A 144,179-nucleotide genomic window follows, 5' to 3' on the forward strand; every position below is an offset into this window, starting at 1 on the left:
CAGCTTTCGCTCCTCTGGGAAAGTTTTCTACATGGTTTTGGAACATACCTGTAGGACAAGCATTCAACTGTCCAAAATGTCTTGGCATGTTGAAGCATTAAGAGTTCCCTTAACTGGAACTAAGGGGCTGAGGTCAAACACTGAAAAAAACACTCCATAACATCATACCTCCACCAAAAAATGTTACTGTTTGCACATACAGTGTGTTTGGTTAAAACATCAAAGCGCCTCAGTCCGGTATACTAGGTTTTCTCTCTCTCTCTGGTCATGGCAAAGAACTTCCAGAAAAGGCCTCTGGAATTATTTAGATGAGAGAGAGACCTCCAAACATCGACAAGCATGAACCAAGCTGAGGAAACTGCTCTATTTCTGATCGATATGTCAGTAATATTACCTTATTTTTTGCTGTTTTCGATTACTAAATGTGGAGTCTTCAAATTCAGGAGAACGCTAACTGCATGAATGTAAACACAGAATGAAAGTGCTAAGAAACCAAACAACTGTTACAAATGTGTTTCTGTTGTAATTCAAACAGTGAATAAAACAGTGAATACTTACAGACAAGTTCAATTACAGCATTTTTAAAACAACTGCCATTTTTTTTCAAACATAACATTCCTCCTTAAAAGAGATTCTCAATGTAAACAAACCAGAGAAAACAGCATTTTCCCACAATAATAGATGATCTCTTTAATGAAACACTTAAATTTAATGACTAGAAAGTGTGTCTTGGTACTTTTGTTCACACAGTGTACGTCATTTGGCCAGGGTATTTGAAAATTTTACATGCAGCTGTGTAGACCACATAGACTACACAATCAAAGTGCGTTCTGAAAACTTACCAGTGCTATATGAAATACTTTCTTGTCAAAGAAATGTTTAGTTTTCCACAGTATATGCTCTTTAAATGTACATTACATAATACAAATTAGCCTGCCAATCAAGGCTGATATTCCAGTTTTTTTACTGATGAAAATGTTTATTTATTTATTTATTTGCCACACACAGTGCAATGAAAAATTTTTATTGCGTAATCTTCTTAAAATTACCCTGAAAACGGAGACAAGTCATTAACCACATTGTGAGACAGTGTTCGGGATGCCAATGGAAGCCACTTCAGGCTGTTTTCAACGAGAATGAGAAAGATAAATGTGACTGATTAGCTCCTTATGAAACCACAAGTTTTCCAAAAGAAACCACTCCCCATGCTCTAGCACAGGAAAGAGGCAGTTCATACTAGCCAATCTCTTAGGAGTATAAATATAGACTGCAGTGTGTGTATGTGTGTGTCCGAAGGATGTTTTAGGAAGAAAAATCTTGCTAATGATTAAATCAGCACTTCCCATTGCTCAGATGAGGACCTTCATGTCCTACTGATCTGTCAGCTGCTAAAACTGTTTAACTGGACATACTGCATATCAGCCAGTGTCTACACTTTAGAAATATTTCACACTTTTTCTTTTACCCAGATGAAGTCAATACTATTTTCATTACTAGACTGCATGGGCATCTATCAGATGATGTGACAGACCTTGACAAGTGACGCTCTCCTCTGTTGCACAGGGGCAGTCCAGTTAAGGGGCATTAGTTGCAGTGGCAAAAAGGTGGCTCTTTGAAGAAGCCTATTATTGTTCTCACTCTCACAGTGTTGATGACAGTGTATGTGATAGGAGGAGCCTAGCTTACAGGGTGGAACTGGGTATAACTATTGACTGGGTGAATATGAAGAAAACGTATTCTAGGTATTAGATAAGTGTTTAACATATAAACCTGCATTTTATTAATATATCTTAAAACTGCCTTGTGTACTTTTCTATAATTATTTAGGGAGACCATATTTTGGTTTTCAAAAAGAGTACACATGGACAAGGGCATAGGAGTGAGTCTGATATTAGGGGATGGGACATATTTGCTAAGTCAAATCCAACCCCAGATCCAAAATATTAGCTAGCTATAAGCTGATTCCTTTGTAGATCATATTTATTATGCTGTGGAACAGCACTTGTGGAATTACAATAAAGATGTAATTGTAGACAAATTGCATCAATATGTGTTTCTGCTTATGTTTAGACAAATCCACTGCAATATTAATTCATTCATTAATTCATTGAACCAGTTCAGAGTCATGGTGGGTCCGGATACTACCTGGAATCATAGGGTACAAAGCAGGAACACACCCAGGAGGGGGCACCAGTCCTTCACAGGGTGACACAAACACTCACATTCACTCACACCTACGGACACTTTTGAGTTGCCAATAAACCTACCAATGTGTGTTTTTGGACTGTGGGAGGAAACCGGAGCACCCAGAGGAAACCCACGCAGACACGGGGGAACACAACAAACTCCTCACAGTCACCTGGAGCAGGACTTGAACCCACAACCTCCAGGTCCCTGGAGCTGTGTGACTGCGACACTAAATGCAGAGCCACTGTGTCGCCCCATTAAAATATCAATTTACAAAAAAAAACAAACATGGTATTAATTTCCGTGTTCAAGAAAAACTTGGAAATGGCAAGACTAACGTTAGCTTGCTGCATGTTTATAGTGTTTTCTCACAACCTGAACACACGTTCACTAACTCTCGGATCCTCCGGTGTTTTGCTAACAAGACGCTATACAAGCCGCTTTCATAACTGGATTTGTCATTGTTATTTCTTGTGCTCTCGTTACTGACCCCACAGCTGGTAAAAACTAACTATAAACCAGACTCTGATGGTGAATCGGATGCCAGTGAAGCTGATGATTGAATCTGAATAGGCAACTTAAAGCCTCTGGGAACCCGTTTTGAAATGTTGTGGTTTTTTTTTTGTATAATTCTAAACTTATGTGAAACATTCAGCAAAGTTTAAATAAAAACACAAAACAGAAAACCATTCGTTTGGCTGTACAGCGGAGATAGCGGCCACACTGGGCCGGTGTGTACAGCAATGTAGCAGCAGGGATAAAAGCCACACTTGGTCGGCAGTAAATCTGAGTAGCAGCATGGGAACAACACCAATTTGGAGACATTATAGAAGGTATCCAGTTTATACAGTTATGTTAACATATATAATAGTATAAATAATCACACAAAACCACACCAAAGACACACTAGTAGACGCACCTACTAGTATACCTTGTGTAAAATGACAACCGCAGTCCAGAGTAAAAACCCAGAAATAAACCCACAGCTGTTCTGTCTTGAGCATATGCAGCTTTTTCCAGTTTTGCAGTGGACACGACCCCCCCAACCCTCGCGGTTCCTATGTCAGTGCACATGGTGCATGGGGATTGGCATCATGGGGTCTGCGGTGTATAAAGTTGACAAATGCATCCATAACCATGCTACCATATTTCTGAAATTTAATACATGAACATATACTCTTTAACAAGACAACTAATAAATGCCTTTATGCACAGATTCCTTTCCATTCAATATTTGTCCCTAAACAAAAATAATAAATATACCAACATTTTGTCATTTGTTAACAGTGTATGATCTGTATATATCTGTATAACAGTGTATATTGTCTGTTCATCCCAAATTACAAAACTTAAGTTTTGTAGTAAAATGACATTAAAGTAACTTGTTTACACCAGAAAACCCACGACAGACAGAAACAGACAAGTTCACATTTTAAATGTTTTATTTTGATGTAACTAAACACATCATTTTATCAACCAGATTATACTTGACCAATGATCAGAGCATTTATGTAAAAACATACATTTCATAAAAAGGTTCTGTTAATATAATTTCCAGCCTTTTCCCTGTTTTTGTGTAAAGTTCACAAAATGCAGTGCACATGCAATTTATTCATCAGAAAATCATGCTACTGAAACAGTCATTGTCAAAGATCTGGGGATGTCATGGTTCTGGGGATGTGGTTTTGAGCTCTGCCTCGGGTCACTGTCAGGCCCCCAGGATTTGACTTCCAAAGCATGACACAGGAAGTGAGCAGCAGCGCTACAAGAGCACCACTTGAGAGTAGCTCTCCATGCACTCTCATTCATTCACTCTACAGAGAATGGACTTTATATGGACATTATATCCACAAAATTCTGTCAGTTGATCCACACACCCAGGAGGAGGCGCTAGTCAATTGCAGGGCGACACACACTCACACATTCACAGCAGTGGACACTTTTCACTAGTCAATCCACCTTCAAATATGTGTTTTTGGACCATTGAAGGAAACAGGAACAACTGGAGGAAACCCCTGCGGACATGGGGAGAACACACCAAGCTCCTCACAGACACAGTCACTTGAACCCACAACCCCAGGACCCTGTTGCTGTGTGAGAGATGACACTACCTCTTGCGCCATCATGCTATCGCTAATATAATTTGAATTATTTTTATTATATTGTTTAACGCCAATGTCAAATCCTACCCATGTATTTTTAAAAGAGGGCAGTCAATATCTGGTTCAAGAAAACAATAGATATCGATTGTTCCTTGTGAAAATGCAAGAAGCCTTGGTGTGAGTGATGGTCAGTTATTGTTTGCAAAACATATCATGAACCTAACTCTGTCATGCAAATTTCTGCTGTACAACATCTGGCAGATTCGACCTTACTTTCTCAGGAGACGGCCCAGGTGCAAGTCCAGTCTTTTGTCATTTCAAAGCTTGACTACTGTAACTCATTCCTGGCGGGTCTTCCTCTAAATGCCTTCAGGCCCCTTCAGTTGATCCAGAATGCAGCTGCACAGCTTGTCTTCAATCTTCCAAATTTCACCAACATCACTCCACTGCTGCGTTCTCTTCACTGGCTTCCTGTAGCTGCCTGCATCATATTAAAAATCTCATGCTTGCCTACAAAGCCAAGAACGAACCAACCCCTCCCTATCTTATGGCAATGGTCAAGAGTCAGTCGGCACCTCGATCCCTTTGAGATACAAGTACAGCTCAACTTGACCTGCCATCCCTCATGACACATGGAAAACTAGTGTCAAGACTCTTCTCAGTCCTGGCTGAGATGTAGACTGAAGACCTAGCTATGTAGAAGACCTACTGAAATGTACTCGGTTGTACTTATACTGCCCTTAACTTCTTTCTTTTTAGGTATGAACACTATATATTTCACTTAAACTATGTTTTGTTCTTTCTAGGTACCAGCACTGGCGTTTGTAATGGCAGTGTCAAAGCTCAAGGACAGTTTGGACACATACCCATTTATACTAGCTAGGATACACATTCTGTCTGTACACTAAGCTCTTTTGTAAGTCGCTTTGGATAAGAACGTCTGCTAAAAGCTGTAAATGTAAATGATAGACTTCTTAAATACAGTGAGAATTAAGAAAACGACATTGTGAGAATAAGCCAGAAGTATATGAGGAAAATGATTATTTGTAATTAAAATTATAGTTTACTTTAACACATATAAATATAGGGTTTCAGAAAACATATTATACAGAGAAACATTCTAATGGTGATGATACCAAACTGAGTGCAGCTCACAACTTTACTCGATGATTATGCCTGTGCATCAATGCAAAAATATCTTCGTTCTGGATTATTTATTTATTTATTTATTATTATTATTATTATTATTATTATTCATTTTCATTCATTATCTGTAACCGCTTATCCAGTTCAGGATCACGGTGGGTCCAGAGCCTACCTGGAATCATTGGGCGCAAGGCAGGAATACACCCTGGAGGGGGCGCCAGTCCTTCATAGGGCAACACACACACATTCACTCACACACTCACACCTACGGACACTTTTGAGTCGCCAATCCACCTACCAACGTGTGTTTCTGGACTGTGGGAGGAAACCGGAGCACCCGGAGGAAACCCACCCAAACACGGGGAGAACACACCAAACTCCTCACAGACAGTCACCCGGAGCAGGAATCGAACCCACAACCTCCAGGTCCCTGGAGCTGTGTGACTACGACACTTCCCCTTTGAAAACAGCAGGATCACTGGGTCCAGCTTATATATACTGTCAATGGTCACTGTCTGTGAGGAGTTTAGTGTGGTTAGTGAATGTGTGAGTGTGTGTTGCCCTGTGAAGGACTGGCGTCCCCTCCAGGGTGTATTCCCGCCTTGTGCCCAATGATTCCAGGTAGGCTCTGGACCCCCCGCGAACTAGAATTATGTATTGTGTAAATTAATTAGGCTGTCTTTTTATGTTTTCCTAGATAATTACGTAGTAGCTTGGTGTTTGTACCACACTCAGTTGATAAGAAGCTTATGGGACTATAAAAGAAAACTAAACCAAAGCCTGACACAGACTGACAAAGATACCTCACAAAGCAATGTCACTGTCTGCTTTATTAGATTTTTAAGTTAAAAAAAATCAGCTTACCAAAGTCTTTTTCTTGGCATGAAGAGTCAGTTTTTCTTAAAAAAAGATTTGACTGTTTTCTTAAACATATGATTAAAAGCATATTATGAAACTCTTTTGGCCCAAGAGTGGCTTATTTTTCTTTCAATGTGGCAATTTATTCTTCAATTTTCCACACTTGGCAGAGTCAACCTGCAATTTTTAAACATGTTCAAATTTGATAGCATTCTGATAACAAAAGCAGCGTATAAGTAAAACATTTCAAAAAAACTCTCTGGGCTTATGGACAAGGGGTGATATTTAGTGCTTGCAGGAGTGGTAAACAAACAAGGCTTTTGAGGAATGCATTGTCCTTCACCTTTACTCTTCCGTTCTGAATGCTGAACATTCCCACCACTTACCTTTAACCTTTCCAAACAGGGATGCTACTGAGCGATGACTCACACACAGCCGCCGTGTTTACCACAAAAACCCACATATAAACTTTCATGGCTTGATTACTGCAACACCTGTAGTACATGAAATTACATGAATAGGTCAGAGTGTAAATGTCACTAGAGCAAAGGCCTCTAAACATAAAGGAAATGTCTAATAATTATTACTACTAACCATACTACACTAAAGTATCCAAATATTAATATTTATTATTATTAATTAACACTATGAATATTTAAGCTGCTTCATATATTGCATGAATATATTAATAAATGGGCAATTAGGCACAGTCTAAAATAAACTGTAATTAATTATTGTTACAATAACAGCAATAATGTCCTTTGGCATTATGGTGCCTATAACCTGGGTGAAACCTGCTGTGAAAAATATTTGCCCAATTTTGCCCCCCCCCTCCATATTTGTCATATTGTAATGTTTAAGATCATCCAAATAATTTTAACGTTACATCATTTAAACATCAATTAAACAAATTCACCAGAGTAAATATAAAATGTGATTTTTGATAATGATTTTATTTATGGAAAAATATCTGTTCAGCTCTACCTGGCCCTATGGGAAAGGTAACAGCCCCTGTAGCTACTACATCAAAATTTAACCAAATTCAACTGAGAACTTGGTTCATTTTCACTACTCAGACTGAGGCAAGATTACTGCCAGACCTGTTAAATCTAAAGATCACTTAAATTGAACCTGTCTGCCAATGCGAAGCAGGCTAAAAGATCTCAAATGATGCCACATTCTAAAGTTATTCAAAAACAGATGTGAAACAATGTCACTGAAATCTACCAGTCTGGGAAGTGTTGCAAAGCCAATTCCAGGGCTCTGCGATTCCAGTGAACCAAAGTGAGAGCCATTATCCACAAATGGAAAACATTTGGAACAGTGGTGAACCTTCCCAGGAGTGGCTGACCCCCCAAAATGTCTGCAAAAGCACATTGACAAACTAGGATGTCTTAGGGGGAGAAAGACAAAGACAAACACCTTACTTACTTTCGGGCCTCAGTTATGATCAGTGTACATAATTCGGTGGTAAGTAATACACTAGGAAAAATGCCATCCACAGAAGAGTTAAGAGGAGCTGAAAGAACACTAATACTTGTTTTGTATTTGACAAAATCATGTAGATCACCCCCAAGACTTTTGGGATAAAACTTTGTGGACTAATGAGTCAAAAGGTGGAACATTTTGGTACAGCCCTGTTTACATCTAATGTAAGACTTTTACAAATGTAAGCTTGTGCGAAAGTATGTATGAAAGTCTGGGGCTGCTTTGCTACTTCAGGATCTGTACGAGTTTTCATCATTATAATTGATGGGAACCATGAAGCCTGCTTTCTGTCAGCATTATGCGGCAAAAACCATGATCCAAAACAGACAAAGTAGTCCACTTTGAAAATGGTGTGCTCAAAATAAAGAAAATTAAGGCTTTTGACGTGGCCCAGTCAATGTCCTGACTTGAATACGATTGAGATGCTGTTGGAAGATTTTAACACATCGCAAAACTCATCCCATTGTAGATTGAATGTTCAAGCACCAAGATAAAGGAACTCTCTCATATATTCTCAAACATTAAATAATACAGAAAAAATTATTCATCCATCCTATAAATATATGTGCAAGAGATCTTGCAGTTGACAATGATCAGATTGACTGGACCCAAGAATGTCTAATTCACATGCTCTGGGAGTTCTGGTGCACCTGGAGGCAAGTGATAGAGGCCAGATCTAATCTTCTTAACACCCACATTTCTTTGCATCCAGCCTTAAAACGTTTAAATTATATTTCTAGTCTTATAATGACAGTGCAAAATTTGTTAGCATGTATGATAACAGCCCCAAAATAAATAAATAAATAAATGTCCAATGATGGCTACCATCACACAGCCTCTCAAACAGTGGCTGATGTACATTTTGGATATCATTTATTTGGAAAGATCCTCATCCAAGGTTAAAAGTGCAAATGCCTCTACACTGCAGATGTGGTCAGAGGCCTTTTGACCTGGTAAAGTAGGCAATCACCTACAATATATTTTATTTTTCTTTCACTATTATTGTTGTTTGTTTGTTACATATGTAAATGTTTTTCATTCTTTCACTCATTGTCTGTAACCACTTATCCAGTTCAGGGTCGTGGTGGGTCCGGAGCCTACCCAGAATCACTGGGCACAAGGCAGTCACACACCCTGGAGGGGGCGCCAGTCCTTCGCAGGGTGACACACACACACACACACCTACGGACACTTTTCAGTCACCAATACACCTACCAACGTGTGTTTTTGGACCGTGGGAGGAAACTGGAGCACCTGGAGGAAACCTACACAGAAACGGGGAGAACACACCAAACTCCTCAGAGACCTCAGTCACCTGGAGCGGGATTTGAACCCACAACCACCAGATCCCTGGAGCTGTGTGACTGCGACACTGCTTGCTGCGTGCAAATCTTATGTATTACTTTAAATATGCACACTAGAGGAATCCACGGAATAAGGGTAGGTAGTAAAGGAAACTCCACAATAATGTAAAAAACTTGTATTGAACTTGATGTTGTTTTGGGAGCACTGGCTTTTTTCGTTCATAGGAGTGGTGAAAACTTTACACTGTACACTGACACTTGTTTTCCAGCAGCATGCACTTCAACGCTGATCTTTTTCTTGGTGATTACTAGATTGCACATGAACATCTGGACCAAATTTCTCTCAGCTGAAGTTTTGGTTTTCGTTCAGATTCTGGCAAAGTGACCACAGCTTCAAATAACTTGTACTTACAGTCCTTGTGCTGATCATCTTGGAATCTGAAGTTGCTTAGAAATGGCTCCAAGTGACGTTCCTGACTTGCACAATCTTGCAACCATTTCTTGGATCTGGACTGAGCTTTTTGGACTTTCCCATTCTAGTACATGTTGATCACTCCGATTAGCTCTAATTTTTAGGTAGGTGTATGTATAATTTTGCCACTCTTTTCAGGGAAACATATGCTAAAATCATATTTGTGAGCACTTTTTGTAATAAAGATGCATGTTTATCCAATATTTTGCAGACAAATACTAGCTGCAGAAATCAGTAGCCCATTATTAGTCTATATAAACATTTGACCACAACTGTAGCTAATGTATTTTTGTGACAACAAGGTGATCCTCGAACCCCTCATGCTCATAAATGATTACAAATCTCCTAGATAGGAAGTCTATAAGCAACACTATCAGTTTACAGTATTTTTTGACAATTCACAATATATATTATTCTATAATTTTTGTATAAATTGAGTATAAATTGCTGAATTGTTGAAGCAAGTTAGATAAAGGTAGGTAGAATCTTTAACATCTTTGTACTGTTTTCACTTACAAAGCAGATTTATAATCTAATTTAAGTTTTTTCTTCTCCTGTGAAGTAGCTATTTATTTTGGAGATGCATGTTTTTTACTGGACAGTGAAGATGATAATTGTCCAAACAATTGACCACATGCTTTGTCTTTGATCCTAATCATAAAACAAAACCTGATCTCAGTGTTCTAATGACTGAATGCAATCAAATCTTCAATAAAAATGTTCCAACATCTAGTATAAAGCATTCCCAGAATAGTCTCACTAGCAATTAAATAAATAAATAAATAAAATTTAGATGATGTTTTTCACCATTTGTGGTTTATGTTTACAATGCCACAGTGTCAGAAAATGTAAAAAAACAACGTGGCTTGGTCAGACATTCTAGGTTTCCTCTCTCTCTCTGCTCATTGTAGAGAAATGACTAAGAGCCCTCCAAATGTTGAAAATCATGAAAAGAGATGAGGATATTTCTTTATTTCCGCTCCATAGGTGGGTAATATTTACGTATTTATTTTTAATTTTCAGACTAATTAGGTAGGAGCTTACTCTAAATTGTGATGCTGCTAACTGTATGAAAGTAAATACAGTGAAAGTGCTATAAATCAGAACAACTCGAGTGTCCCGAAACAGGACAACAAACGAGTTTCTGTGGTAATTCAAGTCTTTTTCTGCTCAAACATACCGTTCCACCTTAAAAGAGAGAGCTTCTGAATGTAAACAAACCAGAAGAAACTGGAGACCCCCCCCTCCCCATCGCAGACATTCTCTTTAACAAGTGCAGCTTCACAATGATTGTCATTTGAAGAGAAAACCTTCATTAAAACATTCCAAACATGTCATCTACAAACTCTAAATACTTTAATGTTTTGTTTTTCAAACAGACATATGCATATAAATATATGTACTTTATAACACATCCCAAATGTGTCTGATTATAACAGATTTGTTTCATCACTTTAACAAAAAAACTTTACTGTACCACTCCTGCTCTGTTCAGCAGAGTTAACAGAGCTTTCTAAGCACAATATTAGACTGACAACAATCAGTTGCGCTCTGTAACACTGAAAACTCACGTCTGAAACAGCAGCCTGAGTCTGAAGTTTGAGGGTGTGTGGACTGAAATTAAAGCCATGGCCCAGCGAGGTTGATAATACTGAAAAATAAATACTGAAGATTTAAAAAAAAAAACAAATAACAAAAACATTTAAAAATAAAAAACAGAAATAAAAGTACTAATTAAAAAAACTTAAAACAGTAATTTAAAAGAATTTGGGGAGTTTCTGAAAGTCATGGGGGGACGGTCTCTCTCTTGCTATGTGGCTGTTTAAAAACACTCTCTGATGGGACTACAACTAAGAATACATTCATCACACAAACAGGGTGGATATTTCCCAAAGTGAGATTTGCTCAGTAAAGATGGGTCTTTGAGGGATACTCCAGTATCTGGTAAACCCATTCTCTGTGCGTTTTTTTTCCCCTAAATTATACACAAATATATTTGCCAGAATTTTCACACATAGTAATTAACTTTGCAGCAGAGATTTGGTTGCAATATGCTGGAGTGTTCCTTTAACAAAAAAAAAAAACAAAAAAACTGAATACACCTTTTCCTATTGGAATGGCTTGAATTCTGGCTCAACTTATTTGGATAACTGAGAAATCTTGCTTTGCTAAACTCCTCCCACAGCAGCGCACTTATTCAAAGATGCTGCAGTTTTGGCACAGAAAAAAATTCCTCTTACCTCACGTTCTCAGCACTATATGTGTATGTCTCTTGCAACAGGAAAGTCACAGACATATCACCCGAAAAGGGCAGGTTTTAATAGGCCCCTTACAGATGTGAACCATTGTACTGTACACCGAAATATCTAAGGTGCCTTTTTGAGCATTACTTTGGCAGGTGTTCACTCGATGAAAAAGCAGATGCTCAAAAAGCCTCTTAGATACCATGGTTCATATCTTATTCAGTGGCTTCAAAATCAGTGACAAGCAGAGCTGAGTGATTCAGACTTGAAATAACCAGGAATCCTTAAAACCAAGCAGCAATGTCAGCTGCTTGTATGTCCACACACTGTGGGATGATTCACTTCAATGATTTTCTGATTTCTGTTTCTCTTGCTTCTGGGATGGTCTCATATTCCATTGGTCAAATCGTATATGACCCCAGCTGTCACAAGCTTACGCAGAAACTCCTTCTCTTTTGATATGTTGTGTGTCCAGGACTGCAAAAAAAGAAAGGGAAAATAATTTAAAAGAGGAAAGAAATAAGTACATAAACACAACAAAGATCAGAGAGAGAAAGAGTGAGAGAAAAAGCATGAGAAAGAAATATGGAGGGGTGGGGAGAGTAAACACAGCACAGATAATAAAACTCTAAAATTTTATTTTAAAAAGTCTCTTGTTTATTCATGGTTAATGGCTTTTGATCATACACATTTTTCCGGTGAGACAGGCAACAGAAAACTGGACTGCTCATCTAAAGTAAACATGTTGTTGGGCTGGGGCACAACACGCTTTTAATGCTACAGAAAATTACATTACAAAACAACAGTGTAAAGCTAGCTGTAATGTGGGAAAAGCATTTAAAAAGCAGAGAGAAATTCCAGGAACATGGCCTCCACTGTAAGAGGGGTTATGTAGTTACAGACAGAACAGAGGACAAAGGGTGAATCTCATTTCTTAATTTTATCCCTACCCCTCCCTTTCAAGTGTTATCTTGCTCCTTTGAGTTAAAAAGTACTTAAGATCTTGCCCTACGAAATGGGACAACCGTTCAAGAGCCTGATTCGTCATCAGAACACACACAAACACACACAAAACAGAGCTTCAGCTGCGCTCTGCTGCTGGTTTGCAGTGATATCAAAGATTGTGGCTTTAAAACCTAGTTAAATTTAAGCCTTCAAAAAGCATTCCACTAGCATGTATTACCCACCACTCCTAACAAAACTAAACAACTTGTGTTACAAATGAGAATCTGTGGTAATTCAAACAGTGATTAAAAACTTAAATCTCACCCATGCACAAACAACTTTATTCCCCTCATAGTTCCACATTAAAAGATGGAGCTTGTGAACGTAAACAAACCACAGATTTTAAAAGGTGTATTTCCCTCCCCTTTGGCCCTATCCCTCTTTCCCATCAAGAACTGAGACACCCTACCCCTAGGCAAAACAGCTAAGGTGTGAACTGGGATTTACCCAAAGTCAGTTAACTTGCATGTGGACAACTTCTGTCAGACTGCAATTTACTACAGGATGTGCAGGGGCCCTTCATCTTACATTTACATTTATGCATTTGGCAGACGCTTTTATCCAAAGCGACTTACAAAAGAGGATCCAACATTCGAACTACAGCACAAATTATACAAAATACCTTACATTAAGTGCAATATGCCAGGAAGTAATAAGTGCATTAAAGAAAGACATTCAGTGCAAAAGATACTCTCGGAAGAGTTGGGTTTTCAATGATTTCTTGAATGCAGAGAGGGTTTCTGTTGCTCTGATAGTGCTTGGAAGCTCGTTCCACCAGCGTAGTACCAGAAATGAGAATAGCCTCAACTGACCTGTACGGGGGGTTGGCCGTGTTAGTAGGTGCTCCTTTGAGGAACAGAGAGGGCGGGCGCTAACGTATGGTTTTAAGAGTCTATTGAGGTAGATGGGAGCAGAACCAGTGAATACTCTGAGGGCCATCATTAGTGATTTAAATTTGATGCGAGCAGCTAAGGGTAGCCAATGCAGCTCAACTAATAGGGGCGTGACATGTGCTCTTTTTGGTTGGTTGAAGACCAGGCGTGCTGCCGCATTCTTGCATCTCCACATCTTGCAGACCTTTTGTATTTGCATCATATATACAGTACATACACATAGCATTTTGTTGCTAGAGGAGGCGCACTCAATTTAAAAATGGAATAAATTCAAACACTTGGCAACAAGGGATTGGTTGCATTTAGCTATGCATTTTCAGCAGAACTTTATATTGCCTGTGGACAAATATAGGGTTAAATAACTGTGGAGTACCATGGGGAAGAACCTCTCCAGGGTAAAATGCACTGTTTGAAGCTTACAATCAACTCATAGTTAGACTTATGTACAGTCACCACATGGTTAATTTTAAAAATGTTCAAACTTATTTATTGAGTTATTTATTGAGTGCACATGTGCTAAATTATGTTCTAAAATACACTGACTTACCCAACAGTGATTTACCCAGCAGGTTTTCCTTACACTTGTTTTGTTGTTAGAATAAAATAAATTAATAAAAACACTGCAAAACCTAGCCATCCAGTTTATTATAATTAACCTCAAATGCCCCCACTCACCAGAAATATTAGCTGCTGATGTTTAAAAATGTTTTCAAAATATTGATTAATTGAATAGACAATATTCTTGTTAGACTGTTAGCTGTCAGCTAATGGTGAATAAGCACCGAAGAATGAGAGACCATTTTCAGTGTACAATAGGAACTCTAAAATGTCACAGTTACACGCAGATTTTAAGATTTTAATCTGCATTCTGAAAACCACAATGATATGTAACTATCCAATAAAAAATCCAATACAAACCTAGTTACTGCAACTGTTAGACACACTATTTCTAAAAGATAAATTGACTAAATCTACCAAGATAATTTCCCAAGCTTGCTTGTTAAAGGATTTTAGCTGCTCAAAATCTTGGTGTCTACACTACGGTGTTTCTTGTTTCATAATGCACCAATTTTATTTCAGTTGGTGACATGTCTGGAATAGTTTTGCACCCAGACCCTCTGCCTAAGGATTCATGCTGTTGTAAGTCATGCAGAATGTAGAAAGGAATTGTCTTACTGAAATAAGCAAGGTCTTTCCAGAAAAAGATGTTGGGATGGCAGCATGTTGCACCAAAACCTGTATACATCGTTCAGCATTACCTGTGCCTTCACAAATGTGTAAGTCACCCAGGCCATTTCCACTAATGCAATACATACCATTATGGATATTGGCTTTTGAACTGTGCTCTTATAACAAGCCGGACTTTCCTCTCCTCTTTAGCCCAGAGGATGCGGCACAGTGGATTTCCAAAGAAAATATGAAATTTTGATTTGTCGGACCACAGTAAACTTTTCCACTTCGCCTCAGTCCATTTTAAATGAGCCTGGGCTCAAAGGTGGCAGCAGCATCTCTGAATCTTGTTTATATATGGTTACTTCTTTGCATTTGTGAGATTTATCTTGTATATGTGGATGTAGCAACATCGTGTCACTAACTTTTGCCAATTGACCTCATTTGTTTTTTGAAGCATTACACAAATTGTACTTGTCTTTTGTTTCTCTGTCACAACTTATTTATGGAACATATTGCCGAAATCAAATTCAAAAATGGGCATATATTTTTATTAAATATATTTTAAATGATTTGCACATCATTGCATTGTTTCCACTGACAATTCGCAGTGTCCCAACTTTTATACCCTTTAAGTACATTTTACTTAAACCTAGTGAGACACTAAATACAGTAGTTGAATGTTAATTAGCATATGTCAGGATTTGGACTATCATAATATGTGTATATGTTTGCATGTGTTAGACAGAAACCAGTTGACTGATAGCTGCAGAACAATAACAGTCTCTCAATAATACATGTGTGGAGGTTGGGGCAAGAGGCACTGGTGTCACTGAAATGGGGAGTGAGAGAGAGAGAGAGAGAGAGAGAGAAAGAGAGGGAGATTGATTACTGGTAAATTGACTCTTTCAGGCTTATATCCTTCTATACATTTATAAGAAAATGCTTTAACACACTTCTTAGGTTATGACTAAGGGACATTTGTACAAATGAGTTCACTCACAAAAATGAACGGAAATGCCAATGGTAATAACTGTACTCTAATGTCCTATAATAACTTAATGCTCACAACCTATAATTAGTTGCATGAAACTTTTAACACGTACAACCAGCCTTAGGCTAAGCTCATATTTCAAGGCTTAAGCGACTCAAATCTGATATTTCCATGGCTGTGTGGACATGTAAAATCAGATTTGAGTCACTTGTATACGTGGTCCTAGATACATATCCAATCTGATTCATAGACATGTGACCAGAATGTCAACAGCCAGATCCGATTTCATTTTGATTTCATTGCCTTTTTGCTTTTTGAGCTTTCACTCACCGGAAGTGAGCTCACTTTTAGTGTTTATAAACTAAAAGTGCTACACCCACACAGGGCACTAGTTGAACTCTGGAAAAACTAGAGAAACTCTGAAGTATTGGGTCTAGAGATGTCCTGGAATAGTATTTCATATATGAAACTCACAGTGGCAGATTTTCTGTATCAGGGGAGTGCTCGCAGTGGGAAACGAAACACGTAGTTTAGGCAGATGTAATGGCATAGCAGTAAAAGCCATTCTCTTCTTCTCATGCTAATTGTAAATTAGCTGTTTGCTGTCCTCCTAAGCAAAATATGATACACAAATACTAACATGTCTGTGTTTCCAGTTTTAATGCAATAGTTAATACACTAATCGTTTTCTTTGTTAGTGGAGTTGATGTTTATAAATGTATCAATATGCATGTGTGCCATTTCAGAAACAGGTTTGTTCATATTAGAAATGTTCACATACAGACCGCTTACATTTATGAATATGAACCATCCAGACAGCCAGATGCAATCTGAACAGAAAGAAAAATGAATTGATGAATGAGGCTTGTAACTTAAATATAGCCTTATTTGCTACACTCTAAGTCCTGGCAATACAGCCAACTGCTGGTGGGGTTTACACCTCTCTGTCCAAGTCATAGCATTGGGTATCATGACTTTAAACTTGTATACAGCTTCTCCAGAGTATCCTGTTTTGTTTCATGTTTTTTAATAGAAATTATACAAGCTGTGCATGCACAACTGAATATCTGTATCCACAATGGACGCTGCCTTAAAGTAGCTAAATTCAGAAATCATCAGGGGTGCCTTCAAACATTTGCTCTTATAGTATATTTTACATTGGTGAGATTTAATGTATAGAGAGAGTGAGAGAGAGAAGGGGACAGAAAAAGATGGATGGTTGGATAGAGGTTTGCATGTCTGTGCAAGAAACAACACACTTTCAAGCTGCCATGTGCCCTGACTGACTTATGATTTGTGTATTTACGCAACATCTACACCGCCTGTTTTATTGTGTGTATTTATGCAGTATATCCAATGACCTGTCAGAGACTTTTTCTACCTGACATTTACACTCAGGACAGGTCACCAATTTTAAATTGATTTCTCTACACACATGAAGGCATCTATTGCAACTAAACAATAATTACTTTGCTGTTCTATTTGCATAAACTCTACTGGCGCTGCATAAACTTCCCTAACTAAATACAGAGGGTGTCTCTGGCTGAGTAAATTCTTTAAATGCACACACCCACTCAGCATGGAATGCTAACAGCCATGTCCTGGTTCATCACTCCTGACATTCTAGCTGGCTGCGATAACCAGTGGTTGCTTCAGTCACATGGTTGTCTTTGTAATGTGTGTTTGTGGATGTGACTCATAAGCCTGGGATTCCCTAAACCAAACACACTCTACACACTCAAGGAACAGATGACAAACTGAGGCAAGCTGATTCACTTGAAGTGATTCATGAGGATGGATTGAACATTTCAATTCAGCCCCTTTCACTGTTCTAGGTAAATAAAATAATGATGTTCAGGAACATACTTTGGTCAGTTTTTATGGGAAATAGTTCTTCACTGTGCGAAAACACAGAGTGATCTAACAAAGCTGAGAGAATGATGAACTCACATTTTCCGGTAAAGATTTCTGTATTTGCTGTTCTTTAACATTATATCAGTTAGGGAAATATTTATTAAACCCCTGGTGTCTGAGGCCTTTCAGCCATTTTTGAGGTGATCTAACATGCCTTAATATATTCACAAATTTCACCCACCAAAAAACTACACATGCTAATAATCGGCACAAACCCAGCAAAACATGTGGGAGAAGTATGTATGTCATTCATCTGTTTTTGTTTAAATTAACTCTAAACACAGACTTCCCAAAAACCTATTTTTAAAGGTGCAGATGTATAGTGAACACGTTCTGAACATTTATGAAATTTTCTTTTTAGCTCTGAACTGTGTAGACATGGGTGTTGGCTACACACTGGTGTTTACAGCATTCTGATATTTTAGCTGTTCTTCTATATTGCTACAAATATGATGTGACGTTTTTCTCAGATGCAAAACTATGTAAAACACGTGAGAAATGCCCTCCTCACTGTCAAAGATAATGGCCTATTGGCCCCCACCCCCCATTCAGTGAGACCAACTAAATAGTTTCTTTGTAAATGTTGATATTTTAGTTATTTAGCAACTATACAGATTGCGTTGGAGCAACAAAGCCATACATATAAACTACAGGTGACTGCTTGAAAGCAGCAGAGAGCATCCATGAGTTACGCAAGTGTTTTGGAGCAAGTTCTGACTTATCCCGCCAGCGGGAGCGTCATCAACCCCCCATAGGGTTAAGGAGCTAATCCAATCACGCATAGGAAATACTGTTTGTTACCTCTTTGATGGCAGACATCCTGAGCTTTTCATAATAATGCAGAGGAGCGTGAGGGGAACTCATGTCATAGCCAAAACCAGCCACTGCTACCTCATCACAGTTATGCAGAGCCATCGTAATTGCCACTGTCCCCAGCGTTGGGATGTTCTGGAAACACACACAAAAACGTGTTACATATCCTCAATTGAACGGGGGAGAGAAATCAAACCAGCTCGTCTTCCCTACAGTGGTTTATAAATATTTTATATTTTATAATGTATAAATATGGGGCACATTTTTGTGTACACAAACTTATTTTTCAAAATAAAATACATTACATGTTACAAAATATTTACATGTTATGAGGTTATATTTGGGCAAAAAACAGAAATTTCTTTAAAAATGTGAGACTGATATTTCAATAGGGAATTTATATAAAGAGGTCATATAATTCATAAAGTAACCTACTAATTAATTACATAATTCACAGTAACTTAATATAAAGCAAAATGGCAATTTACTGCAAATTTACAGTAAATCAAAATTGTAATTATTTGATGTATCAAATTAAGTGATGAGCATGAGATTGAAAAAAATAATGTTGTCCAAGGTGTTTTGACACATGATTCTCCTGTTGTTAATTCTACAAATTTGATTAAGAAAAAATGCTCACAGAACTTCTATACACAAGTAAGCACTCTGGTGTTATTACAAACCATGTGTTCATAAAGGTAGAGTAAGTACAGAAGTACAAATTCATTTATTTCATTGCATCATAATAGAGGAAGGAGGAAAGGGGGAGGAAAAAAAAACACTGTAGAGGGGAAGAAATTTGAATTGCAGTAGTATCAAAAGGACAGGACATGGAAGCAAAATAGACAACTGTACTATTGCCACTGTTACTGTGCATGTGTGTACACAGCTCTGGTGTGAGTCTGAGCATGGAGTTTTTTTTTTTTTTTGGCAGATGAGGACAAAGAGTCCTTGGTGGTGATACTAGTGAGACCAGTGACTTGTTCTGCCACAGCTGTATGACAGTCAGCATCTGACCGAGATTCTGACTCCAATTGGTTTCCAGGAGACGGGGAGAAACAAACACACACACACACAACCCCCCCCCCCCACCAAAAAAAAAAACAACAAAAAAAAAAAACAAAACACAACATTATTAGTAGTAGTAGAGAGTACTATTATAGTTTCACTGCTGCTTCAACTGTTACACATCTGTATGCATTCTCTTACCCCTCTTCCCATGAGGCCATTGTTGTGTGGTAGGCCAATGAATCTGAATGCTGCTTCCTGGATGAAGAAAGGGTTCAGGATCCGCATGTCTTCTGGCTCCCTTGGCACAAAACGAGCAACAGACTTCCAAAACCCATCCGTTCCTCGCTGAGAGGGAGAGACAGAGGTGAAGAGACAATGAAATGTTAAAAGAGGCATCACCTGATCACATGATCATCATTTGCATCACCAATGCATTGTGTATAACGGGTGTGATTTATGGGTGTTTAAGGGGTTCATGTATGTATGATAAATTTAACATTGTCCCATAATTAAATTCCAGTTCACAGGTATTCATATGCCACCTTTGGAATTACTACTAGAGTGGGAAAAATGGGAAGAAGGAAAGGGGAAAAATAACCGACCACCTACTTCTATAACAAACGGTGGAATGTGTACAAAACTTTTAACTACATTGCACTGGGCAGACAAAACAGGACACATTTGTGAACTTGTGCATGTACACAAAGGCACAAAAAAATTAAAATACGTGACTTCCTAGTAAGTTTCAATGTTCTAAGGAAAGTACACTGTGGTTGGGGAGTTTATAAAGTGCCCCACCTTCATGCTTGCTCTGGCTGTGGACATTATCCCACATAACGGGTTTAGATGACAGAGACACTGAACAGCTACTGACAGGCACACGCACCCACACACAATCAGCTGTGTAAACATATCGCCCCAAACTGCCTTTGATTTCCAGTATAAAGGGGAGAGACCTAGAAATGCTCAGAAAAATCCATTGAGCATTTCTGACAGTGGTTCAATAACAAACTGTAACTTAATGTATTTGTTCCTGTAATGAGAAATATATATATATATATATATATATATATATATATATATATATATATATATATATATATATATATATATAAAAAAATATAGTCCAGGACTATGGTTCATGTTCAGGAAATCAGCCCATGGACTACACTACACTTTGCTGTGTGTTATTTATACTATACATTGTACAATATTTTATGTGCAATATTCCATGTACAAGAGTCATGTACATTTATTTGTATATATTCCTATTGAGTTTTTGATATTTCTTATACTTTCTAATTTTTTTTATATTCTAGTATTAATGTTTATAGTAATAACTAAGTTTTTCTTTTGTTACCCAAATTTACCTTTTGTTACTTTTTATTACTAAATACTTTGCTGTCCCTTTGCTGCTGTAACACTGAATTTCCCCACTGTGGGAGAAATAGAAGATTATCTTATCTTTTCTAAATCCCAGGACTGGTTTGAGGGGGGTGGGGGTGGGGGGTATACAACGGGGAGCCGCACCTGTGGTTTCTCTGGTTATAATGAGGTGAAGAAATGAGGGCATAGCCACAAGTAGGACAAACCAAACTAACATGGAAATGGCCAGGCTTGTGCAAAAGATTCTGACCAGTTCTTTCTTGAACTTTCTTCATTTATTCGTTATCTGTATATCCTTTTGTGCTTTTCTGGGTCTGGGCTTAGCGAGACACAAGGTGGGTTGGCTACTTTTTCCCCTGTTGTTCACAAACTCCTCAGGACAGCTCTCAATTCAGGAACAATTACACATTTCTGACTGTCATCTGAATCCACTGTGACTAAAGAATATACAATGACCAGTCCTGACTGTGTCCGTTGATCTACGGCACTTTTGCTGGTACCGAATTCAGCAAACGCTGGAATAGAATGACCCCACAATGCCCCTCGCTGATAACGTATCCTTGGTTCCCATCTAAACTTGTGGAAATGTGTGCTAGTTCCCTCGAGAGCACCAAAGTTCCAAGAATCAGGAACACAGGAGACATTTTTTGGCTAGTGGATCATTCTCAGTGCTGCAGTGACAGATGGTGTGGTGTTGTGTTAGTAAGACAGAAATATCACTGATGAACTTAGTAGTTTATCAACCAAAATGTTCCCGCCAAAGGCATTCTGTAGGCAGCGTCCATAGACCACCGATTATGGACTAGTGGATTTTGTATGTGACTTTACATCTACAAAGTGAACCAACAATATAGGTATACCTAAAAGAGTGGACATTGCTGTGTTTGATCTAAATGTACCAGTGCAATACACACCAACACATCCCCACGTCATTGATCCACACACCAACACGTCAGTATCAATGATCCACCAGCCAAATCATATTTGCTCTGTGGTGGTCCTGACCATTGAAGAACAGTGTGAAAAAAAATGGTCATAATGCTACGGTTGATCTTTGTATACACACACACAGAGTATATGAAAATTCTTTATACACAGTATATACACTGAAAATTACGAAACAGAATACAAAATAAAACCCTATTATATTTTACTTTTAATTTTAACAAAACATAAAGAATGCAGGTAAAAGATCACATCTGAAGAAACAACCAAATAAGCCTCAAAGGCAATCACACAGAAATCAAACAAATGCCAACAACTACTTTCTTTCTAGGGTAATCTAAGACCTGTAGGTGTCTAAAGAGAGGGAGAGACAGTGGAAGGAGAGGGTCAGGCACACCGGTGATGGGTTTTGTGAATGGAAAATGTGATGCTAAAGTGGATGAAAACAATACCTGAGGTAGCACAGTGTGGAGGGAAGGGGAGAGGAGAGGGGCCTTTAAAACAGCTGATGAAAAACAAGAAGGGCAAACAAAGGCACAGAGCAAAGGAGCCCCTGTATCAATATCCCAAAGGCCATTAAAGTAATCAGAAGGGGGTTTATGTGCATTCCACATTTAAGATGAGTTACTCGGATACCTGCACCTGAGCTGCCACAAACAAAACTTAAGAGGAACTATAATGTTATACATAATAGATACTGTACATATATTATTTATATATTAATACACAGCCATGTATAAACAAATAAAACTGAAGAAATTACTTGTAAACTTAAGTTGTAAAATGTAATGAACAAAAAACCTACATTTCTTGTGAGGAAAATGTTAGGACCATATGCCCCAATAGCTGGTATTTCGCCCTTTGGCTGAAATAACCTTAATTAGATGTTTCCTGTAACCATCTACCAGTGTCCGACATCACCCGGGAGAAAGTACGTTTTTCCCACTGCTTCATGCAGAATTCTTTCAGCTGTGTGATGTTTGAGGAGTTTCGCAGGTCACCCAACAGCATCTCAGTAGGATTACTATCCTGGCTCTGATTTGGCCATTCCAGAACTCTCAATTTCTTACTTTTGAGCCATTCCTTGGCTGATTTACTGGAACGTTTGGGTCATGGTCACGTTTTGTGTCATAGTCTACGTCCACTTCTGTTTTACTTCAGACAAATAATCTCACATTTTCCGCAAGCAACCTCTGATACAGTGAAGAATTCTTGTGCTCAAATGTTGTGTTGGTTTGTGCCAGCCCCAGTTTTCTGTTACTGCGCCCAAATAATTCAGCTTTGGATTCATCTGTCCAAAGTACTTTGTTCCAGAAGTCCTGTTCTTTGTCTAGGTGTTCTCTCACAAACTTTAGTCATTCCCTGATTTTTATTTTTTTTTTTTTAACAGCAAGGGTTTCCTCTTTGCACACCACTTATGAAAATCAAACTTGTGCCATCTTTTCCTGATGGATGCAAGTACCTTGACAACAACTGTGGCAGGAGATAGTTGTATGTCCTGTGATGACATTTTAGGATTGTTGAAGACTGCTTTACACAGTAATGCACAAATAAAAACAGAATACAATGATTTGCCAATACTTTTCAACATATATTCAACTGAATACACTACAAAGACAAGATATTTAGTGTTCAAACTAAACACGCCTGCAACACATTCCAAAAGAGTTGGGACAGGGGCATGTTTACCGCTGTGTTACATCACCTTTCTTTAGAACAACACTCAATAAGAGTTTAGGAACTGAGGACACTAATTGTTGAAGCTTTGTAGGTGGAATTCTTTCCCATTCTTGCTTGATGTACAACTTCAGTTTCTCAACAGTATGGGGTCTCCTTTGTTGTACTTTAAGCTTCATAATGCATCACACATTTTCAATGGGAGACAGTCTAGTACCCGCACTCTTTTACTATGAAGCCACGCTCTTGTAACACATGCAGAATGTGGCTTGGCATAGTCTTGCTGAAATAAGAAAAAACATCCCTGCAAAAGACGTTGCTTGGATGGCAGCATATGTTGCTCCAAAAACCTGTATGTACCTTTCAACATTAATAGTACCTTCACAGATGTGCAAGCTATCCATGCCATGTGCACTACCACACCACCATACCATCAGAGATGCTGGCTTTTGAACTTTGTGCTGATAACAATCTGGACAGTCCTTTTCTTCTTTAAACTTGCACTTGTAGATGGAGCGATAAACTGTGTTCACTGACAATAGTTTTCTGAAGTGTTTCTGTGTTAATATCCGTTGTAGATTAATGTTAGTTTTTAATGCAGTGCTGCCTGAGGGATCGAAGGTCACAGACATTCAATTGCTGGTTTTTGACCTTAACGCTTACTTGCAGAGATTTCTCCAGATTCTCTGAAACTTTTGATGATATTGTAGTCTGTAGATGATGAAATCCCTAAAATCCTTGCAATTGTATGTTGAGAAACATTGGTATTAAACTGTTGGACGATTTGCTCACGCAGTTGTTCACAAAGTGGTGAACCTCGCCCCATCCTTGCTTGTGAATGACTGAGCCCTTCGGGGATGCTCCCTTTATACACAATCATGACACTCACCTCTTTCCAATTAACTTGTTCACCTGTGGCATGTTCCAAACAGGTGTTTATTGAGCATTACCCCTTTCTAGATACTTTTGGTACGTGTTGAAGGCCTCAGATTCAAAATTAGTGAATATTTGCATATCAATAACGTGTATCTGTTTGAACATTAAATATCTTGTCTTTGTAGTGTATTCAACTGAATTTAGGTTGAAAAGAATTTGCAAATCATTGTATTCTGTTCTTATTTAAGCTTTACACAACTTCAATGGAATTGGGGTTGTAAATAGAGGTTATTATATACAGTATCTGGAGTTTCAAGTAGTTACATTATTCTAGATAGATTAAATTGTGCTGATTCTGTCACCATATGATAGACTGAAATATACATAAATGTTAAAAAAAAATAAAAAAATTTAATTAATGTAACTGTGAGGATAGTCAAAGAATATATTAATAACAAATAGAGTAAGCGATTAATTCTAACAATGACAATCGCTCAAGAATAATGCTACACTTAAACAGCATTGAAAGCTTTTTATAAATTATGATGGATATCATCCAGTAATTAAGAATTCAATATTACTATTGCAGTGTACTCTGTGGGCTTTAAGTGGTTTTGTGCCTTCTGCAGCTTCTCTATACAGTTTATTTTACATTCTAGACACTGTGTGGGGTACAGAAGCAGCAGACAGTTGTCTATGATGTTTTCCAGAGTAAGATATTCAATACCAGCTTATGGCCAAAAGAATGAAGAAAATAAGAAACCAGTATATCAGCATTGAGCAAGAGCATGTGAGCCTTCAGGCATAAAAATAACAATCACTCTGAACCATCCTATAATGTTACTAGCACTGCAGCAGTTTGAAGAAATCCACACCCACACAGCAAGATAACCCCCTCTCACTCCATTCAAAAATTTATTCTCCTCAATGCTTGTCCACCAACATCCCTTCCTCTCATTTGAAAAGAATTCCTGCCTCAACACATTTTTGTGTAATGGTGCTGCCCTCTGATCTCTGTGCCTGACGAAGGCTTGGTTTTTCTGCTTTGTGAAGGAGTTATGAGAGAGATTATCACTCATGTACAATGGCAGCTCTGAGTAAGTGTGGCAGTGTGGCAGGAGTTTATCTCAGCCTGCATCTGTGTCCACCCCACATACACACTTGGTCATTCATAAGCATTGACAATCCTCACAGTAAGTGTGTGAGGAAGGGCGGAGATGACCCGCGCCTTCTGTCCGAGTCACCAGACGATGATGCACCACAGTTAATACTCACAAAGATATGTACAGTGCGCTAAATTATGCAACTAGCCTTCTACTAAAATTTCAGTCTCAATTTTACTTTTACATTTAAAATTTTAGATTTTCTTTTAAACAGTATATTTTAAAGCAATTTCAAAAATTTAATTGAGCAATTCAGTTACTGAATAATGTCACAACATCATAATCATGTAATTGTCATAAAGGCAGCAGATTATCTACACCCAGTGAGAGCGAAAGGAGCTGCACGTTCCATCTCCTTTACAATGATAGCCGTCTTGATTGTATTACACTATTTTAAGTCAGGTTAAGTGAACTTGGAGCTTTCCATTTTGCTATTATTGCATTAATTTTCAATATAGGGCCAAACATTACTGTGCTTTTAAAATGCTATTCACAATAAAAGAGAACAAAAGTTAACAATAAAACCAATGTTACTTGCCATTTGTTCGTGAATGATTGTTTTACCTTGAACTGCACCTGCGCAATAAGGTAAACTGGCCAAGGTTAGGGGGTGCATGCCGGCGAGTTGTAAACAGAGTGAGGTGCAAAGTAGATTGTAGAGTGGATTGGGAATAGCAAGATTTCATAGCAACTTAATTATTTGTTGGTTTACATTTTCATGCCTGTAAATGCATGGCAACATTCATACATTCATTCATTATTAAAACATGCCATTATTTAAAGCTCTCTCAAGAAACTCTAACAACTAGAATTCATCTCTCACAGTGCCTGTCCACCAATGTGGAACAGGCTCTTGTGAGGAAACTTAATTTTGGTTCGCGAAAATAATTTTAAAAAGTTCAGAGCATTTCCACCAATAAAAATAGGTTCCGGAACCTAATTATTTCAAATCAGGTAATGAGCAAGATGATGGCAAAAATCTTTACTAAGCCTTAACACAATTATCAGCTCCCGTGTCATTATATGGGTTTAAAATAATAATAATAATAAATAAATAAATCAAATATTAACTCTTTCTGTCTGGTATGCTAAATATCTCTCTGCTGACGGCACAGAAAATACATCTGACGTTATAAGATAATCGGAGAGAAATCCAAACGATGAAAAGCACAAACCGAGATAAGGATGTTGCTCCACAGGTGGGTAATATTGACTTATTTTTGCTCTTTTGGATTTCTTAAAGCAGAAATTTCTCCAAATACGAGAGACAGCTAACTGCACTATGGAAAATGCTACAAACCTAAAAAAAAAATTGAATTACAAAAGAGATTCTGTGGTAATTCAAAAAGTGAATAAAAACTAAAGACAATTAAAACCCCAGCCACATACAAACACAAACAACAGTCGTTTTTTTTCCTCCTCAGAGATAAAAAAAGACATGGAACTTCTTAATATGAACAAAGATGATTCATGATCTGGATGACTGTTAAATTTCAGAAATATACTATATGTCCACTACATTTGACTTGTTGTGAATGCATATTATACCACAGTACATTACTCAGTGCATTACTGACAAAACAATTCAAAAAAGGATAGTACTTTGAGGAATTTGAGATACTGATTTTAATGAAGACAATATTTCATTTGGAAAAATACCACTGTTGGATGTTTCATGTCACTCGAGTTTATTTTCCATGGTGTGCCCACCTGTTCATGTTTATGTTACTGTAGGTGTTTTTGGAGTTGATTTCAAAGAGAAAGAGAGAAAACAAAGGCCAAAGTAGCTCCAGCCAGTCTGCTACTACAACAGCTGACATGACTGAAGCTTCTAACGTGACTCAAAGCTTCCTCCAAAGACAGCCTAGCATTTCTCCACAGCAGACCACACAAGAATAACTCTAAACAGCCCACCTATTTGAATCAATTCAAACCTTTATAGCGCATCATTTAAAGTCAGACATTTTGGTTGTTCTTGTTTATTTTTCCAAGAGTTTGTTTCTTACTTACTCTTTTAAAGCTCTCATGAGAGAGGTTATTTCTGAACAAAGAGATGAAAGTGGTGAAACTACTATATAATGTGTTTTTAGAGTAGCCACAATTTTGAAAAGAGCTTCTATAGATTACTGGCGAATACCAGACATTGTACAAAAAGATCTACTTTTCCTTTTACCTTCTAATTATCCTCCTCATCATCATTATTTCCTTTACAATGTTTTGATCTGAATATTAATAAGTAGGTAGAGCAGCATTCAAATTCAGATTGCAAAATCAGGACTTGGATGAGGAGCACTTGAATGAACATGGTTTCACATAAATGGGTAAATGAGAGACAATGTTTTCAAAGTGGTAAAAACATCCAAATGGAAAACAATTATCCCATCAAAATCACTTCACTTGTTGTCTGTGAATGTTTTGTCCTTCAGATGGAGACTTATTGTACACAACTAGCTTGGTTTAATGATGGCACCTGAAAAACCTGGTTTAACGATGGCCTTGTAAATTGAGGGTTTTAGTGAAATGGAAGACAATTTCCACTATGATTTTCCCTTTTTTCTCATCTTCCACTGCAAGTCAGTCTAATACCCTGTTGACTTGCTAGGTAGAACTCTAATAGAAAAGGATAGACAATGTATTATCTCAAGACTAAAGACAGGTGCCTTTATAGTGAGCAAAGCAGCCTTTCTCTGAGGGTTAATGTTATGTAAAGTCTCCTCAAAAGGACCCATGAGTCTGATCCATTAAACTTATCAGATTACACTGAGACATTAAATACACCTCCAACTATAAAGTCCCTCTCTAACATTCTTTGAGCTGTGTGTGGGCTGTGTGCTTACTGTTTTGTTTCAATTGGGCTAATATGTAACATAAACTTCTCTTGCTATCCCATTCTTAAAAGCTGTAGTTGTAATAAACAATACCCCCACAAAAAAAAAAAAAAAAAAAAAAAAAAAAAGAAGACACCACCACCACCAGACGACCCATTTTTGGGTCCATTCTGGACCATTTACCATTGAGGGGGGAAAAAAAATAAAAAATAAAAAATAAAAAAAAATAAAAAAACAACATTATGGAAATTGAACCCTTAATTTAAATCAATAAACGGTAGCCATCTTATCACTGGGATTTGAACAGTGAATAAAAACCTACAGACAACTTAAACTTCGGGCACATACAAACAGTCATATTTTTTTTACCCCTGTTAAACACACCATTCCACATTAAAAGGCACTTAGCTTTGGAATGTAAACAACCAGAGAGAAATGCGATTGCCCATAATTGCAGATGTTCTTTTTAAATACATATTTATATCATACACTGTCAGAAAAATATGGGTACATATTCTGTATTTAGGGAATGTAATTGTACTTCATACTATTATAATAAATGTAGATTTTATATTGTGTTGGTTTTATACGCCCTGTTTCCTCTCCAAGATTTTTACACAGTTCTGTAATTAAAGTTTTCAAATGTTCAACTCTCCTTCTGGAGAACTGAATCTAATGTAACTTTTGGGAATAAAACTGGACTTTAAAACCACTGTTGTACCTTTATTGTAAGGTAGATGCATTGTAAATGTACCTTTTAATCTGCCTCTACTGTACCTTTTTAACTGAAAGTATACATACAGAGCAGTTATCAAAAATGCATGTGAGAGAAATATATTTATATTTATATATATTAGGGATGCACTGATATGAGAATTCAGTAATAATACAGAAAAATACAGATACAGATATACAAAAGATACAGAAATAAGAGCTTCAGCACTGCCTTTACGCTGCTCCATACTGTCAGAGGGGGAAAAATCTGAGCCAATTTTTTTTTAGTTCATGCTCATCAGTCACAAAAAAACAACAAAATAAAATAAAATAAAAATAAAACATGTTCTGCGAGAACAGCAGCCTGGAGATTGTGATTTTAAAGTGCACAGACATTGGACCTGGATTTACTGAATGACTTTTTCAGACGCATAAATGACAGCATCCTTTCTTAAACTTTTTATACTCCTTCGCCGGAAATTTAAATGACACATATTTAACAGTAGTGAACTGTACCTAGTTATTTTATTGACTATAATTTAGTGACAAATGAATCTGGATTTCTGGAGTCAAGTCTGACTCTCGACTCAACAAAATCAACTCCTTCACTCTATTTGATTAGAACCAGTACAGTACCACAGCTAGAGAGAGACAGCAAACATGAATCAGTCCTAATCTAATTTTTAAAATCACATTTTAACACTCAAATTTGCTCATCTAGGGTCAGTCAACCCTGACTCATAGGCCATCAAGAATATTGGGTCCTGGGTGAGTAATTCATGGCTGAGGTGCCCTTGGGCAAGGCACCTAAACCCCAAATACTCCTCGGCCACCAAAAGTGTCTGCCCACTGCTTTGAGTGTGTTTATTGCCCCCAATCACCTGTGTGTGTTTACTAACAAGTATGTGTTAGATTCAGAGGTCACATTTCATTGCACTGTTCTGTTGTACAATGAAAAAATATACATTTAGATTTTAATTGCAGATGGACTCTAAGAAATGACTATTTTCAACTGGAAGAAAAAGAAAATCAGTGCAAGGTGTAATTAAACACAGCACTATAACAAACCAAAAATCTGTAAAATCAGGTTGGTTTTGAGGATAATAGAGAGAAACATATTTAAAACTCACTCAGAACAAGTTTCTTTATCCGAAATCATATGGCCATTTTCTTGTGTGTCAATATAAAATTCACCAAACCCCCACTCTGTATGTAATAGTTGATATAACATCATTTTTTGTATTTAATCTTTGGCCAATGTAATATATGAGTAATATATTTACCTTGTGTATCTGTGCTTTAACTCAAGTACATGATTTGTGTACTTTGTCCACCACTGTTGTGTAGTGTGCGGATTGGGACAGAGCAGAACTAACGCAAAGGAAACTGTAACTGTTTATTTAATGGTTTATTTAAGTTTACTACAGTAAAACAGAACAAAAACGGACACAATCTATATGCAAGACTGGAGAGCAGTATCATATTTTGTAGGGATGCACCCATCCGATATTAGGATCGAATATCAGTCCCGATATTAACAAAATGAGCTGGATAGGGTATTGTATAAATAGGCCAATCCATGAGACTGATATTTTGAATTGCACTAAATTGCACTGGTTCAGAACATGCTGGCGCCTGTCTGGTGACTGCTGCTTCTGCCTTGCTTCACTCGTGTTTTGTTTGTTGTTCAGTTGTTGTGTTTAATTTATGTCTGTCTGCCTATGTGGGGACCTGGTTTTTCGTTGCTGGCCAGGGGTTAGCTGTTTGCTATCTCTGATGCTAACCAAAGGAGCCCATGTCCATCCCTACTCTTCTGCAACTTCCTGCCTGTCTTTGCCATATCTCTTGGGTGGAACTGTAGACTGGAGAAACCGGCTGTCTTTGTTCATGTTCTGCTCTCAGTGTTGTTGGCTGTGGCTGATGTTGACTGAGGGAGTTTGTCACATTTTGCTGATAGTGGTTTGCTAACACCAGAGCTAGCTGATGCTGATTCGGCCGAGGAGCGCCTCCAGGTACCGGTGCTCGGCTGTGGGATGGTTTTCTGACCATCCACTAGGTTATATCCACTGACTGTGGCTATGAACCTAGAGACTCTGTAGCTGTGTCGACCCGATGGTCTGTTAATATCTACCAGTGTGGTCAAACTGCTACTACTTACAATGACAGTCAATCTTGAGACACATTTAAACCCTGTAGCTCGGTGCTGCACAGTGGATGCTATTCACTATCATTTTATTATTATAATTTTTTCTGTGTGTTGTATTTGTACTCTTTGCATTGTTATGTCTTTTGATGTTCTTTGTACTGTGTATTATTATTGTAAGCACTTTTTGAAAAGCGCTATATATATGAAATATGTTATTATTATTTATTGTTTGCATGCATACAATGCTTGATTACAGATTTTATTTGACCAAATTCTGTTTATTCTCAGGTTCAGTTGCTTGATTTTACATTTGGATTTCTGTTTAAATATCACTAAATATTTCTGATATTTATCAGAAATATTTAAAACAAAAATTGATTACTGTTTGTGTGTTTGACAAAGTGAAGTGACTTATTTCCACTTTTGGCTGATACATTATATTTATTTTAATCTATTTTAAGAAGTTTGATATTTTTGTTAGTAATATTTAATCAATCTTTATGCTTTAAGTCTCTCCCACAAGGTGAGGTATTTGGTTTATTAATTCAACATGGTATCGGATCGGTATTGGGTATCGACAGATACGCAAAGTATATGTTTTGGAACTGAAAAAGTCGTATCCCTAATATATTGTTCTCCATCATGTGTACAGCTCTGAATCTTTATACATGCAAAAACACTGAAAAAACATTTCTATCAAACAATGTTCACTGTTAATTGATGACAAAGTTTTCACAGAAAAATGTGGTACTGTAATTGTAATAAATTTACAGATAAATTACTAGTTAAATAGTTCAACTTTAAATGTTTTCTGCTCATTTTTGGAGTAAAATCATTGAGTAAAACACCTGGTCATGTTCGTGATTGCCTGAAAGTCTAAACTGTGCAAAAAAGTGTGGTTTTCCCACTGCACACAATCCAGAATTTGTTTCAGTTTGATCCTAAGACCACCTCTGATGTTTGTGAGATGCCATCTAATTTCGGAAATATTTAAAATGTGGCATTAGAAACACTGTTAGACTATTAAACTCCACTGTTTTTCACTATCAACCACCAAACAAAGTGCCTTCTAAAACTATAGCTCAGATAATGCAGCAATGTCCTTGGGTGCCCGGAGTGCCTGCAGTAATGCTACAGTAGTGTCTGATTTCACCATGGGAAGACAGTTCAAGCACACAATGGAGGCCAAATGTGTGTGCACCCATTTTGATTAGCATTAAGAGATAACGGAAACAAGACGCTGCATCAAATAAATCCCCCTAAACCCCAGCCCTCCCTCAAAGAGATAAGCATTCTATTCTTCTCATCCAAGATGATTAAACACACCATTAAATCCCTGTCACTTGAAGAAACGCAATACAGGTTGCCTCACAAAGACAGCTCCTTTACACATGCAAACACACTTTCTTGAACTGCTTTTCCTATCACAAAGAGAAAAAATACAAAAGGTTGCCCTCTTCATAGATCACAAAAAGGCTTATAATGTATGGAGATACCAAAAATGAAACACAATTAGTGAAAATAAGGGGACCTTTAAAGAAGACAATGTTTGGTAGGACACCTTGACTTCTTTTAAAAGGTCCTAAAAGTTTGATGTGAGATATTCAATAATAATAATAATAATAAACAATAATAAAAGTATAATTAAAATGTACACTGAACAGTCAAAATATTAAAATGGCCTTGCTTCTAAATTCATTGTTCATTTTATCAGCTTCATTTACTATAATTGCATAATACTATAGTTATATTATAACTATAATGCTATAATTAAAGAAGGTAGACCATCTTTTGCTTTACACACTTTGTTAGCCCCATTTCATCATGTTATTCTATGGAAAAGACCCACAGAGGACCTGTCTAAAGTAAGTCTAAAGTTTATATGATGATAAATTAAATGACTGACAAACTAAAAATGTCTTCGAATTTCATAGTTGGTGGCATATCTTATTCTGAAAGTGACACAGAGAGGTTTAAAAACATCAGCAGCACAGCTGTGTCTGATCAAGTCACACCAGTGCAACACAGTATCAAGACAGCACCACATCAGTGTCACTGCAGTGTGGAGAATCATCCATTAGCCCAATAATATGCAGGCAAAGAATGAAACAATTCAAGAATAACTTATCTCAACTTAATAATTAGCTTTCATCATGTAGAGATGTCATCATCTACAGTATATATTATCAGTTAACGATACAGAGAATCCAGAGAAATTTAAATAGTTCAGTATCAAGGCCCAAAACCAGTACTGGCTAGCTGTGGTTTTGGGGCCCGAAGGTGGCAGTGAATAAAAGTATTTCTGTAGTGGAAATAACTGCATGGGCTGAAAATGCTTTCCAAAACCAAAAGTGTGAACATAATTCATTACTGAATCCCCAAATGCAATTTAAAAATCTATTGTGCAAAAGGAGTCTTAAATGAACAGGTCCATCTACAGGGAAGCTCATTTAAAATGGACTGCAACTAAATGGAAATGTGTCCTCTGGTCAGACTAAGCAAATCAAGGAAATCACGGTTGCCACATCCTTTGGACATGTAGTGTAGAAGGGTCATGTGTTATGAATAAGCACACTGATGAAAGCCAATATATGTGATGTTACAGGGGGCAGTTGTGCACATGACATGAATGCCCTGCACATCTGTGAAGGCACCATTAATGCTGAATGATATATATATAGATTTGGAACAACATACTACAAGCTAAATAACATTTTTCTGAGACAACCTTGCTTAATTCAGTAAAACAAGGCCTATTCACATTTTTAGTAAAACAGTATGGGAGTGAAACTATTCTGGACCTATCACAGACCAAAAATGCAAAAAACGCAGATACCCTGAGCAGTTGAGTAACTAAAATCCATGCAAGAACAGGAAAATATTGTAATTTCAAAACTACAGCAATTCTCAAACATTTACAGAGTATTGTTAAAGTAAGAGGTGATGCAACACAGTAAACATGTTCACATAGTAAACATGGACTGTTCCAATTTTTTTTTTTTTTAGAATGTGTTGTTGGCATCAAATTCAAAGTCAAATATATTATAAATATATTATAAATAAATATTATTTCAAATGTTGTTTGTGTACTATTTTCAATTAAGCAACATTTCTACCATGAAGACCAGATTGGACTAATATATGTTAACAATGACAGGACTGAGAGGTGAAGCAAAACACATAATAACTCATGCACCATGGGCGTAAATACAAGTTTCATGCCAATGTAATGACGCCTGGCTGCAGGCTGTTCAAGGATTATCACATTTAAATGGATTCCTCACATTCCTAAGTCATCGGTTAAAGGCTTAAAAGATCCCAAAACTGAATTTCCCAGGAGGAATTTTATACCTGATCTCCAAAACCAAAGCTTCTAGAGCTAACAACATGCTGCCCTCTACTGTTACCAGCACATTCATCAGCTAGGGTTGGGTAACGGGTGTAAAACTGCTTCAGATGGAGGTGACTGTACTTCATCAAATATGGAATGTCATTGAATTATACAATTGCTCAAGATCACTTCTTTAAACTTAAGGTTGCCCCAATTTAACAATAGTATTTTAATAAATTAGTATTTGGTGTGTATAAAATATATTATTTGACTGTGTAAAAAATAGTCTCAAGATAAATCTGAATATTTAATGCATTTTAACAGTAATTCTCAATTTTATGAAAATAATTAAATGATACTTAATCCAACCGTGTTGCTGATGTCCAATCTAAATGCAACAGACTTTACTAATCATTACACGGTAAGAGAATTTTTGCATATCTTATGTTTGAAACTAAAAACGTACCTAAAAATAAATTTAAAATATGCCCCATTTGCAGGAAAAATAAAATGTTACAATCTTTGTTAAGTGCCATGAATGCAGGTAATGTGCATTTCAGTTTGGAATCACAATTGTCAGTTATAAAACACCACATCGTCTCACATAAATGTTTGCAATGATTCTAACATGATAGTAAAGTTTGAATACACATCTGAAATAATAACTAAGTTGTTGTTCAAGTTAAAATGTAAAAAAAAAAACAAATAATAAAAACAAAAATAACACAATCTGTGTGTCCAGTATGAGGAACAGAGCTGTAGATGATTTTAAAAAGATAAAAGAGATTTAATACTAACAATGAAGCTATAAGAATATTAAGACTCAAAATATCTCATGTAACTGCTGATTAAATTTCAAGATATAAAACTTACTGTAAATAATGATAACAGTATATCACCTGCCACTTAAAAAATACACAAGACAGGTATTTAACCTTAGAATAACTGCTAAAAAAGCTGTTGCTTCAGTGCCAAGTAATAGGGAGTACAGGGCCTCTGTCATTGCTACTCATGCTCAGCGCTGCAGAAACTGCACTATGTAATTTTTAGAGGAGAGAATCTGTAGCCCTTCCATGAACCTGACAAGATGCTCTGACTTACAAGTCTCTCCTTGAACACCATCTGCCGGAGCCATTTGAAGTCAAGTGGTTTGAAGGCAGAGAAGACAAACAGGGAGGTTTTCTCATAGCGGTCAGGCTTCTGAATAGCCCCCTCTGGGTACGTGATACGCATAGTGGTCTTTGAGCCCACATCCTTCTCAAAGCCACTCACTGGAGCTTCGTTCAGCCTGGGCATACACATGAACCCAAAAACAAAAATGCTGGTGGGTTAGAGTCAGGAAACTGCACAAAACAAGATACATTTTGGAGACATTTTCACAATGCATATTTTGAGACTATAAACTGTTTGCTCATCCTTTCATCATATTCACCTTAGCCACACAAGTTGTGCATATTTTTAATGTTAATTATATTTATCTGACTAATAAGCATGCACAAGTGTTATTTGTCAAACAAGCTGATTAAATTTATTCAACACTTCTGTGTCCAACCACTGACATTATTTTGGGAAAAGCCTTTACAATGTTTTATATAAGGAGGTAACCAGAAAGAGAATATTATCATGATGTTCTGACCTAATGACCATGATTTACTTTTATTTAATACAGCTGGTGAATACACAGAGGCCGTTAAAGCTAACAGAGACATAGTATAACGGTTAAGTGAAATACAAATATAAAAAACCATTGCCATTGTCAATGTCCTGTGCATGACTCACCTTACAACCACGTCATATTCATCAATTTTGGAGCCCAAGGATTTGTTTGAGAGGATGCCACCATTTCCAATAATAATACACCTTTTACAACTCAAACTGTGAATGACAAAAATGAAAAAGATAAGCAAAATTAGCAACATGAAATTGTAAATTGTAGATATATTTTAAAAACGTGAGTGGGGAACCACTGGAAGGCTGCAATAGTGCATACAATACACATATACAATCCCAATTCCAATGAAGTTGGGACGTTATGTAAAACATAAATAAAAACAGAATATTTTGATTTGCAAATCCTTTTCAACCTATATTCAATTAAATACACTACAAAGACAATATATTTTATGTTCAAGCGGATAAATTTTGTTTTTTTTTTTTTTGCAAATATTCATTCATTTTAAATTTGAGGCCTGCAACATATTCCAAAACAGTTGGGACAGGGGCATATTTACCACTGTGTTACATCAACTTTCCTTTTAACAACACTCAATAAGCTTAGGAACTAAAGGAGGTTGAAATAGAAATAGGTGGAATTCTTTCCCCTTTTTGCTTTATGTACAACTTCAGTTGCTCAACAGTCTGGGGTCTCTGTTGTCGTATTTTGCGCTTCATAATGCACATTAACACATTTACAATGGGAGACAGGTCTGGACTGCAGGCAAGCCAGTCTAGTACCTGCACTCTTACTATGAAGCCATGCTGTTTTAACACATGTAGAATTTGGCTTGGCATTGTCTTGTCTTGCTGACAAAAAAAAATAAAAAATAAGCAGGGACATCCCTGAAAAAACGCATTGCTTGGATGGCAGCATATGTTGCTCCAAAACATCAATGTACCTTTCACATTAATAGTACCTTCATAGATGTGCAAGTTACCCATGCCATGTGCACTAACACACCCCCATACCATCAGAGATGCTGGCTTTTGAACTTTGCACTGATAACAATCTGGACAGTCCTTTTCCTCTTTGGCCCAGAGGACACAATGTCCATGATTTCCAAAAACATTTTGAAATGTGGACTCAGATCACAGAACACATTTCCACTTTGCTTCAGTCCATCTCAAATAAGCTTGGTCCCAAAGAAGCCGGCATTTCTGGGTGTTGTTGATATATGGCTTTCGCTTTGCATGGCAGAGTTTTACCTTGCACTTGGAGATGGAACAATGAACTGTGTTCACTGACAATGGTTTTCTGAAGTGTTTCTGTGGTAATATCCGTTACAGAATAATGTTGGTTTTTAATGCTTTGCCGCCTGAGGGATCAAAAGTCTGAAGATTTCTCCAGATTCGCTGAATCTTTTGATAATATTACGGACTGCAGATGAGGAAATCCCTAAATTCCTTGCAATGTTACATTGAGAAACATTGGTATTAAACTTGTACGATTTGCTCACGCAGCTGTTCACAAAGTGGTGAACCTTGCCCCATCCTTGCTTGTGAATAACTGAGCCCTTCGGGCATGTACCAAACAGGTGGGGTTTTTTTTTTAGCATTCTTCAACTTTCCCAGTCTTTTGTTGCCCCTGTCCCAACTCTTTTGGAACGTACTGCAGGCCTCAAACTCAAAATGAGTGAATATTTGCAAAAAAAAAAAAAAAAAAAAAAAAAAAAAAAAAGGTCTTCCAATTGAACATTAAATATCTTGTCTTTGTAGTGTATTCAATCGAATATACGTTGAAAAGGATTTGCAAATCATCGTATTCTGTTAAACATGTCTGTTTAAACATGTCCCAACTTCATTGGAATTGGGGTTGTATAAAATATGTAATTGATTAGTTAATACATATAATACAATAATAAATATAATAGTTTTCTCCATTAGCTCTTCTACCCAGGCAGAAACAACAATTTTGATCACTCTATTCAGGGTTGGTGCTGTAAAATGTCTATAATTTTACATCTGGACAGTATTATGTACATGTTTTCAAATTTAAAACATATACATAATGTGGACTGTATGCACTACAATTTCTTTATGAGTGTTAAGTACTTTCTTAGCGAGTATTATAAATTACAAGGTATAATATTTTTGTTAATACCTGTCCAGTTCAGGTCCTAGTCCATAGTTTTTTGTTTCTGATAAGATAAGGTCGATGATCTTTTCTGTGGGCAGAGAAACATGAAACATGCATTTATTTGTCATTGTACAACGTATAACAAAATGTCTCACACACGACAACTAGTACAGTGGATACACAAACACCCGAAGTGGCAGGCAGTCATCCAAGTGACAAGGAAGCAGTAAGGAACAAAGTGTAGTTTTCATGAAGGCGACAGCACAGTTCTTTCACTCCCCCTACTAATCAGTTACATGTACCCAAGTACAATTTTTATATACACAGCCCAGTCATAACATTATGACCACTTCCATGTTTCTGCACTCACTGATCATTTTCTCTGCTCCACTGGCCAAACAGGTCACTCTGTAATGCTACAATCACAAACTATAGTTACTCTGCAAAATACATTTTTCTTGTCCACACAATCACACTGAAAATGTTGTAAAAAAAATCTCCATATTGGAGAGAATTTTTGAAAACCCGTGTTTTCAATGGGCTAAAATGCCAAAATGCAGACAAAAACCTTAGACAGAAAGATTCCAAGTAGAAAACTTCCTCCTTACAAACTATTTCCTAGCTTGAATTCTAATTATAGTGTCATCATGAAAAGATGATTCTGTCAGAACTAGATAATAATACTGCATTTATTCTCAGCAATATTCAAGAAACCTACTTGTGTGTTACATATTTGTAATGGGACAATGTATGCAAAAAACATGTGGCAGAATAATAATAATTCAGTGTAATAAATCACTGTAAAGGACTTTATGACATTTAAAAAAATGTGATAATTATAACACATAGCTTGGCTTAATTTACAAAAGTAGAGCGGCTTAAAAAAACCAAATGTACTGAAGAGTGCCCGCCAACTGTCAAAAAATCTGGCAATTGCATGAGTACCGGCAATAACTCAGATTATACTAAGGACAGATGACACAGACGTATTGAATTTGAAAAGCACTGGAACAGATTTTTTATATATTACACAAACACCCAGCCATGTTAATCAAATTCTAAACAAAGCAGAATCTCTTTGATATCAACATCTGGAGTAGGGAACATGGCCTTCACTTCAGATAGAGATTCCAGGGGTTTAATTGTTTAAAAACAAACAAACAAACAAAAACAAACAAAAAACCCCACTGGAACTTAATTTTTTCTCCTATTGGCACAACTAGTTGTTTATGAACTACTTGCAATCAAGATGGATGTGTAACGCCATAATAAATTTGTTATAAAAGTCATTCACTCATAGCAGGGCAACATCCACTATCCTGTTAGTGTCAATGGCACAGACAACCAGATTGATTCACTGACCAAATAAAATAAAATCTGTGGTAGTCTTGGGGTGGTCCCTTTCCATAGAGACAGGGTAGAGGTGAGCTGTTAACATTTTTCCACAACTGATGGACTTTCAGTAGTTTAGTAAAGCTACAAAAAAACACACAAGTGTTTTTTCTTAAATAGCTCAAAAATTTGTGTAAGGCACATTACCTCAAAATCGAAGTAGGTAGAGCTTACGGATTCTTGAGTCTTTTTTTTTTTTTTTTTTTTTTTTTTGGAGAGTCTGACCCAAGGAATCAGAGAAAAAAGGATTTTCTTTCTATATTACACATGGTAGGAGATACACGGACCTTAATGTGTTACACTTTGTTATATCGCCAACATCAGGCCAATCAGTGTCGTTTTTGTTGCCCACAGAGATGCACATAAACTACAATACATCTATCCTCCCTGTCTGGTGTCTGTACAATCTACAATCTCTTCCCCAAAATGACTTTTTTTCAGGAGAAAAACTAGAAGAAAAATCTTTACAAAAGCACTGAGTGCTTGAACCCTCAAAAAACACAAATCTGTTACACAGTCCACTGCTCAATCAGTTTAAAGAATGATCAAAGAGATGTGAGTTTTAACATTCCAGTCACAGAGACCAATGACAGTTTTGAGATCAGTACCTGCTCAACACCTTTCCTATAACTGCCAAGATTTACAACCACCGACACTTTGTGGAATAACAAGTCAGAATTGCATTAGTCTGGTTGTAAAGTCAGGTAAAGTGTAAAACCCTAAGCAATGAGACAAAATTCCAGATGGGCTGGACACTCACTGATTTAACATGACCATTATTATTATTCTCTAATTATATCATGAAGCTCTGTAGTTCTTTTGAACTTAGCAGACATTCAGCATAACTCAACAGACAATACAGACTACTTTTTAGATGCAAAACACCTCATGTGTGAGTAAGGCTTATAACTTACTCACATAAAAACATGTATATGTAATAAGGTTAATCAGTGTTAATACGGAAAGATGGTAATTCAGTTTATTAAATGCATTAAATTCACATTGATTTGTATACAGTTCATGTTCAAAAGTTTGTCAATACACTTTATAAACAGTGAATTTAGCTATGTAATACAAGGTAAGGTATACTGACTGGGATTAGACAACTAAAGATGTTATGCCATGAAATCCTTTATGTAATGGAATTCCATCCACTTGTGGAGTTGGAGTGTCACTTGTGATGCAGAACTAATTATCAAGCATCAGCACCTGACATCATTAATGCTCTCCTAAGCTAGTGCAACCAATTGTTCACAGCAATGTTTCAGCATCTAGTATAAAGCAGAAGTACAAACTCCCTATTACTTGATTAAAATCCTTTTTTTAAAAAAAAAAAACAAAAAAAACACATCTCTGTACATCAAATTGATGTAGAAGTTATTTCTGAGAAAATCATCCCCTAATGCCTTAAAAATAGCTTAGGTGCATCTCTAAACCTTCTTCTTTTTGTATGTGGATATATGTAAATGTTATTTATCACTGCTTCTCTCTCTGCCTCTAGCGTGCAGCTAGGAAGCCCCATAAAACAAGTTAAAAAGATTGGTTCTTTAAATGTATGTAGTAAGAAAGCCTGGCTCTCTGAATCTACCCATTTGAGATGATCTGGGAGTTTCAAAATGGAAATGCTACAGCTTGACATTGGCTTTTGCCTGCTTACTTTGTGCATAATAAACCTTCTAGTGTATATTGCAAAAAACCAAACTGAAAGGTTAAGGTTAAAAACAAAATTCCTTGTTCTTCGCTGGAGGGGACTTTAAAAGGCAGCTCCAGTGAAGTGTTTGGTCAATGAATGGAACCTGACTTTTTATAAAGCATGCATGAAACTGTAAACTTAAAAACATCTCCTTTTCACCCAAAGGCTCACACACATCTGAGCAGTCAGGTGTATGACAGGGAAACAAAAGCATGAAAGTAAAAAAAAAAAAAAAAGTCATGTTAAAAAAAAAAAAGCAACAACAAAAATTTGCTTCACTCCTTTTATGGAAACCTCATGTACTTTATAAAAATAATTTGCACTTTTAATTAACTGACAAAGCATCCAACAGAAATGATAATGATCTGTGATATTTTGTGAGATTTAACAATTAAATAAATCAACATTTTTTTCATTTATGGAATATTGCACAAAGTTCTGACCTCAGCCTGATAGAACACCTTTGGGATGAATTGGAGTGGAGACTGTGAGCCAGGCCTTCTCGTCCAACATTAATGTCTGACCTCACAAATTAGCTTCTCGAAGAATGTTCAAATAAACACACTCCTAAACCTTGTGGAAAGCCTTCCCTGAAAAGCTGAAGCTGTTATCGTCGTATATATAAATATTTATATATATTTTTTCCCATTTATATATTTTATTATTATATATTATATTATAATATATATATATATATATATATATATATATATATATTGACCACTGAAGAACAGGGTGAAAGGGTGCTAACAAAGTATGCAGAGAAACAGATGGACTGTAATGTGTAATTGTAACACTACAAACTGCTCCTCCATGAACAATGTAGATTTCCTAATTGAGTAATCATTTTGATGTTTTTTTTTTTCCTCCAGTCCAAGTAAGGAAAAAAGAACAGGAAAGATAGCAGATAAAATGCTGTTATAAGACAGGAAATGTCGCAGCAAAAAGCTCGAGCTCAAACAAACTAGTCCAAACATATTCATTTGTGTACTGGAAAAACATACCAACCGACAAACTGTGAAACAAAAGAATCCAGTCTGTTTTTTGACATTCTGCTAATTTGCTCCTCTGCCTACTAGCATTTAGATACATATTGACTTCTTACCATTTAAAGGAACAGGCACTGAAACCATTAGTTCTAAAAATTGCAGCTGTGTTCAATTTTGAAGAGGACACCTCCACCCCATCGTTCAGGGTTTCTACGCTAATGAATACATCAATCAACCATAACATTATGTCACTGCAGTGCTGAGAATGATCCACCACCCAAATCATTCCTGCTCTGTGATGGTCTTGACCATTGAATAACAGGGTGAATATGGGCAAACAACGTATGTATAGCAACAAGTTGACTACAGTCTGTAATTGTAGATATGTAAAGTGTGCTTGTATGGTCAGTGGAGCTGAGAGAATGGATAGTGAGCATAGAAACAAGGAGGTGGTATTAATAATGTTATGGCTGGCCTGTGTATTCTGGTTTTGTGAAAAATAGCACAAATTAAACAAAAATAATTTTTTTCCAAATAAATTAGAGGAAAAAAAATACAGACTTTTTTTTAGGAATGTTTAGGAAACATTTATCCACAATTAGCACATTTGCTGCTTCTCCTCGGGCTTTTTAATGGCCTGAATGCTTTGAGGTATGGACTTTACTAATAAGAAACAATATTCTCCATCAACCTGCATCCAGCTTTCTTAAATAGCAGCCGATAGAACAGCTTGAAGAATGAAGCACTGTCATGGACTAAAGGTTTCCACCAAAAAAATGTTTAGATCCACAATTTGCTGCTGTTTGCAGTTTGCTGGCCATGTCACTATGTTGGTATGCATTTACTAAAGAAATGCTATATACTACTTTGTATGGCATCCTGAAAAAAATTCTCAACAAACCCATTTTCTACTGATGAATCCAAATGTTCTATGTACTGACTCCATAATTCCCCTACCTGCATCACCACCTTAACGTGGTGGAGGGGTTTGCGTGCCTGCGTGAGCCTAGGAGCTATGTTGTCGGGGGCAATAGCCCCTGGTAGGGTCTGCCAAGGCAAATTGGTCCTAGGTGATGGGCCAGAAAGAGTGATCCATAAAGACCCAGATGAAGAGAATAACAAAAGAGACACAGCTTCCCTTGCCCGGGGTAGGGTTACCGGGGCCTCACCCTGGAGCCAGGCCTGGGGGAGGGGCTCCTTGGCAAGCGCCTGGTGGTCGGACTTTCACACATGGGTTCCGGCCGGGCTCAGCCTGAAGGAGCAACATGGGTCCACCACCTGTGGGAGAGGTAGTAATCCGGGTCTGATGCATTGTGGATCGGGTGGTAGCCGAGATTGGGGGCCCTGGCGTTCTGATCCTCGGTTACTGAAACTGGCTCTTGGAATATGGAACGTAACCTCTCTGGTGGGAAAAGAGCCTGAGCTGGTGAGCGAGGTTAAGAGGTACCGGCTAGATATAGTTGGGCTCACCTCAACACACATTATGGGCTCTGGAACCAATCTCCTTGAGGGGCTGGATGCTCTTTCACTCTGGAGTTGCCTAGGGTAAGAGACGTAAGGCAAGAGTGGGCTTACTCATAGCCCCCTGGCTTAGCGCCTGTACATTGGGGTTTACCCCAGTGGAAGAGAGGGTAATTTCCCTGTGCCTTTGGGTTGGGGAAAGGGCTCTGACGGTTGTTTGTGCTTATGCACCGAACAGCAGTTCAGAGTACCATGCCTTCTTGGGGACCCTAGAAGGGGTGCTGGAGAGTACTCACTCTCAGGACTCCATTGTTCTGCTGGGGGACTTACTCACGTGAGTAATGACAGTGAGACTTGGAGGGGTGTGATTGGGAGGAACGGCCCCGTTGATCTGAAACCGAGTGGTGTTCAGTTATTAGATTTCTGTGCCCATCAAAGTTTATCCATTACGAACACCATGTTCAAGCATAAGAGTGTCTTAATAGCCATATCATTTGACCTGCAGCCATATGTTCTGGTTACTCGGGTGAAGAGAGAGGCTGAGCTGTCAACTGACCACCACCTAGTGGTGCGTTGGATCAGATGGCGGGGGAGGATGCCGGACAGACCTGGCAGGCCTAAACATGTGCTGAGGGTTTGCTGAGAACGTTTGGCAGAGGAAACTGTCAGAAAGATCTTCAACTCCCACATCTGGCGGAGCTTCGACTGCATCCTGGGGGAGGCCGGTGACATTGAGTCCAAATGAGCCATGTTCCGGACCTCCATTGTTGAGGCGGCTGAACGGAGCTGTGGGGTTGCTGGTGCCTGTCGTAGTGGCATTCCCTGCATTCGGTGGTGGACACCCCAGGTGAGGGGGGCTGTCAAGCTGAAGAAAGAGTCCTATTGAGCCTGGCTGGCTCAGGGGACTCCGGAGGCAGCTGGCAGGTACCGAGAAGCCAAGTGACTCGCAGCTTCAGCTATTGCTGAGGCAAAAACTGAGGTGTGGTAGGAGTTTGGTGAGGACATGTAAAATGACTGTTGACCTTGATTGGGGACATCATAAGGTGGCGGAAGGAGGATCCTCTCAATCCCACCAGCACTTCTTCCTCTGTGGAAGTAGGAGTTTGGGGATCCGTGGGGGGGTTTGGGGTGCCTCTGGACTGGCAGACTGAGGTGGTGATTCCCCTTTTTAAGAAGGGGGATCGGTGGGTGTGTTCCAACTATAGGGGAACAGTTAGGTCCCCAGTAAGGTCCCCAGTAAACAATGCAGCTTCCGCCCCAGTCGTGGAACACAGGCCAGCTCTTTACCTGCGCTAGGATCCTGGAGGGTACGTGGGTGTTTGCTCAACCAGTCTACATGTGTTTTGTGGATCTGGAGAAGGCATTCGACCGTGTCCCTCGGGGTATTCTGTGGGGGGTGGGGAGGGGGTGCTCTGGGAGTATGGCGTACTGGGCTCTTTGCTATGAGCCATCCTGTCCCTGTATAAACAGAGCAGTAGTCTGGTTCGTATGGCTTGCAGCAAGTCCGACTGGTTTCCAGTCGGAGTTGGACTCCGTCAGGGCCGCCCGTTGTCACTGGTTCTGTTCATAATTTTTTTTATGGACAGAATTTCTTGGTGTAGCCAAGTGCCGGAAGGTGCCCAGTTTGGTGGTCTCAGGATTTCAAGTCTGCTTTTTGTGGATGATGTGGTCTTGTTGGCTTCATCGAGCCTGGACCTCCAGCTCTTGCTGGACCAGTTTGCAGCCAAGTGTGAAGCGGTAGGGATGAGGACCAGCACCTCCAAATCCGAGTCCATGGTACTCAGACGGAAAAGGGTAGAGTGCTCTCTCCAGGTTGGAAGTAAGATCCTTCCTCGAGTGGAGGAGTATAAATACCTCGGGATCTTGTTCACAAATGAGGGAAAGATGGAGCGGGAGCTTGAGAGGTGGATCGTTGCAGTGTCAGCGTTAATGTGGACTCTGTACTGGTCCACTGTGGTGAAGAGAGAGCTGAGCAGAAAAGCAAAGCTCTTGATTTACCGTTCAATTTACGTCCCAACCCTCACCTATGGTCACGAGCTTTGAGTAGTGACCGAAAGAATGAGATAGCGGCTGAAATGAGTTTTCTCCACAGGGTGTCTGGACTCTCCGTTAGAAAGAGGGTTAGGAGGTTGGGAGAGACTCGGAGTGGAGCCGCTGCTCCTCCACGTCGAGAGGAGCCAGTTGAGGTGGTTGAGGCATTTGGTCCGGATGCCTCCCGGATACCTTCCTGGTGAGGTGTTCCGGGCATGTCCCACGGGGAGGAGGCCCCGGAGAAGACCAAGAACATGCTGGAGAGACTACATGTCTCGAATGGCCTGGAAACCCCTCTGTATACCCCCGGAAGAGCTGGAATCAGTGGCTGGGGAGAGGGAGGTCTGGGTTTCTTTACTCTGGCTGCTTCCCCCATGACCCGGACTTGGATAAGCGGTGGAAAATGGATGGATGACTCCATAATTGCTTCTCTTTCACCCAATGCAATCTTGCTTTCTATCATTAAGTTGCTGATTTTTGTTTGGCTTTTCTAGATGTAAATCCCATATCCTTCAGCTGATTTCTTTTAGTTCTGTCAAACATGGATTCTACTTTACTGTGTGTCTTGTATTTCAGTTTTCTATATTTAAAGGCACATCGCTTTGTGTTTTCTATCCTGAAACTTTGGTGTGTTCCTTGGTCTACTATATTGTCCTTTTATAACTTTCCCACTTTGCTTATACTTGCAAGTTGACTGGGTACAACCAAGGCTCCTTCTCTCACTCCTTCTGTTTATAATATTATAATACACTCCTTCTGTTTTTTTCAATTAGCCAAGTCCAAACTGCTTGTGGAAATCTTAAGCATTCCCTTTTAACTGTAGACTAATTTGCAGTTTTATACTTGGACAAGTTTTCATTTTAGAAATGCAAATTACAATGTAATTTTAATAATGTATCAACATTGAGTGTTTCCATCCATTTGTTTTCTTTAAAGGAGGTGGAAAAACATGTAATTACCAAAGTCAGAATATCCAGCTCCTAAACAAATATAAGTTTGTGTCTTATCAATGATTTGATAATATGGCTTAAAAATTTAAAATATTAAATTTGACTTAAGTTGGGCATCTCTAATGTCATAGAAGCATTTTCCATTTGGCATCCTATCAGAATTTTGTTAGTAAATCCCAATTATTTATACCATGATCTGGCCGTGATTCCAGTCAAGGGCAAAGGCAGGGTGCTGTTAAAGCCCATGCCATGACATGCCTACAGAACACATTAATGCGCATTCACAAAATTATTTGTTTAAATTTTCAGCACCTTAAATGGTATATCATTTGCAGGGCCCAGAACTTAACTGCTACAACACTTAATGGGGTGTGGGGGAGTGTCAGCTTAATAAGCTTAAAAGACATACAAGTTGTCAGTTTTATTACTGCACACACTAAAGTACTAACAGACTTCAAAAATGTAAAACATCTCTCACTTTTACAGTCTTGTACAAAAATTGGTATCTGCTCAGTGGTGTTACCCATATTCCCATTAACTATGTTAATTTTACAGACGTTGGTTTGGCTTTATCCTAGTGAGACTGACATGTTTCCTTTCATTATATGCAGTAAAAACTGGTTTACATTTTCTTCATCATTCATTACTGTCCAAAGTAAAGAGAAATTAGCTGACTGTGCATTTGTAGAACAGAAAATTTGCCAGTTCTTATTTATAAAGCAAAAGTTAAATCACAGGAAATGACATGATTATGTAAAAATGTTTATCCTTTCAGTTGGATTTAAAATGAGCTGCTGGCAGCTAAATTCCCATATTTCAAAATGTTATTGCTTACAGTTGAACTTAATAAGGTCACTGCAAACTTTGCTTAGTCCTGTTTTGTCCACACATGGGCCGGGTCCTTTGCAGTAAGCAGAATAACTGTGCTGACAGCCTACTGACTGTGGACCATGGAGGAACAGCATTAGGGTGATAAAATGACTGGGACATTCCATGTCCTCTGGGCTTGAAATCACCTAATACACATTACCTTGAAGGAGCCAATTAGACACATTATGATCTTGGATTTAATTAATATCAAACATTACAATAAATTTCATATTAATTGTGGCTTACCACAAAATGTTTTAAATCATGGGTGTATAGTGCAGTAAAATTGGAGGAAAAAATGAATAAATAAATAAAAATATTACGCATAAACCTAGAAATTTGTAGCTTTAAAAATCTGAAGTCCAAATGCTGGTGAAAAAGTATGAAACCCTAGAACCATACCTTGTGTTTTTATGCCGAAAGGAGGTTGATATGTGTTTATCTTCGATAGCCTTTTAAAATTTGGATCAAGGAACATGGGAGCTGGTTTTGTGAACCTGCAGAAGGACCAACAAAACAACATTAGAAAAACAAAGCATAACAAATGAGAGAAAGAGAAACCACATGTTAAAACAAGCAGAGAAAATACCAATACAGAAAATAAAAATAAAAATCTGAATAAACCCCTTCTTCAGCCCACATGAGACAGCAGGAGTGCTCAATGAGTACTGACATATTCTTCATTACTTGATGGGATTATAGGTATCGGTTAACAGATAATCCACTGGCTGTCTGTGTGTTTATGAGTAAACGAGAGACGAACAACGGAGGGTTCATGTTTGACTTGGCCTTGATTGAAACCAGCAAAGCAAGCACACCTGAGCAGCTAGATATGTGACAGAAACATTAAATAAATAATGCAAGAATTCAGCTAAAATAAGAAGGTCCCTAAACCATTTTCACATAAACTTCCATGAAAAAAATAAATAACTTGTGAAAAATTATTTCAAGTTCAAATTCATGTGAAAGTTATTTTCTGCTAATCCTGCAGATGTGCGTTTTGTGGAAGTTCAAACATCAAACAGTTCAACATCACAATATGTAAATATGGTGCCAATGGTAAGCCATCACAACCAACCAGCTTAGTCATAAAATGCCCAGGGTGTGTGATCATAGATTAAGGAAACAGTCAAAGCTGCTGCCTCTCATAGCACTACTGAAGCAGCATATTCTCTTTGAGAAGTGCCCAGTCCGGAGCGGAGCTCCTGTTATCTTGCCTATCATCCCACCCTATATCCAATCATTTTACAGTCCACATTGTGGCCAGGTCTACAAACATATAGACAGAGAACTTCAAATTGTTCTATGTAAAAACCATGAAATACGTCCACATAGCACACATAGTAGTGTAGTTTAAAGGCCTTAGGGCTTATGCACAAGCACAAAAAAGGCACCAAGTCATCAGTTGTAATATCAGCTAAAATATAACCGTAACTAATCACAATTTTGTTGTTTAGATAAAGTCACTGTAACCTTACATAAAATGTTTAATCTCATTAGAATAAAAGTGGCATTGACCACTAAAATTAAAACAGCATCCTAATCAAACTTAATTGAATCAAATAAAAAGAGTTCCTTTTGACAATACTCTAAAAGAACAGGAGTTATTAACTGTTCTACTCTATGAGTCAAACACTCACATTTTAAATGAGTTTGGTTCATGGTTGCGTGATAAACATCAAGTGTTATGCATCACCATTACAAGGCCAATATAAACCTCGTCCTCTCCAGCCAGACACAGGTCCTGTGAATAATTACCATTCTGACCTTTATATTGTTACCAAAAAAATTTTGCACTGGCTTTCCACATGGCCAGAAGCACAAGGGTGATTATTCAACACTGCTATGATATGAACAAATTGCTGGCTTAGAGAAACCCTCTTAGCACTTTAGTTATGATGTACAGAAATCCCCTCTACACATAGGCATGTGGTAATAACACAGGTGTTGTGGAGGAGCATGGTTTCTTTCCCAGGAACATTGTGGACGAAGTGCCAGAAATAAAGTCTGGCCTTTCTCACAGAGCCGCCGTTCAAATAAAGAGGACAAGCTTTTTCTGAAGGCCCAGTGACCCTGAATGTCTCACACACACCCTATTGCACTTCAAACCACAAACACCCTGCTGAGCCCTCAAATCTACACACACACGATTGTTATTTAACATTTAAAAAAAAGGTAAACGAGTGGCACAGTTGTTTCATCTGATAAATATAAAACTTTGTCATCTCAGGCAGGATATGCTGCATATTGAATTTTTATTTATTTATTTATTTTTTTAAAGCTTCTTTGCACAACTTTGTCATCACCACTGTTCTCTGATCTATTTTTATAGTTAGCACTGGCCCTGGAATTAAAACTATAATTAAATTAACTTCCAATCATAAATAAAATATATCCTTACAAAATAAATCTGAACTTTTAATGTCCCCACTAGCTAAGTTTAGTATGTTACTATGTAAGAAATTGTTTTAAGATGTACAAATAAAAGCAAGAAGAATAAAACGTTTGGTCAAATGACCAAAAAAAAAAAAAAAAAAAAAAAGGTATGCAGACAGTAATGATATGAAGCATATAGTGCTGTAAGCAGACAGTAATAGGTACTACTCTTTATGTCTTAAAGGGTTTATTGTTAATGTTCATGTTTATTTTTCCAGGTCCACAGTTCCCATCTGAAGTCAAATTCAGTTAGAGCGCTCTGAGGGCATGTTCAACTATGCGTGTCAGATGTAAATTACATGGCTAACTAAGTTTTGTAGGTTTAGTGTCTCAACAAACATTTAAGATGTAATGGTCTATTTAGTGTTGCCATCTGGCTCCACTTAAAGGCACTGTGTTTGAGAGGCATAGTGCCGAGGCACCGTGCTCACACCAACCCCACACGCACCCGCACCCACACCCACACAAAAAAGCTCCTGTTTTCAGCCCATGTCACTTTTCAAACCAATAATACTGAAATTGGTATTAAAATAAAAATAACTGTATTTACTGAGACAAATAGGACTTATTTGTCTGTCATGGTGCATTAATATTTCACAATTGGGTAAAATGTGAAAAATAAAAGACTGGGTGAAGAACTAATCAAAACGTTTTTGGAATATTTTAAGTAGACAGAATGAAATTTTTTCCCCTCAGTGATCTGGTTTCTTTTCTCCAAGAGCCTGAAAAGGGGGAGCCATGCCAAAATTCATGACAAGTTCAGTTTTTTTTTACTATTTCTAAAAAAAAAAAAAAAAAAAAGGGGTGAGCTTTCTCTATTAGACAAATGTTTCAAGCCCAGTAATTTCAGTGTAGATCTTTTCTACGTCTCTCTCGCCTTGTAGTGCCTCTTGACATATCTCCCCAGTGGGAAAGCAAGCTAATCAGAGGAGGGCACAGACTCAGACAAGTACCCTGTTTTAAAACTTTGTTTTGAACAGTACCCATTTTCTTTTTTTCCATTAAAAACTTTCTTGAACATATTTTGAAAAAAAGTCATAACACAGTAAATAGAACTGAGCTGAATTATGTGCTGGTGTATAAAACACTCTGAAACTGGACATGCAAGTCTGCATGCAAGCACCTGACTGAGCAATCTACAAGTAGATTAGTCTCAAAATCACCACTTTAGGCACAAGGTTCAGTTTAAAAACTGGAGCCAGTTTTTCTTTCTTTCTTTTTTTTTTTTTAAACATTAAATTAATATCAGATTTGTTCCAATAGCAATCAGCAAAACCCTGGAAAACTAGTTAAATGGTAATTTCCTCTCTGCCTGAACCACCCCTGGTTTTGTGAAAAACAACCCTAACAAAGACAAATTTCGCTCTCCTACAATTTTTCATACACACCCAGAACAGCAGCTCAAGCTTCATGCCAACCAATCTGGTGCTACAGTACATATCAGAGGTAAACACAGTGGTGTGTGCCAGTAAAAACACAAAAATCAAGTGTGCCAGCAAAAGACAAACAGGAGCAGAATATCTTTTACAAGATGTCATTTCATTAAGTCTAGTTACTTAAAAATGGAAGATAAACCTTCACCCCAACTGAGGTCCAGAGCACTGTGGCAGGTTTTTTTCAAGGATGTATATTCTCTGTATATTGCTGGATTCATCTTTCCCCTCAAACCTGATTGTCGACCAGTTCTTGCTGCCAAAAACATCACCACAGCATGATGCTGCCACCATCATAAGTCACTGTAGGGATGAAATTGGCCAGGTGATGAGTGCTGCCTGGTTTCCTCCAGACATGCTTGGCATTCAGGCCAAAGAATTCAATCCTTGTTTCATCAGACCAGAGAATTTTGTTGAATTGAGTGTCCTTCAGGTGCCTTTTGGCCAACTACAAGCGGGCTGTCATGTGCCATTTACTGAGGAGTGGCTTCCGTCTGGCCACTCTACCATACAGGCCGGACTGTTGGATGGTTGTCCTTCTGGAAGGATCTCCTCTTTCCACAGAGCAATGCTGAAGCTGGAGGTTTTCTGGTAACCTCCCCGATTAAGGCCCTTCCACCCCAATCACCCAGATTGTGCTCATTGGCACTCTTTCTCTTTTTGTCATTATGGGATATTGTGGGTACAATTATGAGGGGAAAAATATGATTTAATCCATTTTGGAATAAGGCTGTCACAGAAGATGTGGAAATACCAATGCATTGTGAACACTTCCCAGATGCACTTTTGAGTATACAGTAATACCTTGACTTACGAGTTTAATTTCGTTCTGTGACTGAGCTTGTAACTCAATTTGCTTGTATATCAGATATAATTTCCCCATTAGAATGTACTGAAATGCTATTAATCCATTCCAGCCCCATAAAAAACATTTTTTGTTATGTGTTTTTAAATAAGAACATCTACAAAATAAATAACAAATAATGTTTAAAATAATAAAAGAGAAAGTAAATAAATAAACTGTTGTCATTAAGCGTGTTTACCTTGAAGATCGGACGAAGATGCTGGAGGAGGAGGGTTTTTTTGCTGTATCGCTTAGCTTAGATTACTTGCTACACACTTAATGCTACAAAAAAAAGCAATAGGACAGAGATGTTTGCACGGCAAGATTACCAAGTGAACTAAATGCTTGCTGAGCTACCTAGTGGTGGGTGGCGTAAGCTTGCTCGCTCATACTCAGATCTCGGCTTGCATCATAAAAGCAAAAAAAAAAAAAAAAAAAAATTTAATTAATTATCGACAGAGCGGCGGCTCATATCTCTGAAAATGTGTACATTGGTTCACTCGGAAGTCAAGGTTTTACTGTATTAGGTTCTGATAATAACAATTATTTTATTATAATGGAACATTTGGTGTATTGTCTGCATTTTTTAGAAAGATGCCTTTTAAAAACTTTAACAGTCTTACAAAAAGATTGACCAATATAATTATTATTTTAATAACATAAACACATCGCCCAGCTCTATTTTCAGTTCCACGTTTTTTATGTTGCAGTAGTTATATTCTCATGCTTCTGCTCTAAAACGTCTATAAATCTCTTGGCTGATTAAGTGTAATTTTTATAAGCAAAAGTGCACACCTGCAATTTTTAACCAAAAATACTCATTTAAAAGTATTGTGGTAGTTCTGTAAAGGTAGCTTAAATGCACTGTACTGTTCTCATAAATCTCCTGGTCTTAATGAGACCAATTGAGTGGATGGAGTTAGCAGCTCTCTCACGCACTGGGATCTCTGCAGCCCCCTAGCACGGCAGAAAAAGAATGTCTCCGTGTCCCTTGGGTGGTAAGGCTTCTTTGTAACATGGCTTAAGTAAACACACACACACATACACACACGGACGGTGTATTCAGTGTATTCTTTTCTCCAATACTGAATTATTCAGTTGCAGAAAGATAGCTTTCTGTTTTTATATCACTCTGTCTCTCTTGTAGGAAGCTGGTGCTACATAAGGTTCACATAAGTAACCCTGTTTCATGTGTGTGTGTGCGCAATTTGTTTTTTAACAAGAAAAGACAGAGTACTTTTTAACAGAACAGATTACAAGGGCATGTTGAAGTCATATACATGTACTAAAGAGAAACATGTTTAAGGCCTATTTATAAAGCCAAAAGGTTAAAGTTTGTGGCCACCTGCTCAAACAACTCTTCAAAAATCAAGGGTATTAAGAGGGTGTTTGCAATTAACAGCTTCTAATTTTCTGAGAAAGCTTTGATGGAATTCTGTCACAAAAATATCAGTAAATCACATACTAATGTTAGCTGATTAATTTTGGATCACATTACCAACCCAACTAATCCCAAAGATGGTGCTTCATTAGTGCTCTACAGTTCAATGTCTGGGGGCTTTTGACCCTTCTAGGCAACAGCTTACAGGTGCATTGTGCCTTTAGGCACATCGCAGCTACTTCAGAATGTCCTGTTTCCTGCTTTCTGATTCAGACATTTTCTATGAGCTATGCATAAACTGAACATTCAACAATGTTTGCTCATTAATGTGGCTGAATTCAATTGCAAGTGGTCCACAAACAAGAGTTACAAGAGTTGAATATTCATACACACATACATACACACACACAGCGCCGTCCATAATTATTGGAACCCCTAGTTAAAATGTGTTAAAAGCCTTAAAATAAATTATTTTGTTTTATTGCAGAAGCACAATCTCACTCTGCATTGCAACCTTCAACCTTCAAAAAAAAGAAGGAAAAACTCCTAAGAAATAATTATTTCCCATAAAATGACCTGTTCCACAATTATTGGCACCCTTAATTTCTTGGAGATAAATGTATTTAAACCATTTATGTCATTTCTACTGTTGTGTATAAAGTGGATCAAAGTACCTAGGAACCTTTAATTAGTAATTCACCACTTCCTGTTTCCCTGGGGTATAAATAGGCATTACACAGAAGCCTATTTCTCTTACTCACTCTTAAATATGGGAAAGACAAGAGAACACACTATTCAAGTAAGGCAGATGTGTGTCGACCTTCATAAATCAGGCAATGGCTTCAAGAACATAGCCACTCACCTGCAGATGCCCTTATCTACAGTCAGATCAATCATCAAAGAGTTCAAAGCATCTGGAACTTTGACAAAGCCTGGAAGAGGACGCAAGTGTATCTTGCACCACGCACAGTGAGAAGGATGGTAAGAGAAATAAAAAGTTCTCCAAAGCTCACTGTAAGAGAATTTAATCAAATGGTAGCATCTTGGGGTTATGAGGTCTCTCCCAAACAACCATCAGGCCCTATCTACATGCCAACAAGCGGTTTGGGAGGCATGCACGGAGAAAGCCTTTTCTGAGTTATACTCATAAGCGTAAACAGGTGGAGTTTGCCAAGCGCTACTGGGATTTTAAATGGGACCGTGTGCTTTGATCAGATGAGACCAAGATAGAGCTTTTTTGGCAACAAACACTAAATGGGTCTGGCGTAACACCAAGGACGAGTATGCAGAAGAACACCTCATGCCCACTGTTAAGTATAGGGGAGGATCGGTGATGCTGTGGGCCTGTTTCTCCTCCAAAAGACTTGGGAATCTTGTAAGGACACATGGGCTCAAGATTTGAAATATCAGGACATTTTGAATCAGAATCTGGTGGCCTCGGCCCAAAAACTGCAGACGGGTCACCACTGGGTCTTTCAGCAAGATAATAACCCTAAACATGTGGTCAAATCTACTCAAAAATGATTCACAAGGCACAAAATCAAGCTCCTCTCATGACCATCTCAGTCCCCAGACCTCAACCCAATAGAAAACCTGTGGGGTGAGCTGAAGAGGAGAGTGCATAAGAGAAGACCCAGGTTGTGCAAAGAGGAATAGTCGAAGATCCTTCTTTCTGTATTCTCCCATCTTGTGAAGAGTTATAGGAGAAGATTAAGTGCTGTCTTGTTGGCAAAAGGAGCACCAAGGATGCCAATAATTGCGGCACACATCACACGATTTCATTCAAAATATTTATTTCTATATGTATTTCTATTTTATATATATATATATATATATATACACACACACACTTTATTTAGTCAAAAAAATTACCTGAAAAAAAAAAAAAAAATAACATTAAGTAGCTTTCAACACAATCACTTATGAGGTAATTTACAGTGCATGAGTCACTATGTCTGTGCTCGTGTAGTGTTGTGGGCAACAGATCAGAAGTCAGATTAGTAAGAATCCCCTCAGGCCACGCACATCAATACTAAAACAAAGGCCTACAAAGCCCTACAGTGCCCTAATTCACTTAATTCTGACTCCAAAAGCTACTGAGTCACACTGAGTGTGTGTGTCTGTGTGTATGTGAGAGAGAGTTAAAGTATTAACAGAGCAAGCAGAATAGCCCTCAAGTCATCACACTGTACAATGAGGAAAAAAAGGAAAGAAAATATATAAATAAATAACCAAACTTACTTTGGATAGATTGAGGTGATCTTGGCCTCTGAGTAGCCAGGTTTACATTCTCTTTTACTCAGATTGCCATACTTATACTGCAAACTAGGGGCCTGGTTATATTATAATCATACACAAGATAAGATGTAATATATCCTATGCCAATCCAGCTTCATGTAGGACTCACCACACTCTCTTCCTACCTGCAGCCACAAAATTTCTGTTGAATCCTACACCTCAACACTAGTGTTGCTGTGGCCATTTATGTTCCGATCAGCAACCAGCTATCCTTAACAACTACGGTTACTCATTGAGCCCAACCCACGAGTAACCAAACCAACCACTGTATCACTAGCTCTTCACAGGGGTAATCAGGTTGATGACCTCCTCTCATTGGTGTTTCACTGAATTAAGCCCACAACACCTCCAGAAGGTTCAATAGTGAAGTCTGGCGTCCCAGACCGACCCCCCGTCCAAGCCAGGTTCCCGGTCCTACCTTACCCTTTACCATCAACAACCGTAAATCCACACTGGTCTCTCTGGTGACTAAGACTGTACCTAGCCCCACTAGCACCGTTAACGCATGCTCAGTGCCACCAGTTCCATGTGAACTTTACGTGCTACATCACCAACAATCACAATAGCATCTCTACAGTGCATTTCCCCAAGTAATCTGTGCTCTTCTTATCCACAACCTCTGAGTAATACTTTCAGCTGTTTCTGATAACTCCTTCACAGCTGAGTTCATTTCTGGCCACTGATGCCGAACTGCACAATCAGGGATGTGGCCGACTTGGCTACAAATCCTCTAACACCTATCTCCACCAGTCTTACATGTGCCTGCCACCCACGTTCCCTCACCTCAGCCGCCAATTTTGTGTACTTCAGCTTCTTCCTTTCGATTGCTTAATCTACTGCTCCCTTAAATGGAACTGTTAACTACATGAAAAAAACTATCCGTTTACTCTCAGAGTAGAGCACCATGTCTGGTCTCAGTGTAGTTAACACATTGCACTCTGAGACCTGCAGCTTTTTTCCTACGTCCACCAGCAATTTCCAATCTTGTGCTTCACCCACCCCGGTGTGTGTCTGTCTGTGTGTATGGGAGAGAGAGTTAAAGTATTACCACACGAAAAAGAACAGGCCTCAAGTCATCACACTGTACATTGAGCAAAAGGGAAAGAAAAAAGAAAAACAAACAAATTTACTTTGGATAGATTGAGGTCATCTTGGCATACGAGTAGCCGGGTTTACATTCTCCTTTACTCAAATTGCCATACTTATACTGCAGCTCCAGGGGCCTAGAGAGAGAGAGAGCGAGAGAGAAAATGAAAATACATAACAATATGACATTGTGTTAAATATTATATTTCACGTTATTAGTCATAATGCTGCATCAATTAAAATAAATCTAATTATGTTTCAATCTATTTAAGTGGATCAATACTGAGTGGATCAGCTACTGGCTAAGGGTTATTCCATTCTATTTGTTTCTCTATGCCTTCTTTTACTCTTCTGTTGTAAAAGTTGCTCTAAACCTATCCACAATCTAAAGTTTGTTTGTTTGTTTTTTTAAATACTGCATGTCTGCAATATTCTAAACAAAAATTAAAGGAGCTTTTTCTGCAATCCTGGTAATTATGTTTCAGCCTAAAATTACGTTTCATGCTAAAAGGAAATCATAACATGAGTGGACAAGCTGTATGCCACCAAAACAATGAAGAAAACAGTTCTGTTATTGTTTCTACTCAGAGAGAGTCACAACTTCATGGATGTACAACAGAAATGTTCCATTTTACCAATCAATGTACTGCACTGTTAACCAAAGTTTAAAAACAAAAAAAACAGCGAGAACAGGAGTTAGTTGTTCTGAAACTAGTTTTGCAGCATGTAGTGTCAGCCCCATAGCTCTGTCTGTGAGGAGTTGGTGTGTTCTCCCTGTGTTCTCCACGTGGGTTTCCTCTGGGTGCTCCGGTTTCCTCCCACAGTCCCAAAAAAAAAAAAAAAAAAAAAAAAAAAAAAAAACACAAACATTGGTAGGTGGATTGACGACTCAAAAGTGTCCGTAGGTGGGAGTGAATGTGTGAGTGTGTGTGTTGCCCTGTGAAGGACTGGCACCCCCTCCAGGGTGTGTTCCCACCTTGCACCTAGTGATTCCAGACCCACCTTAACCCTGAATTGGATAAGTGGTTTCAGACAATGAATGAATGAATGATAGGATAGAAACACAAAGTAATCATGTGTCTAGTGGCTGTTTTCATTCTAGACCACCCAACATCCTTGGAAACACCCTAATCCTTAAGTTAAAAAAGGAACCTATATTTAGATATTCTATGGCTTGAAAGAATGAATAGCAAACAGCTATGTTTAGCATAGAACCCAAACACTAGATTTGTATTTTTAGCTGAAGTCGCTCTATTTTTGTACTGATGAGGTTTTGGAAACCAGTGTTTGATGTCCTGCAACAGAAAAAGACCATCTGAAACTCAGCGATTTGGTTCCTAGTCCTGAGGCTTCCTGATCTACACCATAATGTTACCAGCAAGACAACACCACATGATTTAACACAGTACACTAAAATTTGTTTGCATTTCCATTCTGTTTACATTTCTTTGTGCTTAGATCAGTTTCACAGTTTCAAGAGAATTAAAATGATAGGTTCCTGCATTTATTTCATTACCAAAAATAACTTTCTGGAAACAGGGTTGTAGTGTTTGCAAAAAAGTGTGTACATATTATATCCTAGGTCTCTATCCTAGGACTTTTGTAATTCTTTTTCTAATGCTTATTTATTTTTTTGTTTGTTAAATGCATGATGCTGAAATAGTGAACTTCCCTGAGAAGTTAAATAAATAAATAAATAATACAGCTAGCCTCCTGCTTTTACACAATGCTTTCAACATGCTGTTGCATTATCCATGTTATCATTTCTCTGGATTATCTTTTTTGCATGAATAACTTCTTTGCCACAGTACTTAATATGTAGTCGCTTCCTGTTCTATATGTTCGTAATATAAAAGGCAGAGGAAATCTTAGCATTTCTACAAAAGAATATTCAACAATTACAAATAATTCATAAATGACATGTAGAAATTAGTCCTCAAGCCCTGGTAGGTCTTACTGTCAGATTATCTACATAATTCTGGTCAAACCTTTCATTGAAGAAAGTATTTCCTGCCGGAAGTAAACTGTGAGTAAAATCTTTTTTCCCTAAACTATTACTATGTTTCCTGAACTGAACATAAGGTGAGGTCAAATGCATCAAACTATAGTAAATTAATATGGTGGAGCCATGCCAATTCCTCAAAAAATAAGCAGGCCATCTACTAATGCTCCAGAGAAATAACAACATATAAATCCTCCTTTTACACACACTAATGTTCTGAGGTCATGCAGGTCAAAGTGTTGAGTTAAATTATGAAAGACCAGATGTGATGTGCTCCCATTGCTCTAATAGGTACAATGTCTGAAAAGCTAAGCTTCTAAACACTGAAATGTCTGTGCGCGTTAATGTTTATTTTGAAGTAGTTGTCCTATAAACCTCCTGATTCGCCGAAAGGCAAATGAGATCTTTCCAGTAGGGCTCCATTTATTCTCATTTTGCTGGAAGCAGAATTACAATGTGACGATGGCAAGGCATTTGACCAGGTGGAGCTAACTGCTATCAAGAGAAAGGATATCACATTTGTCTTTGGGCTAACAGACCTCCCATGAAGCACCTACAGTGAAGTTGTAAAATTACAATACAGAGGGGTGAAGGGAAAACCGAGGGTCAGTGGTTAATTAATTAGCAAAGCTCCGGGACACCCACAACCCCTTCATTTATAACCTGCGTTCTTCTGTACTGTTCACATAAACAACCAGACAAGATATAAAGTGAGACATACTAGGGAAAGCTGGGGTCACACTGAACACACACTGCAACATCACAAAGGCAATTAATCCAGAATGTGCTGTTTTTCTAGTATATTTTCACTATATATATATGAAAATAATCTAAACAGACCACAGAAAAATGTGTTTTGAAACTATGATGCAAGATAACAAATTTTCCATATGGCCACTTTAGAACCCTGAATACCCCCCAACACTGTACATTTCCAAAACTATAACCTATACTCTATGTAACTCTATGTTTTTGTTTCCACACTGTCACATTATAATGGTATCTAAAATGTTGTGGAAAAGATACAAGCTTACATCTGCAGATGAAAACCTCCCATCAGGTGCTGTCTCATGTGGGAAACATTGCTGTTGCAAACTCATGAAACATAATGATGTAAAATTGTTTACTTTAATTATACACACTGTTCCATATGCACAATCTTTGTACAGTCCTCCTGATTATCCAAAACAGCAAACTGAAATGTAGTAATTATATGATAAACAGAAAAGTGTTCTATCCAAAAGAATTTTAATGTTGTGCTTTAAACATTCCATAAAAATAAAAATAAATAAATCATAAAAATTAGTATGACAGCCCCCCCCCCCAAAAAAAAAAACCCACTATGTTTAATGTCTGAAAATACCTGGTACAAACTTGTGGCAGATCACTACACACAGATGTATCAGATGTGAGATAAAAGCATTAGATTATATGCTATTAATGTAAAAGGCTCTTTGCTGGCCAGGCAAGGTTGAGCTTGTGTTTACTGTAACTACATCGTGCAGACCACTGGTTTAGATTTTAGATTTAACTCAGCAGGTAATGATTAAGCCTTTCATGAACTCTGTGTGCTGAAGTAGGGCATGCCATCAACAAGACTGAAAGTAAAAACCACTGCTTTAGAAATACACACACACACACAAAAACAGTATTATACATTATTCAGTTACTTACAGTTTTGCATCAAGCTTGATGAGGAATCCCTGCTTGTCATACACTAAAGAGAAAACAAATGAAACAAATCAACATAGTATTCATACCTGGAAAAGAGAATATAAAAATGCCAGAAAATGCTGAGGAATATCACAGCAGGAGGATAATATCCATAGTTCTGGGATAGGAGGAGATGGCCAGAGGGATGCGAGAGTTTGGTTAGTGCATAGCCCAACATGCAGAGTCATCATGCTTCAGAACCTCTGTCGTAGCCATTAACCAACTTTCAACCCTGTGCTCCCCAATACTGAAATGGTCAGCATTTAATAATATATATTAGGGCTGCTTAATATACAGTTCAAATTTAACTGCCATATCAGTTTTTAAAATATTGATCCGCATTACAAATGGCCTTCAAATCAATCACTGGACGTTTCCTTGTATGTATTAACCATTCTGATCTTTCTCAAATTTTCTTTAAATATTTAGAGGCAAGGTTTTTAAATAATTAGGCCTGACCCAATAATGACATTATTGACTTATTGTACAAAGACATTATTATGCAGCCCTAAAATATATCTGAAGCATAAAACAGCTTTTGAGTCCATTTATGAAAACTGAGTTAAACCAAAGTGTGCCCCAAGAATGTTTATAATATCGAGATGTTGCAAGCTCAAAATAACAGTCAACAAACACAGGAACAGAACATGTAACATCATAAAGGATGAACTTTTAAAAATGATTCAGCTCTTCCCATCAGCATCAGAAAAGGGAACTGGACAGAACCAGGAAAATAAACTCAAGTGTATTTGGCCACTGGTTGGAAAGAAAGAAAACCCTTTAAAATTAAAGCAAGAGTTAAAGGTTTACACACACAAAGAGAAAATATGTCTTATATTAAGGTGGAATTCCACTTAAAGCAAATTTAAATTGGAAACCTGAGCAATTTATGGACACCAACTTGTGAGTGTGAGGCAGCTCTGTGGGTGTGTGTTAGTGGCTGGTGTTTGCAGCAGTTTTGGGCAGAAGCAGGACAACCGGTGCCGTGAGCCTTGTCATACAAAGATCACTGTGCTTCTGTCAATGAGTAACACAGTAAAGTGGTGTAAATATTACATGACCGCAGTAGCTTAGGAAGAAATCCAACATGTCATTATATCTAAACATAATCAACAGCAGCAGAAAATACCAGATCAGTTTTGGGAAGGAAAAAACAACAAATTTAAAAATATGAATTCAATTTAACTATATTTAGCTTGCAAGAGCCTTGAAAAGCAATGTAACAAATAAAACACAGAACATTATCAACATGTAACTAACATTAACAATAAATAATAACTGTTATTTTAGAAAATACATATGTGCTTCATTGAAAGGGCAGTAGACAGTTACTTTTCGATGTCAACTTTAAGAGAGAAAGCATAGCCTATTGGGCTGAGCCTCTTTCTTTTTTACCAATTTATGAGCATTATAAAATATTTTTTCTTTTATTAAAACCATGAACATCACTTAAATTACCTCTACAACTTCAGCTTTGCCTTCTTGAAGATAGAACAGAAATGACCAGCATAACAAATAATGAGCTTAATTTAATGAAAGCTGGAAGAACTTCAGCTGCATGGATCATATTGCATAACTGAAAGAACGTAGAGACTCCCAATTTAAAAAGTGTATTAACAAAATGATTGAAGATGCACCTTCTGAAAGAATGTTATGAAGAACTAATGGCGAAGGTGAAGTGAAACATCTATGGGATAATTTTTGAAATCACATGCAACTGAACTGTATATGCAATACTGATCTTGTATTTTATAATAATTATTATATTTGTGTGTCTGTTTATCCTATTTTCCTTTACTCTTCTTTATTTGCAATAAAACATGCTGTGCTGTACCTGTTGTATATAACAATTTTTTTCATAATTGTTTAAAATTAACAGTTTATAAATAAATAAATGAATAATTAATATAGACTTGCGTCATTTTTATTTTTAAAAAGATATTTCATTAATGATAGGCATGATATTATGCATAATAATGATATTTTTGCAATGGAGTTTAAAGTTTGACTAACAAATTAGATACTTGAATTACAGGATCAGTGGCAAAGGGACTCATTGGCGACAATTTGTTCAGTTATCAGTGGTATTATATTAACTTGGTCGGTATAATAAGTCAACTTTTGATACCCATCCCTGATCTCAGAAAATCTGAGGTAGTTTCTGCTTTACCCCCATACACTAGAGAATTTCCATACATTGTGAAATACAGAACTCCAAACGGAATCATTCAAAAGAAGCTAAAATGACCAAAAAACAAACAAACAAAAAAGTAGCTAATGATTTGGAAAATATTAATACATTATTAAGGAACTTTACTCAAGAGGTTTCAGAGGTTGTGTTGACTGGGACAGAAGCACTGTGAAGCACTTTGTAATTGGATCAGTGTGTGGATGTGTGTTTGTTTTTTGTAGCAATTTGGCAAAGCTTCTCAATGTTGGGTGGTTAACAGTGTTGGGTGTTTGGGGTAAAGATTTCTGTGCTAAGTCTTTAGCTTTGTGTGGTTGTGTACAAGTTTAGAAAATACAGGACCCATATCATACAAAATCAAGTTTTCCCAAACTTACATAACACTTGGTAGTACATTTTGAGGGATGCTCAACACAGAACAGCCACTGACAGGATTTTATTTTATTCTGTTAAAAATAAATTATATAACTTTTAAAGACAAGAGTAACATAAAAAATTGGGTGGTATGGTACAGGTTCATTATTGGTCACTAAATGTACAAACAGTGTAAATGTACCTTTAAAAAGGTACAATAGTAGTTTTAAAGTCCAGCTGTGCTCCCTAAGTATATCCAATAGGTATATTGCAGATTAGGGATGCACCGATACCACTTATTCCCTTCCAATACCGATACCAATATTTTAAGTTCAAGTATCTGTCAACACGAACTCTATCTGAACTACTAGATAGGTGCCTATAGATTCAGATATTTATATTGCTGTATTGCACATTAAAAATTTGAAGTTTCTCAGCCATGAAAAAATAAATATTTCCACAATGCAGTAAAAAGTAGGAAGACATAGTCTAGTCTGACTGAACAGCTTTTTACACTCTCATGAGGTTATTTGTCATGGCTGTGAAATGCATTTTCTAAGGGCAGCTGCTGACAGTGTTAGCGTGCTTGTTTGTGGTCTCTTGAATCAAGTCAGTGTTCTCTGGCATGCCTTAAATTGGGGTTACACTACATGACTTTAAGCCTGATTTTAAATATTTTTGCCTCGAAATCACATTTCAGACCAGTCACAGCATATGAAATGTTAGATCTACACAAAAGCAGTACAAACAATAACCACAACTGGGGATAGACCAATTTCAAATTTTTTGGGCCGATATGATAAAGGATAATTAACACTTTGGGCTGGTCGCTACCAATAATAACCGATACTTATTATCTTTTTGTAATTAACGCAAATTCACATTGGATTAAAGCAAAACAAATTCTTGTTGTCAAATGACAAGCCTTTTTTCAGTACTTGTACATTTCTGCACTTTTTAATTTTATACTTCAAGTTTATTAGGTGTTGTTCATTTAGTATTTTATCCGCATTAATTGTTTCCGGAGGGGCGCTGATTAGTGCAGCACTTGTTTTGGAGGGTGAGCGAGAGAGCGGCATAAAGCAGCTCTGGGAGAGCAAGGGAGAGAGTGTTTGAGCAAGTGTTTGTAATCGTTTATCGTGTTTCAGTATTAAATTCAGATGCTGAATGACTATCTATTTATGTGTTTTATATAAAAAGGTCTCCTGCACTATGGTGTTTGAGAGCATCAGTGTTACATCGGCTAAAGTTCCAATATCGGACAGATAAATGCCCTGTTTACTACATGTAGGGAATAGTGAGTAGTGGGCCGTTTCCAACACACCCATGGTATCTGTGCTCTCTGTAGCCGATACTGAGACTGCGTTTACGGATACTATATTGGTATTGGTGCAACACTATTAAAGAAAACGGAGGTGAATATTTGTAATCTTTCATTACAAAACTGTGCAAATCAAAGAATGTCCAAATGTTTAAAGAGTCTATAAAGATACAAAACGGACAAGAAATTAACTTAACTCACTGGATTAAAAAATAATTAGTTTTCTATGAATTCAGTTTACAGCTACTATTACTATTATTGTTATTGTTTTTAATATTGCTATTGCTTGTAAAATTGAGACCACTGAGAAACAATTAACTATAAAATATCACTGAAAAAAATCTTCAATTGTCAATTTGGTAATTAACACTTTCACAACAACTTTTTTAGAGGTCTATAACAAGCAACTAGTAATTCAGCTCAACCTCACCTATGATTTTGTAAGAGAACAGAATATGGGCCCTGTAATACACAAGTACATTTATTTTGTATTGTTTGGAAACATCTGAGGTATCCAGAGCAGCCAAACCAGGCTAGACAATGGTTAACAAAAACAAGTACTATATAGAAATTTCAGTTGTGTTAACCTCCCAACATTAACAGCAGATAGACTAAATGTCTTGAGGCATACAGTGAACCTATACCTGATGCTACTAATCGTCCCGCGTAGAGTGAGCTATCCACGTCCACTTCTGAAAAACAAGAGTGAGTTAACCTCATGTGTCTGAGAATCATGCTGTGTGGGTTGTGCCATGCTCTTAGTTTCTGGTTTGCCCAACACACATTGTCATCACCTTTATAAAAACGTTACGTTTGTTAATGCCAGTAGCAAATAGTGAGCCATCAGCAGTGTTTTTAAAGCAACAGTTGTTGAAAAGTCACACAAACCTAGGTAATCAGCCAAGTCCTATATGGCTAATAAATAACATAATCGTATTAATAATTAGCATTTTTAAACAGTATACTCAAAATTTCAGACACTTGTCCGAAAGCACATCAAAATGTTACAGTTTTGTTTCTGATATCATGACACACTCCTCTATATTAAAAAAAGAAATGGACAAAAGTATGACCAGAATTTTTTTTTATAGCAATGCAAATGTTCCATCTGCATGGCTAAATTCAAATATTCTATTTGCATATTGCCACTGTTTCAAAAACCAGGACAACTCTTTTGAGATTAGCTAATCTGAAATAGGTAAATATGTTTGAGATAGCATCTTGATGTGCGAGTGTGTTGTGAATTGTGAAGATGATTTAGACATGCTGTTGCCATTGTGCTAAATAGTGGATATAAACTCCTTAAACTTTGTGAGCTAATTAGCTTTATAACTACACTGCAAAACTAAAGACAACAAAACTTTAGACAAGCATGTATTTATTATTGAACACGGACTAAGGACTAAATAGGGTTATGTTGATTATTTGCTGAATTATATGTTTAACTGGGAATATGTTCTGCTACTCTCCTTCTACTCTTTCATCAAACTATTCCTATAACCTTACCTGAACTTTTTGTAGTACAAAACTTTTGTTCTTGTGGTGGGTAATTAGATCACATTACACTTACTATAGCACACTAAATCTTAATCAAAATTCTAGTTCATGTTAAGACAATTGTCTACATTGGATGATTAGAAGTATTTAGGTTTTGTAGATTACAGGATCAGATGTGAATTTAATTACTGCATGGTTGCTGATACATCACTGATATTCCACCTGCTGAAACTCATATGCCCTCAGCACTGCATAAAAGCAACACAATATAGAATGGACCTGACAGCTTACTCTTCTGGGCCTTATGAATTATGCTAGTGACAAGATCCACAACACACTTTCCAAGTCTTAAATAACCTTTGTACAACATTCAACTCTCAGTGACCTACAGTAACTATAAAACGGTCAGACTTCAGAATGATTACAACTTCAGAGCCAGAAATTTGCACAGGCAGTTGGACACTGGCTAATCTCTTAATGAAACAATCTAAGGTTTTGAGCTCTTGGCCCAAAAATCCTGTGGAAAACTAAAACTAAAGCAGAAAAAAAAAACTAGAAACCAGGGCTTAATGAAACCATGATTTATATCAGCGGTCTGCAAGTATGTGTACATGTGTATTTTAGTAATGAATACTTGTGATGGCTGCAGAAAAGAGAGGCCTGGGTGATCAATGGGAATTAATGGAGAACTTTGAATTAGTTAAAGGTGCACTACCCAATTTCACTGGAATGCCTGTCTGTTATTGTAATTCACCTACCTGCTGGAGGTAGCCACCAGAGCTCATGTATACCAAAACCCTACAAAGCCCCAGGGCATTAGTACAGGCAACCTCCAGCAGCCAAGCAGGCAAAGCATCTTGATATAAGACATGAGATTTAACAAGTCATTCAGATTTGGGTCCTCTTCTTACATCAAAAGAGACTGTATCACCTGCATGTGTGTATCTCCTATTATGTAAAAACAAAAAGGCAGGATTAAACCACATGAAACATGCAAATGAGAGTAGACAATTTAAAGAACAGAGCAAAAAATGGCAAACCCACACCTGCTGCATGCTTAGTGTGGGTTTGAGTAGGGATTTCTGTTTAAAGGAACTGGAAGTAAAACTGGCTGTTGTAGACAGGGCTACAAAGACAGCATGAGCATGGTGTTTCTGGAACTTTAAACATTTTCACCAATGCATTTCACATGTTAGTAAGACTCCAGAGGACTGTTTTAATTTCTGGAAAGGGGGCTTAAATGTCTTCTTTCAGATAAAAAGACAAACTTGTACAGACAGTCTTGTCACATCACCTTTCAGTTGGACAATGCATGGTCAAGAGGCGATTTAGATATTTATTAGATATTCAAGCAGTCTAACCCATTCCATCTTTCTCCAATTAAACACAGATATTGCATCTAACTAGGGAATTAATTTATTTAATATGTTCAGCTGGTCAACATACCTTGTGTAACCTCTATAACAAAGTATTACTAAGGTATTTGTGCACTCTGAAGTAGATACGCATGCAGTGGCATACAAAAATAAGTGACAAGTAACAAGTAAATTACATATTGGCAATATTGAATCTAAAAATGATTCAAATAAAGCTTACATTCTGTAAAGAATGAGCTTAAAGTGTACTCTGCTATCGTCATGACACAGAAAACTTAGCTGGCAAATTCCAACAAAACCTAAATGAGTCTTGTGCAAGATGCATGTATAGCATGCATATCCTTACTGATTGTGTACATTTTATTAATGTACGGACCTTAAGATATTTTAGACTCTCGCACACATGAATCTACATACGTCAAGCCCAATTCCAATAATAAGTTATAAATTAAAGATGTTATAAATTTAAATGATAAAAAAAAAAAAACATTTAAAACATATCTTCTTGTTTGTGCTCATGCTAAAGAGAATGCCTGTGTATAAATTAGATTTTTTTTTTTTTTTTGTCAAATGGCGATCAGTGGTTTAGAGTGTGATTAAAGTGTGTTCTCAACAGCAGCCCTTCAAATGCGATTCAGGACATTGGAAGTGGCGCAGGCGAGCCGCAGGATGCCCAGAGGGAAATGTTCTAGTCACACACCAACACAAAGTGCTTCATGGTACATGTAGCAGTCGCCGTGGAGGTGTGGGTGGCTTACGTTCAAGCATGTTTACGTCTGAGCAAAGATAATGATTCAGTTTATTTCTTCTCCATCTCCCAAACTTCAAGCTCAGGAAAGAGGTTAACATGCACCAATCTGTGAGCATTTTGTGCTCCATTTTCATATTGAAGCGAAGTTGGCAGCAGTTAGAACGCCTGGAGGCTACGGCTCCTCAGTCTTTACAAACACCACAACACAATGCCAACAAACATTACCTTTCTAATTACTGGCAAATGTTGATCGATGAGCCTCAGTTACAGGAATCATTTCCAGCTTTACCGCATGTGTTTTCAAGAAGCGTTTGTTTTTAAATGGGGCAAGGGAAATATTTCTTCTTTAACCTGATCAAATTATGCAATAGTTCTCAGAGTGCAATTTAAATGCCCATTTACTTTTCCTTGTCAGATGAGCACATTATCAAACAAAGTGGGCAATGTATTTAAGCTATCACTTGTTTAAAACAAATATTTTCAATGGCAACTGTAGGAAAACACTTGAGGGGATTACTGAACAAGGTCACTGTGTCATTGATATGAAGCTTGAATAGCTCCAACTGTGGAGCATTTCCTAAACCAGAGAGCATGCAAGTGTGTTCATTTAACAAGAATCAAGATGTAACAACTATGTGGCTTTGTGTGAACATAACTTTTAAACATTTTGATATCCCTCATGATTACTATGCCTATTGCACCTAGTGTAGATGTGACTGTTCTGTTGCTGAACTGTGATGATTAAAGCGGTTAAAATATTAACTGTGTAACACGTGAATATCATGCCTATACCAAAAGCCACACATTACATTTTAATACATCCTAAGACCACAGTCAAATGCCAGAAAATAACAGTGAAAATATTTACTCATGTCTCTATGTTGGACCATGTCTGCCAAAACAGATCATTTTTAATTTTAGTTGTTTTATTCACATCATTATGTATCCTGTGGTTTACTTTGTTTTTGTTTAACGTCACACGTGGCGTCACGATTAACAAGCGGATACAGCTCTCTTACATTTGGAGAGGAGATAAAGTGGTCTTCAATAAAAAGCCCTTAAGACAGTGGCTCCCAAATTTTTCTGCCGTGCCCCCCTTCCATACAATGTTTCTGCCCCCTAGCAGTGCTCAAATGTGCAAACCTCATTTGCCTTGCTGCACGCCTCCTGCAATAGGCATGGCCCATCCCTACTACAGTCTCTGACTTTACAAAGGGGACCAACAAGGTAGGTGTGTCTAACAGAACGGACAGTGAGTGGACCCAAAGTTTAAAATCTCCAGCAGTAGTGGTGTGTTTGATCTACTTGTAAACAAACACAATAAAACACCATGTCATTTTCACTGCTTCTGTATCATTTTCAAGTGCTTCTGTATGGACATAAGGCAGTGGTCATAATGTTGAGCTGCAGAGATGGTAAAGATTCAAGAGCTCAATCTGAACATGAAAAACAGCCTAAACTTAGAATTCTTTTACAAGCACTCAAGATTATATTTTCTTCAAGATTAAGCTCAAACCAGTAAGAATTCCAAAAGACTGGATCCAATGATAGAAGTTTAGCTCCCTCCTCTGGTTAACACCTGTAAAAATCTCATGCTCGTTCACAGACATTCTATCAACATCATCATCAAGTTAACAGATAAAACCACACATAACATAAGAGTCACATAGGATGTTTATGACTGATGGGTTACAACACATATGAACATAAATCCCAATAATATAATAATTATTCATTATGATTACGGTACCCCAGAACTGACTGATCCTGACTGAACCATATTTGAAAGTCAGAAAAAAATATAAAACATACTGCAGAATCAGTAATAACGTATACTAACGTGATTTTTGCCCCCCGTTCCACAGATGCAGTCTCCCAGAAGAGTAGTATAGGAAGCCCAGCACCAGAGTGGGACAAAGCACCAGCATCAGGTTCCTCGTGGGCTTCATTGCTCTCATCTCTCAGAGGCCATCTTCACAAAACTACCTGGACCAAAACAAAAACATGCTAATTAATCCACATTTGCATATACAAACAAGTATACACACTCACACATACATAATGTACTTTTTGTAGACAACAATAATTACCCATTATGTGTTAAATTACTGTTTTAGACAGCCATTAATTTTTAATCCAAGTCCTTTCAATACACAGTACTGTTACACAGTGCACATTTAAAGTAAACTCAGCCCAGTGTATCTGCTTGACACTAAATTTCTCACATTAAGAAAGAAATTGCTTGCATCCAAGCTGCTGCTTATTATTTTTTATAACAAAATAAACAAATGGTGTCTTTACAAACAGCTCATGTATATATTTTTTATGATTTTTTTAAGCAGATCACTTTCTCCACACCGCCACAAAACAAACCCATGTATGCGGAACTGTGACTCCATCAGCTGCAGCACTATGATGAATAGCTAACTCTAGCTACTGATTTGCTTAATAAAAGTGACAACCTGATACCAATCTTTGAGATTGGATCATCCCTAGTTACAATGAAAGAAATTTAAGTATGGATCACTGACCTATTGTAAACCGGGCTTTGCTCATGTGTGTCAGTCAGTAGAGCAGCTCAAGCTGCATGACAAAATAGTGCCATACTCCCTACATAGTGCACCTAGACAGAAATTAAAAGCTTATTCGATGGGCCAATGTGAACCTTATAGCTTATTCAAATTTATTTTCAACCAGTATTTTATGACCAACAATCTGCAATAAAGAGGATGTAGGGAGACATTAGGGATTCTGCCTCGGCTTCTCTGTGGCATGGAAACATCTCTCACTGATCACTTGCACTTTCAGACAAGGAGAACTCTTTATCAGATTTTAAGCCAAACCAGAGAATTAATTTAGGCAAATAGTTGCAATAAGAGCAAGAATTTGCTCCACTCTCTGCGGGATCAGATTATTTACACAGCGGGATCAGATTATTTACCCTGTAAACAGGAGGTAAGATGACAAACGAATATGTGTTTTTCCGTAGTCTCTTACACACCAAAACAAAACATGAGTGAAATATGATGATGACTGAAGCTTGTATATGATCTGTGCTCTGAAACCAAACAATCAGTGATGAATATAGCAAAATAAACAAATAAATAAATAACTGAAGTTACGTAATAACATAATTTTGGGAGGAGGATCATGCCCGAACTCCTCCTCTCAGCCCTATATATACCCCGCAAATTCACCCTTTTCTCATATTCATGTACCCAACCCTGAACTCTCCCCCAAAGACTTCTGAGTTCACTTCCCTGTTTCAGTCTCTACGGGCGCGGTCCATACTAGCAAAATAAATAATAATTATAATAATAAACTGTGAAACTGCAACCCACGGAGAGAATAAGTGATCTAATATTTTAAGTGATCTAAGCTTGTTTTCACACCTGTAGTATGTTTGCTGTGGTTTGTTCAGAATCAGTTAAGAAGTTTGTAATCTTGGAATGTTCTCCCTTGGTTTGTTTTCACACAAGGCGCATCAAAACACATCACCACAAATCATATGAGAATGTTCTCACCACTGATGGATCAGATCTGACAGGCACAGAAACCACATACAGGAATAAGGTATTTGTTGATTTCAATATCACCCATTGTGTTTACTGGCATGTTTGTGTACATAAGAAAATTAAATTGAAAGTACTTTAGCAACACTGTTCTCTGGTTTTCACTGGTCACTGGTGTTCTGGAGCTGTTATGTCTATTTGTTTAAAAACATTCTTTTTATTTAATATATTTTCAGATATTTAAATAATTTTCATATTTTTAATACTCCATTATTATGATATCAGCTGCATAAAATGGTCTTAAAATGACCTTTTTATTTAACACAATTATTTCTGGGACATTATATTGATCACAAAAATTACTGTTGTGACAGGCCTTGTCCTCTGTTCGGACTACTGCTACTGTTTAATCTCTCTGAATAAACCGTTCTCGGCTAAAATTCAAGCGGTTAACCATCCAATTGCTCTGCTGTGTGCAATAAGCAAACAACACTAGTTCAAGAAGCCATTTACCACTGACATCTCAATCCGAACCAACTATAAAGTGTATGCAGGTCAGGGTCGGATCACATTCTGACCAGAAACAAACCACACCGGAGTTACAGTGGTTTTGCTCCACATTCAAGTGCAATTACATACACGCCTACCAAAATGAACCACACAAAGGGTGAAAACAATGACTTAACCAAACAGATCTAACAGATACTCAGTTTATAATGTACTATGTTACTGTAATTATCAGATTTGATAACTTATGTTATCCAATCTACTGATGCACAGTAACCATAAAATGTTTAAAATCATAAACTATCTTCACAAATAGTACACACATTTAAAGAGACACAGTTAAACCAATCATAGCAAACCATTGTGTCTTGGATTGCTTCCCCTCCCCTTTTCACAAAAAAGTCCCTCAAAAAGGTGGACATCAGTTTCCAAAGTGGCCAAAATGGTCCGTTATTATTTTATTTTACTGCTATATTTTCAAATGGGAGCTTGGTTTGATTGTACTGTTTAATAGGTTGGAAAAATGGTATTAAAAATCAGCATGAGATATAATCATGATTGTGATCCTGCAAGAAAAAAAAATTGTGATAATGTATTTTTGACATATTGCCCACCCCTACTTGCTACACACTGACACATTTTCAAATGTAATGTATTAATAGGATAGTTTTGGATGATACCATAGTGCAATGAATGAAAATCACTGAATAGCTTCCCCCTGTACAGCATTTCCTAAATATGAGTTGGGCTGTATGTTTAGAGAGTTAGAAGCCAGTTCCCTGATATACTGCACATCTATCAAATATTTAGGAGAAATGAAACTCACCAAACAACTGTGCAAGGGCTTGCAGACCTTATTTAAACAGGTGTCATCTTTCAGAAGATCAAGTTTCACTCTTATTTAGAACAGAAATAGCACGTGTTACTGTCCATACTTCCACTGCTACTGGAAACTGCTACTAAGCAAATTAAATGAAAAAAATGTGCAAGTGTAAATAGATAAAAATCCATAACAATGGACTGACACAAGCTCATACATATAGAAATGACAAGAGACCATCTTGAGGTCACAGTCATATATGAAATACAGTATAATCTATTCGTTACACATGAGCTGCTCAAGATCTGTGGTCGCCATTGTCCTTTTCAAGAAGAGCCTACATTTTCAGGAGAAGAAAGATGTGGACTGCAGGCAGGCCATACCATCACAGATGCTTGTTTTTGCACTTTAATTGATATCAGTCTGGATGGTCTTGTCATCTTAGGCACATAGAATCCGACAATCATCTTTTTCCCAAAAACAAGCTAAATCTTTATGCAAAATTAATACATGGCTTCCTCTGTACATATTTAAACTTAGTGATTTTACAAAGTACTCCTAAGCTGTATCTATGTCCATTAAAGCCCCTGGAAACCCATTTTAATTTTTTTTTTTTATATATAATTCTAAAGTTCGGTGTTATGTGAAACATTCAGCAAAGTTTAAAAAAAACAAACAAAAGATATATGATAAATCTCTCCTCCAAATGACCAAAATACACTCCTCAGAGCTCTTTCAACGTGCAAGACTGATAGCTCTCTATCAGTGGAAAACAGACTGTTAGTTAAGTTACCATGGCACCACACAGCCTCGAGACAGAAACTCGTTGGGTTTTTAACTCTGACCTGCGGTTCTGATCATTTTACACAAGATACACAATACAATTACACAGGTGTTCATGCATGAACCTATGGATGTCTTTTGTGTGTCTTTGTGTGATTATTTTATTAATATAATTGTACAAACGGGAAATAGTGTCTCCAAATTGGTGCTTTCCTCTGCTGCTACTCTGCTGTACAAGCTGACTCACTCACTGTGACCACTATCTCCGCTGAACTTTTGACTGAGTGGGTCTGGCTTCCCTGCTGCTAATCTGCTTATAACAATTTCTGTCCACAATCACACATAAGATACACATATTTCACACCAAAGAGATGAGCTCTTTACCACAAATTATGCATAGTCTGTGTTTTTGGTTTGCTTTTTAATTTGTAAATAATTTTTCCTTACTGTGTTGATTTAATTCTATAGCAAAATTTTGTTCTTCCTCCAAGTAACATGACTCAGGGACTAAATAATAATTCTGCTGGAACAGCAAGTGCCAAACTCCTTCAGTTATAAATAAACATAATTCATAGTGTGTAATTTGTGGGCTAATATTTCTCTCTCTCTCTGTGTGTGTGTGTGTGTGTGTTGGTTCTGATGTGCTGTTATGAAGTCTGTTTGTGTCACAAATTGTGCTTCAGATTCACATGTCAAACCAGCACACGACAATTACAATTTAGGTCTTGATGGAAAACCCAATTTGTCTAGATTGGAAAGAAAAAATAATCACCGATGCCGATTTTTAGACAGCAGTAGTGGCCGATGGCCAATTTGTAAAGCCGATATTCCCATTCCTCAGGCAGTGAATAAACTAGAGGTATTATCATGATTTATTTTTTACAGAAAACACATTTTCAAATTTGTAAAACAAACCATTTAGAGGTCCTGAAAGTGGTCAAAAGCTTATGAAACCACAAAAAAAAGAAAAGAAATGTAGACGCTTGTCTTATTTTTGAAAAAAAAAATGTTAGTGACTATAAAATGAAAAGTTCATGAGTCCCATTACTTTTTCCTTTTTAAACGTGTGTCTCCAGGGGTCTACTTTCATCAGGTAAAATTTGGAGTTGATACCTCATACTGATTTGAAGTTATTCAAGCTGAAGCAGTGTCTCTTTAGACCCCAAGCTCTCCATAAAGAAAATTATTACTTTTACTGCAATAATACAGTGGATATATCTTGTCTAGACCTAATGTCAACATCTTAGTGTTTTACTTTACTTTCTATGAGAAACTAGTCTGTCCCTCACCAAGTGGCCATTTACCCCTCACAGTGTTCCTTTAAATGTCTGACGTGTTAAAAGGCGAGAGCTCCACTCTGATTGGCTGTAGAGCAAGGTAACTTCCCCCACACCCCCTGCTGCATTTAAATGCCCTCAGTGGGGAAAATGTAACTAGTAAAGACATCTAAGCTTTGAAACATGTTTATTGACTTGATTATTGTTTGTGGAGCTTGTGTCTGCCAAACAGAACCGTTTGAGTCTCTCTCGCGGTGTCTGGGTCTGTTAGGCGCTGAAAACATATGCGCTCTGCTACGTGTTTGTCCTGCCTCCTTTGGTGCGCATCTTCATAACTCTGCCCCTGATTAGTCTACAGACTTGATTGACATGTCATTGTAAGGCTGAGGCCGATTTTTTTTTGACCAGTACTCTTGACACAAACATGAGGATTACTCATGAAATGTTTGACGGAGAAACTCAGATTTATTCTCATTTTGAAGGGGACAATCTAAGGTAAGCACTGCTGTGTTAACTTTGTGTGTGAGCTGCTTGTGGGCTCTTCAGGCTTCGAGAAGCAGTGGTTTTGTCATCGATGAGGAAGAAACCTGAAGTTTAGATTATCTTATTTTTTTGGCTTTAATTCTTAGTCCTACATTTTAGTGTGTATCTTCGTGATCCTAAGAGTCTAACTGTTCGACTGGTGTATGATATGTACACATTACTCAAATATGGCGCCATGAAAAATCTGAAAATCTGTCACTAATATTTTTTCATAATTTCTAATAACAGTAAAAATAACTATTTATCGAGTGAGATTATATATAAAATGATTAAATCAATGAAAATCAGTGACTTTAAGCTTTAATTTGGTACATTGACTGTCGACATTGGACCTGTAGTACTTGAGATACACTGACACTGAGTGTATGTTACAAAGCACAGCCAGTAACAAATAGTGAGAGCTGAAGAAGAGAAAATAATTCATACCGTTTTCTCTGATGAGACGGCATGCAGCTACAGGTTGGAGGCTTGTACTTGTGTACTCGTGCTCAATGATGGTGCTCTAACAGCCAGAATGCCCACAGCATTGTCTGCGTTCATTGTGTAAATATCGGCCTCTTGCGCTAATATATCGGCCGATGCAGATTATATAAAAAATGCCAAAAATTGGCCGATTAATTGGTCGATCGCTAATACAGATATTTATTCCTTACACATTACAAGGCTTGTTTTGGTGAAAAATTCAGTCATTTATTTTATAATGATTAAAAAAAAACATATAAATCTATTAATCTCTCATGTTGTTGGACCTTAAAACATATGTTTCTGTAGTTGAAATCACTGCATGGGCTCAGAAACATTTCCCAAATCCACTGTCTATGAACATGATTTATTCTAATGCAAATCAGAACTCACAAATGCAAAGAAGAAACCAGATATGAATAAGATCCAGAAACAGTGCTGCATTCTCTGGGCCCCAGCTCATTTAAGATGTACTGAGGTGAAGTGGAAAAGTGCCCTGTGGTCTGACAAATCAAAATTTGAAATTTTATTTGGAAATAATGGATTATGCATCCTCTGGGCTAAAGAGGAGAGGGACCGTCCAGCTTGAACTGTCCAAGTGCACAGTTCAATTGTCAGCATCCATGATGGTATGAGGGGGCATTAGTGTACATGGCATTAGTGACTTGCACATTCGTGGAGGCACCGTTAATGCTGAACGATATTTAAAGATTTTGGAGCAACATGCTGTCATACAGACAACGTCCAGTAAAACAAGGCCAATGAACATTCTGCATGGGTTACAACAGCATGGCTTCTTAGTAAAAGAGTCCGGGAGCTAAACTAATCCAGACCTGTCACCAACTGAAATCATCTGGTGCATTACCTAATGAAAAACACTATAACTGAGACCCCGAGCTTTCGAGCAGCTGAAATCTTGTAACAACCAAGAATCAGAAACAGTTTACTTTCAAAACTACAGCAACTGGTCTCAGTTCTCAAACGCTTACAGAGTGTGATGTAACACAGTGGTAAACATGCCCCTGTCCCAACCATTTTGGAACGTGTTTCTGGAATCAAATTCAAAATGGGCAAATATTTTTCAAAATGGGCAAATATTTTTCAAAATGGCGTACACTTTTTTTTTTATTTACATTTTGCACAATGTCTCAACTCTTTTGGATCTGTAGATTCCTTTGGCTATTAACACCATTATAAATTAAATAAGTCTTGTAGTGTGTAAAGGATAAATTTTGTTCTGTGTTGGTTTGACACCTTTAGGTCCAACAACATGAGAGATTAATAGATTTATATGAAAATTTTAATCATTACACAATAAATGACTTTATTTTTCACCAAAATAAGCCTTGTAATGTGTGAAGAATATCTGTACATTTGTAAGTAGATGTGACATCATTGGGAACAATAAGGAAGGAGATTAATATTTGGATATTAACATTAAACGCTAAACGTTTATTCTAGTAATTGTGCGATGGTCCCTAAAGCTGGAGCTGGGTTCAGGGGTAAAAACAGTGAAAACGGCAGCGCTTCTGGCTTAATCTCAACAAGTACGGTTTAGTAAATAACGGTTATGGATGTCATTTTTTTGGTTTCTTTTGTTACATTATGAATCTACAACTGTACCTGTGAATATACGTTTTGTAACTAGCGAAAAAAAGGGGAATTTCGAATCTCAAACGAATGTCGAATATGAAACCAAATTTACCACCGTGTTACTGGCTGCTATCAGCGTGTAGGTCTGCGGGAGACGGTTATCCAGTTAGGGTGTGTTTTCATTCATGGTGCATGAACATTTGAATAGTATTTATTGATGTTCTAGTTAAATCATAAAGGTGTGTAAACATGTAGAATCTCAACACTGAGCAAAAACCTTAACAGGAATTAACCAAATTAATCATGAAAATCGCCCAGCTCCAAGCATTACCCACTTTCAGGACCTGCTCACTGTACATCAAGAGGAGAGCGGTACTAGTCATTTCTGAGGAGAGATTTATATTTCTGTTTTGTGTTGTTATTTAAACTTTGCTGAATGTTTCACATAACACCCAAGTTTAAAATTATACCAAAGAAAATTTAATTCAAATGAGTCCCAGGAGCTTAAAATGTAGCATTTTCACCAGTTTGTTGTTCATATGTCACTGAAACCACTGAAAATGTTTTCTTTGCACATGTACAATTCCAAACAATTTTATATTTAACGCATTACAATTTTAAGTTTTTAACTGCATATTAGAAAGTGCCCCAACTCTAAAAACTGGGTTTATAAAGGCTATAAGTCAGCTCTAAAGTATCAACTTTATTTAAGTAAGATTTTTCAAGCATTTTCCCTCTACAACTACGTTAAGGTGATACAGGCACATTCAGAGGTACATCTGATAGAGCTTATAACCCAAAAGGCTGTTTAAAGCAGAGACACGAACGTGGCCATCCCCAACAAGAGGACGTCCTTAAACACAAGCTAACTAGCCACCTGGCGATATTTAATCAGAAAATGTATCGACTCATTTTTCAACTAGCGAAGAGACTAACATCAGGCAGTTAAATAAACCCGTCACCCGATAAAGCTTTTACATAAGCAGTCATAGTGATTAAAATGCCCTCGCTCTTGTAAACATGTGGAGTGTAGAAGCTAGCTGGTTAGCTTGTGTCTCTACTGGTCTCCGTTACCTTTTTTACCGCATGAGTCTCAATGATATCCTCGAGAACACACGGAGAATCGATTAAACAACCAGACCACAGGAAGACAACATCGCGCAGAACATGCCGTTATCTTGCTTCCTCATATCCACCCGGTTTGCATGCTGAAAACGGCATTTTTCTAACTGACTTCAGTGCGTTAGTGCAGTTAACATTCACACACTTAACCGCTCTCACAGTGCAACGACGAAAACAACGGAGAGAGCTGAGGGCTGATAGGAGGCTTCACACCACTGTTCAAACACTATTGGTCCTGGTTTCCCCCGTTTGAGGCTACGGCCGTAAACAGAAAATTGCGTGTGAAACTTCTTTGGGTGTAGTAAAATAATTGGGATTTTATACGGATTATTTTTAGTTTTCTAATTTTTAATTTCATATTGATTTACAATTATTGATTAAATATTGATTATTTAGTTAATGTTCTTATCATTACTTGTCTTGTAATGAAAATTACAAGAATTTTTTTAGTAAATCTATTTTAATTTAAAGAAAAGATATAAAAAAATTTAAAAACGGATGGTTATTTGATAGAGTATAGAACAGAAAAACGGTCCATCATTGTATTTTTCTCAGTAAATTTAACACCGTCGTTAAGGCAACTCGAGGCACGTATGAGCGCTCGCTTTGATCTTTTTTACGCTTGCTCCTGTAAATTTACTGTTTGGTCTACTACTGATCACTGTATGTATTATGTAATAATGTAAACAATATAATTTATGTAAATCCTACTTGAATAATTAACACTTTTCAAATGTTAAACATAAAGCAGTCTACCCAAAAAATATTTTATACATTTTACACTATTCTTATTTTATTTTATGTTTTTATTTGTTTCCCCCTCTAGGGTGTGTTCCCGCCTTGTGCCCTGTGATTCCGGGTAGGCTCCGGACCCACCGTGACCTTGAACTGAATGAGCAGTTATAGACAATGATTGAATGAATGTGCATCTGTTAAAGAATGCACGTAAGTGCCACTGCGAGACAACATGTGTTACAAGGAACGCTGAGAATCTGATCCTGAACGGAGGCAATACCTACAGAGAAAGTACAGTCTGCTCACATTTCTGCCAAAATATCTGAAAAAACTTAATGTGTTTTGAAATATTACAGTCCTACATCCACATCCACACACACAATTCTGACATGCATTCATGAATATTTGGTGATGGGTGAACTTCACTGTTTTTTGTCTTGTCTTTTTCCCTTTATCAGTCATAAAGGCAACTTTCAAGATACACAGTGATCAAATTAAATACCGCAACCTCAGCTGTGTGTGCAAAATCAAACAGATAAGCGTATGTTGGTTTTGGGCCATCTTCCACATATTGGGAATGTACAGCACCAGTCAACGTTTGGACATCTGCTCATTCAATGGTTTATCTTAGTTTTTTATTATTTTCTGCACTGTAATATGGAAGACATTAAAATTATGAAGGAACACGTGGAATTATGTAGTAACCAAAAACTGTTAATCAACCCAGAATGTTTAATACTTTAGTTTCTTCAAAGTAGCCACCTTTTGCTGTGATGACAACTTTCTCTTAATCAGCTTCACGAGGTCATCACCTGGAATGGTTTTTGGTGAACAGCTGTGGCCTCGTCAAGCGTTAATTTGTAGAACTTCTCGCCGCCTTAATGTGTTTGAGACCAAAACTTGGGTTGTGCAGAGGTAGGGCTGGTACACAGTTCTATACAGTGAATAGCCCTGTTACACCAATAACTCTATGACTCACAAGTACTCACAACTATTGGTACTCAAAAGTAATTTTCTGCAGGTCCAAGTCAAGTCTCAAGTCTTTGAGCTTGAGTCCAAGTCATGTCTGATATCTTTCAAGGGCAAGTTTAATGAAGTCTCAAGTGTTTCATTGCAAGTCCAAGTCAAGTCTCAAGTCTCTTATGGTTGAAAAGCCATCAAACCCACAACCTCCAGGTCCTTGGAGCTCTGTGACTGTGACTCTACCTGCTGCGACACCATGCCGCCCTGTTGTAAATAATGTATATTGAAATATTGAAAATATGTTTAAAAATCATATCATCGTTAATGAAACATTTTATATGAATTATAGAAATTATCAGGGGGCAGGGGGGAGCTGATCGCAGGTCACCAAACAAAGGCAAAAGAAACATTAAGGGGAAAAGCCCACAAAGTTGTGTGCTTGGTGCTTGCTATGTTGTCAAAACATTGAAATGTAATTCGTCAGAAAGTTGTGACAATGTAGTGAGCACCAAACAACGCTGTAGGCACCAAAACAATGTTTGTGATACCAAAGGTTGTCACAGCGTAACCATGCTTGCTTGGGACTTGCCATATGACTCGGACTTGAGATAAGGGACTTGAACAAACCATGTTCAACGTAATTGAAGAAAAAAAACCTTTGAAAAGCATGAAAAGAGATGAGGATATTACTCTATTCCTGCTCCATAGGTGGGTAATATTTACTTATTTTTGCTGTTTCAAAATCAAACAAATATGAGTTTCTGTTGTAATACAAACAGTGAATCAATGTATCTAATCAATAGATTTTGACTTTCAGTAGTATTTGGTTTGACACATGTTCTGAACTTAAACAAACCAGAGGACAGTTTCCCCACAATAGTAGACATCCCCTTTAAGGATTTCCTTATTAATAACCATGTAACAAACTGATTTTTTAAGTGTAATCTTATTTTAAAAATGTACTGTTTACGGTAACATTACTTGGTACGCTTAAGAAAACTCACAGAAGCATTGTGTAGGCCCACATCATTTTACTGACACACACTGATGATCTTTACAAAAGGCATGAATCAAAGTCTCAGAGCCTCTGCATTCATGAAGCGCAGTGTTGATGGAGGCTCATGTTTCTTTAAGAAAAGCTGGAAAACAAAAAGCAGCCCGAACGCAATGGCAGCTCAATGTTATTAAATTAACTACATACATACATCTATCTCACAGTATATGAACATTAAACACTTAATAAAAGCAATACAATAAAATAAGCGTCTGAATAAAAAACATTTTCCTTTTATAATGTCATTTCTTCTGAAAGTGGTGATATAGGTCCCCTTCCTACTTAGCGACAGAGAGGGACAACTAATATCCAGAAGGCTGTTCAACTATATGGTCCTAACAGACACAGAATACACACCGTACACAGGCAAGCAAAGGGCATCAAAAGGCCATCTTTAACCTCCATGAATGTATGTGTGTGTGTGTGTGTGTGTGTGTGTGGCGGTGGGGTGGGGTTTAATGCTTAATTCCTTTATACCCTTTATTATTCTGGAACATGGCTACTGCAAATACAGCATGGAAGTGCAAAACACAGCTTATTTAAAGCATAGAGATTGAAGAAGTTTGCAACAGCAGTAAGTTACTTAAAAAAAACAAAAAAAAAACAAGATTCAGTTCAGAGTGCAAGGCAGAACGCTTCAAACACATTAATGAAAGAGCTGTGGGAACTGGGGAGGAAATCCGTGGCATTATTTCCAAATTAATCGCAACTCTACATACACATTTCAGTCAAAACAGAAACCACATCATCCAGCCAGAATCTTTTTACAGCACTGTAACGATTATATTGCAAAAGGCTACTTTCATAAAGCACCATCTAATAAATAGGCTGGTAAAAAAGAAAACAAACCAGAAATAATGCAAAACAAACAAACAAAAAATGCTAAGTTCATTATATTCCAAGTAGTCTACAATATTCAGGAATGCAATTGTACAATTGATGACAGTGTAGATCTATTTAAAAAGAAAAGGAGGCATTTGTATTAATAAAATGGCAATGGTTCCTCCAATCTATAAAATATGGGCAGAAATAGCACCCTGAACATAAAAAATAAATTAATGCAAAGTGAAAGATGAAAAAGAAGTCTTTCTCTTGTAATTAAGATAGAAAAAGTTTATCAAATGAATACAAATTTCATTTACTAATGCTTTTGGGATAGAGTATATTAAAAACTTCCTGAAGTGGTGTGAATGTGGTATGGGTTTGTTTATTCAGAGAGATGCTCACCCTCTGTAAAAGATGATTTTAAGAAATCAAACTGCTTTTCAAAGACCAGACAGATGATGATATTTTTGGACTAATTAAAATGTTACAAAAAGTGTCCCCAGAAAAACAGAAAGAGAATGTCCATGGCCCATTTTGTGTTGTGGGCTGGAGTGTGTCTGTTTGTATGTGTGGGTGTATCTCTGAGAAAAAGAGTGTGTGTGCTGGTGGTGTGAGGGAAGAAGGCGCTGGCTACTCCATGATAGCTCTGTAGATGACTGGCTCGATGTAATCTCCCCGATATCTGGAGTTGATAACTCGCTGCCTCTTGCTGTCCTGAACCTTCTTCTCAGCGAACATTCCATCAAAGCGCATATCTGAGGCTTTCGACTAGAGAGACACACAAACAGAACATGACAATGAAATGTCATGTTTCAGTTCTCATTAAAGGGAGGATGCAGTTAGCACACACATAATAGATTTTTCTTACCAGCCTTGATTTCACTCTCTTTGGAAGCTCTTCATCTAATGTGTAGACGTCGTCTCGCTTAGCTGTGAGCTGGGATCCGTCCTCAAACTCCACCTGTACAACACCATCCAACAGTTAGAAAACCTCACTTAGGTGTTTATACCAGGGGTTTTCAACCTTCCACCCTAGGGGTGCAAACAATTATACAGGGTGGGCCATTTATATGGGTATAACTTAATAAAATGGGAATGGTTGGTGATATTAACTGCCTGTTTGTGGCACATTAGTATATGGGAAGGGGAGGGCACTTTTCAAGATGAGTGGTGACCATGGTGGCCATTTTGAAGTCGGCCATGTTGGATCCAACTTTTGTTTTTTCAATAGGAAGAGGGTCATGTGACACATCAAACTTATTGGGAATTTCACAAGAAAAACAATGGTTTTAACGTAACTTTATTCTTTCATGAGTTATTTACAAGTTTCTGACCACTTATAAAATGTGTTCAAAGTGCTGCCCATTGTGTTGGATTGTCAATGCAACCCTCTTCTCCCACTCTTCACACTGATAGCAACACCGCAGGAGAAATGCTAGCACAGGCTTCCAGTATCCGTAGTTTCAGGTGCTGCACATCTTGATAGTATGGTGTGGTATATGGGATACAAAGATAGTGGGGAAATTCTTCATCAATGGAAACCTCAAGGCCATTGGATATGCAAAACTGCTACATGATAATGTGCTTCCCTCTTTATGCACTAAAGCTGACACGTTCCCTGAGTTTTTCCAGCATGATGGTGCACCACCACATTATGGGTGTCAGGTCCGAGCATTCCTACATGAACAGTTTCCTGGAAAGTGGATGGTTCGTCGTGGGCTAGTTGAAAGGCCCCCAAGGTCTCCCGATTTGACCCCCTTAGACTTCTATCTTTGGGGTCATCTGAAGGCAATTGTCTATGCTGTGAAGATACGAGATGTGCAGCACCTGAAACTACGGATACTGGAAGCCTGTGCTAGCATTTCATAAATAACACATTTTGCATTTGTATATGGATGCTTACATACTGGAGCGAGCTACTGCCAGATTGGATCATGCAAGGGCAGCCACTGTTGAGCTACTGTTGACTGAAACCATGAACTTTATTAGAGATCTGTCAATTTAAAATGTGGTTCTAAGTGTGTTTTTCCTTTTAAAAGTGATTGTGCTTCTTGTTTTTCTTTTTTGTGATGTTTTTTTTTGAGTCCAAAAAAACACAAAACAATATAATGACAATAATACAATTTTAAAGGACTACCTGGTACATTTGGATGACATGAGCTGCTACAAACTTGGCTCCATAGATGAGACCGTCAGTCCACCGCACCTGGACTACTTCTCCTAAAGGTGGGGGACCCAGCTGACTGCAGTCACGACTCTATATAAACACAAAACAAAGAACTACAAATTGTACAGGATAACCAAACCAAAGGTTAAGTGTCGTATAAAAGCAGACTGATGGAGGGGAAAGCACCCGGAACTTGGGCTGGAGTTCTGGATGCCTTCTGCTTAGAGCTAGAAGGCTGAACCACCCCACCCCTCTTCGATAGATAGAGAAACTGTGCAACAAATAAAATGAATCGGGTGAAGAAACATTGTCACAGAAAACAGCAGGTAGGGACATTTCCTGCCTGCAGATCTTATTTATTTCATAACACTTAGTAAAGTACTGAGATGAAAATTCTTGACTGAAAATAAAAACAATTTGATATAAAGCCTGAAAAATGCTGACAAGATAGAGTTAATATAAACTATACTCCAGTGTGTGACACAAAGTCAAAAGAACTCACCAACAATAAACATGATTTCATTCATATCAATACATATTTTCAGTTATAATTCGCAATTCAGCATATCTCTTGTATCTACTATCTCATGTATCTTGTCTGTTGTATATCTTGTCTGTTGTATCACTAAGTATAATGGTTAAATTCAGATACTTTAAGAAAGCATTTAAAATCTGACACACTCTGGAGTAGAAGCATATGAGCCTGAGCTCCTTATCCTCAATGCCAATTATTTGTGAAGCAGTGGAACTGTGATCTCTTTGGTAAATACTATCAAATGTACACAGTATTCATCTAATGTAAAGCTTTCAGGGAAGAGAAGATATTAATTCAGCAAATCAAAAGCCTAATTAATTAAAACATTGCACAATGATTTAAGAATTGCTGGATGTGTACACAAACTTTTGGCCATAAGTTGCATTTCTGGCACCAGAAATATACTGTTTGTAAATGAGGTGGGCCCAAAAAAAAAAAGGGTGCGGTCATACTGCTGTCTCTGATATTTAATTTTTAACTGCCAGACCACATTTCGTCCTTTGCTCCAGCTCATTCAAAGTTTCAGATGTAGCTCAAGAACATGTCAGAGGCTTGTGAGATTTTTTGGAGATATTCCAGAGGATTAGGTTATTTGACATATGAGGATTAGGTTATTTGACATATGAGGGCCTTGATCATTACAAAGTGACAGGGAACTAACAAAATACCAGAGAGAATAGAGTCTGGAATTGTAGAACTTCAAAGTGCACCAATATATTGGGAAGAGGTGCTGACATAAAGGAAAAAACGTGTAGAAAAATGAAGGTCATTTAAACGTTATGGCTGATTGCTGTTTGTATATGTACAGTATGGAATTGTTTGCTATGAGATAGAATAATTTAATATTTGCAGCCTACTTAAACTAAAAGTATATAAACACCCACACTGAATCTACACTCATTGTCCAAACAGGATCACTTCGTAGTGCTACAAATACAGACTGTAGTTCACCTGTTTCTCTGCATTCTGTCTATCCTCATTCTACTCTGCTTTTCAATGGTTAGGGCCCTCACAGTACCAGAAGAGCAAGGTGAAATGGGGATAAGAAAGTATTCAGAGAAACAGGTGGACTACAGTCTGTAAATGTATCACTACAAAGTGCTCCTTTATGGACAATGAGTGTAAATATTTTATATATGTATATAAAAAAAAAACTTCAAGAAAAACTCAAGTTACCACAATATCCTCAGGGAATAGGTTGTCACTGAAAGAACCATCATCAAAGTTGACCTCGTAAAACGTCTCTTTGGAAAGCTGGACCACATCACATTGGTAGTAACGGCCGTTTTTGTGCTTGCAGATTACTTTCTGGCCCACACAGAGTTCTCTCATGGACTCTTTGTTCCGCTGAAGGAGTAAAGAGGTTATATTTCATTAGAGACACTTACACCAACAAAGCCATATCGTATATACCCGAGCAGGCATTAGCAAATAGTATGCTAGCGAGGGCAGCTGATACACTGAAATATGTACAAAGGTATGAGAAATATTTGGTTCAGAGATTACTGCTTTAACTGTTTTTAAAGATAATTTCATAACAACCAGTTTGAGGAAAAAAGTGCATAATAATGTTTTGGATATGCAATCCAATCCAAAATCAACAGTACAGGAATCAAAATGTCGTTGTCCAAAGAAAAACATTTATCTCCTATTTTGTTGATTTTTAGTTTACTACATATTTGAGCACAGCAGCTGTCCCTCACATTATGCGAACCTTTCATGATGAATGGACCAATAGAAATACTTCTGGAAAATTGGAATTAAATATTTTTACATTGACTTCCATTGAAGGTTAAGAAGTTATGTTTTTGAAGATACATGGTTTATTTGGACAGTGTAAGGGTGTGTCTCATGAATACAAACCTACTTTACATTTACTGTTATCAAAACAAACAGCTTCCAGGATTCACAGTGTGGATGCTAATTCAGGCTTTTGCATATATTAGTTTTATATTATAAACCACATTGCCCTTATGTTCTAGTATGTATTAGGAACTCTGGGTGTCATATGTCTAAAATGTTTTATATGGTTTAGTCCAATTTAGAACATTGGCAAACTCCTTGATGTGAAATTGTATCACATAACTTATTTTTTTCTCCTAATACCTACATGTAGGATAGATAGAGTTGGGCACTATTATTTTTTAATCATAAAGTCATACCATGTCCAAGATTTACTCTAACGTACTGTTATAGGAATATTATGTGTTTGCTTATCGAGTATATTTAGATCACACCAGGCACTGTGGTAGCTAGCAGAGCCAATTTTTTTTTTCATTTGGGGATTTCTTGCAGAGTGAAAAGAGCGAGTTTTAATCACCCACATTATCTTGAGTAGCAGTAAAATGATTATGGGGTTTCCAAGCAAAACTTGGACAGCCATTTTGTTTTTTTCTATCTGTTCCTACTAAAGCATCACACCACTAAAGAACAAAAAACAGAATGTTTGTGCTGTGGGGGTTCTTGTGTGTCTTCCTGTGTGTCTTCCTGTGTGTCTTCCTGAACTCCCTTCAGCAATTTGACTCTGCATGTTTGTCTTTCGGTTTACTACGGAACAGAAATAAATTCTTCTTTAAGAGCTCTGACCTGTTTCTTCCTCTCACTTAATTTATGTCTTTCTTTTAGGTTTTTGGACAGATTATAAAATAAATTTTTATATGTTTGTTTATACTGGTGTGGTTCAAATGATTTCCCCATTGCTGTGAGAATGCGGTGTAGGTGAGTTAGTTGATAACAGAGTGACATATACACACACAGCTTCACACAGTTTAAAATGCTCATGGTCAGATTTACTTTTACATGTTATATGAATATTGACCTGTTGGTCTTTTTACTTGTGCATTTGCTGTGAGTATACATGTGAATATACATTTTTTGCAAATATTTACTCATTTTGAATTAGAGGCCTGCAACACATTCCAAAAGATTTGGGACAGGGGCAACAAAAAATGGGAAAGTTGAGGAATCCTCATACACCTGTTTGGAACATTCCACAGGTGAACATGTTAATTGGAAATAGGTGAGTGTCATGATTGGGTATAAAGGGAGCATTCCTGAAGGTCTCAGTCGTTCACAAGCAAAAATTGGGAGAGGTTAACCACTTTGTGAACAACTGCGTGAGCAAGTCGTCCAACAGTTTAAGACTAACGTTTCTCAACATACAATTCCAAGAAATGTAGGGATTTCATCATCTACAGCCCATAATATTATCAAAAGATTCAGAGAATCGGGAGAAATCTCAAAATAGATGTACTTATTTGAAATTTTAATAATGCTTATATTTGCATGCATAGAGATCAAATACAGTTTCTGAATCAATCCCATCAATTCAAATGGCAAAAAATTAAATTTCCCTAAAGTTTCCTTTGCTCTTAGCAGCCCATATAGGCTGAAAAGTGTGTTGAGTCTGATGTGTTAATATCAAGGTTCACTTGAAATTTTATTTGAAATTGTTTAATCAGTGACGCCTATTTTTTGTTAATAAATAAACTAAAGAAATCTTCCTGGAGCCTTTTGAAACTGGAATTATAAAAGCGTTTACCTCTAAGTGAACAGGGCCTTTGTGGCGGCAGCAAGTGACATAGACAACAAAGGGCCAGTCATCCGGGTGCATGAGGACCCCTGCGGCCTGAGCGCAGGTGGGATGATAGGATGTGGGGCAGCGGCCGTGAGAACACTGAACACAGCAACCTGACGGCTTCTTAATTCTCCTCTTACAGTAATAACATTTCTGTAAAATACATAGTTAACAACAACTGGAAAAAGTCCATCACACATTTGCTCATATACAACATGACCAATGGTGTTTTCAGAAAACACCCAAATAACACTTCAACAGGAAAATACTTAGCTCTACAAAAAATGTGTGATTTAACAAAATGTAGAAGGTCACACTCAGCTTGTGCAGCTATAATAGCATATACAGAAACACAATGACTGCAAGATAATATTGAACCTGCTGCAAAACTGGCCTTGATGATGACCCGACTTTTAATTATGTGAAACAGCAAAAATAAAGCTAAAATGTGTTTATTTATTTCACCTTAAATAGTGCAGCATTTACAATTTGGTGCCTCAGTTCCATCTAAAATAATGGAACTGTGAGTGTTTCATTGGTGTTTGGCTTGAAGCAGAACCCAAAGCAGTCCTTTTTTTATTTTATGTGGAAGGAAATATATTACAACACAATTGATATATATATATTTTTTTGCTTTATTCCTTGTTTTTGTCAAACTACAGAAGTGCAATAGAACACTCAAGGTTGTGAATGTCTGTAAACAGCATTATGTCAGTCATATTCTTAACAGTACATAAATGTTTTCTGCAAATGAATTCCAGTCACGATGTTATACAAGATAATGCACGCTTTATCGCTTAAGCAGCAATTTTATGAGCTTTTTGTGAACTGCTGTTTGTGAAGTGTTGAGTAATACCAAAAAAATTAGAGAACCATCAATGTGGCTTCCTATTCAAAAGAGCCACAAAATAAATAATATTTTTTCTTAATACCTCTATTGCTTTCATCCACATCACATCACATTAAACCACTATAGTTCCACTATACATGATGGGTGAAACCAGTAGACGTGTATAATAACACGGCTGGGATGCAGTTGTAGAAAGCATGTACCGCTAAGAATATGAATGCTGTTATGCTATGTTTTTTTTTTTTTTTTGGTGATCTTTGCATTCTTATATCTGCACTCTGTTACATTTGAAGGAATACCACAACATGCTGGGCAGGAGTCTTAATGCCATAAAAGTACATCTGTAATATGACAATAACTAGATGTTGCTTTGGATAATAGTGTCTACTAAATGCCATAAATGTAGTGTCAGTGGGTTTTAAAAGAAGACAAGATTTTTTGGTTTACCAGTTTGAATCTCTGTAAGGGAATTCCACTGAGATCAACTGGCGATCTTTCCATTATGTTCACAAAACGTGCCTCAAGCACGGCCACCGCACACAACACATGCACCCACCTGAAATATCCAAAAATGAAACACACACCCTCTTTAGAAAACCCATTACACAGAATAAGCAGCCCAAGCAAAGAAACAGTGAAAATATTTTTGTACAGCAAAATTCAACAAAAAATGTGCTTTACAAAACACATTAAACAACATAAAATATACAATCCCAGATACACGATAAAATAGCATAGAACATAAGCCTGCTTAGCCTTTAACTGCTTTTTAAATTAACCAAAAATTCAGAGTGGAGAATGCCAATGTAAGGTCTATATGGGTCAAGGCTGTTTCACTTGACCCTTGTACTCACTTGTGATTGTTGGCTTTGTGTAAGGCTCCACCTCTTAATGAGCACAAACAACAACTCTGGGAAAAGAATTATACAGAGCAATCAGTTTTCGAGTTCATTCTGCACAAACTATTCAGACAGTGTAGATTCACGTTGGATCAAAATTACTACGGTTAAAAAACAATTACTTTAAAACTAACACAGCAGATTCACATTGGATTTAAAACACTACACTACTTATTACTTTAAAACTGCACTGCAGATTCAAATTGGAATAAAATCTTTGCATCATTTTTACTGTCAGTCTGTAAAGCTACATGTGCATTGCAGAGTCATACTGTATAAAAATCAATCAATAATGTTCAGTGTCAAGCATGGGCTTGAGAGGTATAAAGCACCTCCAAATATGGGCTTTAGAGCAGTGGAGTTCTAAACTATCATAAAATCATTAATGCTCTTGGGGCTGAATGCTACCAAATCCTCATAGGAATGTTCCATCATCTAAGGTAAAGCCTTCCCCTAGAGTAGAGGTTGTTACTGTAGTTATACAGCACTGTAGCCATATTTCTAAAGCAATATTACAAATATATTGTTTTAAATCATAAGACTGGCAGCTCTGAATCGAAAACATGTTTAATTTTTCATTAATGCATCAAGATATTGAGCTGCATGTCAATTTTATGGTATGTTTCATTTTTTAATTTTAAACTTAAACTACCTGATGTTAATATATTACAAAATTCTAAAAACGTTTCTCAAAAGGAGGTTTTTACAAAGAAAAATGTGAAATTATTACGCTAATATACTGTTCCACAAACGAGCAGCGGTTAACAATACATTTTTTTAATAAAATGAGAGATAAGATGATCTGCTTTTTTGTACTGACACTTTACACATGATGAAATTCTGTTCTGAAAAAAGACTAGGTTCCTCTTTCAAAGACATTGTCAACACACTGACCTCGGTCAAGGCATTGGCTTTACAGCGGGCACATTTCCAGTCTTTGGTGACTCTCTCAGGCGCCACACCATAGCAACCTGGAGGAGAGAAGCAAGGGGGAAAAAGGGCAATAGTAAAAAATACTTGCATGTCCATTATATGAGGGAAAACATTTGATTTATCAGATTAGATATAGTGCAAGTTCTGAGGGTGGTTCATAGCCTGAAATGCCATTATAAGCAGGTACAATGTTGGGGAATTAATTTCAGTTTTATTGTTCTTTTACTGAGAGTATATTGTGATGTGTATGGAAATACATAAGATGTAAAACTGTATCAACACATCATGCATTAAATGATAAATTTAACACGTATATAATTCTCTCGTATTTGATTATAATGATATGCAATAACACTTGCATCAGTTTGTGATCTAACTAAAATACCCAGCTTTTATCAAATGTTAAACTCAAGTTTAAAAAAAAAGCTGTATAGCTGAATCATAGAAGGGATTTAATTTAGGAACATGAATATAGGATGAATATTTAAACCTGGATTATTGTTGGTGATGGAAATAGAAACAGTAACTGGCCAAACAAAATGGGAACCATTTAACTCTACAGCAGAAAAGTGACTGGTGTTTTGCTGTGAACATGTTCCCAAATCAAGTTGTTTGTTTTCTATGGATGTTTGGATGCATTTACAATATAAGATCCAAAAAATATGTTGTGTCTGTTAATGAGTGAGAGTGTTACTCACTGGTGTGAACACGAACACAGCACTGAGAGCAGCTGATCAGCAGGCTGGTGCCATCAGGCTCCAGATGAGGTGTGGAGAGCTGGAATTCAGCACTTTCCTCTGTGGTGGTTCTGAAGCACATTTCAGGGATTAGCGGTTTTGTCCTCATCTGACCCCCAGCTCGGATCACCTCAATCTCACCACCTTCCGACTAGAAAGAAAATAAACATGTGTAATAATAAGTTTTTAAATGGATAATATGTCCTCAAACAGTTTAGCCAACTACAGGCTATCAATCTGACTGGATCAGAGAGTCGACTTTAAAGGCCGTTTTATACTTCTACGTTGATTTTATGTAGAGCCTAGGCATTGGCACAACCCATAGGCATTGGTGTCTGTGTCACTCTGTAATTACACCGCCACACCACTGGGGCTGAGTCTCAAACATCTTCCTCTAAACTATGTAGTGCTGAAGTAGAATTACTTTTATAAATCTTTAAGAGCACTATTAAGAGAGTAGGAAGTTGTTTGGACAGAGTTTACACGAGGTGCTAGGAAAGTAACTAATACAAAGCTGGCATGCTTTTCCCGAGTGGTATTGCTTCTCGTTTAGTTATTTTTCCTTTGTTCAAAATTTTTATTCATCCCTGAAGCCCACTCCATGTCTGAGGATATCTCTTGCTATAAATGTGCTGCTGTCTGCGTCTGTGTGCAATGTTTATTTCTTTGGTTCTGCTTAAACAATATCCGTCTGACTTCTGACCAATCACAGTCAATGCATCGTCGCGACACATAGCAAAACCCCTGAGCACCTGTGACAGTGAAATTTGTAGTTGTAGAAAAGAGTCATGCGTGTATCAATATATTTTAAGTCACAGAATATATTTCTTCAGGTGTTGCAATCCTGAATATTTTTTTCCACTCCCATAACTTAACAGTTACACGTTTACAAATTCTTCATGCTAGTGCATAAATACAATTATACACACACAAGTACAAAAATATCATACGCTCACAGGTTTGCTACAGTTGCAGTGGTGAATATGGTGAATATGGCAGAACCCATTCACACACTTGTATAAAATATGCTCAAACGTTGCACATTATGTGAATCTGCGCAATGCAAGTTACACAGCTGCATTTTTTTAAGTTTATTTTGGGGGATATTTGCCTTGCACAAACACGAGTCAGTGACTATACCTGCTAAAACTTCGCTTTTGCAACAAAGCCTTCTCCAGAAAACAAACATGGATGTCCGGAGGTCCATGTAGAAAATGAAATTACTATTTGTCAGATTTCTGGTACATGTTTTATACGAGTCTGTGAATGTGTTTTTTGCCATATTCACCACTGCAACTGTAGCAAAACTGTGAGTGTATGACATTTTTATACTTGTGTGGGTAGAATTGTATTTGTGCACCTGCAATGAAGAATTTGTAAAGGTGTAAATGTTAAGTTGTATTTGTGAGAGTTTTCTACAACTACAAATTTCACTGTCATAGGTGCTCAGGGGCTTTGCACCAAACATACCTCCATAGAGGTCAGACTACACTGTAGGGTTTGCATTGACGTGTAGCCTACGGCATAGGATACGTTTGTATTTCAATTTTAAAGATTATATAAATATAATCTATATATTTAATATATAAATAAAGGTTCATGCCCATCCACTGACAGATGATGTTGACAGATTTAATTATTTCATAGTGCAAGGCTGCAAGGAGCATGAAATAAACATATAAATAGTTAAATACAAATGTAATTATTAAAAAAATAATTTCCATAATTTGCTAGCTGTCCAGTCAGTTTGCATGCTGGAAACCAGCCTAATGGTTTACAAATGCATTTTGTAATGCATTTGTAAATTGGAGGGGGGGGGGGTTCCAAATGTGAGGGGCATGTCTGGAGAAGGCTCGGTCTCCAAGACTACGCAGCTCAGAAGGGGGAATGGTGAGTAAACCAGCTGAGGAAGATCTGAGAATTCGATTAGGTGTGTATGGTTGAAGAAGGTCCGATAAGTAAGAGGGAGCTTGGTTATTGAGAGCTTTGTAGGTGAGAAGGAGGATGTTGAACTGAATACGATATTTAACAGGAAGCCAGTGGAGGTTGTGGAGAACTGGGGTGATGTGGTGGTGGGACCGGGTGTGGGTGAGGAGGCGGGCAGCAGAGTTCTGAACCATTTGGAGTTTATGTAGTAGTGAGGAGCTAATGCCAGAAAGAAGAGAGTTACAATATTCAAGACGGGTGGAGATGAATGCATGGATGAAGCGTTCAGCTGCAGACTGGGAAAGAGAAGGATTTTAGCAATGTTGCAAAGGTGGAAGAATGAGGTTTTTATGATGGAACTAAGATGGGAATGAAACGTGAGCAAAGAGTCAAGGGTGACACCAAGATTTCGGACCACAGTGGAGGGGGACAGGGTGACATCATCAATTGAGAGTGTGAGGGAGCCAGTTTTATTAAGGGTAGATTTGGAGCCAATGAGGATTAGGTCAGTTTTATTACTATTAAGCATCAGTGAACTTTGTGTCATCCAGTGCCTGATTTTTGAGAGACATAGTTCAAATTTGGAGAGTGGTGGGTCGTTGAAAGTATTGGTCCGGAGGTAAATCTGTGTGTCATCAGCATAACAGTGAAAATCAAGATTTAAATGATGGATAATATGGCCAAGGGGAAGTATATAGACAATAAATAGTAATGGGCCAAGGACAGAGCCTTGTGGGACCCCTTGTGAGATGGACGAAATGGTTGAACTATGTCCAGAAAGTGTGACAAATTGTTTCGATCTGTTTGGTAAGATATAAACCAGTCAAGGGCAGAACCAGTGACACCCAGCTCACAGAGTCTTAAAAGGAGGATGGCATGATTTACTGTGTCGAAGGCAGAACTTAAATCAAGGAGGACCAGAATACTTAGGGCTCCCGTATCTGCAGCCACCAGCAGATCATTGATAACTTTGACCAAGGCAGTTTGGGTACCATGGTGAGGGCGAAAACCAGACTGAAATGAGTCGAGTAGGTTATTGGATTCTAGGTATGTTTTCAGCTGGGTGGCTACGACACGCTCAAGGATTTTAGAAACAAATTTAAGATTTGAAATCGGACGGAAATTATTTAGATTTGCTGGGTCAAGACCAGGTTTTTTAAGCATAGGTGTAACTGCAGCTAATTTGTAAACTGAGGGGACATGGCCAGAAAACAGTGACTGGTTAATAATAGAGGTTAGATGAGGGACCAAAGCAGTCATGCAGGCTTTCGTTAGTGAGGTAGGGAGGGGATCAAGAGAGCAAGTGGTACTTTTAGAATGGGTAATGATATCACTGATGAGAGAAGGAGTAACAGGGTTGAAATCAGAAAAACAGGGCGTGGATATAGAACAGACTGAGGGCTGTGGAGACAGTGAGGAAGGAAAGGTGGATTTAGATGAGATGATCATAAGAGAGTTATTAATATTGGAAATTTTATCTTCAAAGAAGTGTAAGAAGGAGTTACAGAGTTCAGAGGAGGGTGTCATATTGCTGCCAGGGGCTTTGAAAAGTTTAGAGATTGTTGTAAAGAGATTACGGGGGTTAGCATTAGGCCCATTAATAAGACCTGAGAGATACCTAGACTTGGCTGTGTGTAAGGAATCTCTGTATTTGCGCATGTGTTGCATATAAACATCAGCATGCACCGTTAATTTGTTTTTTTTGTACAGCCTTTCAAGCTGACTTCCGGCTTGCTTCATAGTGCGCAGCTCAGTGGTGAACCAGGGAGCAGAAGTGGTGAAAGAGACCAATTTGGTTTTCACAGGAGCAGAAGCATTGAGGGACGCAGAAATAGCACAGTTTTGTGGCATGTACCTCAGGAGAGGATGGAGCAGTGAGAACAGGAAAGCTCATATTGATGGACTGAGCAAAGGAACAGGGATCAACAGATTTAATATTACGGAAGGAGATAAGTCTTTTAACAGATTGATGAGCTACATTCACAGGGACAGAGAATAGAAGGAGCTTATGGTCAGAGAGTGGAAACAGGAGAGGATGAAGGTTGTAAACCAGGACAGAAGAAGAACAGACTAGGTCAAGTGTGTGACCTTTGTCATGAGTAGGAAAATCTACATGTTGAGTGCAGGAAAAGCAGTCAAGGAGAGCTAAAAAATCAGTCACAAACTTGATGTCAGGAGTGTTAACATGCATATAACATGTTTAACAGTAATAGAGCCAGGTGTTTTGACTGCAAGATACTGTCACTGATCATTGTCAGTGGGTTGGAACAAAGTAATTGCATAGCCGCAGTGCTAGCAGACACCGTAGGTGGGAACCGCAGATTTGGAACAGGGCAGCAACGAAGCTAACCGGGACAGTAGCCGGGATCCGAAAAGTTGGAGCAGGACAACAGCGAAGTCAGCCCGAAAACAGGAGCCGGAATCCGCGAAGTTGGAGCAGGACAGCAGTGAGGCCAACTGGAACAGCAGCAGGGAACCGCGGATTTGGGCAGGACAGCAGCGAAGCTAACCGGCCAGAATCCACAGAGTTAGGGCAGGACATCCTCGGTGCAAACCGACCTGAATCCACAGGGTTGGAGTAAGACAGTTGGATAACTGCGAAGATTACAACCGGGAATCCACAAAGTCAACACGAACGGGGATCAAACAAAATAAAACATACAGGGAGAAGCGGCAGTCAACAGAGCGACGCCAGCGTGCTCTAACCCGAGAAGCAGACATGAGATATTGAATAGTGAACTGCAAGATGCAGCTGTGGCCTCAATGTCAGTAAACAAGTTAAAATAAATGATGCTCGGCCAGACATGCTTTACGCAGTATATTGCTTAATTCCCTGCTTCATAGGATGCATGGATAATTTTAACTGAAAGGTCCAGTCAGTGGTTGTGGATAAGGAGAGCACAGATTACTTGGGGAAATGCACTGTAGAGGTGCTATAGTGGTTGTTGGTGATGTAGCATGTAAATTTCACATGGAACTGGTGGCACTGAGCATGAATTAACGGTGCCAGTAGGCCTAGGTACAGACTTAAGGCCTCAGCATACTTCTCTCAAAATGAAATTTGCCGGGGCTGGGCGAACTGAGATCTTTACAATGTCGTATATTTTCTGCAGTTTCATTTTGCCTGTCGCATACTCTCCTCTACTGCAGATATTTTTGAGAATTGCTCCCTAAAGTCATCCATTTTTGGGGTGTGACATGCCTCTTTTGTGCTGACAAATAAAAAGCCTTGTTGTGTGGTTTTTATGCCACGGAGTTCGCCCAGCTTCAGTGTGCACCACATGGCGAGCGAAGACTCTACACCACATATGCGGTTGCTGGTTTTCTCCTCAATTATGTCATATTTTTCGCTTAAGCAAACATCATCTCCGCAAGAAGTATGCTGAGGCCTTTTTTTGGCAAGACTATTTTCTGTTTGATTATCTAGCTAAAGATACATAAAGCTGCTTAATATAAAACCTACAAAACTAGATGGAAAACTACATTAAGTTCAAACACTGTATTTTTCAAGCTTTTTTCATGCTTAAATGCAACAACTACAACTGTGGGGAACTGCAGTTCTCTCTTGCTTTGTTTACATTCAGACATACCGCATCTTTTAATGTGGAACAGTATGTTTAAGGAGAAAAGACACTTTTTGTACGTGGCTGAAGTTAAACATGACGGTAAGATTTTATTTACTGTTCAAATGACCACAGAAAGTCATTTGTATCTTGAGCTGTTCAGTTTTGTAATTGAATCCGTGTTTACTTTCATGCAGTTAGCAGTTTCCCAAGAAGTGTTTTTTGACTAAAACAAGAACACTGACGTTAAACCTAGGGCTTTAAGGCACTCATGACAATCTTTTTAACAGAAATACATACATATTTTCATATGTTATGAAATTCCCACAAAAATATCCTCAGACAAAAGCTTATTCTTAACTGAATCATAATACTACATACAAAATCTCACAAAATCTGATTTGGTGACCACTTCTGTAATGCTGCGGCCAAGTACACATCCAAAGACATTTTTCTACTTTTCTCTAGAATCATGTACTAAATGGAAGACCATGGAGTTTTCAAAATGCAAAATTTAACTCATAAAATTAACTGCTGAATTAAAATTTTCACACATGAGCACTTCCAATAATGTCCATGTATTGTACTGGCTCTTGCGCATGTAAATTGTGGGTTAGTCTAATTTGGAATCATGCTTACAATTAACTATTTGAGGAAAAATTGCAAATATAAATATATCAAGGTAAAAGTGCTGCGTACCCTCTGGTATGTCTGGAAGAGCATGCAGATGGAGCAATATGGTGGCAGGAGGCCCATCTCTCTGTTATACTCCCTCTCCCGCTCTTCATTATAAGGTTTGTTTTGCCACACCGGAGTCAGAGGCTTTGCCCATGATTCACCCTCTAACCAGTCCTCTTCAAATCCAGCCTGCTCCTGAAGCTCTGAACACACACACACACACACACACACAAACAAACATACACAATGAATCCTGGGCAAAATGATAACATAAAAGCAGAATTACTCTTTTATATAAGAGCCTAATATTTAACTGCAACATTTATCATCGCTGATTTCAAACTGACTCAAAGTGTGAAAGCAAAAAGTTTAATAAATCCCACACTAATGTCTGTAATTTGGACACCCCCCTGCAAAATCTAAAACATTCTGATAATGACAGATAACAGTAGATAAAAGTCACTGCAACATAGTGTAGATCAGAGAATGCAAAAAGCACATATTTATATACTTGTTTATTTCTTTTTCATTTAGATGGATATTCTGATTAGAAACACCACTGTAGTTTTGTCTTAAGTTACTATTGCTACTTAGAAAATCCTAGTTATCAGATTTTGACAGAAATAAAAGATCTAAATCAGTATCATCGTGTTAGCAAGAAAAATCCTCACCTTCATCACTGATGCTGTCTTTCATCAAAGGATGATGCCTAGGCAGCTTCACCAATGTGTTCAGAGCATCCTCATAGTCGTCTTCTGCCTCCTGCTGGACAACAGGTATACATTCATTATTCCTTTTAATCAACCCCACAAAATAGCAGTTTCCACCGTGATTTGAGAGAATTGCTCGATGTGTGAACAACAGGAAACAATCGATTTAAAAAGTATAACATGTATTTTGGGCACCAATTGTAAATACGACTACACTTATAAAAGTTTAGAAATGCTTTAAAATTGCAAAAGTTTATATAAAATTGGTCATTTAGTGTACATTTTAAAAGTAATTTACTAAGTATAACATTCAAATAAAAATATTCATATTTTTAAACATTAATTGTGCATGACATGGAAAGAACGTGCACCCTGTGTAAAAGTATGGAAAATACTTTTTGAGGCAGTTATGAACAGGGGCTTTCATTATAGACATTTTTGTGTGTTTGTGTGTGTGAAAGAGAGAGAGACCTGGCTGTCATCCAGCATTTCTGTGTTTGAGTCGCTGTCCCTGTGCTGCTGCTCTCTGCTGTGTGTGTCCAGTTCGCTGTAGTCTCCTTTGGCGTAGCTGTGGACGTGCAGCACCTCGGCAGGGCTGAGAGTCCGCTGGAAGAGCCGCTGAGCTGAACTACTTTCCTCATTGCCCTGTGGTTGGCAACAATTATTAATATTAGGTGTTTATCCATAATAATAATGTTTATAAAGGGAAAAAAAAACCTCTTGACAAAACTCCAAATACTAAGGTGCTGGATTTTGAATAGAAGGCTTTCTTGCAATTTTTCATTACATTGTACTTAAGGGTGGGTTATAGGTTAATATCAAACATGCCATTAATACAACATTGTAGAATTATTTGGAATATGCAGTATTTTTGCATGAAAATATTTTGATGCCCCTGGTCTAATGACATATTGTCTAATCTTGAGTGACATTATGAGGGTTTATGCTGCACTTTTCTCCCGGTAAGCTGTTACTTGCTGTAACACACACAATGCAATCTCCAAGACATGTGATGTCAACCACAAACTCTTTTCACATTGCCACTAATGTAATGTCACCTTAGAATTCCACTTGCTGGAGGAAGGCACTGACTGCTTAGGTCTGTCAACAAAGACATGCCTATGCTGGCTGGCACCATGCCATGTGATGAGGAGAGGGGCAGGGATGGGGACATCCCACTCACCCAGAGAGCGAGGCCAATTATCGTGTCTTAGGGTTCCTACCTCGGATAGCTGAGGCAAAACCAGGAATTAAACTGGTGATCTCCTAATGATAAGACCAACACTCAGTGGAAGACTTCTGAACCTTTCCTCATAAGTATATATGTGTATGAGGATGCAAGTTTACATGGCTGTATATACCAGCAAGTGTTTAGTGCCCCATATTTTACAAACTATAACATTTTTTTGTCATATTACCTTGCCCTGCTATTTGCATTAGATCAGCAGTACTGCTTAATGAGTTAGCTGACTAGTAGCTAGGACTGGACAATATGGCCATAATTTATATCACAATATATTGATATTTTTAAACTAACCTTAAAATTGTGTGCAATGTACTGATGACAGCACCCTGTAATGAACCATGCTGTAAATAATGTATATTGAAATATTGAAAATGTGTTTAAAAATCATATCTTTATGGAAACATTTTATATTGTGATATACATTGATACTGAATTATTGTCCAACCCTACTAGAAGCTATAAAAACAGTTATGTCTGGGCATCCCTTACCTGAGATGACATCAAGCTGCCATGACTCTCTCTGGATTTGGGCTCAGATTTGGGGCTTCTTCTGCTGTGTTTGGGTGTGACGTCCCCACGATGCCTGGTGTTATTGGTGTGTTTAGCTCGAATGCTGAGGTCACTTGGGTCAGGCTTTGAGGTGATGTTGCCAGACTGAGGCTTACCTGTGATTTTACTGAGCTTTGAGGTTATAGCACTCCGAGGAGATGTGATTCTTGGCCCAGTGGAATTAACAGATTTAGTTTTGAGGTCACCACCTCCATGGGAAATGGTTTCAGATGGTTGAGAGATGATATCATGCAGCTGTGAGGGAAGCTGTGGGTCAGTGGCTGTGGAAGAAGATGTGACATATACAGACAGGACAGTGCTATGGCTTGGGTTGTTTGTGATGCCACTTAACTGTAACATGATATCACTTGGCTCATAGACGATGTTACTTGGTTGGGAGGTGATGTTGTCCCTTGGAGGAAAGGTGATATCAGTTGGTTGGGAGTCGATGATGTCATTATGCTCAACATTTATGTCACTCAAGTGAATGGTGATGTCACTTGACCGAGAGTTGACACTACTTGGCTGGTCACTTGTCTGTGAGGTGACAATGTTACTTGAATAAGAAGTGATGTCACTTGGCTGGGGGGAGATTACGTCACTTGGCTGAGAGGTGATAATGTCATTTGACGGGAAGGTGATTATATCATTAATTTGGGCAGTGACATCACTCAGCTGACAGGCTGTAATACTTGACTGGAAGGAGTTCTTACATGGCTGAGAAGTGATGATGTCACTCGACTGGGAGGTACACAGCTTGGTTGTGATGTCACTTGGTTGAGAGGTAACAATATTTGGCTTGGAGATCATGTCATTCAGCTGAGAAGTGACAGTACTTGGTGTAGAGGTGATGTCACTTGTCTGGAAGGTGACATCTGTTGGCTGATGAGTGATGTCAGTGGACTGGCTAATAATGTCACTAGCAGTAAATGAAGTGGACAGAGATGTGGTATGGCTTGGGTTATCAGTGATATCACTAGATGATATGTCATCACAAGGTTCTGTAAAAATGAGGTCAGCACCCTTTAATGGTGGAGTGATGATATCTGATGGCTGAGGATGATTATAATTGTCTGGCATTTCTTCTTGTTTTGATTGAGGAGTGTCAACCTCCATCTTATCTTCTTCTTTACCTACAGTACATACAGCTAACGTAAGATATATTGATCTAGAGGGTGAGCCATTTGTATGGATACACCTTAATAAAATGGGAATGGTTGGTGATATTAACTTCCTGTTTGTGGCACATTAGTATATGGGGGAGGGGGACTTTTCAAGATGGGTGGTGACCATCTTGAATTCCATTGTGAAAAACCATTGTTTTTCTTGTGAAATTCCCAATAAGTTTGATGTGTCACATGACCCTCTTCCCATTAAAAAAAAACATAAGTTGGATCCAAAATGGCCACCATGGTCACCACCCATCTTGAAAAGTTTCCCCCTTCCCATATACTAATGTGCCACAAAGAGGAAGTTAATATCACCAGCCATTCCCATTTTATTAAGGTGTATCCATATAAACAGCCCACACTGTACAGTAAAGTTTAACTGATCAAACTTATTCAGTGCAATTAATTATGCAATTAAACAAGTATTATGTATTAGGTGCACAAATAGGTTTTTAAGAGTTTTTGTGTAACATATAATTGTCATTCCAACATTTGTCATTCTATGGTAACTGTTGCGTTGTATTAAAGATAGTAATTTTATTCAACAAAAATAACCTGAAAATTAAGTGAGAATGATTTATTCATCACTGCATTCGTCATCAGTTCATCACATGCAAAAAAAAGCATGTGCATCGATTTGTTGTTCTTGGGGATAATTGTTTTACCCGAAAATACGTGTGCATTTTGGATGTCACGATTTAAGGGTGTTGATGATGATAATGACTGTGAACATAGCGTATTAATGCTTATGTTTTTATTTTTTTTACTATAAAAGACAATTAAAGATAATTGTCCTTTCTGACATATTTAAAACTATGCAATAGTTACCATAAACTGACAAAAGCCAGAGAATGTTTGAATTTTAAATGTTACAAAATAAATGCTTTTAAACTTATTTGCACATCAACCTACTTATGTGTACACAATATCATTCATTCATTATCTGTAACCGCTTATCCAATTCAGGGTCGCAGTGGGTCCAGAGCCCACCTGGAATCATTGGGCGCAAGGCAGGAATACACCCTGGAGGGGGCGCCAGTCCTTCATAGGGCAACACACACACTCACACACACATTCACACCTACGTACACTTTTGAGTCGCCAATCCACCTACCAACGTGTTTTTGGACTGTGGGAGTAAACCAGAGCACCCGGAGGAAATCCACGCGGACACAGGGAGAACACACCAAACTCCTCACAGACAGTCACCCGGAGCGAGAATCGAACCCACAACCTCCAAGTCCCTGGAGCTGTGTGACTGCGACACTACCTGCTGCACCCCCGTGCCACCGGTACACAATATCATACATACATACATACATCTTCTTTTCCGCTTTTCCATTTCAGGGTCGCGGTGGCAACAGGGTGAGCAAAAAGCCCAGATGTCTCTGTCCCTTGCAACATCCACCAATTCCTCCTGGGGGATCCCAAGGCGTTCCCAGGCCAGCTGGGAGATATAATCCCTCCAGCGTGTCCTGGGTCTACCCAGGGGCCTCCTTCCAGTTGGATGTGCCTGGTATACCTCCAGTGGAAGGCGTCCAGGAGGCATCCTGATCAGATGCCCAAACCACCTCAACTGACTTCTCTCAATGCGAAGGAGCAGTGACTATTCTCCAAGCGCCTCCCTTGTCACTGAGCTCCTCACCCGATCACGGAGAGTACGCCCAGCGACCCGTCGGAGAAAGCTCATTTCGGCCGCTTGTATCCGCGATCTTGTTCTTTCAGTCATTACCCAGAGCTCATGATCATAGGTGAGAGTGGGGACGTAGACTGACCGGTAAATTGAAAGCTTTGCTTTATGGCTCAGCTCTCTCTTCACCACAACGGTGCGGTACAGTGACCTCATTACTGCAGACGCTGCACCTATCCTACGGTCAATCTCACCATCCCTCTTCCCATCACTCGTGAACAAGAGATACTTGAACTCCTTCACTTGGGGCAGGTTCTCACCCCTTACCTGAAGGGAGCATGCCATCTGTTTCCGGGAGATAACCATGACCTCAGACTTGGAGGTGCTGATCCGCATACCGACCACTTCACACTCGGCTGCAAACTGCTCAAGTGAACGCTGGAGGCCTCCGTGCGAAGAAGCCAGAAGAACAACATTCACCGCAAAAGGCAGAGATGCCACCTCCCGAGCTCCTCGACGGAAGCCCTCCTGCCCCAGGCTATACCGCGCCACCCTGTCCATGAATATCAGGAATAGGAGTGGAGATAAGGCACAGCCCTGACGGAGTCCAATGCCCACACTGAACAAGCTTGACTTACTACCAAGGATACGAACACAACTCAAACTCTGAGAGTACAAGGACCGTACATGTGTAGAGTGGAGTAGCAAATTCCCACGCCCCTCAATCATCTGTGAAAAAGTAAAGAGTTGGTCCATAGTTCCACGGCCAGGACGAAAATCGCATTGTTCCTCCAAAATCCTAGGTTCGACTATCGGACGGATTCTCCTTTCCAGCACCTTGGCATAGACTTTCCCCGGGAGGCTGAGAAGTGTAATGCCATGATAATTGGCACACTTTCTCCGGTCCCCTTTTTTGAAAATAGGAACCACCACCCCGGTTTGCCAATCCAAAGGCACCGTTCCCGAGGTCCATGCAATATTGTATAGGCGTGTCATCCAAGACAGCCCCACAGTATCGAGTGCCTTCAGTAACTCTGGGCGAATCTCATCCACACAATATCATGTATCAAAAATAAATAAATGAAAACCAGTAGAAATATCTCACATAAATTTGGCTGTTCTTTCTCTGCTTTCATATCTGTTGGGCTAAGCCTCACTCTCTTCTGCTGCAGCTGCTCTTCAGCCTCCAGAGAACCAGAACTACAACCAGCATCTGTTAGCCTCTGCCGCTTCCTGCCGTTCTGCTTACTTCTGCTGCTGACATATAGAAAAAGAGAAACAATTTTAAAGTCCTGTCTGGTTTGTATTTGGAGATACACATGACAACGTATGACACAGACATCAATATCAGTGTGTGTGTGTGTGTGTGTGTGACCTTTTCTCCTTGATTGCAGAGCTGGCAAGATTTTCCTCATTTCTTTTATTCTCCTCCTCCTCACTCTCCCCTCCAATGTCTCTCTTTTCCTCTCCTTTCATCTCTCTTTTATCTTCTTTCACTTCTTTCTCAGTTCCACTTGATTCTCTTTCTTTTCCTCCTATTTCGGTTTCTATTTTTCCTCCCTCTTCACCAGTCTTTTCTCCCATCGTCTCTAGTCTTGTGCTTTCTTCTTTTTCAAATTTCATCTCTTCTTTCTCTGAACTGGTTTCTTCCATAACTCCTGCGTCCTCTTCTTTTTCATCCCTTCCCTCGCCTTCTTCCACCTTCACTTCTCTTGTGTTTTCCTCTTGCTTTTTTGTCTCGTTCCCTCTTCTTTCTGTCTCTGTCTGTTCTCTCTGTGCCTCTCCATTTTCACTTTCCTCCTCTCCTCCACCATTCTCTTCATTCATCTCTTCTTCTTCTGGGTCTGTCTGTTCAATTTCTGCTTCTGTTTTTACACTTGCATCTTTTTCATTTGTCTCTCCTTCCGTCTCCACTTCTATTCTATCTTTCTCTTCTTTTATTCTTTCATTCTTCTCCATTTCTTCAGTCTCCATTTGTATGAAGGTTTTATCTTCGGTCTCTATCTCATCCATTTTCTCCATTTCTCTGCTCTCTTCACTCTCCATTTCTCCTTTATCCCTCTCCTTCTCTGATTTTCCATTCTCTTCACTGATCATACCCTTATCTTCTTTATTCTCTATATCCCCATTCTCTTCAATCATCATGCCTTCATCTGCTTCTTTCTTTGTTCTTCCATTCAAGACACTATCTATCTCTGCTTTATCTACTCCTTTCTCTTCTGGCTTTTCACACAATGTACACTCCACCATCTTTTCTCCTTCTTTCTTTGTTTCCCCACTCCCTTTACTCATCTCCACCATTCCTCCTTCTTTCCTCTTTGTTTCACCATTCACTTTACTCTCCATCTCTCCCAATTCTCCTTCCTTCTTTTCTATTTCTCTACCCATTTTACTCTCTATCTCTTCCATTTCTTCTTCTTTCCTCATTGTTTCACCACTCTCTTTATTCATCTCCACCATTTCTCCTTCTTTCCTCTTTGTTTCACCATTCACTTTACTCTCCATCTCTCCCAATTCTCCTTCCTTCTTTTCTATTTCTCTACCCACTTTACTCTCCATCTCTTCCATTTCTTCTTTTTTCCTCGTTGTTTCACCACTCTCTTTATTCTCCATCTCTTCCATTTCTCCTTCTTTCCTTGTTGTTTCACCACTCTCTTCATTCTCCATCTCTCCAATTTCTCCTACCTTTTCTACCTCTCCATCCACATTACTCTCTAGCTCTCCATTTTCTCTTTTTTTCTTCTCTGTTTCACCCCTCATTTTACCCTCCATCTCTCCAAATTCTCCTTCCTTCTTTTCTATTTCTCCACTCATATTATTATCCATGTCTCCCATTTCTTCTTCTTTCCTCATTTCACCACTCATTTTATTCTCCATCTCTCCAACATCTCCTTCCTTCTTTTCTATTTCTTCAGACATCTCACACTCCATCTGTTCCTTTTCTCCTTCTTGCATCCCTATTAATTTATTCTCTTCATTCACTATCATCACTGGATCTCCTTTTACTGCCTCTTCACCCTCTGCATTGCCTTCCTCTGTGTCCATTTCTCTGTTCTCTGTCTTATCTTTTCCAGTCTCAGTTTCAGTCTTTGCCTGTTCTACCTCTTTATCTGCCTTTTCTGTCCTCATCTCTGAATCAGCCACTTGCTCTTTCCCTTCTCTCTCTTCATCTGCCTTTTTAGTCTCTTTCTCTCTTCTTTCATTATCAGTCCTTGCCAGACCCTCTGTCTTTTCTATTTTTTTCTCTCCTCTATCTTCATCTGCCTTTGCTATCTCTTCCTCTTCTCTGTTTTTATCTGTCTCTTTTTCTTGCCTTTCATTATTAGTCTTTCTATCATTCCCTTCTATCATTTCATCTGCCTTTTCCACCTCCTTCTCTTCTCTCTCCTTATTAGCTTTTTGGGTCTCTTTCTCCTCTCTCTCTGCCACAGCCTTTTCTGTCTCGTTTTCTCCTACTCTTTGAGTCCTGCTGCTGTTACTTAGCTCTCCTCTTTCTCCCACTGGTTTTGCATCTTGCAGGAATTGAGCTGCCTCTGGTGTGGGTTTGGAGTGGTCGATGGGGGCATTGTCCTTTCCTGCCTTCCACAGTCTATATCGCTCTGGCTGGAATTTCCGCACAAACAAGTCCATGGATATCTTCACCATATCTTTACGGCAGGAGCACTGAGAAAAAACAAAGGAAAACAAAATATCAGGAGCCACTTTATAGAGTAATGTTAAACAAAAAAGAGCAGCAGGATTTATTGGTGTCAAGTTTATTTCTCTAATAAGCATTAAGGATACAATTAATTCCAAATTCAATTAAATTACTAAAGTACTGCAGCATGTGCCTACAAAAACATAGCGTGACGAATTGAGCAAAATAAAATTTAGATATCACATATGTCATACAAACAATAAGTAACAGTAAAATACATCAAGAGCCACAATCAGTAATGCTGGCTGGCACTATAGAAAGAGATAAATACATCCCTGCCATTTGTACAAGCTGCATAAGTGCAAATTACAAGGTATGTGGATGGATGGACACATCCCAGTACAGTGCACAATTACACAGGGTAAGCTACTATAATTAATCCCAGTCACATTTCTTTCCTCTCCATTTTCCCCTTAGACAATTAAAGCCACTGTCTATAGTGTATAAATATCTACGATAATCTTTAAAATATGCCATGGTGTAAGTATTTACCCATGTTATGTTCAATGCACATTTATATGATGTGCAGATTGATTGTGTCCAAAAATCCCTATCTGCTGTCATTTACAGCAAGTATGGGTCAAATTGCAGAATTGACAGTGAAAATACTCTGAGGCTAGCCTGGGTTTGGACACCCCTGAACCGGACAAGCGTTGAGGGCCAGCAAGTGACTAAACTTTAGTCTATGACATGCAGAGTAATTACACACACACACACACACACACACACACACACACACACACACACACACACACACACTCTGTTCTCCTGTAATAATTTAGTAAGGACCTGTGTTCGACACTGTTTCAGTGTCAGAGGAAGGTGCAGGAGAGCATGCATGCCTCATCTAGATGTTTAGGTACATGTTAAAAGATGTGACACAGCTGGTGTTCCCACAGTGTCACCTACGATTGAGTGGTGATGTATTTGTACGAGTCAGTTTGGATTTGGTTGCAAGTCTCCACACAAGTTTGAGCCTGGCAAAACTGTGGCAAAAGTCACATGACTCACAAATTTGCGAATCAGGATGGGGAAACAATCGTGTTTTGTATTTGTAAAGCACACTGTGTGCAAATTACTAGGTTCAAGGACAGATGAACACATCCTAGTACAGTGTACAAGTATACAGGACAAGCTACTATTATATTTGTAAACCAAGTAGTGTTTAATATTTCATTATGCAAAACCATTGCATTTTGTATTTGTAAAGCACACTGTGTGTAAGATAGTTGTATTTTGTATTTGTAAACCTTGTTGCATTTGTTTGTATATAGTATTATATTTAAAGAATAGGTTCTGTTTTGGCACTAAATTAGCTCCAGCGTAATAACTGTTAATGTCTTACTAATGCAGCCTGCTTGCCGTAGTCAATCCACCTCTGTGTGGCGAAGTTTGTGGACTCTGCACAGTTGAATCCGTGGTTGAAACCGGCATGATAGGCATATGGAAAAGTCACTATGAACTGGCCTGCTTCCTGTGTGACCTGAGGAGGAAAAAGAAAATAAAAAGCGTATAAACTGAGCAGAAAAGTTTTTTTAAAGATGCAAAAATAAAAGTTATAATCTTATGTTAAAATATGTCTTCAATTGAATGAGAAAACCCTTCCAAAGCATAAGATGATTAACCATTAGTAAGATTTTAAAGTTAATTAGATGGAATGTCTCTATTTTATTGCTTACAGAATTTTCAAACAATGTAATTGTTGAAACTGAAATTATTTAAATGTTGTAAAAGAAGGTTGTCGAATGGCAGGAAAATACAATTAAAATGTTATTAATTCCACAGGGGGAAAAAGAGAGGTTTGCAAAGAATGGCACCAATTATTATAAAGATTGCATCAGGAACATAAACAGATTTAAAAACACACAAACCTTTTCAAGTGGAATACCATACTTTCTTAGAATTGATGGAGAAATCAAGGTCATTTTATGTCGTAAGAAGGCTTCACAACTTTGGGCACTTCCAGGAAAAAATCCTGCACAGTGACAGAGTTCTTAAACAGAGTGGATTCACTTTCTCTCACACACACACACACACACACAAAATGGCAACCACAACTACAATAATTAATTAAGTCCTACCTTTAGCAAGGCGCTCTAGTCTCTTTCCATATTCTGGAGGCACAACATACCTACAAAATGGATTGCAGTTAGTTATGGTGTACTTGTTTGGCCATTTGAAAACAATGAATAAATAAATATATGGCATAATAATCCAACAATTAAACTCATAGCACAGTCAGAATAGAAATTGTTCATGTATGCACATCAGCCAAATGTCTATCCAACTGAACAAAGCAGGTAATTCTCAAATAATCTGCCTAAACTGAAGAATAATGTCTATGTAAAATGTGTGTCTGATTAGTCCCAATCAGAAACTGTATGTAGTTTTACGTGTTTAAATATACAGTTGTTTGCTGAGTAACACTATCCCAAAGTTAAAGTTAGGTCAATGTTGGAAGAAAATAATGAAAATGAATGGACAATGGCTTTAAATGTCTCCAGGACTTTCTTATTTGTTTCCCCAGTATTATCCCATAAAAGACCCAGTTGTCATTACAATGTTTTCATAAAAATTGCATTTTATGGAGTTATTTTTTAGGCTGTTAGTTTTGTTGTCTGTGTTAATTCTCTGAGTTTATTTCAAGATTATCTATATAAAAATCTGTATCTGATTAGTTAAAAAAAAAACTGGATATATTATAATGTGTTTGAATGTACAATGTTTTGCTGATTTACTTGATCCAAATGTGTAATACATATAGTTTGTTGAAGCACCATAATCCAATTGAAGTGATTGAAAACCCAATCATGCTGTGTCTAGAGTCTTCATAATATTCATATAATAGTGTCTGAACATTTGTCATTTATGTCAATACCAGGTTTTGGGTTCTCCAAAGTGTAGGTAGTTTATGCTGTAAAGATCCATGTCCTCTGTGTGCCAGGCAAATGTGCTCTTCCACATTCCAAAGTAAAGATATGGTGTGTTTACACCTTTAATCTTAATGCCACTCTCTCTTTCCACTGTGTCTAGAATGGTGTTCAGACGTCCAATGTTCCATTCATTCACATCCTGCACAGAACGATAATGTGATACATATGTTATCATGCATGTACACTCCTCAGCTACTTTATCAGAAGCCCCTCCTTATGTAGCTCCACCTAACTGGTGTACACTTAGAGACTATAGCTCCTCTATAGACTCAATTCCAAGTTAATATTGAATAAGCTTGCATAAGAGCATAAAACACCATACCAAATGCTAAGTGTTAACAAGAGAGGTATAATTCACGCCGGCTTTGAGTTGTTGAGGAGTAGGACTGTGTTCTCTGGAGTGACTGGTTGAATTTGGGGCACAATAATCCAGCACTAATAATCAAACCTGATCTCACTAATGCTCATGTGGTTGCATGCAAAACCAATCCACACTACATACTAATGAGATTTCAGTGTGACAGACAAGGCTTTCACGTGTTAATGCATGTGTTTAAAACTTGATTAGGATGTAATCCACATACTACTCTTATGACCATGAGCAAACAGGTTTATTATTGTCAATAACAAGGTTGGGTCATGTTATATGAAGTGAAACAATGTCATTACATGTTTAAATGGAACATATTATACTTCCTTTCCTAAAGTTAAAACAGGTCTCTGGGATTTGTGATATGATTTGGTCAAAACACCACAAGGAACAAACAACACAGCACTGTTCTCCCCTTTCCAAACATCCCTGTTCAAAATGAAATGTTGCTTTCAATGAGAATGAGCCACAGCTCAAATTCAGTGCAAGGTGCACAGGAGTGAGCAGCAAGGAGGAGAAGCTCTGGTTTTAATTGGTTCTCTTTATTCTCCATTCTCATTTTCACAACGTTTAATCAACACTTCTTACTTTATGCTCATTGTGTGATTTGCTCTATTTAAGTGCATCTTTGCACCCGGGGTGTTTCTAGACTATTTGTTGTACTGGGGCGCACACAGTATTTACAGGAGCACAGATGTACCCCTCTGCTTTTTAATCAGTCGTAGGGGCACAATTGTTAAATAGATTAATTTAAAACTAAAGTGGTGCAGCAGGTAGTGTCACTGACACACAGCTCCAGGATCCAGGGTTGTGGGTTCAAGTCCCACTCCAGGTGACTGTCCATGAGGAGTTTGGTGTGTTCTCCCCAGGTGCTCCGGTTTTCATCAGACGGTTCAAAAACACACGTTGGTAGGTGGATTGGCGATTCAAGTGTTTGTTTATGCGAGTGAATGAGTGAGTTGCCCTGTGAAGGACTGGCGCCCCCTCCAGGGTGTGTTCCTGCCTTGCGTCCAGTGATTCCAAATAGGCTCCGGACCCACCGCAACCCTGAACTGGACAAGCGGTTAAAGACAATGAATGAATGAATGAATGAATGAATGAAATTTTTTACTGCATTCATATTTGGTTATGTGACCTTCCTTGAAAAAATTAAAATCTCTTTATATGGTTAATTGATGCATATTCATTTAGTCCATTTGCTTCAGTGCTGTAATATGTATTTTCAGTAGGTTATAATATTAAAAGTGGCTATAACCAAAACATATAGCTACGAGATACCTGTCTGTTGCATGGCTGACTATTTTTTTTTTAATATTTACGAAGGTCCATTACTCCATGCAAAAATCCCCAAGTAAGCTGGCTCTGACTGAAAGCATTAGCTTCCGAAGCTTTTGGGAGGACGCTGTGGGACATTATGGGAAATGTAGTTCCAGTAGTGAATCTGCATGTCATATCCTGTAGTTCTCCTGAGCAACCCAGAAAAAAAATGGACTATTTACTTCCATGATTTCAGTGGGGTACAGCAACATTTTACTGGGGCATATGCCCCAATCAATTGGGTCTAGTGACGCACCTGCTTTGCAGTCTCACATAAACGTAGGTCCATCTTTTATCTGTGGGCTGGTGCACAATCCACATCTCCAATTTAACACATTGAAAATTACTTTTTTTTCATAATTTCCACTTTAATAAGTAAGTTATTACATGTTTATGACCAGTTTATTTGTGTTAATAAGTGTAAAATGGAACATGATTAGTGACTCACTGGGTCATATAGTGTTCCACTGACATCTGCACCATACAGAGGAGAATTGAAGGTAAGATTTTTCCAGTACTTTCTCTCTAGCTCTTCAAATTCCACATATCTGGGGTTACAAAATCTGCAGAATAAAGAAGAAAAATAAATTAACAACTGATCCCAGAAAGACAATTCTCTTTGTGAACTGGAATAGAAACATTTATGACATATTTTGAGACATTCACCAAACTCATTCACCCCACAATATATTCATAGGTCTCTTTTTAGATTTGATGTGGATAATTACATTTTTCAACCCCTTCAACCTCTTTAAAGCACCCTCGTCTTCCCTATAATACTCCCTTATTAAAAATGACCGTAATACCTACTTTTCTGTGTTAGACACTTTTCGAAACTCGCGGACACTCATGGGCTTCTTTTGGATGTTGTACTGTGTGAAAAGCCCAGACTGGCCCGTAACCACCTGTTGAATTGGGGCAGGAATAACCAGGTCATCAATGTCATCATATGTCCGCCTGGGCTTCCAGTCTTTAGGAGGTATGACCTGTGCCAGAAATAAGACATGGACAATTAATCCTTCTCTCTCAATGCAGTGTGACCAAGATCTTTTATGACAAACAGATACATCTGTGCTAGACTTCTAAAACTGTCCACCTCAGAATTAATATGGTCAACAAAATGATGGCCCTAATTCAAGAGAGTTGTTACTTACTCTGAAGTGTGTAGTGTGATATCCTTTGAGGGTTTCCCCCTCAAAAACACATATTGGTAGGTGGACTGGCTGTGTGAAATTCCCCACTGATGTGAGTGTTTAAGTGAATGAGTGAATGCGTGAAAATAATGACACTACAAGCCATAACTTTAAAAACTATGTAGTGTGCTCTAATTATATCCTGAACATATAAAGCAAATCTGAAATGTTCAGTTAGAAGGCACATGGTAATCTGGTGTATTGAGACAGTAAAATATTGCTCACACAATTCTTAAACATTGATTAAATACATTGTAGATCTTGAAACATTATACTAAGCTGTGATAGCAAAAGAACTGACAATACCTACTATTCTTTGATTATGGTTGCAGGTATTCTGAAAAAGAGTGAACAAGATCTCCAGTGAATGTAAAAAGGTTCAGAGTTTGGAGCAATACTAACCTTTACCATCCCAGCTCTATGGGCACCCTGTGATTCCATATAAGCTATGTAGCGGTTGAAGTCACTAAACTCCTCCTTGGTCGGATGGAAGGTCATGGGCTTGAATACATAATTCTGAGCTACTGAGTCTGTGGCCATGTCTGCTACTGGAACGCTAAGCAAAAAAGAGATAGAGATATTTGAGATTTTGTACAGCAAATTGCTGAGATGTAAACAAAGTCATGAAGTTAGACGAGAAATTGTATCTTGTACAGAAACTAACTGACTTTAATTTCTCCTTTCTTGACTGAATACAATCCAACTACAGCAAAGTATACTATAAGAATTTCTTTAACAGGTTATTCCACCATTAATGTTAGACTAGTGCTTAAAAGCAGTAATAAAATATAGGAAAATAATAATAATATTTACATGAGACGTTTGCAAGATTGTGTATAGAGTAGTTAAAGACCTATCCAGTGAAAATTTTTTAAAATTAACTTTTATAATTTTAAAATGTCCATATACTGCATTAAATATGTAAGAAGTAAGCAATTGACTTCATGGCTGAGCTTTTCCATAGCAGGGTTTCAAGGTCAATCTCAAATGGGTTAATTCAGACAGCCAGTGATACTTATGTCATAAACTTAAGGAACCAGTCAGCTGGTCCTTTCAGATATTCTAAAGAATTTTATTTATTTATTTTTTAAATAAATAAAAACATTCACAAATATACTGTATTTCAGTGTTACTTGAAATGTACTTGATTTAAAAATTTGTGTTGGTTCCACATAAATTTAACATTACATCAGCACAATTCGTGCCTTAACTAACACTGAGTAAAATGAACCACATTAACTGTGCTGGTGGAATAAATTTCATTAATGCAGAATCAAAATACACATTAGTATCAAGCAAACTCACCACAGCACAACTTTTTCAAAGTATATCTGTGACTTAACGCAGGAAAAAAAGCATTTAAAAATGCAGCTGCTTTCAAACTAGCTGAGTAAGTATTAAGTGTACTATGGGGACAGAAGGCTAACTGACGTTAGCAGGTTAATGTAGCTGTCTGGATAAGCCCCACCCCATTAACCTGATTGGACAGGATATAAAATTACACTCCCTTCTGCACTGCTGGTTGGTGGAAATTTATGCCATTCAAAGCAAGAACCAATCAGATTACATTCCCGGATAAACACACCATGGTTTAGCAGGCTGGTTTCAACAACAAACTTTGACTTCTGAGGTTGGAGTAAGTGTAAAGGCTTCAATTAAAAACCATTAGCACACTGCACTGTTGCAAGACTTAATGAAGAATGCTTAAATAACTCGGAACTAATCATAAGACATCAACTTTCGACTTGTTTCCTTTCCTAAATGTCCGTTTTTTCCCCTGGTTGGCCCGTTAGCGCCGCGGTGCAGCTCCTCAGTTGAATAACAGCGACTTCGCAGCGCAGACATTCAGACTGAGAGGGAAAAAGAGAAGATGGAGAAAGTCTTACGGAGTTCTACTGCTGATCTTTGGCAGGATTTTCTTCAAACTGCACAGAGAACGGCGGCGCTCACGGCGGGCTTCAGCGCCGAGAGAAAACAGCCTCCATTACTGTGACACACAATCACGCATGCGCACTGCCACTGTTTACAAAGATGGAAGAAGGCGTTCCCCACTGTCAAAATGATACATACGATAATAATAAAAATAATCAGAATTATATATAAAAGTTACTATATTAACAGTATCAATAACAATATAACGAAAATGCACCTTTTTATTGTTACATTAAGTACATGACTCTTTCCTGCAGATTTTTTTGCACAAGAACATAATTTAAAATACTTTACTGCTCTTAGCCAACTGCTACATTAAATAAAAGTATTATATACTTAAATGTCATTCTTCCGTGTAGTGTGTAATTACATTTGCCTTACCGACTTTGTTGTAAGATGCAATAAAAAACAGTGTTTTTTTTAAATGTTTTATTTGTTAATTCTCTTGAAGTTTTAATCACCCGATAAAAAGAGCAAAAACAAATAATCTGATTAAAAGGACCAAAAAAGATTTACAATGTTTTCAATACCCAGATCTAAATAAGATTGGGCAAGGACAATATGTGAAAATATCGTAGAATATCCATTATTCACATTTTCTATTCATTTAATATATACACATTACAAAATATGTAAGTTACATCATTTTAAAAAATCCAATAAAAAGCAGGTGGTATCAGGTGAGAGTACCATTATTGGGTATAATAGTAACATCCAACAAAGGCTCAGTCTTTGCAATCAAAGATGAAATGTGACTCAACACTTTGCAGTTGATAGAATTGTTCAACAATTCAAAAAACTTTCTTTCAGTGCAAATATTGCACAACCTTTTGATATTTCACGATGTATCACACATAAGACAAAACATTCAGGATATCCTGAGAAAGCTGAAGACCACTGGTGAATGTGTGTGACCTTCAAGCCCTCAGACGGCATCACATGACGACATCATGCCAAAAAAAAAAAAAAAAAATGGGCTCAGGGTTATTTTGGAAAATTGTTGCCACTTTAAACCTGAAACTTTTTTATGGAAGGTAAAATCATGCATCTGTTCTAAGCATGTGAACTGTTGAATTCTCAAGGCCCAAGCTCATATCATATGGTCAAAAAGGCAGTGAATATGTGAACTGTTCAGATGTATCCATGTCTATAAAGCTTTTTTGTTTTTCAGGAAAAAATGGACTACAGGCCATCAGTATCAATGAAGAACGAAACCACTGAGATCGGTGTAGTGAAAGGTACAAAACCAACACCCATCATGGTACACAGAATTTATTTTCATCAGTGTCCTCAGCTTGGATGTCTTGCATGTGTTTGAAGGTACAATTGATGCAGAGATGTAGGCTATATTGGCATTTTAGAGACTTGCACTATGTTGCCAAATGTATTTACTTGTCTGCCACACACATATGAATTTGAGTGACATCCCATTCTTAATCCCTAGAATTTAATATGATGTTGGCCCACCCTTTACAGCTTCAACCCTTCTGGGAAGGCTTTCCACAAGGTTTAAGAGTGTGTTTATGGAAATGTTTGACCATTCTTCTAGAAGCACATTTGTGAGGTCAGACACTGATGTTGGATGACCGGGTCTGGCTCGCCGTCTCCGCTCTGATTCATCCCAGAGGTGTTCTATTGGGTTGAGGTCAGGACTCTTTGCCGGCCTGTCAGATTTCTTCACACAAAACTTGCTCATCCATGTGTTTATGCTTCATGGATCTTGCTTTGTGCACTGGTGCGCAGTCATGTTGGAACAGGAAGGGGCTATCCGCAAAGTATTCCCACAAGATTGTGAGGAAGAAATTTTACATAATCTCATGGTATGCTGAAGCATTGAGAGGCTGAGCCCAACTCCTAGCAACCAGCAATCCCAGACTCGTCCATCAGATTACCAGATGAAGAAGTGTGATTCGTGACGCCAGAGAACACCTCTCTGCTGTGCTTTCCACCACTGCACCCTAGGCTTTGCATTGCGCTTGGTGATGTAAAGGCTTGGATGCAGACTCTGAGCCATGGAAACCCATTCCATGAAGCTCTCTACACCCTGTTTTTGAGCTAATCTGAAGGACAAATAAAGTTTTTTTTCTTTTAGCAATTGAGTCTGAAGAAAATTGGTGACCTCTACTCACTATATGCCTCAGGATCCGCTGACACTTGCTCTGTCATTTTATAACACCACTGACAGTTGACTGTGGAATATTTAGTAGTGAGGAAACTTCACAACTGGATGTTTTGCACAGGTGGCATCCTATCACGGTACCATGCAGGAATTCACTGAAGTTCTTTCTCAAATGTTTGTAGAAGCAGTCTGCATGCCTAGGTGCTTGGTTTTATACACCTGTGGCCATGGAAGTGATTGGAACACCTGAATTACATGATTTGGATGGGTGAGTGAATACTTTTGGCAATATAGTTTATCAAGGTGATTTTAGCTTCTTCTGCACATGCTACAACAGCATGTCCCTACTTGTTTAGTGAATTAAGGGTGTCATTTTTGTTATTCACCGTGACCCTGATGATTCATTCATTCATTATCTGTAACCGCTTATCCAATTCAGGGTCGCGGTGGGTCCAGAGCCTACCTGGAATCATTGGGCGCAAGGCAGGAATACATCCTGGAGGGGCCGTCAGTCCTTCACAGGGCAACACACACACATTCACACCTACGGACACTTTTGAGTCGCCAATCCACCTGCATCGTGTGTTTTTGGACTGTGGGAGGAAACCGGAGCACCCGGAGGAAACCCACGCGGACACGGGGAGAACACACCAACTCCTCACAGACAGTCACCCGGAGCGGGAATCGAACCCATAACCTCCAGGTCCCTGGAGCTGTGTGACTGCGACACACAGAAAATAAGAGCATTACCATTCAAAAAAAACAAAAAAAAAAACACATTGTTGGGATTTTTGCATGAAATTGTCACAGTTGAAGGAGGATGAGGAGGTGGACTCTGACGAGAGGGCGGAGCTAAGTTGGGACTAGGGCTGAGACAGGAAGAATAAACAGAGTCCAATCATTTTACAGTCCACCGTGTGGCCAGGTCTACAAACAGTGTCTCGCAGCCATGAAATGACCAAGTGGACATAGTTAATGGCATATTTTACCGGACCCAAAAAGCCCCCACTGCCCTTCTAAAAATCTCCATGACCAGAGACAGAGTAAAATGAGAGGAAATATTGGCCTTGTGTTTGAAAAGTGGAGGCAGACAAGCAGCAACAATACAGAATTAGCTGGCTAATTTTGAACAGATAACAGCAAATCATTTCTGATATATATAGAAAAATATAGAAGTACATATGCCTATGTATAGATTAAAATGAGTAAACGCCATAGGTTTTGTGTTTTATATAAAGTGAGGCATAGCGATGTTTAAAAGTTGTTGGGACAGTGAAATATGTTTCTCCGTGGTGTGTGTGTGTGTTTTAAACAAATTAAGAATTAATAATTGTGTTTGAAAAGCTTCGCATATTCACCTATTTAAGGTGGAATGGAGAAATCAAGCTTGGTAGTACATAGCAAATATAAGCATTTCTCAAGTAGGTAGATGTTATAGTGACATGATGTGCACTTGGTCGTGTGTTTTAAATTGATAAAATGGGAAATAAATTTCAAAACAAGCTTTGGTTATAAAAACTTGTGCTAGCTTTAGCGTAGCATAGCTGTTCAAGGTGGAAATGACTTCAATAAGAAGCTGGAGAATAACGCAAATATGATTCGTTAAGGACCCATTTAAGGTGGAAATAAATGCTTGAATACAAAAATTGTGAATAATTGGTTGAGTAATACAGTTGGTTTGTGTGTTTTAAATGAATAATGTGGAATAACAGTTGCTTCATAAAGTTTCAAAAGCTAGAGCGCTAGCTTCAGCTCTTAAGGTGGAAGAGAGAATTTAACAACCTTGCATATAACGCCAATAAGACTTGTAAACAGACACATGTAAGGTGGAACGAAATGTTTGACTACGAAAACTGTGGATAAGATCTGCGTCCTAAATGACATTTACGGTGGAAGGGAAAATCGACAAGTAACATCAGTCTTGTGTAGTCGAAATATTTCATGTGAATTTGGACAGTAAAGGCTTGTAAATGCAGGGAAATGGCGGCCACAAGTTCACTTTTTTTGCATAGATACATGTTTTAGTGAAATGATTAACACTTTTCTGAGCAAATATGTTGATTATGGCACATTCTTAATAGCCCAAGTTCTTAAAGCAGTTTCTTGCTTGTTCGTTCAGTTTTCCTCAAACTGGCAACCTGCTCGAGTTTCATGTCTAGAGTGGAGGAGAAGGAGGAGGCAGACAGCTCTCTCCACTGTTTTGCAACTGTATTATAGTTCAGATTTTAAACGCTTGGTGTCAATATTACAAATTGCTCCTTTAAGGAACGTAGGTGGATCTTTAAAGGTGTTTTCTGACATAATGCTGCGGGTCTCTTAACGTGCTTAAAAAAAGAACCCAAAGCTCAAACTGTGGTATTGAGAAAGGCTCCCTGATTGAAACCTAAAACTTGGTCACAATATCTGTGCTAGTGGTCCTATAACAACGTCTAGGTTCCTGTTTATATAATAATGGTTATACTTTATTATTCCTTTATAATAACAATAATAAAAGTTAATCCCACAAATTTGTGAATTCCCTGCCCCCACCCTGTGAATATGCTTGATCCCCATCAATGTTCAGATCATGGTTATGACCTTGTGGTAGATAGGGTGTAAAAGATTAACGATTCTATGCAATTACTGTAAACACCATGAAAACCCAAGCACCATTGCTTCATGGGAGGCAGAATGCCAGCTGCTTTCTTTCTCCTCAGAGTGCACAGCTCAGCTTCTGTAGTGGGGGACACCATATAGCCCCCCTTTAAATGGTTAACCAATCTGAAGACCCTGAATCCAGACCATAGCAGCTCAGTCCAATGCATAATGCTGAATAATTCTGTATTCCCGCTATACTTTTGACTGCATTTCCACCCACTATCGTAGCAATATCATCAAGTTTGCAGATAACACCACTGTGATTGGACTCATATCAGGGGGTGATGAGAAAGCCTACAGGGATGAAATCTAAAAACTAATAATAGATTTCAGGAAGTAAAGTACAGACCATGCACCATGATCATTCCTGTCTACAAGCTGCTTGGCACATACATCACTGAGGATCTCTCCTGGACTGCAAACACCACAGCAGCAACGAAAAAGGCACGACCAAGGCTCTACTTTCTGAGGTCACTCATGAAAAACAACCTTCAAGGGCAACTTCTGTTGTCCTACTGCTTCTCCATCAAGAGTGTGCTGACGTACTGCATCTCTACCTGGTGCACCAGCACTTCAGCAGCAGACAAAAAGACAATGCAGGGTGTCATCAAACTCAGCTCAGAAAATAAACGGATGCTCCATGTCTTCTCTCCAAGACCTGTTCACAGCTTGCTGCCTAAGCAGAGCATCCTCAGTGACCCTTCCCACCCAGAACATCACTTGTTTGAATGGCTATTTTCTGGCAGACGTTTCAGGTCCGTCAGATCACAGACTAACACTGAGGAATCACATCAAACTGATCCTGGGCTCTAATCAGTCTTCAGCACTTTGCAATACTATTGTTGTGTACATTCACTGCACCTTATTTTATGTGTAAAGTATTTTATGTTCTTATGTTACTTTATTGTTTTCTTGTGCAGTTGCACCAACAGGACTGCTTTTAATTTCACAGTACTACAGCGTAATGACATAAAATCAATAAATTAATAATTCTTATCTACTAATCTCTCATATCCCCTGCTTTTTGCTTCTCATTGCTTCAGACTCCAAATTCTTTTTGCTGTGTCCTGCAACCAGTATTATCAGGTGCTCTTCTTTTTACTGCCTTTGAGCTGTGGGGGTCAGGGCCTTGCTGTATCACTGTCAAAGAGTCATCTCTAGAGCATCCAGGTTACTTCTGTATCTTTCTGGTAAATCCACTAGCACATACAGTGCTTTTTCTTTTAGTGTCAAACATAGCCGGATTGCTGTCATGCCCCCTGCCAGTCTATAGCAATTTACTATGACTGTAAGCTGTGTATTTGGCTCCCAGGCACACACAGGAAGGTGTGAGCAAAGGGAAAATAAAACAGCATGAGGGTAGATAGTACAAAGTCAAGTCAAATTTATTTGAAAAGCACATTTTACAATTTGATGGTGTCACGAAGCAAAAAAATTAATCTCAGGGTGGCATGTTGGCACCGCAGGTAGTGTAGCAGTCACACAGCTCCAGTCTCCTTGGGTTGTGGGTTTGAGCCCTGCTCCAGGGACTGTCTGTGAGGAGTTTGGTGTGTTCTCTCATGTATTCGTGTGGGTTTACTCCGGGTGCTCCAGTTTCCTCCCATGCTCCAAAAACACACACTGGTAGGTGGATTGGTTACTCAAAGGTCTCCATAGGTGTGAGTGTGTGAGTGAATGTGTGAGAGTGTGTTGTCCTGCGAAGAAGAGCTAGTAAGCCATTTTAAAAAAATAATAAAACATATAAACATTAAACATTATACAAAACATCATAGAGGTACAGTGAACAGTGCAATGAAGGAAAATAAAAACACATGGGATTTTAAATAATATACAAACAGCAATGTAAGGCAAATAAAGAAAATTGAGCAAGTATTTAAAACAAAATGAATTTGGAAACATTTTGAGGTAATTTTTTTGGCATATTCAAATTTAAGATGTCTTAATGAGGAGTAATAAAGTCCCTAATTAGTATTAAAAATATAGCAAATTCTAATTCAACTAGTCAAAAAGACATTTTCAGATATCTGAGTTCTAGACATTGTGTTCATTATGCTGCATTCGAGTGATGTCAGAAAATTGTTAATTTTAACAGAATTTGGGCTTATTTTTCTGTAAAGTCGCTTATAGATATTAGTTGCAGGTTGCATTTTCACTCCTACCCTTCCTCTCATACGTCAAAACTAATTGTAATAACATCAACCGATGCTCCATCAATGATAAACGTTCAAGTTTTATTAACTTACTGGTGGAAATACAGAAAAAATACAACATAGTGAAAGAGACTGGAAGATTTAATCTTAACAAGCCTAAATAAATAAATAAATAAATAAATAAGTGGTTATTTTTGGACAAGCCCCCAAAAAAGGCAACTACACTTTAGAAACAAGGTTAAAAATTCAACCTACCATTACACATTTTTACTGAAAAGTCACCTATAATATGCAGACCTGGCAACTTTTACATGGCAAGAATATGTGCTATGTAAATCTGCTATGTTTTGACTAGTCAGAATAATCATTTAAGATATCTGCAATCACATTCTGCGTCAGATATATGGCAAGCCGTTTTAGTTTTGAATCATTTTTTGTTGATATCAAGAATTCAATTTGCACATTCAATTCAATTGTTACCAGTAAAAATAGCATAGAAATTTAATTTTCACTAGTGACAATTGAAATCTTACTGATCTGATATCAGGAATTTAATATTTACTAGTAAATATTTATTTGTTGATGTCAGAAATTACATTTTATCTAGTAAAAATAAAATTTCTGATAACAAAAATAGAATTTTTACTAGTAAAAATGTAATTCTTAATATCAAAATATAAATTTTTACTAATAAGAATTCAATTTCCACTAGTAAGAATTAGTTTTTTACTACTAATTATTTTATATCCCACAGGTAAAATCTATATTATTACATGTAAAATGTATAATTTTACTAGTTGTAATTGAATTATTACATGTAAAAATAAAATTGTTACTAGTACAATTTTAATTCTTGATATCAGAAATTCAATTTTTACATGTGAAAACTTAATTTTTGATATCAAGAATAGAATTTTTACTCAAATCAAGAAAAAATTATTCGATTGCTCATCCTTGGTGTCCTGGATGTGTTCTCTGAATTTTTTGTAACTCGTATTTTGGTATCTGAATTTCGTCTACCGAATTTGAGCAACTTTGAAATATATTGTTTGAATTTTTTTGAGCTTGAATTTTTTTTATCTGAATTTATTAACCTTGAATAATAACAGTGAAAACGTGTTCCTGAAAAACATGAAAAATCACTAATTCTATTCAAGAGCAATTATATTCAGATGCATAATTTCAGTGCAAAAAAAATTCAGTGCTACAAATTCAAAGGTGGTAATATTTCAAATTGCTTCCATAGATATCTCCACTTTTACACCCTTGCTTTTTCTTTACTCTTTCTTAATTGTGCCTTTTTTATGTAAATTGCACTTTTTTGTATATATACATGTTCTTCATAATAACAAAATAAAAAATAAACAATATCTCCACTTGGTCTCTCGTGCATATCAATTGGTCTCATAAGCACATTCACTCGCTCTCGCGCTCATGTTCACTCTCTCGCGTCTTGGCACAGCTTTTGTCATAAATGGCACTTCATACAGCAGGTGGGTGCTGAAACACTGGGAGCCTACAGCTCTGCTTTTAGATAGAACTAATGTATCACAGTGTGTTGGAGAAACATTTTATTTCTCCCTCAACATAAAGCCACAACTATGACTATGGCTACAACACTGGCGCTGACTTTGAGGTAGAATAATTTAGTTGGTTGCCAGTCAACAGGTGACGATGACTGTGATTGAGGAAAAGTGTGATTGATTGATAATTTGTGAGAAGTGATGCAAACAAAAAGCAGTATTTTGTTTGGTTGCTAGAGGATAATGTAATTGCCTCAGAGGAAGCTGCAGAAATAACGCTCTGATCCCTCTGATTATAAAGAAGTGCATTTTGCACCCGTGATTTATGATTGTTACCTCTGAAGAAGCTGTAGAATGACGAAGTAATGCTTTGCTTCCTTAGAAGCAGCTGTCATGTGCAGTTCAACTTTGTCTTAGCCTCTGCCTCAGAGGAAGCAGAGCATTGTTGTATAAATTTCTGTAGCTCCTTCAGAGGAGAAACTGCCTTCAACGAAATGAACACCAGGAATTAAAGGTGTACATTTTTTAAGTGCTCATGATTTTCTCTCCAAAACATTAATTATGGGGGAATGTACACTGATTTGTAAATCCATGTCCCTGCAGACACACTAGGAGAATAGGAGAGGATAATTTCTTTTCAGAGCTCTAGGCGTTACTAAAACACACTAAAACCTATTATTCAGTAATTAAAATGTACACAGTCAAGTGTCAGGTTTAAACTTTACACAAAACGAAATGACATTCCTTTTCACACTGTTGTTACAAATGTGTACCTTTAGCCTGATCTGAGTCTAAACAGATTTAATTGTCCAGGTGGAGTTTCCTGGTCAGCACAGTGCTGTTAGTACACACACACACACACACAAGGGTGTCATTGGCGAAGAAGCAGATGATTGCCTAGATCACACTGGAGGAGCATTTGCCATCTGTTCTCCTGGCAACAAATGTATGTGTGTATGTATGTGTGTGTGTGTGTGTGTGTGTGTGTGTGTGTGCGCATTGAAGGGATCAGTGTCTGTGCATATGTGTGTGCATTAAAGAGGTATGTGTTAGGGCCCTACCAAAATAACACAGACCACACTGTAGAAGGCTGCAAATTCTCAAATGCATTATTAGTGAAACAGTGTGGCATTTTAAACATTTCACAATTAATTAAAAAAACAAGGATTTTATTTTACTAAAAACAGTGTGCATAGTTCTGTGTTTGTACCTTTCAGAATATGTAAAGGCACAGCAGGTAGTGTCACAGTCACACAACCTGGAGGTTGTGGGTAAAAGTCTTGCTCCTGGTGGAGTTTGGTGTGTTCTCCCTGTGTCTGCGTGGGTTTCCTCCAGGTTCTCCTGTTTCCTCCCACCATCCAAAAACACACGTTGGTTGGTGGATTGGCGACTCAAAAGTGTCCATAGGTGTGAGTGTGTGAGCCGAGTGTCGCCCTGTGAAGGACTGGCGCCTCCTCCAGGGTGTATTCCTGCCTTGCGCCCAATGATACCAGGTAGGCTCTGGACCCACCGCGACCCTGAACTGAACAGATAATGAATGAATGTGACAGATCCAGCAATTCCTAGTAAACATACTGGTGCCAGAAAGCCAAATATCAAAAAGAAAATTACCTTTACCGAGTTAACAGGCGTAACAGGGCAAGCCGGACCCTAACGTAAACAGATGCTAAACAACTGCAAAGAAAACAAGGCATCTAATGTAATGACAGAAATGAAGACAATACAAAGAGCTGAAGAACTGAACTCACTTTAAGCAAAGACCTTAAGGGTAAACTAGGAGAATCATCATTAAAACAGAACATTATAAACGGAGAACCACAAAGGAAGGACACTAAAGAGAGAGATGGAGAGAGAAGACAAAACCTCGAAACACTGCCATAACAAAGGAACAGGCTCGGAAAGTAGCGAAAATGGACTAAATATCTGAATGTATAGACAGAGAAACCTAAGGAATAAACCACAACTATAAAAGACAAACCTTAAACAAATAATCCCTGGACACAGAAGACAGGAAGAGATCTGACCAGGAACAAAGACCCATGGGCAATGACCGACCAACATTCAGACAATGAACCTAGAATATAAAGCTTAATGAAACACAACACAGCCGTGAGCAGTAACAAAGACAGGGGCACGGTAAAGGGCTACAAGAATGAGAAAAGCATGTGAAACAGTGAACAGAAACAGACAGATACCAAGGGAACATTATTATAAGAGAGAAGCAGAACACTAAGGTGGGACTAGGGTGAGTAATGCAACAACCAGTTCCAAATCTGCACTTAGACCAGTACACAATCCTGCAGGTGCTTGGGAGTCTGCTGAAGGAGTTTTCAGCACACAGTCTGACATTTCATGTCCCTGTCCAAGCTTCATGTCCTTTGGCTCCTGGAGCGGGTCCTAATGGACCATCCGGTGTTGTTTATAATTGTACTAGGCTTTAGACAGCGCTGACTGGAAACATCTTTTGCATCACTCTGTGTTTCATCTTGAAAGAGTTTTATAATGCATTCCCAACTCTCATTTGGGCAGTTTTCTCATTTCTCATTTGAAAGTTTGTTGAGGCCTGTATTTTAATTGTTGCAGTAATTTTTATACCTGTGCTGTATTTAAAGGAACAGTAAGTAATATTTATACCTAAAAATAGAGCATCAAAATCATGTTACTGATCTGTAATAAGGAGAATAGTGATTCTGTTTTTGCTAATCTAGGCTCGGCACTGCAGAAACTGCAGGACAGTGCTGTAAAATAAATTGCACTCTGCGACTGTAGGGGGAACCTAGGAGCAAAAAAGAAAAATACCTAGTGTCCCTTTAAATGCAAGTGTTCCTTTAATTGTGCAATGTTACAAAGTAATTTAAGAAATATTTAATCAAAATTAAGTGACTCAATATTCCTCCATAATAATGTATTTGAAGTTAAACAAAGCCAGAATGTCTAGTTATTAAACACAATGGTTGTGTCACGCTTGTCATTTGTCTATTTGCTGTGGAGTGAAAAACTTGGGTGAACATCTAAATGTGGTGATCTCCTAATTTTCACCAGGAATAGTGTCAGTCAGTGTGTGTCTGTGTTCTTCCAACCTCAGTGACAGAGAAGCCACCACAGAAATATACAAAACCCAATTTTCCAGCTTTATTAACATCAAGGTTTTTGGAACATATTTTCTCTGTTATTTTTTTTTAATTATTTTATTAACAAATAGAAAACAGACTGCATGTACAACAGATTGAACCCTCTTACATCTCGCTCCGAACACAAAGTGAAATGAATCATTGGCCTGGTCCCATGTGTTCCCATCCACCTCACTTTGTGCTCTGGCTGTAGGGGAGAAGGAAACGCTTGTGTTGAACAGAAATTTCCAGAAATTCTCTGTCCAGTGTTGCGTCTTTTTAATGTTATTGTGTAATCCATCGTTCTGAGCCACAGTGAGATATGATCGTATGGCAGCAATGGTACTGTACCCACGCATACATAGTTTGGACTGGGTGTTTTGATCTCAGGTGTTCAGAATAGTGGGCCAGAACAGCTGTCTGGACCAGACATAGTGGTCAGCTAATTTGGATATTTAAAATTATACTAGGGCTGCAAGTAATTTGATTAATTAACATTGTTACACCGGCTGATTTTGCATCCAGTCATTTCTAACCATGTGACAAGCAATTTCTTTTAATGGTCCAACAATACGACAAGAAGACATACTGCCCCCTAAACGTCCTGCTTTGCGATCTGTCAGAGAGACCCTGTGAATCATATGAGCATTATGGAGCATTAAAGTGTGCTTTTCTTTGTAAACAAAATAAAACATACATTTTCCCCCATTATCGACATCGCCGATGAGTTAACACCTTCGTCAACTGATCGTTGCAGCCCTAGTTGACACCAAAATAACAATTCTGTTTGCTGCACATTTTCTGAGCCACTCATCTGACCACAGCCTGGCCTTTCTGTTTTCTGCGGCTGTCAGAGCAAGCTGACCTTTGACTTGGGTAAACAAAGGATTTGCCTGGACAGCACACAGACCACTGGACTTCATTAAATGACCCTTTATGAGTGAAAAGCTTCCAGAAAAATCACAGTTTACAACTATATATTTTTTCTTTTAAATCAGAGCCAGAGTCTGTACATGGCATTTTTCTCAGATCTTGTTTCTCAGTTTAGGATGGTGACTCTATAACTGTGACATAATGCCATCCCATTTTTTTTTTTTTTTTTTTTTTTTTTAAACATAGATAGTTGTGTATAGTAAAATGTCAGGAGTTTGGAAAAAGTCCTAAATATCTTCTCCCTCTCACACTGAATAAGAGCAGATTATTAAAAAATAGTATAATAATGATAATAAAAATTAAGAAATGATCAGCAGCTCAGGAGTATGAATCCTCTAGTGTGAGTTATCTGGGTCATGTTAAAATACATGCCCCCTGTGCTAAACAAAAAATGACTATATAATAATATAAAAATCATAAATGAATAACAATGTGTGAAAAAACAGACCCCGTACACATAAAACAGGTAAAATAAACAGCAAATGAAAAACATAACATACTTTTGTAGGTACAATTGTATTGTAATAACATAATAGTAATGATTAATATGAAGATGGCAATAAAAATGGAAGCTATAAAAAATCAGTAAGGTAATTTGCATTCTCAGCAGGTTACAGAGACAGGAGATGGAGTACAGTAATATAGATACCAGAACGGCATATTTGTTGTTTTTTTTTTGTTTTTTTTTTTTGTTTTTTTGGATTTTTTTTTCTCAGGGTAATTTCAGAAAAAGAGGCATGAACGCAGGATTGAAGGACAACACAGTTGCAGATTCCAGTTGTGACTCTCCTTTACATTCTCTTCTCTCTCCCACAGCCTGCGTATTGAATCAGTGGGGTTTGTTTTGGCTCAGAAAGAACTGGCTGCTCTCCTGAGGGGGAGTAGGGGTGTCGTTCCAGGGCTTTTCGGAGATTTCCGTGAGCGGTTACGTTGCATAGTGATCAAAGCTGCCCAGGTACTCCAGAGCTGCCCTGTAACACAGCTGATACTGGTCCTGGGAACACACAGAGAGAAAGTGTTTTCATACGTTGAAAAAGACAAAACAAAACACAGTACTCACAGATTCTACTGATATATTTCATTATTTCTAACAGACAGTGGAATTATGTGTATTACAACAGGAAAAGCATAGAAATGTGCAAGATTAGGTGTACATCAGAGGTGATTGCTCTAAGACTGCAAGGGAAGCTCAGCTTCCCCTAAAATGTCAAAAAATAAGTGATCAAATATATTCTGTTGTGTGTACGTGTCATTGAATAAATATGCACTACAACGCGATTAACTTTTGTTCAGAATCAGCTTCTTATCACTGGTAAAGACGCGGCTTTCCTCTCAATCATTCCCGCAGGTTCACGGTGCTTTAAACGGAGTGGATGCTCCACAGAGTTCAATAGTGAAGCAGTGAAGTGCAGCGAAACGAGACGAGTGATTGGATAAAGGCTGGGCTTTGTCCCGCCCATCAGACGCTCAGCGTCTCTGGGGGTCTATGGGGCAGTGGGCTAGCCTTGGCTGGCTCGGACGCTCAGCTTCTGCATGATGATTGGATGATCTGTCTGAGGCTGAATCCCTTTTTGATTGAGAGCGAAATGAGCGAATCAGCGATCCTTTGGTGTAAAGATCCGTGGGAGCATTACATTTTCATTCTGTTCTGAGTTGAACCAGACTTTCTTAAACCGGCATTTTCTTTGTTAAAAACGACTAGCGACAAATCAAGCTTCCATTTCTGGTGGGTTTTTTTGTAGCTGCTTGTTTTGAGACTGACTTCTAGCACTCTTTCTGACTTCTATCGCAGTTTCTGTCCAGCGGGTGCTGCTGAGCCCCTCCACCGTCACAAAGCACTCACAGGCGGACACACTTCACATGGGCCAAGGCCGTTTAAGCAGCCTAGCTCTGCTGGCCATTGAGAGGACACTAGTCAAGTCCCTGGAAAAGACGCCTTGTTGGTACGACAGGGTCACAGATCATTTTCTTGAAAAGGAACGGAGGGTAGAATTTACGTATAAATAAACCGACACATTTTATGATGTAGGCCGAAACTGAGCTTCCCCTCCTCGAAAGACCAGCATCCGCCACTGGTGTACATTATCTCAAATGTATAGAGCTCAAAATTCAGAGGCTTTAGGTAAGATAAATGCAAAGCAAAGATGTTGTTTATGGGATTGGAACTTTAGTTTTCATGTTTTTAAGATTTGTTAACACAGACGTTATGCTACAATATAATGATTTTACATTATATTATTTTACATTATTGAAATTATAATCCTGAAAATGACCACTCTTCCTCTCACCTCTGTTTGTACCATGGCAGGTCTCTGAGTGCGGAGTGTTTTGACCGTCTGGAAAAGATCCACCACTCCTTCATACCTCATCCGCTCCAGAACGATACTCAGAGTAATAAACACACCGGTACGACCCACACCAGCACTGTAAAACAGATAATGCATCAGGACACACACACACATTTGTTTTCCTCTTTTGTGCCATTCATACACTTGACTAGGACATACAGGACATATATAAACACAAAGATCTACAAATGGTCACCTGCAGTGAACCGTTATTGGTCCATCCTGACCAAACTGCTCCTTGGTTTTGTGAACCTGGCCAATGAAGTCGATAAAGCCCTCTCCTGTCTTTGGCACCCCTTGCTCTGGCCAGTCAGTGAACTGGAACTGCCGGATGGTCCTGGATTGGCCGTCCTGAGTGAAAAGAGAAGAGTCATTCTTCTGTTCTTTGGATGGAGAATTAATTGTGCTTGGGAATGACATATTTACAACTTCTAAATATACCTCAGTCAGAATCTGTATCAAAACCCCAACACACCTGAGCCTGATGACATGGACTATACAAGACCGGGGTTCTGACGAGTTGTGCTACCTTGTCGAAATGTGCTGCCATACAGTAGAGTTGTTTAAATAAAACAGTAGGTGAGATAAATGTAGTGTATCAGAAAATGCTGCCTACTGAAGTATAAGCAAATCTCCTTATTAAAGAAACTGTAAGATTATTACAGTGAAAAGAAATGGTTTTATATTTGATTCATTGTGTACAGTTTTGGTTCACTCAGGCAAATAATAACAGTAAATACGACTGTGTAATGCATCGGAGAAAAACAGATTTAACACGAAAAACAAAGTAAAAATGAAAACAAAGATTTTGAGTCTGAGCATGGGAAGACCTGCAAAAATTAGCACATTTCCACAAGGTAGCAACTCAACACAACACCGCCGCTTCGGCTCTTCCTGAGCCCTGTTTTACCCTGTTCCTGTGGATAACCCTGTTTCGAACTCTGCTTATGCCCTGATCCTATTCCTGTTCGTGTTTGTTTATGGCCTTGTTTTGGTTTTGGTCTATATTGGTGTGTGTTAGTTTTGATTATTAAACCATTACCTGCGCTTACGTCATTCCCCTGCATTGTGAGTGTGTATATACACCCACCCACCCAACAAGGAAAACTGCTGATCTGTGAGAACCGTGTTCAGCCAAAAAAACAAAAGCGACACACAAATACACAACCATGGATATGCTCCTAACGTAACTTCCACCATTGCTGTGGTTTTAAAAGCCTGCGGTTCCCAGTAGAGATGGCGTTTTGCGACTTGACTGGTTACATTAAGTGAGGGAGCTGTGTAAGTCGAAAATCACCACAATCAGACCCTTAATGATTGTGTCTCTCTATGCCCTGTTAAAAACCCCAAGCCCTGAGCAGAACCCCAATTCAGAGCCTCAATGAGAGTTTCAGTTTAAGTGTCATGAATTGCCCTGTGTAGTGTTTTCCTGCTCTGTCTGTGTCTCTTTGTTTCCTTGTTTGTATTGTGCTTCTTTGTTTTGTTTTTGTTCTAGTCCTCCTCTCGTCTCCTCCTTAGACACTCCTTGGTTTGTAGCTCCACCCTCTCATCAGTGTCTCCTCGTGTGATTGTTGTTCCCAGGTGTTTTGTATTGTCCTCTATGTTATAAGCCCTGTCTTGAGTCTCAGTGTTTGTCAACCATTTGCATTCCAAGTATCCCTCTGTGTCTCGGTATCTCTATGTCATTCCTGTGTTCAGGTTTAGCATTAGCTTTCTGTGATTAGTTTTCTGGGTCTTTCTGTGTAGGTCTGTTCAGGTCAATGTCTAGTGTTTTTAAGTTTTTCTGTCTGTTGATTACTTGTTTTCTAGTTGTAGTATTCTTTCTTTGTTTCCTTCCTTTCTTTATAATAAAGTATCCTCCCTGCGTTTACCTCTGCCTCCCCGAGTGCAAACCGTGACACCTGTTAAAATCCCCAGTCACAATCCTGATTAGGTCCTTAACCGTAGCCCCAGTTGAAAGCCCATTTAAACATCAATAAACTAAACTGCAGTTAAAAGCCTTAACCCACCTCGTCTCAATCAGAACTGCGACCAAAGATCTTATTCATGTCTTTTTAAAAATCCGCAATCAGAGCCCATGCTTAAATCTCTGCAAACAGCAAGTTTAAATAGTCCACTATAAAAACAAACACATCAAACATTAAACACAGCTTTGCTTATGATGCCTTCTGTTGGACAGTCCTTTCAGCTGTTCTTGACTGGAGTTTTAACAGTTTATACAAAGAAACAGTCAGCGATGTGAATATGTGAAAGGAGAGAGGCGTACCCTGGCATCGGTGACTTTAAACTCGCGGAGGATGTACTGCGGCATGTTGTACTCAGCCATTGGATCCACCACAAAGTACTGATAGCGTGCGGAGCGCTCAGCTGGCCAGTACTGATGACACTTCTCCTGCAGGGCGACAAATGAAAGTGTCTGTTTTAAAAGAATGATATGCTTCATTGTTTTTCCCTTAAAGTGAGGGAAATTTTTAGATAAACATTTCTTTGTTGAATGTTTACATCAAACATCACCCTATTGAATATTTGTCAGTCATTATTGGTGTGTGTTGTTAACTTACCCGTCCCATCTCTCTGAGTTTGGTCAGCATTACTACTATAGTTGAGTTGTGTTCCCACAGCATTCTCCAGAAGTCCTCAGTGGTCTCAGCTAGAGGACCTTGGGTTGCAATGTAGGCTTTCTGCTGCCTACAAACACACACACACACACACACAAAAAAAGACATTAACAATTGACTCAAATTTAAAAAATGAAGTGAACTGAATTATCACCTGAAGAATAAATAACAAATAAATATGAACAAATTAATAAAAATAGATCTGTTTTGAAAAGAATATTTTGGGTTTATATCTGCAAAATGTATAAATGTTTTAATCAACACTCGCAGGTGATGAAATGATTTAATAATAATAATAATAATAATAATACATTTTATTTTTGGCGCCTTTCAAGACTCTCAAGGTCACCGTACATAATAAAATCAAAGCAAAACAAGCCTTTTGAGCCTTTTGCTGTTTAAAAACATAAAAGTAAGTTCAATTTGTAATTGTTAAATGTCTTTTAGCCAACCTGCTATTTTTTATGTCTGTAAAATATTTCCGTATTATATAGGACAAATGTCACATTTAAGCTGACGGCAGATATTTCCACAGGACAATTACAGGCATTTTAATGCAGGGGATTGAGATACGAAAGGCATTTTATAATGGTCTCTGACTACAATTTGCCCCACTAAAAATGCATTTTATTTGCTTTCTTTTCCCCTTTAATTTAATGTTTTTAGATGCAAAGCACCTCAATGAATTGTCTTGTGACCCCTCACTCCCTCAGTCACTGCCTCACTCACATTTAATAAAAGCCTCCACATGGAGCACTGGACCAATGACATCGCTTGTCCTTGTTTTTATTAAGATAGACATGTAGTGCCTGTATCCCAGTTATAAGAGTGATGTTTTTAGTGTAGTGTGTGGATTTAGTTTAGAATTGTGTAATTAGAAATTATGCAATTGTGTGGAGTTATGCAAAATGGAAGTGATATAATAAAAGTGTGTATATATAAAATATTTATTGAGAAATATCATTGAATAAACACAAAGCAAAATTTCTAATGTGTGAATGGGGCCCTAACCCCACTAGTGCTTTAACAGCTTTAGCGATAAGTAATGTTTGTTCATTTGAGCTTGAGCCGTTTATCTGTTGAAACATATTAAATATCGACAGCTAAGTAGCAAGACAGCTAATAGCTCATAAACCGGAATGCAAACATTTAGTGGTGCAAGCACAGCAATTACAATCTACTTAGAAAAGCATGAAAATAAGTGGGATGCTCTGAAGCAGTTGCATGTGAGCTTAAGGACAACATGCTCAACGGCATGACCAAGCTAGAGAGGGATAGAGCCCTCAACTTTGGAATGTGGAGCTGTGAAACTTCACTCTGGAGTGAAGGTGCTATGTCCAATAATTTTGGGAAGTGTCCCTTGTGATCCATAAATAATTATTCCTCGAGACCTACATACCTGACCTCAATAAAGCTCTCAAGGCTGTATTCCATTACCATTAAACCTCAAAGCAATGTTCCAGCATCTAAAGCTATTACTGCAGCAATGGGGGGGGGGACAAATGCACTATTAATGCACTTATAGATAAAATGACAAATCAGCAGGTGTCCACAAACTTTGGCTATGCAGTGTAGTTGTGAACAACAAACAAGACTGTGTGAGTGAACGAGTGTGTATGTGTGTGAGTGAATGAGTGTGAATGTGTGTGTGCCCAGATATGGATTGGCCCTCTGTCCTGGGTGAAACCCTAGTGCCTGATGCAGTCCTCCAGGTGGACAGTTGTTCCTGGTTGGGAGTACGCTGTGTGCATTTGGCTGCTGCTTCTCGCCAGTGTGTGTGTGGATTGTTTTTGGAATGTCTGAAGAAGCTTTGGTGCTTCATATCAATGCCTGATTTTATTATGTGATTGTGTTGTAGAAGAAATATGGAGGGCAGGACTAATAAAAAAGAAATGAAAAACAATTCTTTTTAGCTCAGCCAGTACAGGTGTTGTTTTTTTAAGATTTGGAGCAAGGAATTCCAGGGGCAGAGATTGTTAGGACTGGCATCACAGTCAAGGGGATGCTCAAAGTTTGCCCAAACATCAGGCATAATGAATATGCAAGTCCAGAGCACTTGTTTTCTCTGAAACCCAATCAAAGAATAGACCGTCCAATATTTGTGATCAAATTACACCAATATTCAACGACAAAAGCGTGCTCAACTTTAAACAAACAAACAAGTCAAATAAGTAAGAATGTGAAGAACTTTCTTTTTTTCTGGAAATCTTTTAGCAATAACTAAGAGTTCAATATATATTTATGATCAAAAAGGTAAGACCAATTATTTGCTGCAATGCAGCAACATTCATAAACACACAGAATTAATGTTTCTGATTCTAAACTAATAGAACTACTAACTGTTGTAAGCACCTGATGTCTTCACTCACCTCAGTTATTACACAGGTACAGTTCTACTTGATCTGTCTGCTACAGGCAAAATACATTCACTAAATAGGAAGATTAAGTGAAGTTTTAAGGTGCCCTCCTTGCCATGTTTGCTCCTTTTTGTTTTATATGATCTTGTTCTGCCAGTGTATGTCTTATTTGTTTTTTATGTCTTTTTTCATATGTTTTACTGTATGTTTGGAGGGGATTGTTAGTGTCTGCTTACAAATCCAGTTTCTCTTTGAGAGATAATAGTAATAAACTGAACTGAACTGTTCTTACTTACGCATGGGTGTTTGAAGTCAGTGAGGGAAAATGCCTCTCCTAGGCCGGCCAGGTAGGCCAAAAATAAAGGAACGAAAATTGTTTTTCCTCACTCAATAGTACTTAATTGTCAGTCAAAATATCATGAGCATGACCAATCCAAACAGGGCACACCCACATACACATACACACAAATAAACACAATCACTCATTTGCACAGATATGTGATCACACACCATCTAAGCGTTACTCATACCCACATGCACACCCATTTCTCTCACACACACACACATTCACACCCTAAACATATGTTCACAGTAGGAGGTGATAAGGGGCCGGTGTTGTCTCCGATTTGCTTTTTAATTTGTAGATTTTTAACTATTTTGTCTCAATCATTGTAATAATCTCAGGTGTGCCACTTCAACTATAACCAGTTAAAATGTTTACATTGTTAATAATGAATATATAATTGTTAACTTAACCTAATATTTCAGAATGACCTACAATGAGTATAGGTTTTAATGCCTGCTGTTTTGGCATCATTAACCTGAGGGAGATAAATGGACGCAGAGCTGTCTTGATGATGGAATCCTATCCATCCATCCAATTTGTCGGCACTTAAAGAAATAGTTACTGAGTCACTCATGGGCATCTACAAATGTGTTTGCCAACTACAAATATATACTTCCTCAGAAAATGGCAGTGCCTTTATGAAACACTTGCATTATTCTATTATTATGAAATGATGATTTTCTTATCATTTGTCATTTGTCAATAACAAGAACTGCTAACTAAGATAAACCTCAGTGTATCCTACATGAACATCAGTAATGTAAAGCTTGTATGGAATAATATAATGCTGAATAACAACAGATTTGAAAATTGTTTAAAAAAATTGTTGAAAAAAACTTGTAACAGTATTAATATTTGTGCTGTTAAAACATTTTCATAGTTTATGCATTAACAGTTGAAAGTAAAATGTAGTTATTTTAAACTTTAGGGTCAGTTATGAGCAAATAAATCAACTGTAACAAATCTTTGAAGTATAAATACTTTAAAAGGAACACATGAAAACCTCCTTTACTCATTACAGTGCATCAACACATTAATTTGGGATGTGGAGTACCTACCAACCCACAAACTGTGGAAAAATACAAAAAGACTTTTTTATTTTTATTTTGGTGCGCTGCCAGTCAGTAAACAGTTATTCCAGTCATTCTGAGTTTGCTGCACTATGTAGAGGTTTAGACCAATTAGGATTGTTCATGTGAGAGCACAAAGACGAGATTAAATGGAGCAAAACTAACACAACAAGCACCAATAAATAATAATGATTAAAAATTGAAAATAAGAATTGAGAGGAAAAAAGTGAAAATGGCTACAAGCCAGGTTTGCTCCTCAGTCTCGTGCTGAACTGAGATGTGGCTCGTTCTCATGTGGTGCTGAAATTGGTTGTTTTGAACAGGGTAAGAAATGATGTGTTGTTTGTGCTTTGTGGTATTTTGGCCACAGCATGTAATAAACCTTTCATTAAGACCTCAGGGACTGCAATAAGTGATATATTGTGTAGCGTTAAAAAAGTGTCCAGATCGCCTGCTGGTGTTTAGGAGCCTCTGGCAGTTTTTGTCTCTTCTTTGTCAATATCAATATTCCACACTGACAGACGCTGCCATAAAGTAAAGTTAAAAAACCAGTTACACATTACAAAAAGCAGTGTTTTCTACAGTTGTAGCAGTACTCTGGAGTTGCATAGTATATTTTCTTTTGCTTATTTGAGCTATTATGACATTTAAGCTTTAGGCAAAAAGGAGACCATTTTTCTCAGTATGTTTCTGTATTAACTCCTGGGCAATAATAAGATCCACAGGGATTGCTTTTCTCATATTTTTTCCTTTTCCAAGTCCCAAATGATTGTTTTTAAAAGTTTAATAACATCTTCCTTTTAGGAATCTCCTTTTTAGGAAGATTGTCATTCTGACACTTTGACAGTGGGCAGAATATACCTTTCACACAAGATCAAACTCTTTCTGAAGGTATTATTGGAGCAAAACCACTGAGCACCTGTGACAGTGGAATTTGTAATTCTAAAATAAACAAAAACAAAAAACCCCTACATGTATAAATTCACAAGCTACATCTGATGTTTTAGGAATGTTTTCTGATATCACACACCTATGTGTGTGTGTGTGTGTGTACTGCAGAAAAACTGATTTAACCTATGATTCAAAAAACAAAAACACTTCTTGTAGTTCCTCTAAAGCAACACCAGATGGTACTGTGACACCACAGTAAAAACACTGCCAGAAACCAGAATGACTGGGATTATTGCTGGCTAGAGGCTGAGAACTGAGGATATTATTTATTTATATGTTATTATATCGTTGAGGTCACTGCTTCTTCTATTCTGTATGAATGAAAGACTTTATACAATTTATACTTTATACAAGTGTTTCTACACCAGCTTCAGCGTTAGCAACATAAGGAAGGGTTGGGTCCAGGTAAAAGTATTTGTGAAATGGAAGATACACATACTGTAAGTGTCCTGGCTGTTTTCTTTCAGTAAACCAAATATAAGGACAGAAATATGAATTATGAAAATATGAAATATGAATGTAAAAGATTTTAAAAGATTTTTTTCTATGATGTAAACACACACACATACACACACACACACACACACACACATATATATATCCATACATTTTTCCCAGAACATAACAGGGAGAAAAGAGTGGAGCAAAGGGTTTGCATACACCACCTCTTCTGGATAAACTGAGAGCTTTTTGCTCAGGAGATCAACACATGCAGCCTGCTTCCACCCACTCACAGGAGCATGTGAATGTGTCAGTGCTAATGGCAAGTTTGTGTTTCTGTCCCCAGCTGAGGTTGGTTCGTGATGGATAGAGTGGCTCTAAAGATGTCACAATACTGTTATATGTTCTCTGACACCAATACTGAAACTTTATTGATAGTGATAATAATTTGCTATTTCTTTTATATAACGACCTAACATTTAAATTACGCTTCATTTAAGATGGGTGTTTAACAGCAGTATTCATGATTTTAATTTAATTACACTTAAAAGCATGACAAGGGTTGAGGATGTAGATATAATCCTGCTCTATAGGTACTACTCAATTAAGGAATTTATTAATAACTGAAAATACAAATATTTCCATGCATAAATTACGTAATGTTTCAGAGTTTTCATAATTATGCTTTAATTAATTTTTTTTTATATAAAAAAAAAAAATACAACACGGGCTCCACATACAATGTAGTTCATTAGGCATAGGATTCACATACTTTATTTCCAGGGAGGGAATGCTATCCCCGTAATGTGTGAAATCCATGTAAAGAAAGCCTAGTTTCAGCTGATTACTGAACGTAAGCAAAGGAAAGCAAAAGAGACAAATGTGAACAATTTGGATTTGTTACAAAAAGGGCAAAGCAGAAAGAAGAAAAACCAAGCCAGAGAAATACTGCGTGCAGAAGACTAAAACTGGGAGAAACAAAGTGAGAATTCTGTATACGTGAAGACGAAACAAGAAAATGTTCAGCTGAATGAAAACAACATGGCCATTCTTCGCTGACATGAAAACTGACAGTAAATGAGTTTTTAATGCACTGTAATGTGTAAACCGACAGGAAAATCAGCAGCTGTGAGATGCTCAAACTTTAATAAATTGTGCATATCATTTATTAGCAGGTTCTTATTTTATCACTGGATTAAGGACCTACCTTGTATCTACACTCACCATGCATTTTACCCAGTGACCGTACAGGCGCACTTTGTAGTTCTACAATTACAGACTGAGGTCCACCTGTTTCTCTGCATACTTTCTTATCATCAATGGTCAGGACCCTCACAGGACCACCACAGAGGAGATATGATTCAGGTGGTGGATCATTCTCAGTGCTGCAGTGACACTGATGTGGTGGTGGTGTGTTAGTGTGTGTTGGATCAGACACAGCAGTGGTCAGTGGAGCTGATAAAATGGACAATTAGTGTAGATGCAAGGAATGTGTTCTTAATCTAGGTATCATTCCAGTGTACTTTTTAGTGGAAATTTCCCAGAAATACTCTTGCATTAGAACGTGTTTCATACTGAATGCAGGATGTGTCAAATTTGTGCTTGGAACTTGCATAGAGTACACCGTGTGTGTGTGTGTGTGTGTGTGTGTGCGCGTATGTATCTCCTCGATTCCAAACCCACTCACCCACCCACTAACACACACATCTCTCAGGTGAAGTCAAAGTAATTATAAACGCACTCGCATGCACAATTACTTATATACCGATGCATGTACAAACATGCTCATACACACACACATGCACACACACACACACACACACACACACACACACACACATAAAACTATCCATTTATACACATACCACAGGTAAGAAGACCCTGTGAGCTTCATTAGGCAAACGCATGTTAAACTATGGTGTATGTAGTCTACACACACACACACACACCTACACATATACAAACTCATCAAGCTAAAGGCGATAGAAAGCTTTTTTCCCTCAGCCCTTCATTACAGACAGGATTACTGCCAATTACAGTGCATCCACTCCAGCACACCACAGGACCTCTCTGATCTCACGCTAATTTCATTAAGAGCAAAACCAGGAGCCCCAGACAGAGCCTGAGGATACAGACACACACACATACACTACCACTCTAACACATGTACACACACACACTGTATAACCTGTTTCCCACGTGTCATATAATACTGTTCGGCATGGGGAATGCAAAGAAATAATGAGGGGTGGGCAATGTAACGATATGGAAATATGACAATCTTTTATTATATATTTTTTTATTTTTGTTTTATTATTATGTCATGTACCATGAAAATATCTTTATAGATTATCATGTTATATTTTAGCCATATGGCCCAGCCCAAATTATAGATAATCAAATGAACACAACTTTCTCTCCATTGTTGCCTGTCCAAGTCATGTTTGGTGTGTGAAAACAGTTTCTTTAGTTTTGCACTTAAACTATGAGGCTAATGTCTCTAACATGTAGCACAAATCTAATATTAAATAATAATAATAAAAAAGGGATAATTTAAAGCTTAAAAGTGATATACACATACGTAAGCAAATACATATATTTACATACATATGAGGATTCACGTAAGAAAAGAACAAAAAAATCAATATTACTATCACCATCACTATCACTAGAGGAACGCCCTAGAACAAAGCAGGTCTGGTAAATTTGCTCAGATACTATAACAAGGCACTGTGTGTGTTTTTGTGTGCGTGTGTGTGTGTAACGCATTGAGGGAAACACACTGAGTGTGTCTGTGGTGACGGGTAATCATTTCATTTCCCTACAGGGCCGTGCTTGTCACCTGTCAGGCCGTGGCCGTTTATTCGGCCGATACACTCCTGGTTATGGACAGTCCTGCCAATAAGGCCAATTTGTCCTGACAACTGCCAGCGCAACGTGAAAGGCTACAGAGACAGAAAACACTGAGACAAGGCATCTCTCAGCTGTCACCACCCACAAGAATGAGAGCAGGAGGTGGGGGGGTGGGTGAGAGTGTCCTTCGCTGCACAGATTTCAGCAGAATCTTCTTTAAAAACCAATCTCTGTCTTTGTTCATCGTTTTCTATAAATGTCACTTTCCTTTTTCATCCCAGCACTGTCACTCGTCTCCCCTTGCAGCAAATCATCCCTCTCTCTTCTGTCTCTCTCAATCTCTACTTTTCACATGTGGAGCAGTTCATGGATCTAGCTCCTAAATAACTCATTCCTCTTGTGAATAAGCTATTTACTGCTTAACTCTGGAATTACCCAATCAACAACAACCTCATTAACGTTTAGCAAGCTGCAAAATCTCCACAAGGGGCGCTAGTAGCACTCACGCACACTATATGTCCAGTACATGTTTGGGGATGTTAAAAATGTAGTCTAAATTAATTTAAATTAATCAGTAGTTTATCCTGCTTTGTTGTAGCAACAGCTTCTATTATTATGGGAAGGTGTTGGAACATTGCTGTGAGGATTTGATGCTAATCCAATTAAAGAACTTAGTGAGGTTATGTACTGATATCAGGTTGGATAATTAGTTCTGGATCACAAATGCCACTTTAATCCCCAGATATTTTAACTGGTGTCCAGGACTGAGTTCCACTGCTTCACAACCTTAGGCTGTGTTTTATCCTGCTCCTCTAACATTGATTTAGAGCATTCAACTTAATTTAATGTTTTTCTATTGAGAGTATGATATGACATTTACATAATTTTTTTCATGACAACAGACAAACCTACATAAACATCTCTACAGGCTTATTCAAATAAGCTTTAGTTGTCAAAAAAACTGCTTAGTGCTCTGACAACTGAAAGTTGTGGGAATGAGCTTTTAAAGATGCTTTTGTAGGTTGTTTATGTCAGCTGTCATGAAAGGCTTATGTAGATGTCAAGCAGCTTTATGGACAATGACATACAATTAAACGCAACGTCAATGATTCTGGGGAAGTGCTCTTCTCTCTGGTTTGTTTACGTTCAAAAGCTCTGCGTCTTTTAAGGTGGAGTGGTATGTTTGAGAAAAAAAAACTACTGTTTATATGTGTCTTTTCAGAAAATGAATGAACGAATGAATGAATGATCATAGAAACTCATTTGTAACTCAAGTTGTTTGGTTTTGTAGCACTTTCATGTAGTTATTGCTGTCTCGAATTTGTAGTGAGTTCAACCTTAGGTAATCTGAAAGAAAAATAAATCAGCAGTATCCACCTACAGAGCAGGAATAAAGCAATATCCTCATCTCGGTTCATGTTTTTCAAAATTGAGAGGTATCTTCATTTTCGTAACCATTTCTCTACCGTGATCAGAGAGAAAACCTAGCATGTTGGACTTAAATCCTTTTTTTTTCTTACCCATTTATTGACACTGGGGCTTTGTAAACACATTAGACCAGTTCCTAGCATGTGAATAGACTGGAGAGCAGCAAATTGTGAGAAAACATCATCAGAATTGTATAAAAAGTGCATTTAAATGTTTGCTACCAATACTAATGTACAGGTAGTGGTGAAATTATGACTGTAAATCACTCACTTTTCACTACACATACATCCCACACACATACCTGTATCCGTCGATGAAGCTAGCGTTAATGTAGTCTGAGCCCTCCACTCCTCTGATTGGCTGTAGACACACTCGAGTGGACTCAAAGGGCATGATGTTGACCAGTCTGTTTTTGAACTTGTTGCACGGCAGATTGGCACTAATGAATCGGGAGGTATGTGCTTTGGAGTTGGCTAATTTCTGCAAAGAGAACAGATGCAGAACATTCAAAATGATGAGCACTTTAGCAGTATAGCTAACACTATTAATCTTAGGTTCATTAGTATTAACTCATAAGTACATTTGTAAATGTAACCATAAGTAATATTAGCCTCACATTAACCATAACTTACCCCTAAACTTTACACATGTATTCACCTTTAAACATAATGATTTAAATTGTGGGGACCAGCAGAAGAATAATCAACAGAATGTAATTGTGTAACAGATTTTGAACCCACGTTGAGATATATTCCTGGCACATGTACACACAGTGCTCTCTGAACAGAGAATGTTAGAAAAAAGAGAAAAAGAAGAGGGATAGAGAAATAAAGAGGATCATAGGAAAAGTTAAAAGTGCAAAATGGTAGAGGGAGAGAGAGAGAGAGAGACTGTAACATTTGGTTTTCTGAAGGACACAAATAAAATACACATACAAAGTATAACAATAATAAATGCTGGTGAAACAAATCTGTAGCACAAGGAGCATATGGTATGAAATGCCACACCTAAAATATTTAAAAAATAATAGAAATGTGTCATAAAATACAATAAAAACAAGGATCTGTGTTTTTTCATTCTCTTAAACTTTGATTTAATAAAAAAAAAAAAGTCTTGAAATGTTTTTGATAAGGTTGACTGTATTTTGTATAATGAACATTATATAAACAAATGTAGAATTTGGTGCCTGCAACACATTCCAGTTCCATTTCAACCACATTTTCATTTCTTTGAATTACACATTTTAGTTATTTGGGAAGACGTTTTAGAGTTCAAATTATTTAAGTTTTTCCAAGTGTAATTTTTGCCCACTCTTGCTTGATCCAAAACTTCCATTGCTTCCAACAGTTAATGGTCGTTGTTGTCAGATTTTCCTCTTCATAGGAGACGGATCTGGACTGGACATTCAAGCACAACCATTCTGTATCTGTGAAACGACACTGTTGTAACACAAACAAAAAGAGGCAGCTTGTTGTCCATTTTTCATGAAAACTTCAAATCTTTTGGAACATCAGGCCTAATCTTGGGCCCAGAGTAGTCAGTGCGATTTCTGCACAGAATAGATTTATCGCTTTCTCCTTGTGTGATAGAATTTTAGATATAAGGTTGCATTTCTTGATGCATCAGCGGACTGTTAAGATACTTTCTGAAGTACTCCTGAGCACATGTAGTATAATTTATAACTAGCATGTCAGTTTCTCTTGCAATGCCATGTGAGGGCCTGAAGGTCCTGTCTATTTAACAGTGATTTCTAGCCTTGACCCACAATGACCTAGATTACTCTGTATTCCCCAAAATCATTTCACAATATCATGTACAGTTGACCAGGAAAATACCTAAATTCATTGCAATCTTGCAGTGAGTAAGGTTCTTTTTGAACTGTTTGAAAATTCTGTTGGGGATTTTGGCAGAAAATGAAAAGCCACGAACCACTGAGCCGCAAAAAAAGAACCTGCAATAGCTG

The 144,179-nt window shown here is 38.0% G+C and overlaps 3 protein-coding genes across 9 annotated transcripts in view; all 3 read right to left on the minus strand.

Moving 5' to 3' along the window:
* Positions 1 to 10,901: 10,901 nt before the first annotated feature.
* st3gal3a (ST3 beta-galactoside alpha-2,3-sialyltransferase 3a) lies at positions 10,902 to 79,354 on the minus strand. Of its 4 annotated transcripts, XM_066663913.1 has the most exons (13): positions 79,097 to 79,354; positions 73,371 to 73,440; positions 70,366 to 70,507; positions 65,546 to 65,593; positions 61,000 to 61,042; positions 57,368 to 57,460; positions 48,248 to 48,342; positions 38,484 to 38,547; positions 36,446 to 36,541; positions 35,768 to 35,954; positions 19,799 to 19,945; positions 18,578 to 18,724; positions 10,902 to 12,277 (listed from the first exon to the last, which is right to left on the minus strand). In XM_066663913.1, the coding sequence occupies exons 3-13, from the start codon at positions 70,481 to 70,483 to the stop codon at positions 12,188 to 12,190; spliced, it is 1,128 nt and encodes a 375-aa protein (XP_066520010.1). In that variant the 5' UTR covers positions 70,484 to 70,507; positions 73,371 to 73,440; positions 79,097 to 79,354; the 3' UTR covers positions 10,902 to 12,187. The 4 variants fall into 4 exon arrangements, with proteins under 4 accessions (XP_066520010.1, XP_066520009.1, XP_066520008.1 ...); XM_066663912.1 differs by lacking the exon at positions 73,371 to 73,440; XM_066663911.1 differs by lacking the exon at positions 73,371 to 73,440 and having other exon boundaries at positions 70,366 to 70,511.
* A 2,512-nt stretch (positions 79,355 to 81,866) lies between these two features.
* Positions 81,867 to 115,583, minus strand: kdm4aa (lysine (K)-specific demethylase 4A, genome duplicate a). 2 transcript variants are annotated; one of them, XM_066663234.1, is made up of 23 exons: positions 115,287 to 115,583; positions 113,803 to 113,956; positions 113,018 to 113,193; positions 112,656 to 112,770; positions 110,466 to 110,659; positions 109,669 to 109,718; positions 109,459 to 109,562; positions 108,933 to 109,070; positions 105,266 to 107,553; positions 104,996 to 105,144; positions 101,032 to 102,224; positions 99,768 to 99,941; positions 99,258 to 99,348; positions 98,608 to 98,789; positions 92,381 to 92,570; positions 91,644 to 91,720; positions 90,705 to 90,760; positions 90,298 to 90,406; positions 88,965 to 89,153; positions 86,600 to 86,770; positions 84,859 to 84,978; positions 83,590 to 83,682; positions 81,867 to 83,489 (listed from the first exon to the last, which is right to left on the minus strand). In XM_066663234.1, the coding sequence occupies exons 2-23, from the start codon at positions 113,938 to 113,940 to the stop codon at positions 83,352 to 83,354; spliced, it is 6,135 nt and encodes a 2,044-aa protein (XP_066519331.1). In that variant the 5' UTR covers positions 113,941 to 113,956; positions 115,287 to 115,583; the 3' UTR covers positions 81,867 to 83,351. The 2 variants fall into 2 exon arrangements, with proteins under 2 accessions (XP_066519331.1, XP_066519330.1); XM_066663233.1 differs by having other exon boundaries at positions 104,996 to 105,147.
* An 11,301-nt stretch (positions 115,584 to 126,884) lies between these two features.
* Positions 126,885 to 144,179, minus strand: part of ptprfa (protein tyrosine phosphatase receptor type Fa) — a 490,757-nt gene continuing 473,462 nt past the window's right edge. For all 3 annotated transcript variants that reach the window (XM_066666356.1, XM_066666355.1, XM_066666354.1), the window contains 6 exons: positions 142,518 to 142,696; positions 132,714 to 132,840; positions 132,419 to 132,544; positions 130,349 to 130,503; positions 130,093 to 130,228; positions 126,885 to 128,798 (listed from right to left, as the gene is read on the minus strand). In XM_066666356.1, coding sequence (XP_066522453.1) covers positions 128,730 to 128,798; positions 130,093 to 130,228; positions 130,349 to 130,503; positions 132,419 to 132,544; positions 132,714 to 132,840; positions 142,518 to 142,696 — 792 coding nt within the window. In that variant the 3' untranslated portion in view covers positions 126,885 to 128,729. The remainder of the gene's footprint in view (positions 128,799 to 130,092; positions 130,229 to 130,348; positions 130,504 to 132,418; positions 132,545 to 132,713; positions 132,841 to 142,517; positions 142,697 to 144,179) is intronic.

The sequence above is a fragment of the Hoplias malabaricus genome, chromosome 3, assembly GCF_029633855.1.
Source record: "Hoplias malabaricus isolate fHopMal1 chromosome 3, fHopMal1.hap1, whole genome shotgun sequence".
NCBI lineage: Eukaryota > Metazoa > Chordata > Actinopteri > Characiformes > Erythrinidae > Hoplias > Hoplias malabaricus.

Excerpts from the sequence above, each read along its gene's own strand:
- kdm4aa (XM_066663233.1), bottom strand. The coding sequence starts at position 113,940 with ATGGCCACAGACTCAGTAGCTCAGAATTATGTATTCAAGCCCATGACC. Across the intron at positions 91,721-92,380 it reads CTGTGTTCGTGTTCACACCA|GTTGCTATGGTGTGGCGCCT; the intron begins GTGAGTAACACT and ends TCTCTCCTCCAG. Across the intron at positions 83,490-83,589 it reads AGAGAGTGAAATCAAGGCTG|TCGAAAGCCTCAGATATGCG; the intron begins GTAAGAAAAATC and ends GTGTCTCTCTAG.
- st3gal3a (XM_066663912.1), bottom strand. The coding sequence starts at position 70,483 with ATGAGAGCAATGAAGCCCACGAGGAACCTGATGCTGGTGCTTTGTCCC. Across the intron at positions 48,343-57,367 it reads ATGACCTCAATCTATCCAAA|GTTCACAAAACCAGCTCCCA; the intron begins GTAAATTTGTTT and ends GTCCTTCTGCAG. Across the intron at positions 19,946-35,767 it reads TGGTGTTCAAGGAGAGACTT|CGAGGAACGGATGGGTTTTG; the intron begins GTAAGTCAGAGC and ends TCTCCCTCTCAG.